Genomic DNA, 127,423 nt, shown 5'->3' on the forward strand with positions numbered 1-127,423 from the left:
TTAATCCCCAAATGCATTACTCTGCATTTCTTTGCATTGAATTTTAGTTGCCAGGCATTAGACCATTCCTCTAACTTTTGCAGATCCTTTTTCATATTTTCCACTCCCTCTTCGGTGTCTACTCTGTTACAAATCTTGGTATCATCTGCAAAAAGGCACACTTTTCCTTCTAGCCCTTCAGCAATGTCACTTACATACATATTGAACAGGATTGGCCCCAGCACCGAACCCTGAGGGACTCCACTAGTCACCTTTCCTTCCTTTGAGCGACTTCCATTAACCACCACCCTCTGGCGTCTGTCCGATAGCCAGTTTCTGACCCAGTTCACCACTTTGGGTCCTAACTTCAGCCCTTCAAGTTTGTTCAACAGCCTCCTATGAGGAACTGTATCAAAGGCTTTGCTGAAATCCAAGTAAATTACATCTAGCATATGTCCTCGATCCAGCTCTCTGGTCACCCAATCAAAAAATTCAATCAGGTTCGTTTGGCACGATTTACCTTTTGTAAAGCCATGTTGCCTCGGATCCTGTAACCCATTAGATTCAAGGAAATACACTATCCTTTCTTTCAGCAACACTTCCATTATTTTTCCAACAACTGAAGTGAGGCTCACCGGCCTGTAGTTTCCTGCTTCATCCCTGTGACCACTTTTATGAATAGGGACCACATCCGCTCTCCTCCAATCCCCAGGAATCACTCCCGTCTCCAGAGATTTGTTGAACAAGTCTTTAATAGGACTCGCCAGAACCTCTCTGAGTTCCCTTAGTATCCTGGGATGGATCCCGTCTGGTCCCATCGCTTTGTCCACCTTCAGTTTTTCAAGTTGCTCATAAACACCCTCCTCCGTGAACGGCGCAGAATCTACTCCATTTTCTCGTGTAACTTTGCCGGACAATCTCGGTCCTTCTCCAGGATTTTCTTCTGTGAACACAGAACAGAAGTATTTGTTTAGCACATTTGCTTTCTCCTCATCACTCTCCACATATTTGTTCCCAGCATCTTTTAGCCTAGCAATTCCATTTTTTATCTTCCTCCTTTCACTAATATATCTGAAAAAATTTTTATCTCCCTTTTTTACATTTTTAGCCATTTGTTCTTCCGCCTGTGCCTTCGCTAAACGTATCTCTCTCTTGGCTTCTTTCAGTTTCACCCTGTAGTCCTTTCTGCTCTCCTCTTCTTGGGTTTTTTTATATTTCATGAACGCCAACTCTTTCGCCTTTATTTTCTCAGCCACTAGGTTGGAGAACCATATCGGCTTCCTTTTTCTCTTGTTTTTATTGATTTTCTTCACATAAAGGTCCGTAGCCATTTTTATCGCTCCTTTCAGCTTAGACCACTGTCTTTCCACTTCTCTTATGTCCTCCCATCCTAACAGCTCTTTCTTCAGGTACTTTCCCATTGCATTAAAGTCCGTACGTTTGAAATCTAGGACTTTAAGTATCGTGCGGCCGCTCTCCACTTTAGCCGTTATATCAAACCAAACCGTTTGATGATCGCTACTACCCAGGTGAGCACCCACTCGAACATTAGATATACTCTCTCCATTTGTGAGGACCAGATCCAATATCGCTTTTTCCCTTGTGGGTTCCGTCACCATTTGTCTGAGCAGAGCCTCTTGAAAGGCATCCACAATCTCCCTACTTCTTTCCGATTCCGCAGTCGGAACATTCCAGTCCGCATCCGGCAGGTTGAAATCTCCCAACAGCAGAACCTCCTCTTTCCTTCCAAACTTTTGGATATCCACAATCAGATCCTTATCAATTTGCTGCGATTGAGTCGGAGGTCTGTAGACTACACCCACGTAGATAGAAGTTCCATCTTCTCTTTTCAGAGCAATCCATATCGCTTCTTCCTCTCCCCAGGTCCCTTGCATTTCGGTCGCTTGGATATTGATCTTTACATAGAGAGCTACTCCTCCACCTTTATGACCATCTCTGTCCTTCCTAAAAAGATTATATCCCGGTATGTTTGCATCCCATCCATGTGATTCACTGAACCATGTCTCTGTGATAGCAACAATATCTAGATCTGCCTCTAATATCAGGGCTTGCAGATCATGAACTTTGTTGCTTAGACTGCGAGCATTTGTGGTCATCGCTTTCCAGCTATTTTTCAGCGATAATCTCCTTTTTCGTATGGATTTTTGTGTCGTTTCACTTTCCGCTGCAATACTAAGAAATGAGTTGCTGATATTGCTTTTGTTGCAGCCTTTACTACTATCACATCTTTTCTTTTGCCGGGGGTGGTCTCTACATACACCACCCCCACCTTCTAGTTTAAATGCCTAGAAAAATATTGTCTAAATTTCTCTGCAAGGTTTCTTTTTCCTGCTGTAGTAATATGTAGCCCATCAGTGCAATATAGCTTCTTGTCCTTCCATGTATTTCCCCATCCTCCTATGTACCTGAAGCCTTCTTGATGACACCAGGCTCTGAGCCATCTATTAAAGTCCTCTGTGTTTTTCATTCTTTGCTCTCCTTTTCCATATGCAGGCAGTATTTCAGAAAAAGCTAAAGTCTTTACAAAAGGTTTCACGCCCTCACCAAGCTCCCGAAAAGCTTTCTGTGCTGCAAGTGTGGAGTTGTTGGCCAGGTCATTTGTTCCCAGATGGATAACAACATCAGTGTTAAAATCCTTAGTTTCTTCCTTAATTATAGTCAGTATTTGCCTGGAACTCCTGGTAGCTGAGGATCCTGGAAGACATTTCACTATTTTGGACTCCTCGCCCTGTGTTCCAAGGTTAATGCCTCTGATGATGGAATCTCCCAACAGTAATAGTTTTCTGTTTTTGGCTTTTTTATTTGTACTTAGGGTGCTCTTGTTCTCTTGAGTTTCTTTCATTGGTTCCAGTCCCACCTCCCTTCTGTTTTCCTGAGTATCGCAGTGCACTAGTGGAGCGAAGGAATTCTGTAGAGGTAATATTAGTGAAGGTGGATGTTTCTGTGTTACATGTCGCAGTCTTCCTGAGCCTACTGTGACCCATTTGTTCCTGGGTTGTTTTATTCTTTGAGGTAGAGGTGGTAAGTTGGTATGATTTTGTGGAGTGATGGAAGCTGCTTTAATTGTATTCAATTCCTGTTTAAGTTTACAGAGCTCCTCCTTAATACTGGCAAGTTGAAGACAGATGGGGCAAGCCTTAAGCCTCCAAATAGTATGTCTTGGAATTAAAGCACCACAGTGATTGCATAGAATAAAGGTCATCTTGATTGGTTGTGAAGTCCTGATTATATGGGTCTCTATATATGAATAGTGGTCCCTGGGGTTGGTGGGACTATAAGTAAGACTACTAGTAAGGCAGAAATATAGGCTCTATACCACCTAAAACACAGTATTTTAAACAAAACTGCAGGTTCTATCAGTGCTACCCTAAAACACAGGATTTATAACAGGATTTTCCCTACTTTAGTCACCCTGAGCCACAGGCACCAGAAATATAGGCTCTATACCACCTAAAACACAGTATTTTAAACAAAACTGCAGGAAGAGGAAATAAGATTTAACAGAGGAAAGAGAAGGATTTTTTTGTGCTTTTTTTTATATTTTTTTAGTAAGAAACAGGGAGGAGAAGAGAAATTAAGCAGATATAATGCTGAAAACCAGTGAAAAGCTGAAATATGAAATGCTGAAATATGAAAATCTGAGTAACTTAGCTTTTAGAAGTTCACAGGGCAGCCTTGTTTCAGCAATGTCCCAAAGATAATGCAATTAACCTTAGAAGTAAAACAGAGCCCCTCCCTTCTCCACCTAATCAGACACAATGGCTAAAAACTAGTGAGTCAGAAATATAGGCTCTATACCACCTAAAACACAGTATTTTAAACAAAACTGCAGGTTCTATCAGTGCTACCCTAAAACACAGGATTTATAACAGGATTTTCCCTACTTTAGTCACCCTGAGCCCCAGGCACCAGAAATATAGGCTCTATACCACCTAAAACACAGTATTTTAAACAAAACTGCAGGTTCTATCAGTGCTACCCTAAAACACAGGATTTATAACAGGATTTTCCCTACTTTAGTCACCCTGAGCCACAGGCACCAGAAATATAGGCTCTATACCACCTAAAACACAGTATTTTAAACAAAACTGCAGGAAGAGGAAATAAGATTTAACAGAGGAAAGAGAAGGATTTTTTTGTGCTTTTTTTTTATATTTTTTTAGTAAGAAACAGGGAGGAGAAGAGAAATTAAGCAGATATAATGCTGAAAACCAGTGAAAAGCTGAAATATGAAATGCTGAAATATGAAAATCTGAGTAACTTAGCTTTTAGAAGTTCACAGGGCAGCCTTGTTTCAGCAATGTCCCAAAGATAATGCAATGACCGCTCTTCCAGGTCTAATGTCTGTCTGCTGAGATAATCTGCTTGAACATTGTCCACTCTGGCCACATGCACCAAAGAGATCACCTGCAGGTGAGTTTCTGCCCAACAGAACAATGCTTTTGCCTCCTGCCAAAGCAAAGTGCTCCTGGTGCCTCCCTGCCTATTGACATAGGCCACTGGTGTGGCATTGTTGGAGAAGACTCTGACTGTTTTGCCCTCCAACAAAGACTGCAGTCATTGCAGTACCGGATAAACTGCTCATAGCTCCAGCCTGTTGGTAGACCACTTCCACTGCAAGGGAATCCATTGGTCTTGAACTGGGTGACTAATGCAAAGAACCCACAGCGAAACAAGCCACCATCCATCATTAGAATTACCCTTGAATAAATATGGAGCGGGATCCCTTTCACTAGAGTGTGCACCAGATTATGCTGCATTTGGCTGCCACTGTCCAGGGGAGTACAACATACAGGGAGTCTCTCTGAGGCAACCAGTGAGACAATAAGGCATCCTGGGTGGGGTGGGGGGGGCATGTGTGCCTTTGCCCAGGGCACCACTTCTATCATGGCCACCATTGACCCAAGGGCCTGAAGGTAATGCCATGCAGTAGGTTGTAATCTGTAATCTGACCATGAAGCTTCTATTTGTGTGCTTCTGCAAGAAAGACTTGGCCTTCTCCGTGATGAATAAGACTCCCAGATATTCCAGAAATTGTGTTGAAACCAGGTGGCTTTATGGATGTGGCTTTCTTATGTTTAAATCGTTTTTATTAAACACCACAAAGAGCAATACACAACACAACAAGAATCAGATTTATAATCATAAACCAACTCCAATCCCCCCTCCCCCAATGTGGCTTTCTTATATCTTTGCATTTTATTTTATACCAGAAGGAATGCATTGCTATTTTTATTTCTCCCATGTGCTGCTAACAGAGATGTGGCTTTTTGGCATTTCAATTTCTAATTTTTGATCTTTCATATGTGTTCTGTATGTGTGACTGAGTTAAGGGATTCTGGCATTATGTAGTTTCTGTGTAAGGATCTATGGCAGATCCCACGTGTTCAGCTTTTCCGACATCTGAAGTGCTGACTTTTCAAATTAGTTCTTGCTATCGGTATCCTGAGATTAGCGCTGTTATAATATTAATGTTTTGCTACATAGGCTCCGAGTCACATATTTGCAGGGTTTTGTGTTACTTTACAAAGTATCTGGAAGGGGGAATTCTGTACTGCTGTTACTGAGGTGACAGCAGATATAGAATAATACATATATACAGTACAGACACTGTATAGAAGTGTGTGTGTGAGTGAGAGAGAAATATTCTGCTCCTGCTCTATAAAGACTCCAGAATGTGTAACATTTTTGTCACTGACAGTTAAGTTTAGTGTGAATTTGACTACCATTCAACCCCAATTCAAAAAACTGTGCAGCATATCAGACCCAGATTTTTCAATTTTGAAGTAAGGAAAACAAGAACTAATTTCCATAACAATTTATAAGATAATAATTTATGGGACTCTGATATAAGAATATAAATTGCTTTTAGTATAGTATAGTCTTGGAGTTTTGAAGTCCCTTTTGTTAATTTTAGTGCATGCTGGGTATTGTTGCTTCGGAGTGTACAAGAACTGCAAACTTTTTTTTATTTATTTGTTTGCCATGTAGGCATGCAATTTATGCAATAAGCTCATGCCCAAAAGTAGTAATACACTGCCAGTTTCTCATCAAGGAACTCTTAGCAGCAGGTGCTCTTAGCAGTAGGGTCAGAATTGTTGAGGTATGCAAAGAACTACAAAGAGACCTGAACAAACTGAGTGAGTGGGCAAATAAATGGCAGATGAGCTTCAATGTAGAGAAATGTAAAGTCTTGCACATAGGGAAGGGGAACCCGATGTACAGCTACACGATGGGAGGGAGAGTACAGGGGGAAGGCAACCTAGAAAAAGATTTGGAGGTATTGGTGGATAAAACAATGAAGCCGGCGGCACAACGTGCAGCGGCCTCAAAGAAAGCGAACAGAATGTTGGGCATTATCAAAAAAGGTATCACTACCAGAACGAAGGAAGTTATCCTGCCGCTGTATCGAGCGATGGTGCGACCGCATCTGGAGTACTGCGTCCAATACTGGTCGCCGTACCTTAAGAAGGATATGGCGATAGAGGGTCCAGAGAAGAGCAACGAGGATGATAAAGGGCATGGAAAACCTCTCATATGCTGAACGGCTGGAGAAGCTGGGGCTCTTTACCCTGGAAAAGCGGAGACTTAGAGGGGACATGATAGAGACTTATAAAATCATGAAAGGCATAGAGAAGGTGGAGATAGACAGATTCTTCAGATTAGCGGGGACATCAAAAACAAGAGGACATTCAGAAAAATTGAAAGGAGACAGATTCAAAACGAATGCTAGGAAGTTCTTCTTCACTCAGAGGGTGGTGGACACCTGGAATGCGCTTCCAGGGGAGGTGATAGGACAAAGTACAATTTTGGGTTTCAAAAAGGGATTGGATGACTTCCTGAAGGAAAAGGGGATTGCAGGGCATAGATAGAGGGCTACAATATGGGATATTAAATGAATAGGGAATAAACGTCTTGGGTATAGGAGCACTTACAGGTCATGGAACTGGGGGGACCGCTGCGGGAGTGGACTGCTGGGCACGATGGACCCTTGGTCTGACCCAGCAGAGGCAATGCTTATGTTCTTATGTTAACCACTTTACTGATAAAACTTTCAATTTGTCTATAAGAGAACATATCACTTGGTGCGAGGCCATATTCTTCTTTCAATAATTCAAAGGGGACAATTTTCCCATCTTCCAACAATTGGCCTAATGTTTTAAGTCCCTTCTTCCCCCAAAGTTGAAAGACTACATCAACTTCTCCTGGAGTAAATTTGGGCATATATATATTAGCTGCCCCCATAAAAATAATTTTTATCTATGTAACATTGCCTACATACCTGAATCCACAAATTGAGAGTATTTCGTATTACGGGGTTAGACTTCTTAGCTATTACAGAGAGTTGTAGGAGTTGGAGCCAAGGTATCGCCCACAATGGAAACGCACTCAATATCTCCTGTTCCAAATATACCCACGATTTTCCCCTATCCCATTTCCAGTCAACTATCGTAATTGGGCTGCTTGATAATAGTATTGAAATAGTGGCACTGCCATTCCTCCCAGTTTTCTAGGTTGGTACATTATTATTCGAGAAACTCTTGGAGTCTTATGCTGCCAAATAAAAGCAAATATCTTACGCTCTAGTTGTAAAAAAGAATTTTAGATAAGGGGATCAGTAGGGCTGAGAAAAGGTATAACAACCTCGGGAGCACCACCATCCTTATTGTTTGTACTCTACACAGCCAATATCCTGACAAATCGCTTTCAAAAGAGGAGGATAGTTAGCAGCATATAGCAATTCCACATGCTTCGTTAAATTGATCCCCAAATATCATAATGAATGTTGTGCCCATTTAAAAGAATAATTACTAGAAATCCATCCGCGATCTGAATCGGACAAGGTAAGATCCAGAATTTCTGATTTAGACATATTTATCCGAAAACCTGACATCTGTCCAAAAACTGTAAGAGCTTCTACTAAAGGGACAGGCAGATTCTATAGAATCCTGCAGAACTTGCCCATCTCTCACTATTGAAAGTGTGATAGTGAGACAGCACCCCTCACTGACAGGACTGTAGGTGGAGGACTCCCGCTCAGTTTACAGGAAAAGTCCACAGTCTGTTATTAAGACACTCGATTTTTAGCCCGTTACATTAACGGGTGCTAGATGTGTAGACTTAGGCATTTCTTTCTTTCTTTCTGTCTCTCTCCCTGGCCCCCTATGTGTCTGTCTTTCTATCTCTCCCCCCTGTCTAGCAGCACCCCTTCCCTGCTCCACCTGTCCAGTAGTAACCCTTCTCCCTTCCTTTTACCTCCCCCCTGTCCAGCAGCACCCCTTCCCTGCTCCCCCTGTCCAGCAGTAGCCCTTCTCCCTTACTTTTACCTCCCCCCTGTCCAGCAGCATCCCTTCCCTGCTCCCTCCTGTCCAGCAGCAATGGGCCGTGGGCTGGCCTAACAAATGCCCCGCAGCTGCACAGCTCTGTGGGAGTGACAGAGTGGGGCCAGGCATCAGCGATGGAGGAGGAGGCCGAGAAGCAATAACGCCGAATCAGACACTGCTATCTTTCCTCTCGGGGCAGGAACGTTGCTGGGGAAATTGCTGCACACGTCGCAATCCGGCGCAGGCTCCAAATGCGCATGCGGGGACACGGATCCATGGATCACTGATCACGGCCGCACGGAGATTGAAGTGCGCATGCGCACTAAGGGTTTTATTATAGCGGATGGGGGAAGCCTCTGCTTGCCCTGGATTGGTAGCATGGAATATTGCTACTCTTTGGGTTTTGACCAGGTACTAGTGAACTGGATTGACCACCGTAAGAACAGGCTACTGGGCTTGATGGATCATTGGTCTGACCCAGTAAGGCTATTCTTATGTTCTAACAGTTCCCAACACACCCATCTGATTAAGTACATAAACATGGATTATGAAAATTTTTCACAGGAGCTGACCGACAACAATCTGAGTAATAACACAAAACCAAAAAACATTAGAGAGATCAGACAAGCATGAGCTAAAATTAACTACCAAAAAACGAAGATTGCAAATATCTCAAGGGACTAAGGAAATAGTTCAAATATAGTTTTTCACTGATAAGTTTCATTCAGGAAATACTGCCAAGAGCCTTAGAACAGATACTTCCATATTAAGGGGAATTTCATCTTTTTTGACCTCACAATTTAGTTTTAACTACTTGTATACTTGATGGGAAAAAGAAGGGGTTTGAAGGGGTAGCCAGTATATTGTGCATTGCCAATTGCAAAATTGGTGGGGCAAATGCAGTCATTAAAATAAAAGAAAACATAGAGAGGGGTGGTAGACTCAAGAGTAATGTTAGGAAATTCTTCTTTATGGAAAGGGTGGTTGATGCCTGGAATCCGTTCCCGAGGGAGGTGGTGGAGAGGAAAACAGTGACAGAGTTCAAAAGGTTGTGGGATGAACACAGAGGATTTCTAATCAGAAAATAATGGTTTATATTGAAGAACTAAGGCCAGTGCTGGGCAGACTTGCATGATCTATGTCACTTATATAGCCATTCAGATGAGGATGGGCTGGGATGGTTTAGATGAGCTGGAGTGAGCTTCGACGGAGACTCCAATAGATGCACAATACCTGGCAGAGCTCTGGGTTTCTGGCCCAGAAATATCTAAAAAAAGAATAATTTAAATTAAATCTTTGAATTATAGAGAGTGTATTTTTGGGCAGACTGGATGGATCATTCAGGTCTTTATCTGCCATCATTTACTATGGAGCTCATAATAAAAATTTTAAAAAAACATCCAAAAAGAGGCCTAAATCAGTACTTGGACAAACAAAAAGCCAGATCGTCCAAGTACCGATAATCAAAGCTGGTTTTATCTAAAACTAGCTTAGGCCTGTCCCCTGCCTCTAAACACCTAGAGCGAAAAGAGGCATTTTTAGAGGGGAAAGGGCGGGAGGTGGGACAACCTAGACTTAGGGCTATATTCACTAAGCAAACTGATCGTGTACCAATCGTTTTGCGACCACTTAACTATCAAATTTCCCTCTGGCCTGATTCACTTACCTCTCCTGCGATCCCGCTTGGAATCCTTGCATGCAAATGAGGTGAAACGCATGCAAATTCAACAGTGACCTGATTCACTACACCAAATTTACGATCCGATTGGGCTGGCCGATCACCTGAAGAAGCGATTGAAAACGTCTTTCCGACTGAAAACACTGCTCTCTGCCCTGTAATCTCTCCTGCCTGCTCGTCCCGAATGCTGCCCTGCTCTTCCCTGCTATCTCTGCTGCTCGCCCTCATGCTGCCCTGCTCTGCCTCGATCTTCCCTTGCCGCATTGCTGTTCTCCTGCCCTTTCCCGCCCAGCGAGCCCGTGGTTTTAACTCGCGGGTTTAAAGCAGGTTAAAACCACGGGCTCCATTTATCGTTTTGTGAGGGCGGCAGCTGGCAAGAGCGGGACCAGCTTTTAGGAGCTAAGCGGCTTGGGGTCAGTGGAGATGGCGGCGTTTCCCCGAAGTCAAAAGTTAAAAAAGTAAAAAAAAAAAAAAAAAAAGATTGCTGCTCCTATGGTCTGCGCATGTGCGCAGATTGCGCATGCACGAGCTGTGCAGGCAGATGGGAGTGTTCCTCCAATCGCCCTCATCTGCATGTTTAAGTTTACTGAATCAGTCGGACCTGCTGGGATCGGACCCGATCGGGCAGGTTAGTGAATCCAGCCCTTAGTCGTACAGCAAGTATAATCAAAACCTTGAACAGGTTACCTCAAGGGTGTCAATATCCCTCCTCGAGGATCACAATCCAGTCGGGTTTTCAGGATTTCCCCAATGAATATGCACAAGATCTATTTCCATGCACTGTTTTCATTGTAGATCTCATGCATATTCATTGGGGAAATCCTGAAAACCCGACTGAATTCCGGCCCTCGAGGAGGGATTTTGACACCCCTGAGTTACCTAGTTGGAACTTATACGTTTTTACTTAGACCAAGTCAAAACAGGTATAAGTTCCAAAAAGGGGCCATTGAGCTGAGCAGCCCCAGCAACCTGCCCACCCCCCACCACGGCAGAAGAGACACCTCATCCCCTATGCCGCAATAACAATCCCCGAACTGCGGCACTTCGGGGTGAGGATCGTGGCAGGAGAGATGCCCAATCTCTCCTGCCATGATCCACCCCCCCCCCAAACCAATACGGGCAGGAGGGAGCACAACCCCTCCTGCCCACAATGACTCCCCACCCCTCGAACCGATAAGGGCAGGAGGGATCCCAGGTCCTCCTGCCCACAATGCACCAACCCTGACAACCCCTGAACTCCCAATCGCCCCCCACCCCCCTTACAATCAGTTGGCTAGGCAGATGGGACCCAAGCCTGTCCGCATGGTAGGCCCGCCATATACCGAATGGCAGGCCTTAGGGCCTGATTGGGCCAGGTGCCTAAGGCCGGGCCCACAGAAGGTGCCTAAGGCAACTGGGCCTATTCTGGTTGGCCCAGGCACCTAAGGCCCCTCCCGTCCACCTGATTGTATGGGGGGGTGTCAGGGGTGGGGGGGCTGGCCAGGGGTCGCAGGGCAGGAGGGCCTGGGATCCCTCCTGCCTGTATTGTAGAGGGGTGGGGGGTCATCGTGGGCAGGAGGAGTTGGGCTCCCTAATGCCCATATTAATTTGGGGGGGGGTCACATCTCGGCAGGAGAGATTGGCTATCTCTACTGCCATGATAGTGATCTCCCGAAGTGCCACAAACCTCGGCACTTTGGGGTAAGGGTCACACCAGGGGAGATGAGGCATTTCTCCTGCCGCGATCGTTGCAGGGGGGGAGAGGGTTCTGTAACCAGTGTTATTTTTGACAGACACCAGTTACAGAATCCAGCTTTTAGGCAAAGGACTGGCCCTTCCTTCGCCTAAAAGGTCTGGTTTTGGCTGTTTGGGACTTAGGCTATTTTTTGGTTGATAATGTGTTGTAAGTTTAGACATAATGGTGGTCTGGCCGTTTAATCTCAAAAAAACCCTCATTTTGGATGTTTTTTTTTTTTTTGAGAATGGACATTTTCCCTGCTGCTACTTTCAGCGTTTAGGGCAGGGGTGCCAAAGTCCCTCCTCGGGGGCCGCAATCCAGTCGGGTTTTCAGGATTTCCCCAATGAATATGCATGAAATCTATTAGCATACAGTGAAAGCAGTGCACGCAAATAGATCTCATGCATATTCATTGGGGAAAACCTGACTGGATTGTGGCTCTCAAGGAGGGACTTTGACACCCCTGGTTTATGGCCTTAAGCCAAAAGGGGACTTAGATGTTTTTTTTAAATTATGCCCCTCCACGTTACTATGTTAAAAATGTCCATATATCTATCTTTATAATCTGCCTATTTTGGGACTGGGACTTATATATCGTGATTTGCTGTATTTGAAGTTGGTTATGTGGCATATTGTGAGTCCTGATGGACTGAATAAAGAAATTGAGTGGCCGTTATAAAGTAACAGATGCCTTGAATTAATCATCAGTGATGTCATCACATTACGTACTGCCGATAGATTTTCACAGAACCGGACAATAGCTTGCTGGATTCCTGTGATCCTGTTCCGTTTGGTAGGAAACTTTAGTTTTATATTTGTATAATGAGTTATTCCTATAAGATTTTTTGCAACTTAGGGCTCCTTTTACTAAGGTGCGCTAGCGGTTTTAGCACGCGCTAAACGCTAACGCCTCCATAGAGCTTGCGTATTTTTCATTTAGCGCACACTAAAAACGCTAGCGCACCTTAGTAAAAGGAGCCCTTAATGTTTTGGATATACGTATTCCTGAAGATTACATTGCTCAAGTTTTGTCTTCAGGATTGAACTCTTCCTCCCGATGAAATTGTGAAACATAAACTCGTGTTGAGGGAGTGGAAACCATGACTATGTAGCTGTTAAATTGCTGGCTTGAAGAGTTGATAATTGGATTTTTGATTTTTTCACATTTGTGAGACTTGGCACTCTGAGGAATTAGACACTGGCAGTTTTTCTGATGAGGAATCTTGCAAGAACACTTTCCATCCTGCCTCTTGTTTACAAGATTCAGCAGGATAAGCGAGATTAACTTTGCTTGGTGGTAGGCAGGTGGTGCTATGATGTTCTTGATTACACCACTGCCAGCGTGGATGGTGTTAATTTGACTGAGCTCTATTCATCACATTTTTTGTTTTAAGCTTGTTTTGATTATTAGATCTTTTTGTTTGTACTGTATATTATATAAGGCGAAGATCTGGAGTTAGGATTTTTTTCTACCATTTTATATTTTTCTATATGAATCAGAAAATTCAGAATTTCTAGGAGTGCTCACCTCCAGTGATGCAGTAAGGGGGGGAGGAAGACAACCCCAGGTGTCATATTGGTAGAGGCACCAACTGCGCTCTACCCTCCCCACCACCAGTATTTCTTTAAATCTTCTCCAGCGCAAGCAGCTTCTCAGGTCTGCTGCTCGCGCCAGCCAGGCTCCCCTCTGAAATCACTTCCGGGTCATGGGGCCAGGAAGCAACATCAGAGGGAAAGCCAATGCCAATATGAGCAGCAGGCAGAAGCTGCTCGTACTGGGGGTCAAAAAGGAGAGTGCAGAAGCATGCCATCACCCCAGGCACCTCCCACCTCTAAACCACGCTCACTTAAAAAGAAAAATCAGAAATAGATAAGCACTATATAAAGAGAGCAAACCTAATGATGTCTAAACATTGAATAGGGATGGGTTTTGATATCCAAGTTTCCAAGTTTATTATTTAGTTTGATTAATCGCCTATTCTACATTCTAGGCGATGTACAAACGGTTAAAAATATCTAAAATCATGGGTAACATATTACATAGACATACAGTATATCATATTAAATTTAAAAAAAAAATAAAAATGTAAATACAATATCAAAACAACAGGGAAATTATTTAGTGGTTACAATCTATATTAAATTTAATATATAAAGGTAAAAACATTAGGAGGGAAGACAAACATGAAAAAAAGAAATGTAAGATAAAGACAGATTGAAGAATTATTTATTCACTAAAAGCATCATTAAAAAGGAAACTTTTAAGTTTAGTCTTATATTGCCTTTCTGTGGTTGCACTCACAGTGCTTTACATATTGGACTGAATTCTATATATTGCACCTAAAAAATCAGTGCCAAATAAAACCTCACCTAAGCACTATTCTATAAACAGTGCCTAAAGTTAGACGTAGTTTATAGAATAGTGCTTATGCCCAGGAGCCACTCCTAAATTTAGGCACGACCATTTACACCAGTGATTCCAAGTGTTCCGCGGCACACTGAGGAGGAAGAGAAGCGCCAGCCAGCTGACTTGCCTCTCGCTTCAAAAGGCACCTCCTGTAGGGCCAGAGGTTCATGTGCTGGCGCTGCATCTTCCTGCTGGCTTCGTGTTTCTCTCTCTGCACCCCCCCTTTACAGGCAGCATTTTACTGCTGCCGTTCCGTTTCTGTGCGCACCTCCCCCTACAGGAAGCATCTTCCTGCTTATGTCACATTTCTCTCAGCACCCCCACCGCCAACCAGCAGCGGCAGCTCAGTGTGCTTTTAACTTGTCACACAGCTGCCACTAGGAGTAATTTAGACGCAGTTTCATCCGGGCGGCTCAGTGCCTTTGCTAGGCCAGCCCATTTTAATGATGCAACTTCCTCTTTCGTCAAGGTGTGCTGGCCTAACAAAGGCCCCAAGGCTCCCGGATGAAACCATGTCTATATTAATCCTAGCGGCAGCTGTGTGACCAAGTTAAAAGCACACAGTGAGCTGCCACTAGAGAAAGGAGAAGTACTGCCGGACAAGGGAGGAGGGAAAGTGAAGGGAGAAGGGGTATTGCTGGATATGGGAAGAGGAAGAGGTGCTGTTGGACAGGGCGCAGGGAAAGGGAAGAGAAAAGAGGTGCTGCTGGGCCTGGTAGAAGGGGAGGGAAAGATGCTACACACTGGAGGGGAGGGCGAGATGGTGGATGGGGAGAGAGCATATTAGCTGTGAGTGGGGTTGGGGAGAGGGAAAGAAGGAAGGAAAATTGTTACAGGAGGAGTGAGAGTGATGAGAGGGAGAAATGGGCATGGTGTGGAGGAGAGGGAGAAATGATGCATGGGGAAAGAACATAGGTTGGGGAGTGGGAAGGAAGGATGGCACTTGAGGGAAGAGACAAGGAGTGAGAGAAAAACTGTGCAGGAGGCAGAATGGGTTGGACTCATGGAGAGGAGGAGATGGATGGGGAGGACACTGCATTAGACCAATCCAAACTTCCAGCACTGCTTGGCTCAGACTTACAGAAATCTGAGTCATGGTGGGGAAGAGAGAATCTTGCTATAAGCACCACATGAATTACCAAGCTTTCACAGGCCATAAAAACACATGGATGGCCAGGTTCTAGCCCCAGGGCTGTAGGTTGGACAAGCATGGGATAGATGGGATAGAAAAAATAGGCTGCATGGCCTTTATCTACCATCCTTTACTCCACTCTACTTCATTGTACATATAGTTATTCTAAAACAAGTTTGTTCAAGTTCATCCTTGAGGGCCACAAACAGGCCAGATTTCCAGGATATTCCTAATGAGTGTCCACAAGAGATTCACATGCATCTTCTAGCTCTATCATATGCAAATCTCTCTTATGCATATTCCTGAAAACCTAGCCTATTTGCAGTACATGAGGACTGAACTTGAACAAACCTGGATTTATATATAGTACAGTGTTCTCCCCAGAAATTTTTTCCAGCAGGGTGGCATGAAAAAGTTGTCGGGTGGGGCAGGACGCGGAAATTTGGTGGTGGGGAAAATTAAGGGCTCCTTTTACTAAGCTGCAATATCGTTTTTAGCGTGTGCAGAATTGCTGCGCTACACGGCTAGAACTAACGCCATCTCAATGCTGGTGTTAGCGTCTAGCGCGTGCGGCAATTCTGTGCGAGCTATGCATGCGGTAAAACCACTATCGCAGCTTAGTAAAAAGAGCTCTAAATATGTACTATTTATATTAGTTAATTATTGTTAGTTATTTTCCAAAGCTCAATATGACTGCCTTTCTTAAGGTTTGACACTTGTTCCATAATATTTTTATTAAATTTAAGAAGTATCCAATTCTAGAAGTGAATAATTAGATATTTACCCTCTTTCAAATGGTATAGAGCAGCGTCTCTCAAACTTTTTTTTAACTCCGGCACACTAAACGGAGCAAATGTTTTTCGTGGCACACTAAATGCAGCAAATGTTTTTCATGGCTGGAAAAAATTTCTGGGGAGAACACTGTTGCCGTTAGTTTTCAAGGTCCAATCACGTCAAAGAATGATGCTTATCTGGGCAGTTGTATAATAAAAAGAATGGATAAGATAACATGAGAAGTGAAATTGTCATGAATAAGAGGGATACATACCCTGTAGGTCCTAAAAGCAGGCTTGTAGATTAGATATAAACTATGAAGGCAGTGGCGTACCTAGCATATGTGACACCCGAGGCCCATCATTTTTTTGACACCCTCCATCTGTATGAAAAGCACAGTTACTTACCGTAACAGGTGTTATCCAGGGACAGCAGGCAGATATTCTTAACGCATGGGTGACATCACCGACGGAGCCCCGGTACGGACACTTTTAACTAGAAAGTTCTAGATGGCCGCACCGCGCATGCGCGAGTGCCTTCCCGCCCGACGGAGGAGAGCGTGGTCCCCAGTTAAGATAAGCCAGTTAAGAAGCCAACCCGGGGAGGTGGGTGGGTCGTAAGAATATCTGCCTGCTGTCCCTGGATAACACCTGTTACGGTAAGTAACTGTGCTTTATCCCAGGACAAGCAGGCAGCATATTCTTAACGCATGGGTGACCTCCAAGCTAACAGAGAGGGAGGAGGGATGGTTGGCCATTAGGAAAATAAATTTTGTAACACAGATTGGCCGAAGTGTCCATCCTGTCTGGAGAAGGCATCCAGACAATAGTGAGTAGTGAACGTGTGAACTGAGGACCAAGTGGCAGCCTTGCATATTTCCTCGATGGGCGTGGAACGGAGGAAAGCCACAGAAGCAGCCATAGCTCTGACCCTGTGGGCCGTGACAGCACCTTCCAGTGAGAGACCGGCCCGAGCATAACAGAACGCAATGCAGGCAGCAAGCCAGTTAGAAAGCGTCCGTTTAGAAACAGGGTGCTCCAGACGGTTGGGGTCAAAGGACAAAAAGAGTTGAGGTGAAGAGCGGTGAGCCCTGGTACGGTCCAGGTAGTATGCAAGGGCCCGCTTACAGTCTAGCGTGTGTAACGCCTGTTCCCCAGGATGAGCATGGGGTTTAGGGAAAAAGACAGGCAATACAATGGACTGGTTGAGGTGGAAGTCCGAGACCACCTTGGGAAGGAATTTAGGGTGGGTACGCAGAACCACCTTGTCATGGTGAAAAATAGTAAAAGGTGGGTCGGCAACCAGTGCATGCAGCTCACTAACCCTCCTGGCAGAGGTGATGGCAATGAGGAAAAGCACCTTCCACGTCAGAAATTTGAGTGAAGTAGTGGCAAGAGGCTCAAACGGAGGTTTCATGAGGGCTGATAAAACCACATTCAGGTCCCAGATGACAGGAGGAGGCTTTAGAGGTGGTTTGACATTGAAGAGGCCTCTCATGAACCGGGAAACCAGTGGATGAGCCGTCAGAGGTTTTCCGAGGATAGGCTCATGAAACGCAGTGATGGCACTGAGGTGGACTCTGATTGAGGTAGACTTGAGGCCAGCGACGGACAGAGAGAGCAAATAGTCCAGTACAGTTTCCACCGCCAACGAGGTGGGGTCGTGGTGATGCAGGAGACACCAAGAGGAGAACCTGGTCCACTTCTGATGGTGAACTACTGTTGATCACAGTTATATCTTCTAAATATATTATTTCTTTAAACGTATAAAATTATATGAATATATATCATAAGGTGATGTGCTCAGACCTTTTACCCAATAAATTGTGTAGTCACTACAATGGGTTTAACAAGGGGACCATCATTGCAACCACCTGTCCCCGCCTTCCCTCAATGTTCTTTAACTAATTGTAACGCTAGATTTGTACTTATCTGAGTAGGGAGGCTTTGCGTGGATAAGCTTGTCTTTGTTAAACCTCATCGGAGACCAAATTAAAGTGATAACGTGCAGTGTTAAAATCCAAAACTGTGGTTTCTTATGTCATTCCCGTCCCCCCGACTCGAGTTTCGTTTCCTTCGTCGGGGAGGGACACTATAAAAGACAATACACTAGTTAGATCTGCTTATCTGTGTTAGATTTATAAAAGATCTAAGCTATAGCTATTAATACTGTTGTTTCAATTAAAGACTATTCAAAAGTGATATGTAGGACAAACGACACGCATGATAAAAACACGAATAATAGAACACCTTAGTAACATCAGAAAAAATCGTATCTCCGCCCCCCTGGTATCTCATTGGATGGAAAATTCACATACATTGGAAGACCTCAAATATACGGTGTTAGTACAAGTACATGACACTGGAGGAAACACATCAAAACTATTAATCCAAAAAGAACAACGGTTCATATATAATTGGCAGACCCTGCAACCACAAGGCTTAAATGCAGATATAGATTGGTTAGCTATATAATCACATTCGATACTTCCCAGGCAGAGCAAACATCCGGGTAATTCTATAGACCAACCTTTTCCGCTTTACTCTCTATATAAATAGAGATTCTGGGTAACAAGAGGTACTCGGTTTCCAGGTTTTGAAGCAGTTTGACCTCTGTCAGCCGTTATCAGGTAACATATCACTTTTGAATAGTCTTTAATTGAAACAACAGTATTAATAGCTATAGCTTAGATCTTTTATAAATCTAACACAGATAAGCAGATCTAACTAGTGTATTGTCTTTTATAGTGTCCCTCCCCGACGAAGGAAACGAAACTCGAGTCGGGGGGACGGGAATGACATAAGAAACCACAGTTTTGGATTTTAACACTGCACGTTATCACTTTAATTTGGTCTCCGATGAGGTTTAACAAAGACAAGCTTATCCACGCAAAGCCTCCCTACTCAGATAAGTACAAATCTAGCGTTACAATTAGTTAAAGAACATTGAGGGAAGGCGGGGACAGGTGGTTGCAATGATGGTCCCCTTGTTAAACCCATTGTAGTGACTACACTATTTATTGGGTAAAAGGTCTGAGTACATCACCTTATGATATATATTCATATAATTTTATACGTTTAAAGAAATAATATATTTAGAAGATATAACTGTGATCAACAGTAGTTCAGTATCAACGAGAAAGTCACAGAATATAACATTATATCTCACCATTTATATCACACCACTTCTGATGGTAACATTGGAGGGTGGCCGGTTTCCTGGAGGCATCCAAAATGCGACGGACAGGCTGAGACAGATTCTCTGGAGAGGTCAGCCCGAGAGAAACCAAGCTGTCAGGTGGAGCGATGACAGATTGGGATGTAGTAGAGACTGATGCTGCTGCGTAAGTAGAGTAGGAAACACAGGAAGAGGAATGGGCTCCCTGGAGCTGAGCTGGAGTAGGAGGGAGAACCAGTGTTGGCGAGGCCACCGAGGAGCGATGAGAATCATGGTGGCTCTGTCCCTGCGGAGTTTGAATAGCGTCCGCAACATTAGAGGCAGTGGAGGAAAGGCATAGAGGAACCGATCCGTCCAGTCGAGCAGGAATGCATCCGGGGTCAGACGATGAGGAGAGTAGAGTCTGGAGCAGAACTGGGGCAGCTGATGGTTGTGAGGAGCTGCAAAGAGGTCCACCTGAGGAGTGCCCCAGAGAGCAAAGATGGAGTGGAGTGTGGGAGGATCCAAGGTCCACTCGTGAGGTTGAAGGATGCGGCTGAGGATGTCGGCCAGGGAGTTCTGTTCGCCCTGGATATAGACGGCCTTGAGGAAGAGACTGCGGGCCGTGGCCCAGGTCCAGATGCGGATGGCCTCCTGACAGAGGAGGGGAGATCCGGTGCCGCCTTGCTTGTTTATGTAGTACATGGCGACTTGGTTGTCTGTGCACAGGAGAAGAACCTGAGGATAGAGAAGGTGCTGGAAGGCCTTGAGAGCATAGAACATGGCCCTGAGTTCCAGGAAATTGATGTGATGTTGACGCTCCTGAGGGGTCCAGAGTCCCTGGGTGTGAAGATCTCCCATGTGAGCTCCCCATGCATAGGGGGAGGCATCTGTGGTTATGATCATGGAGTGAGGGGGTAGATGAAAGAGTAGACCCCTGGAAAGATTTGGGGAGTTCAACCACCATTGAAGAGATTGCTGAAGAGACGATGTCACAGAGATGGGATGAGAAAGAGGATCCGTGGTCTGTGACCATTGGTTGGCTAGAGTCCATTGAGCTGTCCTGAGGTGGAGTCGTGCCAGAGGAAGCACATGGACTGTCGAGGCCATGTGGCCCAGGAGGACCATCATTTGCCGAGCCGGAATAGAGCGACAAAGGAGCACCTGACGGCAGAGATGGAGCAGGGTTCGTTGGCGGTCTGAGGGGAGAAACGCCCTCATCAGAGTGGTGTCGAGGACGGCACCAATGAACTGAAGTCGCTGTGTGGGGAGGAGATGTGACTTGGGGTAGTTGATCTCGAACCCCAGGAGATGGAGGAAAGAGATGGTGTGTTAAGTGGCTTGTAGCACAAGCGGAGACGTAGGAGCTTTCACCAACCAATCGTCCAAGTATGGGAACACCTGGAGGTTGTGAGACCTGAGGAAGGCCGCCACCACAATAAGGCACTTGGTGAACACCCTGGGCGATGATGCGAGGCCAAAGGGTAGCACTTTGTACTGATAGTGGTGGTGCTGTACCTGAAATCGGAGGTAGCGACGTGAAGTCAGATGGATTGGAATGTGAGTGTAGGCCTCTTTGAGGTCTAGGGAACATAGCCAGTCGTGATGAGAGAGAAGAGGGTAAAGCGTGGCAAGGGAGAGCATCCTGAATTTTTCCTTGACCAGACACTTGTTGAGGTTCCGAAGATCGAGGATGGGACGGAGGTCTCCTGTCTTCTTGGGAACCAGGAAGTAGCGGGAGTAGAATCCCTGACCCCTTTGGTCTGGGGGTACCTCTTCGATGGCATTGAGAAGAAGAAGGGATTGGACCTCCCTCAGGAGGAGGGGGGATTGAGAGGAGTGAGAAACAGACTCTATGGGAGGATTGTCTGGTGGAAGAGTCTGGAAGTTGAGAGAGTAGCCGTGGCGAATGATGTTGAGGACCCACAGGTCTGATGTGATGACCTCCCAACGGTTGAGGAAGAGTTGAAGGCGGCCTCCTATCGGCTGAGGAAGAGGCAATGATGGCGGGAGACTGGCTATGCCCTGGAGAAAAGAGTCAAAAGGGCTGAGATGGTTTTGACTGTGGGAGAGGCTTGGCAGGTTGGTGAGACTGTAAACGTGCCTGAGTTTGGTGCTGCTGACGAGGCCGGCGAGGCTGTTGTTGCTGAGGCGGGTTGAGAAGTCTGGCCGAGAACCTGCGTTGGTAGGAAGACTGCTGTTTGTAGGGGCGAGCAGGTGGAGTCTTCTTTTTAGGTTTGATTAGGGTATCCCACCTGGTCTCGTGTGTTGATAGTTTCTGGATAGTAGAGTCCAGGGACTCCCCGAATAGTTCATCACCAAGACAAGGTGCGTTAGCCAGGCGGTCTTGGTGATTAATGTCGAGGTCAGAAACTCTCAGCCAGGCCATGCAATGGCCTCATGGCAACAGCCATGGCAGATGCTCGAGAGGTCAGCTCAAAAGAGTCATAAATGGATCGCACCATAAATTTCCGGAGTTGGAGCAAACTGGAGATTTGTTGTTGGAAAACTGGGATCTTACGCTCAGGGATGTACTTTTGTAAGGAGGAGAGTTGTTGCACCAAATGCTTCATATAGAAGGAGAAGTGGAAGGTGTAATTATTAGCCCTGTTGGCAAGCATGGAATTCTGATAAAGGCGCTTGCCAAATTTATCCATTGTTCTGCCCTCTCTGCCAGGAGGGGTGGAGGCATAAACACTGGAGCCCTGGGTTTTCTTCAAGGTGGACTCCACTAGAAGGGATTCATGGGGTAGTTGAGGTTTGTCGAACCCCGGGATAGGAATGACCCTGTATAAACTATCCAGTTTTCGAGGGGCACCCGGTACCGTGAGAGGATTTTCCCAGTTTTTGTAAAAAGTTTCCCGTAAGATGTCATGGACGGGTAACTTTAAAAATTCTTTGGGAGGTTGTTCGAAGTCCAGGGCTTCCAGGAAAGCCTGGGACTTCTTAGAGTCGGATTCCAAAGGGATCGACAGAGCCGCCGACATTTCCCTGAGAAATTTTGTGAATGAGGACTGTTCAGGTTTGGAACTGGTATCGACAATCGATTGTTCCTCGTCCATTGAGGAAGCCTCATCATCGGTACCAGGTGGGGATTCTTCCCATAAGTCCGGGTCCCTGACGTCGGTGTGCGCAGGACGGGACGGTGGTGCGGACGGCTCAGTGTGGCGAGTCTTAGAGAGAGATTTGCCAGAGCGCATCGAGACGGTAACGGGGGAGGAAGATCGATGCCGGTCCTGGTCTCGGGGGGACTGGTGTCGGTCTCGATGTCGGGGAGGGTCGGCATCAGAGCGTGTTTGTACTGGAGGATTAAGTGGTTCAGCCGCGAGTACCGGCATGGAGGTGTTCAACGGTACTGATGGCGTCGACACCGGCGGTATGGTGCGAGGCTCGGGCCGGTCTGGTACCGGAAGGAGTGGGGCCAAAATTGCGGGCAACAAGTGCTGGAGTTGCTGTTGCAGTTGCCCTTGCAATTGGCTTTGGAGTATGGCCGCAATGCGGTCGTCCAGAGGGGGCACCGGTACCGCTTTTTTCTTTGTCGGTACCATAGGTGCGGCTCCATGCCCCGGCGATGAGGATGCCGATGACGAGGCACTCACCGAAATCGGGGCGGAGCGTTTGCGGGGTCGGCGTGATGCCGGGAGGACCGGCGTCGCCGGTGTGGCAGGAGGGCGCTCAAGGGAAGTGGAAGGTTTCTTAGCCAGCTTAGCTGGTGCCAGCGACCCCGAGGAAGGATCAGGCGTCGTCGAAGTAGTCGGTGCCGACTTTTGCGGCGCCGTTGACGGCGCGGCCGATTCCATGGCAGATCCGGTACCGAAAAGGATATTCTGTTGGATCTGTCTATTTTTCAAAGTATGTTTTTTAAGAGTAGCACAGCGGGTGCAGGTGTCAGCCCGATGCTCTGGACCCAGGCACTGTAGGCACCAATTGTGCGGGTCAGTGAGAGATATCGGGCGTGCACACCGCTGGCACTTCTTAAAGCCCGGCTGAGGGGGCATGAAGGGGAACACGGCCTCCGCAAAATCAAAACCGGAGGCCTGTATGGTGGCAACAGGCCCCACCGGGGCCGGCCAGAAAAATAAAGAAAAAACAAAGTTGTTTTTTTTGCAAGTTAGAACGAAAAATGAAATCCGAAGGAAAAAGAACAAAAAAAGGAAGAAAATAGCGCGAGCAGGAAGGCAAAAACAGAGATTTCAACAGCCGTTGAAAGCACATGCGTCTTCTTCGCTCCGAAGAAACTGGGGACCACGCTCTCCTCCGTCGGGCGGGAAGGCACTCGTGCATGCGCGGTGCGGCCATCTAGAACTTTCTAGTTAAAAGTGTCCATACCGGGGCTCCGTCGGTGATGTCACCATGCGTTAAGAATATGCTGCCTGCTTGTCCTGGGATAAAACATGATGTTTAGTAACAATCCACACATCACACAAGAGTGTACCTAAGAAAATACAGCATCTTACATATTGCAGTGAGGAGTACATCAATACACCCATTGTAAAACTAAACAAGCCAGACTAGTACAGATCAATCCTACACAGTCAATCCTAACTGAAAACCATGTCTTTTGAACACACAGAACACAGAAAACACCTTCGCTTAGTATGGAATATGTAATCACAAACTAAGCCTTCTCCCTTTTACAAAACTGTAATGTGGTTTTTAGCCATGGTGGTATCAGCTCAGACTCTCATACAGTTCTGAGCAATTACCACCATGGCCGGTGCTAAAAAAAACACTCTATAGTTTTGTAAAAGGGGAGATAAAATAGAAAAATGTAGACAAAGGTTAAATTGAACCACCAAGAAGCTGGACTCTGCATACAATGCAACACCACAGAAACAGCGATTCATCTCCCCTAAAGCAAAAAAATAAATAAATATAATTTTTTTCTACATTGTCTTCTCTGGTTTCTGCTTTCCTCATAGTCTTGTCACTCTCTTCCTTTCATCCACTGTCTACCCTCTCTCTGCCCCTTCTATATGGCATCTTCTGTTCTTGTATTCCCCTTCCATCTCTCCCTTCACCCTTATTAGTCTGGCATCCATCTTCTTCCCTTCCCTCCTCCAATGGTCTGGCATCTCTCTCCTCTTCTTCCCTTCCCTCTCCCACACCCCCATGGTCTGGCATTTCACTCTCCCTTCCCCCCACTTCCATCAGCATCTGCCTCCTTTCTTTCCTTTCAACCCAATTCCATCCAGTATCCTTCCCCCTTATGTCTCTCTCTCCTTTCCCTGCACACCAATTCCATCAGCATCTGTCCCCTTTCTCTCCCTCCACCATCCTTCCATACCACCCTGACCCTCTTTTTCTCCCTCCACCACCCTTCTATGCTCCTCTCTCCCTCCAAACCAGCAAGGTCCATGATGACTGCTTCTGTTGCCTCTGCCTCTGGAAGATGTAAGTGACGTTGGAGGGGGTGGGCCGGCAGACACAGGGAGTTGCGTCAAGATTCTGCAATGACTGCAGCTGCTGGTCCACCCCTTCCGACGTCACGTCTTTCGGAGGCAGAGGCGGCAAATGTAGTCATCGCGGGACCTTCCTGCACTTCAGTGCGGCTGCCGACTCTGCTTCGGAATAAGTACAGCAGCCACGCTGAGGTGCAGGTGCCATTTAGAGCAGCTCGGAAGGTTCTGGATCCAGCCGGCTGTGTACTCCACTAGGGCTGGCACCCGAGGCGGTCTGCCACTGTATGAGGGGACAAAAAATAATAAAAAGAATGGATAACTTAACCAATTTAGACATGTCATACAATTATAACCAGAAAAATGTCATAAAATGTAATTCTAAACTCAAAAGACTCCAGATGAAAAGCAGACTATAGAAAGGAAACCAGAAAAGACCCATAGTACTAAGATTCAAATGCTAAAATCAGACAAGTCCATTATGAAGAGACGTGTGGATCACTGCTAATTTATGTCTCTTTAAAATATGAGACAGTAACGGATAGCCAGACTTGGTGGAAGGAAGTGATAAATACTGGAGCCAAAACCAGAGCACCGTGATGAAACTTGAATGGAAATATGGATATCTATTTATACTTTTGAGTAAAATTGCGATGCGAACATGTCATAGAAAAGAATAAATAATGTGTAAACTAAAAACCAAGAATAACATATTGTAACACCGAACTCAGAATTAATGAAATAACATGCTAAAAGAACTTAACCACTTCCCCCTAAAATAGGGCATATACATATTTAAAATGATGGCTGGTTACAAACAGTATGCCTAGACTACAGACCTAAACAGGACAAAAGTAAACGTATGGGAAAGGAACAGCTGATAATACAGAGTGTATCTTGAAAACATAAGCCGATAGTAGCTCAAAGACAAGCCAACCGGGTAGATGAAAAGTGAAACTTGGGAAAGATCTAAATTATTGTTCAAATGAGCTTCTATTAAAACCAAAGAATAAAACCACAGCACTCAGGAAAGTAAAAAAGGGAGAGTAAAATGGACTTACCAAAAAGATCTCTGCACTGATGAGATAAACTTGTACGCAGAATGAATGTGAACACGCGACAGTGGAGCTATGATATTTGATCCGTTGAAAGAGATGCCAAAAAAGTGTTGGTAGTGGATTAGATGCACACTGATAGGGGAGGGGCATCGGGCTGTTAAAAAAGGCTGCTTTAATAAATAAATGAAAATACTGGTGAAAAACTAAATAAAAAACCAAAACCATGATAAAATACCGAACTTGACTGCAAGTGGTAGTGAAAGTAGCATAAGGCACCCATAGTACTGTTAGTGCCAGAGCTGCTTAGAATAAATAACCGTGCTGCATCACTTGATAAAACTAAGGAGCGATGTTCTAGAGCAGGGGTGCCCACACTTTTTGGGCTTGTGAGCTACTTTTAAAATGACCAAGTCAAAATGATCTACCAACAATAAAATTTTAAAAAAACACAAAGCACACTGTACGCATAGAAAATGTTAATTATCATTCCTATTCCGGGGTTTTTTCAAAGAGGTCAAAGCAGATGACTCCATGCACTGTCACCTCAGTAACAACCATACAAAAATAGACAAATACCCCTCCCTTTTTACTAAACCACGATGGCAGTTTTTAGCGCAGGGAGCTGCGCTGAATACCTCTCGATGCTCATAGGCTCCCTGCGCTAAAAACCGCTATTGTGGTTTAGTAAAAGGGGACCATAGTGTAAAATATAGACAGCAGATATAAATTCAGACACATTTTGATCACTAAATTTAAAATAAAATCATTTTTCCTACCTTGTTGTCTGGTGATTTTATGAGTCTCTGGTTGCACTTTCTTCTTCTGACTGTGCATCCAATCTTTCTTCCCTTCTTTCAGCCTGTATGCTTCCTCTCCTCCAGACCTCTTTCCCTCCCCCAACTTTTTCTTCCTCTCTCCCTGCCCCCCTTTCTTTTTCTCTCTTCATGCCTTTTCTTTTTTTCTGTTTCTCTTCTTTCCTTCTGTCTCCCTACCTGCCCTCTTTCTTTCTTTCTCCCTGCCCTCCCCCAAGCCACTACCGCTGCCATCAGAGAACAGGCCCCTAAGCCGCCGCTGCTGCCCCAAGCTCTCCCTGCGTCAGGCCGACCAGCATTCTTCACCCCAACGTCAATTCTGCCATTGGAGAGAAAGTTCTGGCCCAGCCAGACAGCAATTGGCTGGCCAGAACTTCCTCTCCGACGGCAGAATTGACGTCAGGGAGAGGAAGGCTGATCGGCCCAAGATCGCGATTGACCTATTGGACACCCCTGTTCTAGAGAAATGCTTTCCTGCCTTCGCGGAAACAGAAAGTAGGCAGGACCGGCAGCAAGAACAGCAAATTGTAAGCTTCACTGACCTGTCTCCCGCCTTAGCCCATAGCGAACGCATGCTCTGGGGCTCTAACATGTGCATGCCGCCTTCCTTCTCTTCTCTTCCCCCCCCACCCCCGGATATAACTTCTGGTTTCAGAGGGAAGAGAAGGGAAGCCGGCACGCACATGTTAGAGCCCTGGAGCATAAGTTCTCCAAGCCGTTTTTAAAAAAATGTTGAACAGCGGCAGCAGCCGCAGAATTCACGATCGGATGATAACCGGACAGTCATCTATATTAGCCGGGCGAAGCGCCCAGCTAAAAGGCCCTAGGGAGAACACTGCAGTAGTCTATGTCAAGCCATGTGAAGGTTCAACGGCAGATCAAGGAGTTAGTGAGGGGTTCTGGATAAGTAGCTACCGCTGTGGCATTCCCAGAAGTGCGCCTGCATACCACAGGAGAATAGGCTGAATTCTCCTAATGGAAAATTCCATTGCATGATTGAAAGACTAGCAAAGAGAAGGTGATTATGGGTATTTGGTTCTGATTATAGATTTAAATAACTACTCAGTTCTAATTATTATTAATTTTTTTAACCTTAGATTGCCTTGCTCGGCCATGCAAATACTAGGAGGTGCTGAAAAGTTCTCAGCCCAACCAACTTCCTAAATTCTGAGTGTTATTTTGCCACTGTAACTGAAAAGAGTTATTTTATTTTGCAAAGTGTCAATTTGCAGAATTGTAATGCTATGTTTTGACATTATTTCAGATCATTGATTGAACCATGTGTGGAATGCCAAGCTGTCATGAAGTTCCTATTCCTGCAGAAGAAAACTCCAAAGGAGATCCATGAATGTATGATGTAAATATTAAGTGACAAATGCCCATCATACTCCACAGTGAAGTAGTGTGCAAACTCTCAGCATGGAGATTGAGACCGAAGATGCAGCAAGGTCTAGGAGGCCTCAGTGTCAACTCCTGAAATTGTTGACCATGTCCATGACCTGATTTTGACAGATCGACAGATATTGTCTAAAACAATTGCTGAGATACTACAGATATCTAGGGAACGTGTTGGATATATAATCTGTGAGTGGCTGAGTATTCAGAAGCTGCCAGCCAAGTGGGTGCCCAAATGTTTGAATGCTGACAAGAAACTACATTGAGTAGATACTTTTAAGTTGATTTTGCAACATTTTCAGCAAGCTGGTGCCAATATTTTGGAACAACTAGTTACTATTGATGAAACATGGTTACACCACTATGATCCTAAAACAAAACAATAGTCCATGCCATGGCGGCACTGAGGTTCTCTAAGACCAAGGAAATTCAAGATCCAAAAGTCAGAAGGAAAGGTCATGGCCACAGGATTTTAGGATCAGGAAGGTGTTGCAATGATTATCTTCCATGGGACCAAACATATCTTCCAAGGGACCAAACAGCTAATGCAGAATACTACTGTAACTTGCTGTGCTGAATAAAGAAGCCATTGAAAGAAAAAAGGAGACAATGCACCTGCTCACATAGCTGGCAAAACAATGGATGTTTTGACACAGTTGGGGTTTCAAAGCATCTGTCACTCACCCTACTCACCAAATCTTGCCCCATTTGACTATTTTCTGTTTCCAAACTTTAAAAAGAGAATTTGAAAGGGTGACAATTTTCAAGTGATTCGGAGGCGATTGCAGCAGCAGAGCAGTGACCTGACAAATAATTTTTTTGGAAGGGTTACAGAAACTTCAGACTTGATGTACCAATTGTGTTGAACTTAGGATAGATGGCTCCATGTCATTCTCTTCCTGGTTGGGCTGAGAACCTTTCAGGACCCCCTCATATGATCTTGTGGGTATAAAAAGAAGTACAGTGGTCAATTATTCAGCCAGCGGCGGTCAGTCTTTTTTTGGTTATATATAGCCAGATATATTTATCTGGTTACAGTAAGTGTGATATTCCAAATTAACTGGATAAATTAAACTAGATAAAGATGGGACTAGGCTTTATGCAATTCTATTTATCCAGTTAAGTGCTGAATATTGCCATTTTACCAGACAAATGATAACTTCATCCATGGACCACTCACAAGATAGCACCTAAGGCAAAACCAGCTAACAGGGTAAATTCAGTGGCATTATCTGGCTAAGTGCCATGAATATACCCGGTTATGCCAGGGCAAGTGATTCAAATGGCCAGAAGCCATTTCTGGCCATTTAAATCACTTTCAGTATCGACCCCTATAGATTTAAGAAACTGGTTAACTCAACCATAGCAGCAGCTTTAGGCGATTTATCCTCAACATTGAAAGATGCCTCTGCCAATACTATGACAAAAATGTGAAGTCAATAAAGTATTGGATTCTATTGCTCTTAGTAAAGTTGTCAAATTAAGTCACTGAATCAAGTTCCATAGATTGCAAAGATATTCCATTACAAGGGTAAAACATTATCAGTTTGCCTAAATTGAAGAAAAGAAAGCTGGTAAGTACAGAGATGAAGAAATGACACAACAGTGACTTTCAAATAAAGATAAAAGAAAGGAGCAGAGAATTTGATATACATTGGTGATGTCTCTGTGACCCACTAGCATAAACCCTAGTCCCATCAAAAACGAAATAAATGGCAGACCAAACTCTTCATAACACCGAGCCCTGCTTGTGTGGCCTTCCAGTGTGCCTCTACTGTGTGACCATTCAGCACATCCTTTCATTATGGCACTATTTTGCACGAGTCTTCCTCGGTGGCACCATCCACTCCCAAGAATGAGACAGCCGACTTGATTTCTTCCGAACTCCATCAGGACCGGTGACCTCTTCTCCTTCAGTTGCGCCCAGAGTATTTGCTTCAGGCAACAGTTTGTGGGCATCTTTAAGCCATATAGAATGAACGGCTTCCTTGCAACCGGGTGAAAACTCATCAAAAGTCTAGCGTTTGGCAGGGGAACCCAACTAGGATGTGATCCCCTGTAAGCATGGGGGGCTGCCTTCTGAGGATTTGGAGTTCTCTCCAAAGGAAGAACAACTGATGCAAGCTGCTTCCAAAACCTTGGGTCAGAAAACTGAGTAATCTAATGAAAGTTAAGACCCGGGTAACTCTGGTTTCAGAGGAGTGGGAAAAGTCAAGACCAGCCGTTGTGGGTTGGAGGAGTCCTGCTAATCTGGAGGCAACAGCTGAGGAGGAAGAACCCCTTGGACTTGCCTTTTGGAATCCCCTCTGAAAGTGGTTACCCTTAGGGCACTTGTCAGCCGAAACCAGCGGCCACATTGGCGGGGCTCAAGAGCACTGCTCCGCCCATCCCCCGAGTCAGCAGGGGAAACTTTTCTCCCTTCAAGAGGGCATTTGTCAGCTGAAACCAGCGGCCACATCGGCGGGGCTCAAGAGCACTGCTCCGCCCATCCCCCGAGCCAGCAGGGGAAACTTTTCTCTCTTCAAGAGGGCACTTGTCAGCCGAAACCAGCGGCCACATCGGCGGGGCTCAAGAGCACTGCTCCGCCCATCCCCCGAGCCAGAAGGGAAACTTTTCCAATTGCTAAGTATAATCGTGAATCCATTCAACTGTAAAGTTTAATTGCTAGCTCTCAAAAAAAAAATATATAAAAATATAAAAGGCAAAAGCAGTCAAAAAATTGTGTTAAATACTTGTTGAATCTTATAATTTGTTAAATGCTTGCTATTTTTTAATATTTGATAACTGTTGCCGATTCTTAAATGTTTTGTTAATTGCTTATTGTATCTAACAGTCTATGCTAATTTGAGTACCGAATTGATAGCCGGATTTCTTCATTCCCCTTTCACTAGATCTACTTCAGAATAACTCAAATTTAGAAACGCTCTACTAGATTTGTTCCAATATCGTTTGTGCTGATACCTAGTACGTTTATTACCTAGCCGCTCCTCTATCCTTACCTACTCTCACACGCCTCAAACAGGCCCGTCTAGCCCTTAAATCCCTCAACTCTCATCATGAAGCCACCTTCATGGCTCCTTCTTCTCCTACTCTGCTCTTCTCTCAAACTCACCCCCTGCCTGACAACCCCTTCCCCCAACCTCCTCAACCCCGCAAATGTCCGCAGTACCTGCCCTGGCCTCAGAATTCCCACGCTGATATGCCACAAACACCACCCATGCTATAAAAACCCCCGTAAAGTCAACCACGCCTCTCTAAAACCTGTCCCCACATCCACTCTCCCAGACCTTACCTCTGATTCTCTCACCCCAGTCCCGGATCTGCAATGCCAGATCCGCTTGTAATAAGATTCAAATATTAAAGGACCTACTCGAGGACTCAGACCCCGGATTCCTATTCATCACAGAATCTTGGATCACAAAAGATGATCAATTTACTCAAAACGAACTTTGCTCCCACGGCTACCAAGGCCTCTTCTCTCCCAGACCTAACCGAAAAGGAGGTGGCCTGGCTCTCCTTTTCAAATCATTCTTCGATGTCCAGCTCCTTGAAAAGGGCAGCCTCTCCTCATTAGAATACTATTAGCCTCAGTTAACGATAAACTCCACCCTCATCCACTGGGTATCCTGCTTTTATACCGCCCACCTACCCCTTGGAACAATTCCTCCGAACTCGTCTTTGAAACCATAACAAACGCCTTCCTCAAATTTCAAAGATTATTGATCATCGGAGACATCAATCTCCACCTTGACGATGTCACCAGCAAGGATGCAATTGAATTTAATAGCTTCCTCTCCTCTTTAGGCTTTCCCCCACCACACTCTCCCCAACCATAGAAACATAGAAAAAGACGGCAGATAAGGGCCGCGGCCCATCTAGTCTGCCCACCCCAATGACCCTCCCACGAAAAAGGCCACACACTAGACCTCATCAATTTTCTAGGTCTCACTACCCACAAAACCTCAACCGACGACATTCGCTGGGAAATCGTCCCCTGGTCCGACCACTTCCTAGGGGCTTTCTGTCTCCCAATCTTCATGTTACATTTTGGGCCCCCATCACGCACCTCAAATTCTATTACCTTCCGAAAAAAAATCTCGAGCAATCTGTTCTGGACCAATTTTCTTGACAAATTTTCCCCCATCCCTAAATCAACAGAACCAGAAACTAACTGGCAAAACTGGGTCACCCTCTCCGAGTCCACCTTCCATTCCCTCGCCCCTCTCTCAACTAAAACCATCTCCTATTCCCGTAAGGCCCCTTGGTACCTCCCATACCACAGAGAACTGAAACAGAAATGCCGAGCTCTGGAACGAAAATGGAAAAAATCTAAATCCCCTACAGACAGACACTCTTGGAGGGTCAATATTAAATTCTACAATACTGTTCTAAAAAAAGCAAGGAAAAACTTCTACGGTGACAAAATCTCCAAATCCAACAACCAGAATAGCACATTATTTAACATCTGGCGTTCCTTAACCTCCAAAAATGATTCCATCCTCCCCCTCAGCCGATTCTCTAGCAAAGTTCTTCAGCGATAAAGTCTCCACCTTGAGGCGCTCCTTCCCACCTGCAATCTCCTACAAATCTTTGATTCCAATTGACCCCAACCATATCCCAATAGATTCCTACCCCATCCCAGCCAAAAGATCCTGGTCTTCCTTCGAACTAGTTTCTGAATCCCTGGTCCATAATCTCTGCCTCAAATTGAAATCCTGCAACTGTAGCTTGGATCCATTCCCCGCCTATCTTTACGAGAACACTCCCCCTCAGGCCATTTCATCTCTTACCATTCTCATAAATTCTGCCCTCCATTTGGGTCTATTTTCCCCAGAAATGGGCCATATCTCCTTAACCCCACTACTGAAAAAACCTGATCTAGACCCCTCCACACCATCCAGCTACCGTCCAATAGCAAACATTCCTCTCCTTACCAAGATGCTAGAATCCATCATATCCACTCAACTATCTTCCTACCTTGAAAAATTCACCATTCTTCTACCCTATCAATACGGCTTCCGTCCCAACTTCAGCACCGAATCCCTTCTGACCTCCTTAATCTCAAAAGTTCAACATCTCCATTCTCACAACAAGTTCGCCGTCCTTCTTCAATTCGACCTCTCTGCAGCTTTTGATATCGTCCATCATATCCTAATTTACCAACTCACCGAGATAGGCATTAACTCCACAGTCCTTGACTGGTTCTCGAAGTTCTTACGCTCCCGCTCCTACACAGTCAACATGAAGGGCACTTCTTCCTCCCCCTGGAACCCGATATGTGGAGTCCCACAAGGCTCACCTCTCTCTCCTATCCTCTTCAACATTTACATGTCCTCCCTTAAACTCCTCCATCTCTCCCCACTTGAAACACTTTACACTTACGCAGATGACATCTTTGTTCTCCTCGAGACCGACCGGAACCTCACCAACCTCTCTGCGAACATATCCTCATGTATATCGAACCTTCAATCCTGGGCCCACACTGTGCAGATGAAACTGAACGAATCCAAAACAAAACTTCTCTGGCTCTGCCCAAAACTGGACCAACTGCCCACCTCCATCCACTGTCCTCTGGCCCCACCCTGCATCTTGAATACTCAAGTAAAATTCTGGGAGTCATCATTGACTCTACACTTTCCTTCAACGATCACCTCAACTCCCTAATAAAAAAATGTTTCTTCAGCCTTCACATGCTAAGGAAAGTGAGAACCTGTTTCCATCAAAAACACTTTGCCGTCCTTGTCCAATCCACCATCCTTTCCAGACTGGACTATTGCAACTCTATCTACCTAAGCCTAACAAAGAAAAACCTTCAAAGACTCCAGCGGATTCAAAATGCCGCTGCTAAGCTTATCTTCGCAAAAAGCAAATTTGACCCAGTCTCACCACTTTTGTCCAAGCTCCACTGGCTCCCGATAATCTCCAGAGTCCACTTCAAATGTGCCTGCCTTACTTTCAAGATCCTACACGGCATTCTCCCCCCTTTTATTCCTCTTTCTTGGAATTCCTCTAACCCCAATTCCACCAGATCTACCCAAAAACTGAAATTTTCCTTTCCCTCTCGAAAAGGCGTTTCCCTTGTAGGAAAACTAGGTTCCTCCCTCCCTTTCAGAATCACTGAGCTCTGGAACAATCTTACCTCCCCTCATAGGAATCTGAGCTCCCTCCAAATCTTCTGTAAACATCTGAAAACCTGGTTATTTTCAAAAATGTAACTCTTCCTCTCTCTGTCCTAAATTTTCTCTTCATTTTGTCTTTTCCTTTCACTGGAGTTCCTTTCTATCCTAACCCTTGTTAACCGTGTCGAGCTTTGCGAATGTAGAGATGATGCGGTATACAAACTCAAGGTTTAGTTTAGTTTAGTACTACATTGCTAGTTACCTTCGCTTTTGAACTTGACTGTAATAATGTTTTGAAGCTTTCCTTTAGATATTTGGATTCTCAGTTTCTAGGCTCTAAAATAAAAGTATTCCCTGACTTGGCACAAGATACACAGACAGATAAGGCGAAAAGCCTTCTTGGCCCTTTGGACTAGGATTCAAGCTTTATCTGCTAACTTTGTGTTAAGATTTCCTTGTAATTGTTATATTGTTCACAAAGGCAAACAATTACAATTCTTTGAACCTAAGCAGCTTGAGGAATTTTAAGTGCTAGAGAAGAAATAAATGTCATAGTGTAAATTCCATAGGTTCGCTGCAGACTGGCTAGGGGCAGGGTCTCAGAGTAGTTTTTCAATGCATTTGTGTTCCTTTATTATTTATAGATATATTTACTTTTTCCTAATTTTGGATTACCTAAATGTTGTGGGCAAAAGGTGTTATTTCCTATTGCATTTTCAGTTTTATTTTATTTCAAGAATTTGTTAGTCTCCAAAGTATTGGTGATGTAAAAATGAAAATTAACAAGGAATAAAAAAACAAACAAACCCTAAACTAAATAAATTCACAGGTTGAACAAACTCTAACCAAAGTGCAATCCTAAAATAAAGCAACTATGGGCAATATGCAGTAACAATACCTTGTGTTCTTTTTTTCTCTTTATATATTTATTAACAACCAACAGGGCACCACATATGGCTTTCCCAACTTTTGACTCTTGCTTGGTTAATATTTTATTACTGGTTGAAAAGACACCACCCTTGCCTTTTTTGTTTGACTGTCCTTTTAATAAAACTTTATCATCTCTATTAGAAGTAGTGTTGTCTATTTCATCACTTGAATCTCCATTTTCATCTTCGCTGTCATCGTCATGCTGTCCCATTACAGAAAAGGTTTTCACAAAGTTGGAATCATTGTCTAACATTTTTTTCCATCTGATGGCAACCCCTGAATATCTCTGACAATGGGTACAAGAAGGGCAAATATGTGGGAACCCTTCAGTCTTAAGATAAGCAGACTTCCTTCTTTTCAGTCCAGTGTACAGGCACCCCAATGTAAATTTTTCCATGTATTGACCAGTAGACTGTTGTGAAAAAAACATGTCTGTTCACCAAGAATTGCAACCAGCTTCAGCTTTATCTTTGCTTCAAAATGACCCAACTCATCCTTGTTCTCTTTGGCTAGAGACCAGTAACCAAATTCAACACGTTCAGGCAACTCCACAGTTCTCATACACTGTATTTACTAAACAGCAAAATTTATGATGAGATGATCCACTATTCACCATGACAAGGTTTGCAATAGCAAAATCATGTTTGCTGTCTCATTTGGTTTACTGAAGAGTCATCATTTATGTCTTGCTTCCACTTTTACTTGCAAGAGGTGGGCTTTTAACTGGGCCTTGAACACTGCCTTGACAGAGCCCGCCTTAGGAATTTGGGCAGCTTGTTCCAAGAAAACAGCGCAGCAAGGTAGAAGGGACAGTCTAGAGTTGGTGGAGGAAGAGGACAGAGACAGGAAGGACTTACCAGCTGAGCACAGCATGCCGGGGGGGGGGGGTGTTAACATAGGGGGAGATAAGAGATAGTGAGGGGCAGCCGAGTGAGTGCATTTGTAGGTAAGAGGAGTTTGAATAGTATTCGGAAATGGAAGGGAATCCAATGAAGTGACTTTAACAGAGGGGTAACGTGAGTATAGCAGCTCTCATGGAATGAGTCATGCAGCTGAATTCTGGATGGATTGGAGGGGAGCGAGATTTCTAAGCAGAAGGCCTGAGAGTAGCAAGTTGCAGTAGTCTAAGTGTGAGGTAATGAGAGCATGGATAAGGGTTTTGGTAGAGTGCTGAGAGGAGGATCGGATTTTGGTAATGTTAGAGGAAGAAGGACCAGGTTTTAGCGATATGTTGTATCTGGGTGGTGAAGGAGTCAAAGATGACTCCAAGATTGCAAGCAGACAAGGCAGGAAGGGTGAGTGTTATCCACAGAGATAGAGAATAGGGAAATCAGGGAAGTGGGGGAGGTGGGTTTAGGCAGGAAGATTAACAGCTGTTTTAGCCATATTCAGTTTTAGATGGCAGTAAGACATTCAGGCAGCAGTGTTGAACAGGCAGGCTGAGACTCTGGTTTGGGTTTCAGTAGAGATATCTGGTGTGGAGAGGTAGATCTTGGAGTCATCAGCATAGCCATACTGGAAGCCATGGGAGGAGATCAACATTCCAAGTGAGCAAGTGTAGATTGAGAATAGGAGTGGTCCCAGGACAGAGCTTTCAGGTACACCAATCGATAGCGGGAAGGCTGTGGAGGAGAAACCACCATTGCATACACTGAAGAGGCGATGGGAGAGATAAGAAGAAAACCAGGAGAGAACAGAACCCTGGAATCCCAGCGAGGACAACCTTTTACAAAGCCACAGTAGTGAGTCTGCTGCAGCAAATGCACCAAAGCCCAAGGCTTTCTACAGTCTAGGAAAAGTGAATTAAAAATATATGAGTCATTGAGCTGAGGCAGGTTACCATGTTTTGAACGTCAGTCTGCTCTGATCACTTCTTATGCACTAGAAGTGCATTTTGTGGGTGGGCCCGGGGGTCTTTACTGGCATGTGACATTTTCTTGCATAGATGTGGCTAATTCCCCATCTTGTTAAATGATGCCTAATTTGTCCTATTTTAAGTTGCTTTCTACCAGACAGGTAAACTTTCCAAAAACCGTCCAGATTTGGGTTTTTGTTTTTTTTGTTAATCAATAGGCAGTTATTTTGAGTGGAGAGGTTGACTAACTTCCCTACAGCAGTGAATTTCTGATTAACAAGGGTAAAGTGGGTGTGGTAGTGTGTCAGTCTACTTTTAAAGGTAATAAAACAAAAATGATGATGCCTTTATTTGGATTAACATCTTTTGATTAGCTTTCAAATGCAATATATTACCTTCTTCAAATGAGTAAATAGGCTTGGAAAATCTACTATTTATTCCTAGAATATGTAAGCAGCACAAAATCTGTTTTACTCTGGGATCTTGTTAGGTATCTGTGACCTGGGTTAGCTATTGTTGGAAACAGGATATTAGACTTGATGGACTTTTGATCTGTCCCAGTATGGCAACTCTTGTGCTCTTATGTTCCTATCTTTTAGGTACCATTTATAGAATAAAGACCAGAGTGTGCATGTGGTTTACAAAAGTGTAACACAATTTACAATGCATACAAATTATGGTATTTACATTCCTTCACTCAAGACATTCAATTGCTTAGCTAATGCATTCCTTCACTCAAGGCTGTCCTGCTTAGCTAAAGTTTATTACAATAAGATTTTCTGGATCATATTGCTGGAGTGACAGCGACATCTAGTGGCAAGATTTAATCAATACAGATGAGCATCTACTGTAATTAATTTTCTGATGCATTTCAGTAAATAAAAAGATTCACAATGCTACTTAGAACTGAATTAGCCACAAAAAAACAAGAAAAACAAATTACTAAAACCAATATAGTTGCAATAAGAATTTAAATAATGATATAAAAAGACCCATCACTGTTCCCTGCGCACAGTTCATGGCAACGTGTCGTTTATTTTTATTTAATTCAGTTTTCTATACCATTCTCCCAGGGAAGGTCAGATTGGTTTACATGAATTTATTCAGGTACTCAAACATTTTCCCCAGTCTTTCTCGACAGGCTCACAATCTTCTGAACTATTATTCGAGACAATAACAAGTGCTTTCCTAAAATTCCAGAGACTATTGAGTATTGGTGACATTAACCTTCATTTAGATGATAACGCTAATAAGGATGTTATCAAATTCAGCACTTTTCTCACCTCTCTGGGTTTCCCTCCTCTTAAGTCCGCTCAAACTCATGAAAAAGGGCACTCTCTTGATATCATTAGCTTTCTTGATCTAACCAATCATAAAACTTTAGTTGAGGATGTTCGTTGGGAACAAGTTCCATGATCTGATCACTTTCTGGGTGCCTCATGTCTTCCTGTTTTTATGTCCCATCTTGGGGCTCAATCTTGTACTCCAAAACTTATTACCTTCCGGAAAAAAATCACAAGTGAACAATTTTGGTCCCAAGTTTGCTTTCTCCCTCAGGCCCGATGCCTCAGAAGTCAACTGGCACAATTGGGTAAACCTTTCTGAGTCCAGCTATTGTTCACTAGCTCCTCTATCAACTAAGACTGTTTCTTACTCTCGTAAGGCTCCCTGGTACCTTCCTTATCACAGAGAACTGAAACAGAAATGCTGAGCACTGGAGCGTAAATGGAAAAAAATCAAGATCTCCTGCTGACAGACAGTCATGGAGGGATAGTATCAGGTCTTATAATGCAACATTAAAAAAAAGCTAGGAAAAATGTCTACGGTGATAAAATTATCAGATCCAACAATCAAAGTAACACCTTGTTTAACATCTGGCACTAATGACTCGTCAATACACCCTTCTTCCCCATTAGCAGATAACTTAGCAAAATTTTTTAACAAAAAGGTTGCTGTTATAAGAGACTCTTTTCCATCATTAGTTTCTTATAATTCTCTGGTGCTGGGTGATACTAATCCAATCGCAATTCCAGCTGATAGAATCTGGATAGCCTTTGAGTTTGTATCTGAGGCCCAGGTTGCAAACCTGTGTCATAAATTAAGTTCCTGCAAATGTGCTCCGGATCCATTCCCTTCATATCTATATGAGAAAATTCTTACTCAGGCCATTTTCTCTCTTACCAAACTTATTAATTCTTCAGGTCTTTTTTCTGTCGAGATGGGTCACATTGTTCTGTCCCCACTATTGAAGAAAGCTGACTTAGATCCATCCTCACCATCTAGCTATCGACCTATAGCGAATATTCCTCTACTCACCAAAATGTTAGTCCATTATATCTGCTCAGCTTTCATCATATTTAGAGTGATTTTTCATTCTTTTATCTTGCCAACATGGATTCAGACCTAATCTCAGTACCGAATCTCTACTCATCTCACTAATCTCTAAGATTCAGCAATTGCAAGCGCGCAATAAGTTTGCAATTTTGCTACAATTCGATCTATTGGCAGCCTTCGATATCGTTCACCATGATATTTTGATTTACCAACTTTCTGAGATAGGTATTGATTCCACAGTCTTAGACTGGTTCTCAAAATTCTTACGATCTCGCTCATATACTGTTAATATGAATGGCACCATGTCATCCTCTTGGAAGCCTTTATGTGGAGTCCCACATGGATCACCTTTATCACCTATTCTTTTCAACATCTATATGACTACTTTGAAACTTTTCCATTTATCCCCCTGCAAAACACTATTTATGTATGCAGACAACATCTTTATTCTCCTTGAAATTGACTCGAACCTCACTAACTTCGTTGGGAATATAATAGAATGTATAATGGAACTTCAGTTTTGGGCCCTTACTGTACAAATGAAACTGAATGAGTCCAAAACAAAGTTACTTTGGCTTGGCCCAAAATTAGAGCAGCTACCTTCATCCATTCTGTTGCCTTCAGGATCCTCACTGCAGATTGAATTCTCAAGTAAAGTTCTGGGTGTCATTATAGATTCAACACTTTCATTCACCGACCATCTTAATTCTCTGGTAAAAAAAATGTTTTTTTTTAGTCTCCATATGTTGAGGAAAGTGAGATCCTGTTTCCATCATCAACACTTTGCTGTCCTTGTTCAATCAATCATCCTTTCGAGGCTGAATTATTGTAATTCGGTCTACTTAGGCTTGACCAAGAAAAGCTTTCAATGACTTCAACTGATCCAGAATACTGCTGCTAGGATGATCTTTGCAAAAAGTAAATTTAAACACGTCCCTCCGCTCCTGCAAAAGCTTCATTGGCTTCCTATAATTTCAAGGGTTTATTTTAAATGTGCCTGCTTAACATTTAAGATCTTGCATGGCATCTTTCCTCCTCTAATTCCCCTGTCTTGGAATTCTGTAAGATTTGACATTACCAGATCTACTCAAAAATTTAAATTGTCCTTTCCTACGCTGAAAGGCGTTACCTACATTGGCAAATTAGGGAAGTCTCTACTTTTCAAAATTACTGAGCTGTGGAATGATTTTCCTATTCATCTGCGTGATCTGGGTTCTTTCCAATCATTTTGAAAACATCTGAAAACTTGGCTATTTTCAAAGTTGTAAATTCCGCTCCTCTCCCTACTATACCAAATCCATATTGTATCTATTCTCCTTTCTAATTTTCTTGTAAACCGTGCTGAGCTCTACTGTTATAGAGAAAATGCGGTATAAGCGCCTGAACAGAGTTTTGGTTCTACCCTGCTCATAGGCGCAGTGAAATGATAATTGTACAAATATTTCCGATAAAATATTGTTTATTAATTTAACATACAGTCCTGTTTCAAGGCATTCATTTGTACAATGGAGGAACAAGTCCGAGTGTGTAAATGCAACTTCCCTGACTTAACGCCCTCAAAATACTGTTCTGCTAGGTTCACTTAAATATACCTAATAAATGACATTTTACTGCCTGCATATAATTGGTCATGAATACTTGGCCCTTGTATGCATATTAGGAGGTGTCTTTCCCCCTCACACAAGAATTCCTAAAAGTTACATTTTAATACTAGCTTATCTAATAAAGAAAAGGTACAGAAGAAACCAGGAAAAAGTATTACAATATAATATACTTACAGAGGAAAAATTATCCATACACAGCTTTAAATCATTTCTCCTTAAAAGTCAAACTACTGCTCCCATATTACTGAGTCATTTAAGAGCATGCACTGAAAATCCTGTGTCTCAGTGAAAGAGAAGGGGAATGACCAATCCACTCCCACAAAACCTACATTTTCCTATATGCATCCTCCAGTACAATTTTTTAGAGGTAATTATATTATAATCTGAACCCTTGAATATGAAAGTTCTTACATTATTAGTTTACTAAAATTTAATTTGTCATATATGCATTTTGTATATCCAATTAGCATGTCTAACTTTACCCTGCAAAAATGAGAGGGGAACCCCTTCCCCTGGAATGTAATCTTTGTAGTAAGAAAAGTCCATCTCTATAGCAACCAGGTCAAAAGCCAAACCTTATCCGCCATAGGTCTTTGGAGACCAGCCTGGGCACACATTGAAACAATGGAACTTCATAAAACTAAGCTACAGCCTGGGTGTAACTGCTCTGGTCTTCAACAGAGCTTATATATTAATTCTAGTGACCTGAGAGAAGGCCTACTGCTGTTTCCAGTGACCTCAGCACAAAACACATATTTAGGTCAATATATTATCCCATATTTGTCTTATCTGGTTTGTGTTCTGGCTTATCCAATTATAATTTTATATAGCCATTTATAAACCCTTCTCCTCTACCCTAACTAGTAAATCCAGAGCAATGGGAGGAAAATATAATGGCTATTTTATTTTTCATGTTTGCCCATTCTACCACATATCTGTCCAATTTTAATAGGCTGCCATGCCCAGGTTCAAAAGAGCCACATCAAGCCTAAGGCTTAGTTTAGACATTTCAAACAATGTGTCATATCTATTTGCAATTTGTTCAGCAGTTGGCATGGGGATCTGCAATCTTCAAAATTAGTCTGCTTTGTATTTAAGGAAACTTGGTCTACTGTGGCCTGTATTGCAATTTCACTATTGGAATGCTCTGTCTTCCCTTTTATGATAATACCTTATTCCAAACCATGCTCTTTTGAACGACTGTTTGCCTTCCCCAAGTTTCTAGTTTATAAACTGCTCTATCTCCTTTTTAAATGTTCCACCTGCCTAGTATGTCATCCAGTTCCTAACAAATCTAAAACTCTCTTCCCTGCACCATCACCTCATCCATACATTGAGACTCTGGAGCTCTGCCTGTCTCTTGGGTCCTGCATGTGGAACAGGAAGCATTTCTGAAAATGCTACAATGGAGGTTCTGGATTTTTAACTTCCTACCTAAGAGCCTAAATTTGCTTTCCAGAACCTCTCTACCACATTTCCCTGTCATGACATATGAGGTCCGCCACCTTTGTACCAGGCAGACACGTGACCAAGCGATCCTCATGTCTATCAGCCACTCAGCTAACTACATGCCTAATGATCAAATCTCCCACTATAATGGCTGTCCTAACCATTCCATCTGGAGACACATCCTCAGTGCAAGAGGACACTGGGCTGGTCCTCACTACAGAATTGCCTCCTACTTCATCAGGGTGATGCTCCTTTAAAAAGGCCTCCCTCTTCCAAACCAGCACAGAGGCTGCCAGACTAGAGATGGGACTTTTCTATAACATCCCTTTAGGTCTCCTCTGTGTACCTCTCTATCTACCTCAGTTCCTCCAAGTCTGCTACTCTAGCCTCAAGAGATCATTCCCTGAGCGCTAAGAGCTCTTTGCGCTGAGCACATACAAGACTTCTCACTGACTGAGAGATAATCAAACATGACATTCAGTGCAAAGGACTGAATAGCCCCCATCTTGCTGCTGGATTGCTGCTTGCATCTTAATATTGGTTATTTCTTGTTAAGTTGCTATGGAAGTTGGAAAATGTACTCTAAGGCAGTGGTGTACCTGGCATGTGTGACACCCGCCCATCTTTTTAGCACCCCCCCATCTGTACGAAAAACATGATTTTTAGTAACAAGCCACACGTCACACATGAGTCTTAGGAAAAGGCAGCATCTTACATACTGCAGTGAGAAGTACAACAGCAATACACCCATTGTAAAACCAAACAAGCCAGACTAGTACAGATTAATCCTGCAGTCAATCCTAACAGAAAACTAAGTCTTTCGAACACACAGAACACAGAAAACACCTTCACCTAGTATGGAATGTCATCACAAACTTACCCCTCCCACTTTTACAAAACTGTAGTGTGGATTTTAGCCACGGTGGTAACAGCTCTGATGCTCATAGAATTCTGAGCATCAGAGCTGCTACCACCATGGCTGGTGCTAAAAAACGTTCCAGTTTTGTAAAAGGGGGGATAAAATAGAAATACATAGACAAAGGTTAAATTGAACCAGCAAGAAGCTGGACGCTGCATACAATGCAATACCACAGAAACAGTGACAAGTCTCCTAAAGCAATAAATAGAAAATTTTTGTTCAGCCTTTGTCTTCTCTGGTTTCTGCTTTCCTCATCTTCTTGTTATTCTCTCCCTTCCATCCACTGTCTGCCATCTCTCTGCCACTATATGCCATCCTCTCTCCTTCTATGCCCCTTCCAGAAACTGTATGCCTCCCCCTTCCATCTCTCCTTTCACCCCCATTGGTCTGGTATCTGTCTCCTCTCTTTCCGCTCCCTTCCTCCTGTTCTTCCCTGGTCTTCCTTCTCAATTTATTTTCTGCCTCTGTCGAAATTCTTTTTTACTATTCAGTCAATTTCCCTCTTTCACTGTGTCTACCTATAGCTTGCCACCTCTTTCTCTCACCCCTTCCAGTAACTAACTCTATCCTCTTCCCTCAATCCTGCATGTGCCCTTTTTTCTTTCTCCTCCACACTTCCATTCAGCAGCTGTCCTTCCTCTCCCCCACACTTCCATTCAGAGTCTGTTTCCCTCTCTCTACCCCTTCCATCTACTGTTCACCCTCTATCTCGCCCCTTCCATTCACTGCCCTCTGTGCTTTCTATCCAGTGTGCATCCTCTCTCTTCCATATGGCATCTTCCCTCTTTCTATGCTCCTTCCATAAACTATCTATCCCGTGCCCCTTCTCTCCTTTGTACATGATTGATTTCAACTCTGTCACCTCTCCGTTTTTCTCTGTCACCACCCCCTCCCCTATGCTCTGGCATCTCTCTCTTCTCCTTTCTTTCCATCCCACCTCACGGTCTGGCATCATCCCTTCCCTGTTTCCTGGCATCTCTCTCCTTTCCTTTTCTTCCATCTCTCCCTTCCCCCCTCCATGCTCTGACATCTCCTTCCTTTTCCCTTGATCTGGCATACCTTCCTCCTTCCCTCCATGCCCTGGCGTCTCTTCTTCCCTCCAAGCCCTGGCATCTCCTTTCATTCCCTCCAGTTGGGTACAGCAACACTCTCCCCCTCTGCTCCCTTTCCTCCTTCTGTCACCCAAGGCCTGGTGTCCTGAACTTCATCGGGCAGCAACAGCATTCACAATTCACTGCTGTTGCTGGCTTCAGGCCTTCCTCTCTGTTGGGTCCTGTCTTCATGAAAACAGGAAGTAGGCAGGACCCGGCAGAGAGGAAGGCCTAAAGCCGGCAACAGCAACGAATTGTAAAAGCTGCTGCTGCCCGAAGGTAATGGTGCCAGGCCTTGGAGCACCGAGGCAGACCGCTTCTCCCCCCTCTCAGCCGAACCCCCGCTGACCCTCCTATCTCTCCTCCCCCCCCCCCGGTGAACCTTTCCGACCCTCCCAGCGAGAGCAGCAAACCCCCCCTCCAGTAGCGTTGGCTGCTTCGTGGCTTTCTCCTGCCGGTGAAGCGTCACTGATGGGCGGGAATTGAACACTAGACAAAGACGTTCCTTAACTACTATCTGTGCCTTAATCTGGATCTTATGCAACTTAAAATACAACTTTTTATATAAAAACCCTAACAAAGTCTAAAGGCTACATTATTGCCTAACGTTGCTGAGCTAAAAAGTAAAAGAATGACAATGAAATAATTTACCTTTTATCAAGTTTGAATGCCAGCAGGTAAGATATTCCAACGGAGTTTTTCTTCCCCTTAGCAGATCCTCCCTAAACACCTCTTCAGGACAAGGAACAGCTGAGGTCTGGGTTACCTTTATATTAGCTGTTTTTCTAAAGTGAAAATGTCAGCTACACCTCCTGGATGAGTCACTGCACTGATCCTGACCTTTTGACTTTTCTCTTTAACCTTCAGGACCACTAGACACATTACACTAGAAAACAAACTTTACATATTAAAATTTGAAAAGACTAATGTCAAACATCAAGAGTGTGGTGGCAGTTTTGGAAACTTGGTTCCGTTCAGGATGTTCGCCTGCATTGGGTGCAGTTTTTTGTTGAATATATAAAAGAGTAGTGCAGGAATGAGGAAGGGTAGGGGGTAGGAGGTTGTAATGATAAAGAGTTTATGTGGATAAAAGTTTTGGAAGTAAAATGTGCGATGACCATTTGGCTGAAGAGAAGAAAATCTGTGATGGAGTGTAGAGACCAAAATGTTAAGACACTGGGGTCGTATGTGGGTTTCCAGGAGAAAAAGTTTAAAGCACCATGTGAATGCATGAATTACGGTACATCTTTGGAATTTCTCATTTCTTGTGGACCAATTGTTAATGTGCTAATTGTTTGCTCTTTGTCCTGAGAAATTTTTTTTAAATTCTGTACATTCTTCTTTTAAAGCTGTACATACTTCTTTTGTCTTTTAAAAACACTAAGGTGCCCTTTTACCAAGCTGTGGTAAGCACCAATATATGCTCACTGCAGCTTAAGATTGAGTCCTGTGGTAATGTGTGTGCACTACCTACATACTAAAAAAGAAAATTTTTATTCATTTGGTCAAGAGGATATGTTTAGGGAAGGGCCTGGAGCAGGTCTGCACTAATGATTTAGTAGAGTCACCACTACTGAATGCTGAATAGCACATGAGCCCTTACTGTCTGCAAAACAAGTGGTGATAAGGGTTCACACACTAATTTTTATTAGTGGCAACATTAGTGCATGGCCATCAATTCAGAAAACAAAAATCAGCTATTTTTTAGCTACAACAAAAAGTGGCCTTAGTGTGTGAGAAAGACTAGTTCAAGGATGCACTAAGGCCACAGCTCTATAAAAGGGCCCCTAAAATTTACATTTAAAATGAGGCAATCTTTTAGGGGAGGGGTGTATGCTGGGAAAATATTTTCCAAACACACAAATTCAATAAATATTTTAAAAGGGAAAAAGACCTCAGAGACCTTAATAGAAAACTAACATTTTAACAGTTTTGTTAAAATTTTATTTCCCCCTGATCTGTTCAAAATTTACAGACATTCTACATCTCTAGGTCCCACCTATAGAAGTAGAAAGATTAGGTTCTTACCTCTGCTAATCTTCTTTCTTGTAAATCCCCACACACTATTTCTGAACAAGCGGGTTGTGAACCTATCCTTGCCAGACAAGCTTATAGGGAGACATAAATACCGTATTTTTCGCTCCATAAGATGCACTTTTATCCCACCTAAAAGTGGGTGGAAATCTCAGTGTGTCTTATTTAGAGAAGGTACAAAATTACAGCCCTCCATACCGTTTAAAAACACCCCTTCCGCTGCCCCGCCGCATGCCCGCTACACTTTTGTAAAACACCCCACCACCCTGCACGCCCACCGCTGCCACACCTTTTTAAAAACCCCAACCTCCCCCCGCCCGCTTACAAATAACCTGGTGGTCCAGCGTGATCCCTCCTTCGCTGTCTCTTCTTCTTATTTCCCAGTCAGCGTCGCAGAGGTCAGAAGAAAGAGTTGGTCAGGAGCAAAGCTTTCCGCACTCCTGAGGTTGAAGTTATTCAGTTGCTACAGCGGCTAGGCTGGGTGATCAACTTCCAAAAGAATCATATTGAGCCAACACAGGACACTTGGGGGGGGGGAGTTGGTCTCCCACGCCTGGTCAACTCTTTCCCTTGTGGTGGCTGGAGCCAAGGTGAAGGGTTGGGGCTGCTCCCGATAGCAGTAGAGCTGCCCTGCTGGGTTTTATTTTTTTTTTTTTTGGGGGGGGGGGTTTCCAAAGATGAAGCGGCGCAGCAAGGGCCATTGGGGGCAGAGTTGGTCTCCCACACCTGCCAACTCCTTCCCTTGTGGTGGCTGGAGCCAAATGGAGAGCCAATTGGGGCAACTCCCGATAGCAGTGAAGTTGCCCTGCCGAAGGAAGCTGTTTTGTTTTTAAAGGTGGAGCGGCGCAGCAAGGGCTGTTGGGGTGGAGTTGGTCTCCCACACCTGGCCAACTCCTTCCCTTGCGGCGGCTGGAGCCAAGTGGAGAGTCATTTCTAGGCTTGATTATTGCAATACATTGTATCATGGTATAACCCAGAAAGAAATAAGAAGACTACAAATTATACAAAATACAGCAATAAAAATTATTACCAATTCAAAAAAATATGATCATGTCACACCTCTGTTACAAAAAGCACACTAGTTACCAATCTCGCACAGAATAATTTTTAAAATTGCACTGATAACCTTTAAAATCCAACAAACACACCAATATTTCTGGATCATCTTCTAATACCATATTCTCTGGAGAGTTACGACACTTAGATCAACAGAACAGCATCTGCTGACTATCCACTCTTTAAAAGTAATTGGTACTATGAGATCTACTATTTTTTTGGTTATAGCACCCCAGATCTGGAACAACTTACCAATTTACTTACGTGGTGAATCTTCACTAGAAAAATTTAAAAGCTCTTTAAAAAGTTACTTGTATAAGGATGCATTTGAGACATAGATAGCATAATTCATCTATCAATGCTTTTGCTCTAATACCTAATTTTTTTAAAAAATTCTTTATTGATTTTTAATCAAAAACAGTGTCATACAAATGAAAGAACAAAAGATATTCCACATATTACACTATTATCTATAAAGGTAACATAAATATCATTCAATAATTTCATTTTCCTGCATATAATTATATCCTAATATACAATACAAATAAAGAATAAAGTTACCCAAATATCACTATCACTGTATGTAGTACAGACATTAACCCACCAAAATATATAATTAATTCTATCATGGTTTCTCCAATTACTTGTAATCAATTGAATGGCTATACCTGTTAGGATCATAAATAGATGACATATTTATCTAGAGTGGGTTTCACATGTAAAATTGTTTCACAAATTATAGCCTCATATGACATTGGAACATTTGAATCTAGTACTAAATTTATTTGTCCCCAAATTGACTTCCAATATATTAATATAAACGGACAAAAATATAACAGATGATCCAAAGTCCCTATACCAGTATTGTAGGGTCATGAAATAGTTAACTGTTGTTTAAAATATTGCTCTGGCCTACATAGCTGAAAACAGTGTATAATCTATTGACTGCATCTGCCTAAAATGTATGTCCCTACCTTACCACATTGTAAGCTGAATAGATAAGAGTTTGAGCCATGATGTACCCTGCCCTTCTGTACATTTAACTGTAAGAGTTAGATAGGTGTCCTGCTAGTGACCTGCTAGTGTGAGCTTAGAACCAATGAGTGTTAAGAAAAGTAACACGTGAAAAGCTTTTTCTAGAATTCAGTTGTATAGCCAGAAAAATGAATAAATATCTCTGTAACTTCCTGGTTTCGGCACTTCTGAGCCAGCTTGGAGCTCAGGGGTCCAGCATGCATGCTGTGAATAAAACTTGTACTTTCTTCACGCCTCTGACTTTGTGTGTCCAAGTGACCTTTCATTTGGCGCCCGAACAGGGACTTGAAGGTCTCTTGACCACTGGTTACTCGATTGGTCACTTGTTTCTGGTCCTACGGCTGATATGTCTGCTTAGCCGGCTGCCTTCCTTTTGGGGAGTTGGCAGACCTCAGGACGTTGGACCGCTTCAACTGACTTATCTAGTCTCAGTTTAAAGTACAAGAATCTGTATCTGTACCTGGAGTGGCCACTATCTGGTAAGTGGGGATTGATCATCCCTATCCTGTCTCTCGTCTCCTGCCTAGTAAGCCATGTGATCTGTCGCTGAAAAGTTGTGGGAAAGGGATTCTAGGAACTGTTATTTTCTGGTTGAGTAACTGAACTGAAATCTGTTGTGTTTTGTGTGTTTGAGAGTGTCTGAGACATCCTTGAGGACGAAGCGAGTGTGGACCTGTTAGTACTGCGTTTCCCTAGTACGGAGACGGGCGGGGCCAGGAATTCAGGGAAGTGTTTTTGTCCTCCATTGCACAATGGGGGGATGTCTGTCTACCTGTGGGGATCCCTTGATATGTTAGCTAATTTTAAAAAAGGAATTTGTCTTTGATTATACTTAACAAATCAACCCTTATTTGTCTGTGCCAGTTAGAATGGCCGATATTTGGTGTGGGCTGGCCCCCTCTGGCTCCCTGGAAGAGGACATAACTCGTCAGGTTTTTATGCATTCGTTTGCTGTCAGTTCCTCTTCCAGTCAGCCAATTTTTGCATTCCAATGGGAAAACCCTTCCACTGGACAAACCTCCTAAGTAACCTGGACCCGTCTACCCCAGGGCTTTAAAATTAGCCCCTCTCTATTCAGCACTGCCCTTGCTTTAGACCTTGCCAAATTCTTCCCTTCATCTGATTCCCAAGTCCTGCAGTATCCCGGGTTCTTTATGACTTCTGTCTGTTCAAATGTATCAGTGAAGTTTAAACTGTCAGTTGTTCACAGCATGAGAGGAGAGTACTTTTCCTTTTGTGCTGATAAGGGCCATGAAGTGTGTAGCACTTCCAATGTGGTTTCTCCTGAAACAGATAAGTGGTTTTGCATTTGAAGTTTTTGGCTATGTTATAATATGCATATTCAGAAATGCATATAAACAAAAAATATGATTTCTGGAACTTATATTCCATGCTAAAAAGAAGTTCTTTGTCCAAATTTAGTAGTTATTTGTCTAAATTTAAAAGTTCTGAAAAGGACTACATCTGTAATTTGATCTCTTTGATCTTTAAGCAACTCTCTCTCCTTTGTGAAATTCTGTAGGAAGGGGGAGTAAGTCTCTACTGAGACCCATGTTGATTGTAAAAAAAAATAAAAATGAACAATGTTTAAACTTGTGAGTACAGTAAAACTTTGGTTTGGGAGCATAATTTGTTCCAGAAGTATGCTTGTATTCCAGGGCACTAGTGTACAAAAATATACATACTTGTATTGCAAGCCCTTGCTCGTTTGGAACAGTCACTGCATTCCTGCAGCGTCATATAGAGAGGAACCATTGGCTCAGTTGTGAAAATGTGATGCTTCTATACTGTATGTACGTGTATTGCAAGACGTTGCTGGTATAGCAAGTTAAAATTTAATCATTGCTTGTCTTATAGAACACTTGCAAACCAAGTTATTTGCAATCCAAAGTTTTACTGTATATTCCAATCTTTGTTTTGTATTTCTGTATATAAAAAATGTAAGTTTAGGTATAACAATGTAATTTTTAGGAATGCTTTTGTATTGAAGTAAATATTTTTGCCAGTCAGCTGATAGTGAAGGGACTGCTGCTTTAGAGAGCGCTTGTGTCAGACTACCCTGCTTAGTGGGTGGATCCAGAACTGCATTTAGCTTAATTTTATAAGTCAGCTCTTTGGGGTAGGAACCTGATATAGAATAGGGATTGAGAACAATTCTTATGTGTTAGTACACATCTTAAGTTCAATTATTTTGTACCTTCTCTAATCTTTTGTAAACCACATAGCTCTTCACGGTATTGCGGTATATAAACTGTTATTATTATTATTTATCTGAGTCTTTCAGATAGTGGGTCTGCCTTTTAAATTTTCCTGTGGCCATATTTACATTGATTTCAAGTATGCCTTCCTCGTGTCACCTACCTTGGCTTTCAAATCTCCAAGGGTACCAGGTCCCTTCCTACACCGAGGTCCAGGCTGTCTGTAGTCTCCCTGTCCCTGATAACTGCAAGGCTCTGAGCACCTTTCTCAGTATTGCAGGATACTGTCCCATCTGGATCCCTGATTTCTCTACTATTGCTCGTCCTCTGTATGATTCCACCAAAGGCGCTGACTCAGCCCCTTTTGTCTGGACCCAACTTCAGGAGTGGTCTTTTCGCTGCCTTCAAAAACTTCTGACTCAGGCCCCTGCCTTCTGCCCAAGAAGCTGAGCTTTATGCCCTCACTTTTGCCCTGCGCCACTCTGCCTCTCAGTCTTGCAATATATATATACTGACTTGCATTCCCATAGGGCCATCTGGAAACATCGAGGTTTCATTATAGCCTCCGGCCGCCTGATCCATCATGCTCCCCTCATTCTTGACCTTCTTGAGGCCGTACAACTACCCTCACGTGTTTCTGTTATGCACTGCCATGCTTACAGACGCGTGATGGACCTTGTCTCTCGTGGCAATGCCCTTGCCGACCGCACAGCCCGAGCTGCCAGTCTCTGCCCCCTCTTTCGGCTCCTCTGTATACAATCATTCCTTTTCTGGATTCCCTTACACCCCAGTACGCTTCTCAGGAACAGACTTGGGAATGCATTATTTTGGGCCAGTCTGTCCTGAAAGGGGGGTGGATACAAAATGCGCCAATCCAAGTGCCAATCCAGACCCACACACTGATACTTCAAACGCAAGCACAACACCCTCATAGTTATTCCTCAACACCTGGCCCTCACGATTGTCAAAAGATGCCATGATCTGGCACACTCTGGAGAACCCGCTATGAAAATTGACTCTCAAGAGACATTTCTTTATCAATCACCTTGATCAGCTAGTCCGGAATATGGTCCGACAGTGTGTTGTCGGTTCTAGAATAAAATTCCCAATCAGATGACTGCCACCTCTTGGATACCAACCTATTGGAACATATCCGATGCAGGTTCTGTCTGTAGATTTTACCCACATGCCCATTTCCCGTTCCCTCAGTCACTTCCTAGTCTTCACAGACACCCTGACTAGATGGGTCAAAGCCTTCCTTACTTGCACTGAACGCGCCAGAGACGTAACCAAACACCTCCTGAATAATTCCGTGCCTCGATCTCCTTGTTTTTATAGGCAGTGACAATGGCCCTGCTTTCATTGCCGATGTTGTCCAACAAATTGCTCAGGCCCTCCAAATTGAATAGAAATTATATGCTGCTTACCATCCTGAGAGCTCTGGTCAGGTCGAAAGAATAAACAGAACTCTTAAGACCCTTCTCACAAAATGAATTGAAGAAACTAATCTGTCCTGGCCTGTCCTGCTGCCTTCTGTTCTTTTTCAGATTAGATGCATCCCATCTAAGCCCCATTTGAGCTCATGTCCGGCCGGCCACCACCCATTGTGAACCCAGATCCTGGTTCCTTTGCTACTCTGGGATCAGATATCCTCCAGAGTCAGGTCCAGTCTTTAGCTAAAGCCCTTTAAGAGCTCCACAAATGGGTCCTGGAAAGGGCCCCACTATCGATAGCTACACAAGTCCATGGGTATGTCCCTGTAAATACAGTATGGCTAAAACTTGGAAGTCAGACCCCCTGAAACTTAGGTGGATAGGTCCTTTTACTGTAATAATTTCTTCTCTTACAGTTGTCAAGGTGTCCGGACATGAAACTTGGTTCCACTACAACACGGATCTTCAGCTGAAGCTTTCTAAGACCTCAAAAGTTCTGAATATTTACCACTGTACTTAGCAGGTGTTCTGAATATAATTCTTTATAAGTGTTTGAGTTTAATTGACTGCCTGTGGTTCACACTGCCTTTAGCAAGTGTCTTGAGTATAACTGTTTGAAGTTTTCTAAGTTGTGCCTGAAAGAAAAATGAGCTTCCTATGTTAGTATATATAGATATGATATTTGTGTTGCCCTCACTTATGTTTCTTTCTTCTGTATTTTGTACTTAACAAGTGCAGCCCCTTTGCCTGATGTTTGTTTGCATGAAGGAGCTAAGTACAGAAAGTGTCAAACATTTGAGGATATTTTCTGTTTCCAACCTACTGGTGATGAAGTTTAAAAGTGGGCGGAAATCTGCATTGATGATGTTGAGGGTCCACTTATCAACTAGACTCTTATTGTAGACCCCACTCGCCCGGTGTCTTTGTATTGTGATACATGTGTGCTATTTGATGTTTCTCAAGGTCATGGTACTACCCCTAATTCAGTTTTGTGTGGCTCCCTAGATTGACAGCGTTATTATACCAAATGTGCTAAGTATATAGGTCTGTATAACCTGATGCCTTTAAGAACTGCCCCTATGAGGAAACCTTCACTAATGGTTGAGCCTGTCCTTTATGAGAAAGAATACCCCGTCTGCCTCCCTTACTATAGGTCCTAGCTCCGGCCCCTTGTGTACTACAGGCTACTGTAATCCCATGGTTTTCACTATCACTGACCCATATAACTGGAATGCCAATGTCCAAGTCCAGAAGGCCAGAGACTGCATGGCATTGTATATTGATGGTAAAAGGTGAGACCCAGGTACTGATGTATATGTCCGAATTGTATCCCACTCATGTGCTCCTGTCTATCACTCTGTGGTGTTTCCCCAGTTTTATGAAAGTAGATACTAATATCCTGTAATCACTAGAAATCTGTTTATATAGTTTGCTGAAACTATAGGTCAGACTCTTAATGTTAGCAATTATTTTGTATGAGGAGGGACTGGTATGGGAGAACAGTGGCTATGGGAGGCAATGCAGCTGGACATGTTAAACCTGACTTCACAGACCCTCACTTTTACGTCAGATCCACGACCTTCACGATGGGCCTTGTGAACCTCCATTGTTGCTTCCCACTGTCTTCAGCCCTTCAGACACTGCTTAATGGAACTTCCTATGAATTATGGTCAGCTCCTGATAGTTGATATTGGCTCTGTGATCCGTTTGCCTACTCTTGGTTGCCTGCTTAATGGACTGGTACATGTGTGCTTTGCATGATCCGTCCCAGCTTCTTCCTGTTACCGCTGGCCGATGGTGAACACCTGGGAGCCCCTGTATTCAACACCAGAGGTCGCCAAAAGCGGTCTACTTCCACCAATTCCCTTAAAATAGGTGAATGGGGTGATGACTGGCCTGCAGAACGGATCATTGCTGCTTATGGACCTGCCACATGGACCGAGGATGACACCTGGGGCTATCGGACCCCAATCTATATGCTGAACTGCATTATTTGTCTATAAGCTGTACTTGAACTGATAACCAATGAGACCTCCCGAGCTTCGAGTACCATTGGCAGAGCGAATGCTAAAATGCGCACTGCTATTTATCAGAATCGTCTAGCTTTGGACTATTTACTAGCTGCTGTGCCTGTGATAAATTCAACCTCTCCAACTGCTGCCTTGAACTTGAGTAAAGTGATTGAGAATGATGTGGATCGTATCACCAAACTGGCTCATGTTCCTGACCAGACCTGGCGTGACCTTACTGCAGACTGGATCTCTCGTACCTTCAGCTCCTGGTTGCCCTCTGGTTCAGCATTGAAGATCATCTTGCTGGTTGCTGCCCTGTCTTCTCTGCTCCTTTGCTGCCTGCCCTGTATGGTCCCCATAGCCATAAAGCTGCTCCACTGAACTATGGACTCTGTTGTCAAACGTTCCACTGCTGCATTGGCCCTCTCCCAGTATCGTCCCTTACCCACTGGGGACCCCGACTTTCCTGACCCCTAACTTTATTTTGTCAGGCTTGGCTCCTTAGGTACGCCAGCCTGAAAGGGGGGAATGTAGGGTCATGAAATAGTTAACTGTTGTTTAAAATATTGCTCTGGCCTACATAGCTGAAAACAGTGTATAATCTATTGACTGCATCTGCCTAAAATGTATGTCCCTACCTTACCACATTGTAAGCTGAATAGATAAGAGTTTGAGCCATGATGTACCCTGCCCTTCTGTACATTTAACTGTAAGAGTTAGATAGGTGTCCTGCTAGTGTGAGCTTAGAACCAATGAGTGTTAAGAAAAGTAACACGTGAAAAGCTTTTTCTAGAATTCAGTTGTATAGCCAGAAAAATGAATAAATATCTCAGCTTGGAGCTCAGGGGTCCAGCATTCATGCTGTGAATAAAACTTGTACTTTCTTCACGCCTCTGACTTTGTGTGTCCAAGTGACCTTTCAGTATGACAATGCCAGCATCTATTAGACTTAAAACTATCTATTTTATCGAACTGGGGTCCAGAAAATCCTATATAACAAAAATAACCATGTTTGTCTCATAGATGCTGACGTTGAACATTTCAATCTCAAAGTCCAAATTCGTGGCCAACAAGACACAGAAATATACTGTTTTATCTCGATGCTCCAGATGTCTCTAAGACTATTTTTTGGCTTTTTATTCAAAAATTCAAAAATCAATTTGTACCACTGAGCAGCCTGATGACCTACTAAATCAGTTTGGTAGCAAAGGATTTGCAGGCTAAATATGTTTTAAAATCTCAACAATATAGGTAGCTGCAGTTGAAGCAGGCTATTCAGAGTGGGTTCCCTGAATGGAAAAATTTTAGAACATATTTTCTAATACCTAATTTTAATCAGATTTTATGTATAGATCGCAATCTCCTTTATCTTCTCCTCTAGGCTTAGCCATGCTTTCAAGATTATTTTTATTACCCTCCAGATGTTTTTTCCCTAAATGTATCTCTATTTTTTTTAAAGATTGTAGTTTACCCTCCTTTCCTTTTGTACTGGTAAAGCAGTTACTTACCGTAACAGGTATTATCCAGGGACAGCAGGCAGATATTCTCTACATGTGGGCGATGTCACTGACAGAGCCTCCTATTGGACGTTTTTGCAAGCAGTCTTGCTCGAAGACCTTCAGGCTTGCGATTGGCCCGCACATACGCGCATGCCCCTCCCACCCTGCCTAAGGCATGCGTCTCCTCAGCATGTCTTCAGTTCAAATAGCAAGCAAAGAAGCCAACCACGGGGAGGTGGGTGGGTTGCAAGAATATCTGCCTGCTGTCCCTGGATAACACCTGTTACTGTAAGTAACTGTGCTTTATCCCAGGACAAGCAGGCAGCATTCTCTACATGTGGGAGACCTCCAAGCTAACTAAAAAGGGATGGAGGGAGACTTGGCAAATTTAGGAGAAAAGATTTTGCAAAACAGATTGGCCGAAATGGCCATCACGCCTGGAGAAAGCATCCAGACAGTAATGCGAGGTGAACGTATGAACCGAGGACCAAGTGGCAGCCTTACAGATTTCCTCAATGGGAGTCGAGCGGAGGAAAGCAACAGACGCCGCCATCGCTCAGACCTGTGGCCTGTAACTCGACCCGGCAGGGAGAGACCAGCCCGAGTGTAACAGAAAGATACAAGCGGCCAACCAGTTAGAAATGGTCCACTTAGAAACAGAGCAACATGCGATTAGGATCAAAAGAGAGGAACAGCTGAGGAGCAGAACGATGAGGAGCGGTGCACTTCAAGCAGAAGGCCAGCGCACGCTTACAATCAAGAGAATGAGAATTCGGAAAAAACACAGGAAGAACAATGGATTGGTTGATGTGAAACTCAGACACAACCTTAGGCAAGAACTTAGGACCACCTTATCGTGATGGAAGACCGTGAAAGGTGGGTCTGCAACCAAGGCCTGAAGCTCACTGACCCGACTGGCAGAAATGCGAGCAATAAGAAACACCACTTTCCAAATAAGAAACTTCAAGTGAGCCTGCGCTAGCGGCTCGAAGGGGGTTTCATCAATTGGGCAAGGACCACGTTAAGATCCCAAACCACCGGAGGACGTTAAAGGGGCGGATGAACGTGGAAAAGGCCTTTCATGAAGCGGGAAACCACAGGATGAACCGAGATGGGCTTCCCGTTAATCGGCTGATGAAAAGCTAAGATAGCACTGAGGTGGACTCGAACCGAAGAGGACTTGAGGCCAGCGCTAGACATGTGCAACAGATAATCCAGGACAGCTGATAAGGAGGCAGACAGAGGCTCCAGCTGTCGAGTAGCACACCAGGAAGAAAAGCGGGTCCACTTCTGATGGTAACAATGGCGAGTGGACTCCTTCCGAGATGCCTCCAGGACATCCAGCACAGGCTGGGAGAGCTGGAACAAGGGCATTAAGTCTCGAGGACCCAACCTGTTACTTGCAGAGACTGGAGGTTGGGATGAAGCAGAGAACCCTGACTGTGTAAGCAGAGAAGGAAAACTAGGCAGAGGAAGAGGCTCCCTGGAACTGAGTTGCAACAAAAGGTTCTCGGGGCCACCGAGGAGCTATCAGAATCATGGTGGCATGCGAAAACTTGAGCCTGATGAGAGTCTTCAGGATCAGAAGGAACGGAGGGAATGCATATAGGAACTTGTTCGTTCAATCCAGAAGGAAGGCATCCGCTTCGATCCTGAGAGGGGTGTAAACCCTGAAGCAGAAGCGGGGTAACTTGTGATTGAGGGGGGGGACGTGAATAGATCGACATCCGGAGTCCCCCAACGAGCAAACACCTGATGCAGGGTTAAGGAGTGGAGAGACCACTCGTGAGGCTGCAGAAGATGACAACTTGTCTGCCAGACAATTCTGCCAACCCTGAATGTAGACCGCATGAAGGAATATGTTGCGGCGGATGGCCCAATCCCAGAGCCATAGCACCTCCTGGCACAGGGACAGGGATCCCGTTCCCCCCTGTTTGTTGATATAATACATGGTGACCTGGTTGTCCGTGTAGACCAGCATCACTCGGTCACGAAGCAGGTGACAAAAAGCTTTCAGGGCGAGGAAGATCGCTCGAAGCTCCAGCAGATTGATGTGACAAAGTCTGTTGGCACTGGACCAGAGACCCTGAGTGCGAAGGCTGTCCAGATGGGCCCCCCAAGCGTAGGTCAACGAGTCCATCGTGAGGACCTTTTGTGGAAGAGGAGCATGGAATAGAAAACCTCTGGAAAGATTGGAGGACTGCGAAGATCTCTAAAAAGATCTGTCAATGCTGGAAGAGTGGGCCAAAAAGTGGCAAATGAGCTTCAACATAGGGAAATGCAAGGTCATGCATGTAGGGAAGAAGAACCCGATGTTCACTTACAAAATGGGGAGATCACCGCTGGGGGTGAGCAACCTTGAAAGAGACCTGGGAGTGATGGTAGACACAACATTGAAGGCGTCTGCACAGTGTGCCACAGCCTCAAGGAAAGCAAACAAAATGTTGGGTATCATTAAGAAGGGTATCACGACCAGGACGAAGGAAGTCATCCTGCCACTGTATCGTGCAATGGTGCGCCCGCACCTGGAGTACTGTGTCCAGTACTGGTCGCCGTACCTCAAGAAGGACATGGCGGTACTTGAGAGAGTCCAGAGAAGAGCAACTAAGCTAATAAGGGGGACCTCTCATATACTGACAGACTGAAAAAGCTGGGGCTTTTCTCCCTGGAAAAGCGGAGACTTAGAGGAGACATGATAGAAACCTTCAAGATCATGAAGGGCATAGAAAAAGTAGACAGATTTTTCAAATTATAGGGAACCACAAGTACAAGGGGGCACTCGGAGAAATTGAAAGAGGGAAAGGTTTAGAACAAACGCCAGGAAGTTCTTTTTCACCCAGAGGGTGGTGGATACATGGAACGCGCTACCGGAGGATGTGATAAGCAGGAGCACGCTACAGGGATTCAAAGAAGGTTTGGATAGGTACCTGGAGGACAAAGGGATTGAGGGGTTCAGATAGGAGTAGAGGTAGGTTATAGGGATAGGATTAGAGGATTAGAGGTAAATTACAATATTAGTTAGGGACCACTGTTTCAGGCAATAGGCCTGATGGGCCGCCGCGGGAGCAGACCGCTGGGCAAGATGGACCTCTGGTCTACCTCAGCGGAGGCAACTTCTTATGTTCTTAGAGTATCCACCAACGGAGAGACTGCTTCAACAAAGGAGTCACGACAATGAGTCGAGAGATAGGATCCCGATCCTGGTTCCATTGGGATGCCAGAGACCATTGAGGAATACGGAGGTGAAATCTGGCAAAAAGAGTCATGTGAACTGTGGAGGCCATGTGACCTAGGAGAACCATCATGAGCCGAGCCGGAACTGAGGACAGATGGGTCACCCTCAGACACAAACGGACAAGGGCCTTCTGACGAGGCTGAGGCAAGAAGGAGCGGAGATGAACCGTGTCGATGCAACACTGAAGGCATCGGCGCAATGCGCCACGGCCTCAAGGAAAGCGAACAGAATGTTGGGTATCATTAAGAAGGGTATTACGACCAGGACGAAGGAAGTCATCATGCCGCTGTATCGTGCAATGGTACGGCCGCATCTGGAGTACTGTGTCCAGTACTGGTCGCCGTACCTCAAGAAAGACATGGCGGTACTTGAGGGAGTACAGAGAAGAGCGACTAAACTGATAAAGGGAATGGAAAATCTCCCATATACCGACAGATTGAAGCAGTTGGGACTTTTCTCACTGGAAAAGCGGAGACTTAGAGGAGACATGATAGAAACCTTCAAGATCCTGAAGGGCATAGAAAAAGTAGACAGGGACAGATTTTTCAAATTAAGGGGCGCCACAAGTACAAGGGGGCACTCGGAGAAATTGAAAGGGGACAGGTTTAGAACAAACGCTAGGAAGTTCTTTTTCACTCAGAGGGTGGTGGATGCATGGAACGCGCTTCCAGAGGCTGTTGTAGACAAGAAAACATTAAATGGTTTCAAAGAAGGTTTGGATAGATTCCTAGAAGAAAAAGGGATTGGGGGGTATAGATAGGTATAGACCATTGCTCAGGCAATGGGCCTGATGGGCCGCCGCGGGTGCGGACCGCTGAGCAGGATGGACCTATGGTCTGCCTCAGCGGAGGCAACTTCTTATGTTCTTGTGTGTCCAGGACCGCTTCGATGAACTCGAGAGACTGGGACGGGCAGAGGTGGGACTTGGGAAAGTTCGATACTACAATAGGTTGATAATAATAGATAATCCTAAATGGAGGAAAAGATCTCAGATACACCAAGGGAACATATGAATCAGTTGTATAAACTAACATAGACGAGTTGAATTATTTAGTTAATACGCATGCGCTAGCGTTCTTTTATCTTTTGTGCAATATTTTTTTCAGCATTGGCATTTTGCACTTTCATTGGAGCACCCGAGCACTTTAACCTGTCTCTTCAGTTGCAGATAAGTAATATTTTTTTCTGCACGTTTAATTATTTAGTGGCTAATACCATGAGTGTCATTTCAAATATTAAATAAGCTGCTATTGATTTAAAAATACACTAAAGATTAAAAAATATAAAAAACAAAGAAAAATATTTTTATTAATGGTTAGCAAATTCATAAATAGTGGAGGTTTTTGATCGATTAAAGAAACCCAACACCACATGATTACAGGGAGAAAAAACATGTTCCCTTAGTGGTGTATCTGAGATCTTTTCCTCCATTTAGGATTATCTATTATTATCAACCTATTGTAGTATCTTGTTTTAAGAATAGTTGATATACATCTTTCACTATCCTGTGAAAAGTTGGGAAAGTTCACCTCGAAGCCGAGGCTCTGAAGGAGCAAGATTGTTTGAGTCGTCGTTCGCAGGACTTCGTGGCAAGACGACGCTTTGATCAGCCAGTCGTCGAGGTAGGGAAACACCTGCAGGCCGCGGACACGCAGGGCCGCAGCTACCACCACGAGACACTTCGTGAAGACCCTGGGCGAAGCCGCCAGGCTGAAGGGAAGAACACGATACTGGGTAAGAGCAAACAAGAAAAGGACCTGGGTGTACTGATAGATAGGACCCTGAAGCCGTCGGCACAATGCGCGGCAGCGGCAAAGAAAGCAAACAGAATGTTAGGCATGATAAAGAAAGGAATCACGAGTAGATCGGAGAAAGTCATAATGCCGCTTTATAGAGCAATGGTCAGACCACACTTGGAATACTGTGTCCAACATTGGTCTCCCAACCTAAAGAAGGATATAAAACTGTTGGAGAGGGTGCAGAGACGAGCAACGAAGTTAATAAGAGGTATGGAGAACTTGGAATATGAGGAACGACTCAAGAAACTGGGACTGTTCTCCCTTGAGAAGAGGAGGCTGCGAGGGGACATGATCGAGACGTTCAAAATGCTGAAAGGCATCGATAAAATAGAGCAGGAAAATAAATTATTTACATTGTCCAACGCGACACGGACAAAAGGACATGGTTTGAAGCTAAGGGGGGACAAGTCCAGGACAAATGTCAGGAAGTACTGTTTTACGCAGCGAGTGGTAGACGCCTGGAATGCTCTCCCAAAGGAGGTTATTAAGGAATCCACTGTGCTGGGATTCAAAGGCAAATTAGATGCATATCTCCTTATGAGAGGCATAGAGGGATATGGGTGACTAAAACTACATCAGGTGTATACCTGACTGGGCCTCCGCGTGTGCGGATCGCCGGACTCGATGGACCATGGGTCTGATCCGGAGATGGCAGTTCTTATGTTCTTTTCTTATGGAGATGGAGATCCCCCACCCGGAATCTCAAATACCGGCAAGAGGCCGGGTGTATAGGAATGTGCGTGTACGCCTCTTTGAGGTCTAGCGAGCACAGCCAGTCCCCCTCGTCCAGGAGGGGGTACAACGTAGGAAGGGTGAGCATTCTGAACCGTTCCCTGACCAGAAACTTGTTCAGAGCACGGAGGTCCAGGATCGGGCACAGATCTCCCGTCTTCTTGGGTACCAGAAAGTACCGGGAATAAAAATCGGTGTTCCTCTGGTCCGGCGGAACCTCTTCAACCGCCCGGAGGAGAAAAAGGGCTCGAGCCTCCTGAAGGAGAGGCAGCTGAGACTGAGCAGCAGGAAACTCCCTTGGAGGCATGTCCTGGGGCACTTGACAGAAGTGAAGGGAGTACCCATCCCGGATGATAGACAGCACCCAACTGTCGGTGGTAAGACTCTGCCACTGGGAATAGAAATGATGGAGGCGACCCCCAATGGGGAGGGGGAAGGCCCCATGAGGAAGGGAGCTCCAAGGCTCGTACTGGGATTGTCAAGACGGCCCGGGCTTAGCCGGGACCGGCGGCTGGGCCTAAGCCTGACGTTGCTGTTGCGGCAGTTTCAAAGGAGGCCGAGAGAAGGCAGGGGTGGACTTTTGTGGATACTTCCGGAGAGGAATTTTATGTCGAGCCGAAGGAAGCTTCGGTTTAAGTTTCACCAGAGAGGTGAAGGACCATTCGTGGTCCGAGAGGCGCTTCGTGGCGGCCTCGATGGAATCATCGAAGAGCTCATGACCCACACATGGGAGATTGGCAAGACGATCCTGCAGATTCGGATCCATATCCACAATCCGGAGCCAAGCGAGGCGACGCATAGCGATTGCAAAGGCTGTAACTCTCGAGGATAACTCACAGGCGTCGTAAGAGGCCTGAAACATGTACAGACGGAGCTGGGAGAGGGTCTCCTCAAGGAGACTAAACTCCTGGCACGACCTCTCGGAACAAATGGAGGGCATCCACATAGAACCGGAGGTAGGACGTGAAGATAAAATTGTAGTTAAGGACACGGTTCGCCATCATCGAATTCTGATAAAGATGGTGACCAAATTTGTCCCATCGTACGGCCCTCCCTGCCCGGGGGGACGGCAGCATAAACCTTCGAGGGGTTAGACTTCTTCAAGGAAGACTCAACCACCAAGGAAAAGCTGAGCACTTTCAAACCCTTTCACCGGGATTGCTCGGTAACGGGACTCAACTTGGAGGGAATAGTCGTGACCACATATGGTGTCTCCAGGTTCCGGAGAAATGTCTGCCGGAGAACCTGATGCCAAGGAAGGCGAAGCGCCTCACGAGGCGGATGGTCAACTCCCATTTCCGCCAGGTATTCCTGGGTAAAGCGGGAGTCGGACTGAAGATCCAAGTTCAAAGCTCTGTCCATGTCAGAGATCAAACGAGAAAAGAAGGAGGTCTGAGAAGATTCATCTTCCTGGAGAGACTCCAACCGGGACCTGGGTGCGGCCAAGAAAGAGGGAGAAACCTCCCTGGAATAGTAAGCCGGGCCTCAGAGTCCCGTGAACGGGAGACCGAAGAGGTTCGACTAAGGTGTCTAGGGGGCATCGAGGAATGGCCCCGTGCCAGATGGACCGGGAAAGACCCCGGGGTCCGAGGGATCCACTGGCGAAGCCCCGGAGAAGGGGTAAAGGAGAATTCTCCAACCGGCTTCGAAGCAGACACCTTGAAGCTGGCAATCACCTCGATGGGGAACATACACTAGAGTCCAACTCGAGAACAAGCGTATGTCTGGATGGCCTCGAAGTCGGAGACCTGCCTCAACAGGGCGGGGAAGACCGGGGTCTATTAGAAGAGGTAAGTCTTGCTGCAGTAGTGGGGGAAAAACAGGCCCCTGGCCTGGACCCCCCGAAAGGTCACCGGCGACTCAGGGGACGAAAAATCACTCGAGGGAACCCGACGAGTCTTATGAGTGAGGCCTAGAGAGACGAGGGGACGCTCAGGCTGGTCAGACTGCGACTGGGTTGAGACCGAAGTCAAAGGCGTCGAAGTCGGGACTAATTGGCTCACCACTGAGGAAAACTGTGTGGTAATAGCCTTAAGCATGTCCTTGAACATAGCCACCGAGACCATAAGTAGGCGAGTCGGAGGTGCAGCAGTGCGCTCCTTCAGGGGCGACCTCAAGGAAGAGTATTCCCTACGTGAGGAAGCACGCTTAGTGATGTCTCGAAGACACCGACGAGGCTGCGCTGACATGAGACTCCGATGTAGGCTTCTTTGCCAGCACACCTGAAAAGGAAAGAGGAGACTTACCCGAGGCCTGAGTAGCAGGAGGGGCCGAGGCCGAGGCACCCAACGAGGGCGCCGAGGCCGAGCCCTGTCTCGCAGGATCCATGGGGCCAGAGAGTTGAAGAATCTTAGCCACGCTGAGGCGACGGGCCCACGGTTGCAAAGTCATACAACGGGGACACGACTCAGCGTAATGCTCAGCACCCAGGCACTCCACACGCCAACGATGAGGATCGGTGATGGAGATAACACGATTGCACTTAGTACAGTTTTTAAAGCCAGAACGAGGTCGGGACATAAGAAAATAAGACGGCCATGGCCCCGTGGGGCCAGGCGGCAAGAGAAAGACCAGGAACCCGGTCAAAATTATACGGACTGGAAAAAATGAAAATAAATTAAATGAAAGACGCGAGCACAGCGACTCAACAGGAACTAACCAAACAAGCCGCGGTGCTAGATAGACAATGATATCGCGCGAAGCAAAGGAGCAGTGCTTCTGGCTCCGCGGAAAACATAGAACTGAGGACACACTGAGGAGATGCATGCCCTAGGCAGGGCGGGAGCGGCTCACGCATATGCGCAGGCCAATCGCAAGCCTGAAGATCTTCGAGCAAGTCTGCTTGCGAAAACGTCCGCTAGGGGGCTCCATCGGTGATGTCACCCACATGTAGAGAATATGCTGCCTGCTTGTCCTGGGATAATTATTTGTACGTATACACTGTACATTTGTATAAACATTGCAGCATTTGACATTGCGTTTACAACAAATTTTTAATAAACTTGAAACTTGGGACAGCTCCTGCTAGCAGTGTAGCTGCCCTGCTGAAGGACGCAGTTTTTTTTAAAGATGGAGCGGTGCAGCAAGGGCCGCTGAGGGCGGAGTTGGTCTCCCACACCTGGCCAACTCCTTCCCTTGCGGCAGCTGGAGCCGAGTGGAGAGTTGGGGCAGCTCCCGATAGCAGTGGAGCTGTGCTGCCGAAGGAAGCTAATTTTTTTTTTAAGGTGGAGCAGCGCAGCAAGGGCCGTTGGGGGCGGAGTTGGTCTCCCATGCCTGACCAACAACTTCCCTTGCGGTGAACTAGCGCCCAAGGGACGGATTCCTGAGCCCCAGAACAAAGGAGCAGGCTATCCAGGTGGCATAATGTCAGGCAGTCAACCCCCCTGGAAGCAGACTTCCCAAAAGTCTGTAATCTCCCACAGCCCAAGACGTTCCACGCAGGGATCACTGAAGCACATGGCAAATGCCACGAAAAAGCATAAAAATAAATACAAGGAGGTGCTGAAGACTGAATATTTATGTCTCCCTATAAGCCTGTCTGGCGAGGATATGTTCACAACCCACTTGTCCAGGAATAGAGTGGGATTGTACAAGAAATATGTAGTGCCACAAAATCTTTAGATTTCACCAAAATATATCTCAAAATTTATACAGAAAAATTAGTCTTTGCAATGCTTTTTTACTTCTGCCATTTTTATTACTGTTGTAAATAAACACTGAAATTCCCAAGAAAGAGAAAATGAGAGAGAGAGAAAAAAAAAAAAAGGAGGCATGTGGATATGTTAACAATTGTTACACACTGATATATGATATGAAAATTTTTAATCAAGAATCATTAATTGTACATTCAGTTGACAGTTAACACTATGACCTCAGTCTTCACTCTCAGTCCAAGGGCTACCAATGGACCAGGTTTTAAGGATATTCCGAATAAAAACATTAAAGATTTGCATACAGTGGAGGTAGTAAGTATGTAATTCTCTCATGCATATTCATCAGGGACATCTTGAAAACCTGACCTGTTGGCATTCCTTAGGACTGGGAGTAAAGATCAGGACACCACAGACAGCTTTTCCCTGCATTATTACTCATTCCCACACCCAAAAACTACAAAACAAATTCCTAAACTTTTTCCCTTTACTTTTCATCACAATTACATACCAAGTAAACTGGTGCCAATGCAAAGTAAGGAAACAATTTAGAGTGGAAATTTGTCCACCATTTAAATTATGATCAAAATAGCATGCCAACTACAATTATTAATTTCTACAGTAATATCACGCTAAACCCAAGTGTGGAACCAGCAATTATTTTATTCCATATTACAACACTGTTCTCCAGTAATTGTGTTCATTTAATATAATCTTTTGCAGATCATAGCGGGACATGAAAATTAAGGGGCAAATCACAACCTATCAGTGATATATTTATGTGAATAACTGCAAATGAAAATAAAATTACATACCTATGTTACAAAATCATCTCTCAGATGCAGTGGTACTCAACCTCTCGCATTCAGTGAGCACTTTCAAAATTATGTTCAGTGATTAATTTTTAAACTTGACAATAGCTCTACTGTGTTATCCTATACTTTACAAATCCTACTTTGTAAAGTATAGGATAACGCAGGTTGAATATCACCAATTCAGAGATTTAACAAGTGCAATAATTAAACAGTATATACAACCTCCAACAGGTATTACCTTAAAATGTTCACTAGCAACTAAAAATCTCTTTTGAGGATGGTAGAAACAAAAGTTAGTCAGAGGATCGAGAAAATGTTTGGTAGGTTTGGGAAAATTAAAGCTTAAATGATAAACCCACCTATACATTTATACCAGGGGTTCTCAACTCAGCTCTTGGAACATACAGCCAGCCAGTTTTTCAGAATACCGACAATGAATATAAGATGGAGGTAGTGCAAGCATATCTCTAATGCATATTCACCGTGGGAATTCTGAAAACCTGACTGGCCTAGGTGTGTCCCTAGAACATATTTGAGAACCCCTGATCTAGACTAATGGAGATTTCTAGGTACCAAATTCAGTGCCAATATAACAACGCACATTTGAATTAAGAGCAGCAGATGGGTTCTAGAAAAATGTTCTGTTGGCTTTACTATCCGCCAGCACTTACAAGGTAAATGGCTACGTGAGATTACTTGAATTATATCCATTGTATACAAAAGGGAAAGCTGGCTTGGGAAGGCATGGCTTTTTAATTCTTAATCAAAAGTATACACATAGTAACTTCACTTAGTATACACTTTTAATATACATAAAAAATGGCTCATTTTACAAATTGCTCTACAATCCAAATGTACAATAGCTTGGAAGAGAAATTTTAGAAAAACAAAATGTATAAAGACTACTTAAAACAACTAAAGCAAGAAATTTCTGCTCTGGCGGACTCTACAGTTTCCTTATTGCATCATCAATGTCAGAAATCTGTTCCTTCAATTGGTTCCATTGCTCAGGGTTTAAGGCAATGCCTGTAAGACAGAGAAAAGATTATTTGTAAATATAAGATGACAACTGATCATTTTATACAACTGTATCTTCCAGCGAATTACAGCTATAACTATAAAGGTTAGCTTAATTTATTAACAAAGATACTAAACAATATAATTTTAGTACAGCAGAGAGAAAAGGGTTTTATTGTGGACTCTATTAAGGGAATAATGAGAAATGATCCAAGAAAGCTTGGAGAGTGGTTAGGGTGCTTAGCAATTAAGATTTAATACCAAGAAATGCAGAATCCTGTACCTAAGGTGCAAGAATCTGCAGAAGCAATATGTACCAAGGGAGTCAATGTGCACAGATCTGAAGACTAACCTTGGGATGAGTAATAAACTGCAATGTATTTAATTAGCTTTCTATCCCATTCTCCCCAAAGAACTCAGGATAGGTTACAGGTTGACATACATATCATACAGTTTACTAGTTACAATTTGCCATAGTTACAGTGCAAGATGGAAAAATTATGTTCTTACCTGTTAATTTTCTTTCCTTTAGACGCAGCAGATGAATCCAGAGACCATCTATCAGCATGCGGAGATAGAGAAACTGATTAACAGGTAGTCCTATTGGCTGGCACTCCTCCTGTACCTCCAGTATGCTCTATCTCCCAGCAGGTGATGGTCGCTATTTGAATAGCTCCTGGATTCTGGCTCTGACTGGAAGTTTATTTTCTCCTGTTGAGGTTTCTCTTCAGTGAGACTGCCATTCTATTTCTCCTGTTGAGGTTTCTCTTCAGTGAGCTGGCAATGCTATTTCTCCTGTTGAGATTTTCTCTGCAGTGAGACAGGGGTGTCTGGCTGAATGGTGTCGGCTTTAGGGGTTACACCTGGGCCCCCCAGGTCCCTGCCTCACCCTCCCTCCATTGCTAGAGGGTCTGACTGGGTCTCAATTTTTTCTTCTTTCCCTTCTCTGTTTAAAAAAAAAAAAAAAGGAGACCACAGTTGCTACATTCTGCTCTGTTAGTGCTGCACATCCAGCTCTAACTGGCTTCAACCAGCCCTAACAACAAGCTTGTGAGTATGTATGTGTTTTTTTACTGTTGTTTGAGCTTCAGGTTCTGTTTGGGAGTCTTAGTACTGTGGGTTCGGTCAACATATGTTTAAGGAATGGATATTTTATTGAGGCTAAGTTTTATGACTAGAAATCCGTTGAGGGAGCCGGGACTTTCCCGCTCTTTGCATGCACGCGCTTGGTTTCCTTGTTGGTTACAGCGCGGCAGTAGCAGTATGATTTCATGCTCGCACTTGTTCTCCTCATTGGGTTTCAGTGCAGCAGTAGTGGTCCTGTTTATTCTGAGGCTCTTTTTCGTAGGTGTTTGTCATGGCCATGTGCAGCTGATTGTGCAGGTGCCGGTTTATAGCAGCGCACATGAGATGGGACATGTTTTTTCCGGTGCTGTGGGAAGCACCGCACCGTTCTTGTGGTTATTCTCAGAGTCTGATTGTCTTTCTATGCAGGCCGCGGCAGGGTAAATTTTGCGGGGCTTGAATCCGACTGTTTCTAGGAGCGTTGATGCAGCAGCCACGTGTCAGCGAGAATCAGGCGTACGCTTGGGTCTCCAGCGATGGCAGGAGTGCTGTAGCATTCCGGTAGTTTATTTACAGCTGACTTTGGTCAGGGTATGCCGCGGCTTCTCTCCTTTCCGGTTCAGACAAGTTGTACGTGTTTCACCTGCTTTGGGAAAAGCTTGGGCAGATTTGTCTATGTCTGTGTTCCTGCTGTATTCCCTTGAAGGAAGCTGCTAGTTTAATTGGACTCTGGGGTTAGCACTCAAGGGGATTACCAGACAGACTCTGACATGTGCTAGGTCACCCAGTCTCGGTTTGTCTCCGGACTGAGCCGACATATGGCAACTCACGGCGCAGTGAGATCAGCAGTAAGATAGTGCCCTGTATTTCACACGGGTATCTCATTGTCTCTTGGGGTCCCTGCAGATTGAGCCTTTGTCTGTTGGTAACTGTCCTTATTTGGGCCTCTGAGCTGCGCTACATGTGTCTAGTAATGGCATAGGATATATATGCCTAAAGGTAGTACTAACAGTTTCCAAGTTCGGGCCGTCTCTATGGGCATAATGACACTTCGCATCTTCCTGCAGCCAGGACTTTCTTTCACTATTTCTGAGAGGGCCTGGACTTCAGATTTCCATGCTTATCATGCTGGTTTCTCCTGTCGCCATCTTCTCATGGCACATGCTAGACGGACCCCCCAACCAGACAGGAAGGGCTGTGAAGCTCCTTCTAACCAGGAGCCAGTTACCTATTCTATCAAACCCGAGGAGGAGCGCGCGCTATGTGGCAGTTAGCCTCATCCCTGAAGCTCTCATTAGCAATGTGAGCTTTGTCTGATACCTGTTAGGATGCTGTTGTTTTCCACGGGGTGATAGATGCAGCATCTTGATTGAGTCTAGTACGCATTCACTTTAAAGGACATACGTATTTCGCTCATGTTGCATGGAGTTAGTACTGTTTTCATGGTTCCAGTATACTCCTATTTACATTGCAAAACTTGATTTTTCCTAGGAGAATTTCTTTCTTCTTACAGATCCTACAGTTCTCATCCTGCCGTTCCCTGACCTTCTGCACTTCATTCTGAGGGGATCTTGCCTTCTTCCAATGACTCTTCAGGCTTTCTCATGAGGGAGAAGACGCTATAATGTCAGGTCAGGGGGCTGTGAACATTTTTCAGGATGCTTGCAACTTTGCATGCTCCTCAGGTTTCTGGTTCATTCTTGGAGTCTCTATGTTTTGTGTTTCCCTTTTAAGTGTTACTGGTCCTCAAGGCAGTTCTTGTAGTTCTTCAGGAACTAAGGGACGTTGTTCCACTTACTGCATGGTGCCCAAAACGGGGGTATTGGGCAGGCTGGATCCCATTCTGCTGAATTAGTTTCTCAGGGTTACACAACTCTGCAGAAAAACTGGGAGAATATTTACATTTTCACTATGGACTCCGAATCTGCACTAGGTTTGCTTGCCTCTCTTGGAGCAGCGCTTTCGGTTTTGGCACATGCCATTTCACCTACCCAAGGCTTCACGAACATTTTAGAAAATGTGGGCAGTGGTACAGTTTTGGCGCTACCAGGTGATTCACCTAATTTCTTCTTGACTGACTGCTTGATTCGAACGTCTTCCAGTCAGGCCATTTGACTGACACGAAAAGGGTGGTTTCTTTTCCTTAGTTCTTTGGATGTGAATCTTCGAATTTGAACAGCGCTCTTTTCTCCTGTACTATTTATAGGTATATCGAGGAGATGTTTTTATTCATATAGGAGAGAAATGTGTTTCTTCCCAGAGACTAGGGCGATGGGTCAGTCTCAGGTTTGCATTCTTCTTCGGTCACCATGACCAAGAGTATGGGATTCTGTACAAGTTCTAGGATCCATATTGCTGACTCCACTGGGAACTTCGGCTAACTTTCCCATTATAACACTACAGCAGTCGCTTTTGTTCCGGTGGTTCCCGGTATCTCAGGGCTCCAATTATTTGGTAGGCTCCTCAAGCATCGCTCTGTATGATTTGGATGGCTCGGCGAGATTTCTATTTTCAAAGGCATGCCTCGGTCTTTGCTGGACTAGCTCATGGCCACCAATAATCCCGGGCTGTCGGGTTGGGGGGGGCTCGGTGCCTTCCATCCTCAGCTCCAGGAGTCTGGTCTTAAGAGGCAACTCAGTAATTGTTCATTCTTCTACTCTGGAGCATGGTCAGGCTACCGTTTCTGGAGCTTCAGACCATTCTTCCGGAATGACGCTGAAGGTCTTTTCAGTCAGTATTATGATGGAAAAATTATGTTCTAACCTGTTAATTTTCTTTCCTTTAGAAGCAGCAGATGAATCCAGAGACTAGTGGGATAGCTCACATCGACCAGCAGGTGGAGATAGAGAAACTGATTTACAGGTGGTCTTATAGACTGGCATTCCTCCTGTCCATCCAGTAACGCTCCTTGCCCAAGCATCCAGGAATAGGAAAAATGAGCATTCATAAAAAAGTTCTTTCCAGCAACGAAGAATAAAGAGTAAAATACAGAATACAACTACCAACCACAACACAACTGAATTGCGCAACACAGAAAAACAACAGACCATCTGCAGAAAGGGTGGGGCTCTGGATTCATCTGCTGCTTCTAAAGGAAAGAAAATTAACAGGTTAGAACATAATTTTTCCTTCCTTAGCGCAGCAACAGATGAATCCAGAGACTAGTGGGATGTAGCAAAGCAAAACTCAAACAGGGTGGGAAGCCAACGCCGCCTCCACAATAACCGAAGCGCCAAAACTAGCCTCCGCACGGGCTGCCACATCCAACCGGTAATGCTTCGAAAAGGTATTCCCAGAAGACCAAGTAGCCGCACGACAAATCTCCTCCAAGGCAAGACCCCCGGACTCCGCCCAAGACGCAGCCGTCCCGCGAGTCGAATGGGCACGAAGCTGTTACGGCAACCGCTTCCCTGCCATCAAGTACGCTGAAGCAATCGTCTCTTTGACCCAATGAGCAATGGAAGCCTTAGATGCAGCCATACCTTTGTTCTGGCCCGCGAACAACACAAAGAGGTGATCTGACCGACGAAAGTCATTTGTAACCTGCAAATAATGAAGAACTCTGCGCACATCAAGGAAACGCAAGGAAGAAAAGCGCTCCCCCCAATCCTCCTGCCGAAAGGCCGGTAGGAACAAACACTGGTTCACATGAAAGGAAGAAACCACCTTCGGCAGAAAGGACGGCACTGTCCGAACAGACACACCAGCATCCGAAATGCGCAAGAAAGGATCCCGGCAAGATAAAGCCTGTAACTCCGACACTCTTCTGGCCGACGCCATGGCCACCAAAAACACCGTTTTCAACGTGACATCCTTCAGAGTAGCATTGGACAAAGGCTAAAAGGACAACCCTCCAAGGACAAGCTTAAGACTACACTCTGGACATTTTAAGCGAAGATTCAATCTTCCTATCTTGGACATCCTTCAGCGCAACACCCCCTTCAACAGGCAAGGTAGTCTTTTTTGACAGTGACAGTGGCCACCAACGAGTCAACCCTAGGCAGCTTAAATTTCTCCAGTTCATTCGGAGCAATAGGGTACAACTGTCGCATGGCTTTTGACACCCACAGACTGGCCTCAGGCGTGTCCCATTGTGTCGCAATAAGCTCCTGCATGGCTTCATGCACCAGAAAGGACCCTGCCATAAGGGGGTTCGCGGACCCAGAAACCTGCGGATCCTCCTGCGAGATGTGCAACCCCTGCAAAACCTTAGAAATTAGAGGAAAGTTTTTCCCTGTGAAAAAGACGGAGCGCGGAAGGATCATCCACGTCCCTACCAATCGGCTCCTCCGCGTCCCATTCCGTCACCTCACCTTCCTCCAACGACTCTGGAAGAGACAGAGACAAGGGGGAGACCGAGGCAGGGTCCCCCTCATCCGCGGGCGCAAGTCTGCGACGCTTCGCCGCCTGAGACTGCACTGGAGGGGAAACATTGGCAGTAGGAGCAGGAGCAGAAATAGAAGCAGTAGAAGCAGAGTAGGCAGCAAAGGAACATTCAAAAACGCAGCCTGAGCAGGTTGAGAGCCCTGTAAGAGGAAGGCACGGTGCATCAACATTATAAATTCTGGGGAAAATGAGCCCTGCCCAAATCCCGCCGGCCCGGCCTGCACCGCGCAGTGGAGCAGAACCTCACTTCCCCCAGAGCTCCCGACGCTCCGACAGCCGCCGAACTCCCTTCAGACACAGACGCGCCCTGAAGTGTGGCCGACTCGACTGCAAGGGAAGAGGAGCTCGAGCGCGCCTCCCCAGAGCGGGAAAACTCAAAATCACTGGCCGGGAGCATCGCATCTAGGACCGGCGCGCCAGCACAACTGGCGGAGCACAGCCCTGACGGTGATTTGCGCTTCCCACAGCGTGAACACCGTTTAACCGCCTCAGCCCCCATTTTTTTTTTTTTTTTTAATGGAGGAAGCCCGCCAAACAAACAATGCTGCCCCAAAAAACCACCAGGAATCCGCCAAACTGCGTCCAAACACACACAAACCAGTAACTTTTCTACTCACCCAAACCTTCCACCTAGCACAATATCAAACAAGTTAAGGCTGGCAGTTGCAAACTGTAAGCTGATCGAAGGCACAGCACAGCACAGTGAGGCTCTGTTTAAATCTTTTTTTTTTTTTTAACTGGAAAGAAGAAAAAAAGCAGAGCCCAAAGGAAACCCCTCAATCCACTGGAGGGGAGGGTGGAGAAGGGACCTGGGTGGGCCCAGGTGTAGCTCCCAAAGCTGGCACCGCCCAGCCAGACACCCCTTTCTCTCTGAAGAGAAAAATTCTCAACAGAAGAAATGAAAATTTATCGAAAATTCACCCGGCACAGCCAGAATCCAGGAGCTAGATGGATAGCTACTAACCCTGCTGGGAGATAGAGCATACTGGATGGACAGGAGGAATGCCAGTCTATAAGACCACCTGTAAATCAGTTTCTCTATCTCCACCTGCTGGTCGATGTGAGTTATCCCACTAGTCTCTGGATTCATCTGCTGCTGCGCTAAGGAAGGGGGTATTTCTCTACAGCCTGGGCAGTAGGTGATGTACTCAGTTGGCGGGTAAAGTTGTGGTTCTATTTCAATGGGTGGACCCTCATCTTCCTCTTCTGTTGGCAGATCATTTTATGGGTCAGCAAAAGAGTTTGGATAAACTTTCTCTCTGTGAAATCTGTGCATGGCCCATTTATTGTATGTTACAGTGTACAGAGTTGTGTACACTCTAGAAAGTGTAAAGGTTAGTACTAGTGAAATCTTCTACATCCTGGATATTGAGAATTTTGGCTCAGGCGTTCCAGCTCTTTTTATGGAAGTGAGATCTCCTGGAACTAGACCTCATGGCCTCGTCTCAAAATTCTAAGCTTCCTAGCTTCTTCGGCGGGCACAGGGAGTGGGAGTCAGAGGGGGTAGCAGCGTGGCTTCTTTTTCGCCTCTGGTTTCTTTTTCAGTGTTTTCCCCTGGCATACAGTTTACATACATAGCATACAGTTTACTGGTTACAATTTGCCATAGTTACAGTGCAAGATTTATCAATATCAAACAGATGGATGTAGGTTAAATTGCATCTTAAATACCAAGTTGAGTTCTGAATATTATACAGTACATAAAAAAGGCAGTTAGGCTACAGGTGGTCTTAAAAAAAGAAGTGTAACCAAAATTGTTAGAGAGTGCACTAGAAGCCATAAAATGAAACCTAAGGATCTTATACATACAGTACAAGTTCAAAAATATGGACTGCTCAGGGATTGAGCCAATCTGGATTCTCTTGCTGTATTTTTGAAATTCAAATTTAAAGAAGAAACAAGGAGATTCTTCTTTCTTGTAAGTCCACACTTTATTCTGGAAGCAGAGGGTTATTTCCATCCACCCGCCAGAACTTTATAGGAAGCCTCAAACTTCAGAGAGACTTAAAGCCTCCCCCTCATATCTCATCACTGTCACTGGTTCTACAGTCAGTCAGTAGCAAAGCAGCCAGGAACATCTGTAGAAGATTGACAACAAGAGAGGGAACAGGGACACAAGTGTATTCTGCTCACAACTAGAAATGCAAAACAGCAACAAGTAAACATAATTGAATCAAACATTAGTAACCTGAACGATAACAACAGTGCTATAAGTAAAGGATGCGCCCCCAATTAGGGACCCTCCAAAACTGAGTGCTAAACCCAATCAGATGGTACTCTATATAAAGGCTTGTCAAAAAATCCAAGAGACTAGCAACATTCCATGTTACCAGTCCAGGGCAAGCAGTGGTCTTCCCCATGTATTTCTCAATAACAGACTATGGACTTTTCCTCCAGGAAACTGTCCAAACCTTTCTTAAAACCAGCTATGCTACCCACTCTTACCACAACTTCTGGCAATGCGTTCCAGAGCTTATCTATTCGCCGAGTGAAAAAATATTTCCTCCTATTGGTTTTAAAAGTATTTCTCTGCAAATTCATGGAATGTCAAAAATTGCATCCACTTGTACCCATTCTACTCCACTCAGGATTTTGTAGATTTCAAGCATTTCCAAGCTGAAGAGCACTAACCTTTTTAGTCTTTCCTCATACGAGAGGAGTTCCATCCCCTTTATCTTTTTTTTAAAAATTCTTTATTCATTTTCAAATTGAACAGCAAGTGCACAAAAGAATATATTATACAAATTATTTCACAATAGCACATTAATATCTACCACATAAAGATCTAGTGATGCAATACCCCCCCCCAACCACCCATCCTTTATCACATTTTCAATACACATATTATATAACATATTATGAAAAATTATTCCCAACTCCATCTCCTTTATCATTTTGGTCGCTCTTCTTTGAACTTCTTATAGTGCCACTATATCTTTCTTGAGATAATGAGACCAGAACTGAACGCAATGCTCCAAGTGTGGTCACACCATGGAGCGATAGAGGCATTATAACATTCTTAGTCTCGTTAACCATCTCTTTTTAAATAATTCCTAGCATCGTTTGCTTTTTTGGACGCCGCACATTGGGCGGACGATTTCATTATATTGTCTACAATGACACCCAGATCTTTTTCTTGGGTGCTAACCCCCAAGGTGGACCCTAGCATCCAGTTACTGTGATTTGGGTTATTCTTCCTAATGTGCATCACTTTGCATTTGTCCACATTAAATTTTATCTGCCACTTGGACTCAGTCTTCCAATTTCCTAAGATCTGTATGCAATTTGTTACAATCCACATGTTTTAACAACTTTGAACAGTTTGGTGTCATCTGCAAATTTAATCACTTCATTCATCGTTTCAATTTCCAGATCATTTATAAACAAATAAAATAGCAAAAGTCCCAGTACAGATCCCTGCGGCACTCCACTGTTTACTCTCCTCCATTGATAAAAATGACCATTTAACCCTACCCTCTGTTTTCTATCCGATAACCAATTCCTAATCCACAACTGAACTTTGCCACCTATTCCATGACTCTCATGAGGAACTCTGTCAAAAGCTTTCTGAAAATCTAGATACACTACAATACATCAACTGCCTCACCTTTACTCATGTTTAGTCACACCTTCAAAGAAATCAAGCAAATTGGTGAGGCAAGATCACCCTCGGCTGAACCCATGCTGACTGTCTCCTTGCACTTTATAAGAGCACGAGCCACTTTCAGCATGCATCATTTAGAAGCAAAAGAAAATAATTTAAAAAAACAAAAAACAAAACACACACATATCCTGCTGGACCGCTTAGAAGCCACATTCTTCAAAACTATTAGCTTCATCAAGATACAACAGATAAATGTTATGAAATTATAAATTCACACGGAATATACTACCAGTGTTGTGTGCTGTTATAGAAACATCCAGCACAAGATTGTACATCTGATGGGACGGAAAGGTGGAATGATGGTTCCATATTTGTTCTCTTAGCAGTTTCAATTATGCAGGAAACAAAGGGCACTGAGCACTTTTCATTATAAGAATAATTTATTGAATTCTCTATTTTAAACCAATTATTTATAGAAATAATATGCTGGTATAGAGATTAATATTAATTGAAGAGCATATTTGATATTTTTCTATATACTCCTATTAGTATTCAGTATTCTAACATTTGAATACAGACACTTCAAATTGTGGTTTTTTTCCTTCTAACTACAGGTTGCTGAGAAGACAGGGAAAATTTGAGTCTTTTACTCTGCCTTCCTCTTAAACCCTCCTGGCTTTCTTTCACCATTATTGAAACCTCTCTATTGGGACACCCTAAATATCCTGTTTCAGTAGTATCCTTCAAGAAGGAAAAGAGATTAGGGGTGGGGGAGAAAGAGAAACAAAGATCCAAGGTATTGATGCACACAGATTCTGACTCTATAAATGAATTCAACACGGAACTCAACATTTAATTGGTGTTGTAATTGAAAATGCCATTAAAAACCAATTTAATAGATACAGGTATGTTTTTGGGGGATTGGTGGGGGAGGGGGGAGGTGTGGCTTCTTCGGGGCTCATCAGAGTCCAGGGCCCTGGAGTACCTTTCTGTCACCTGGCCTCACTTGCCCTGAGTAGAGTAGAAGGTGGTGGTGGGGGGGTTTGTTGTTGTTACTCTTATACTGTACATGTTTGATATAATGTTGTCTATGATGCATCATTGTTTGTACTATGTACCATTTGTGTGCCTTTGTATTGCTTTCGCTGTTGTTTGCATCAATAAAATTGTTTGAACCTAAAAACCAATTTAAAAAATCAATTAATATTCTGCACGGAATTCAACACGGTGCCTACAGGAAAAGTGGGTAGTGTTTGGGTATGGAAAATGTTAAGTGCCGGTATTTTAGGCCAGAAAAACCCTAGCCTAATATACCGGCACCTAAGTTGTTTGCTTTTTGATGTCTAACTATTTAGATCACAATACACTTATGGTGAGTGAGACCTGGGGTGTCAGATATGACCAGTTTAAGCAAGAACGCTTCCACGGTCTGTCAATTCTTCATACATCCCCATTCATCATAATAATATGCTTTTTATAGAAAAATTTTTTTTAAAATTGTTTTTTCTTTGTCATATTTTATCAGTGCTACTATCTAAGGTTTTAAAGAACTTATCTTTAAAAGGCTGTATCTTCAATCCATTATAGGTAATGAAGGAACATATCGTATATTCCAGTGTTCCATGCAATTCAATACTCCCCTCTATCTTTAAAACCTTAGATAGTAGCACTGATAAAATATGACAAAGAAAAAACAATTTTTAAAAAAATTTTTCTATAAAAAGCATATTATTATGATGAATGGGGATGTATGAAGAATTGACAGACCGTGGAAGCGTTCTTGCTTAAACTGGTCATATCTGACACCCCAGGTCTTACTCACCATAAGTGTATTGTGGTTTATTCACTCTTTAATTCATACTATACGTTTGTGAGGATAACTATTTAGATGCCATTAGGCAACAATTCTACAAATGGCATTTAAATTTGATTGGCATGTGATAGGCACTAGTGCTGCCCAAATTCAGGAAAAAAAATTTTGATTCGATTCGATTCAGCTTACTGAATTGGTTTTTCGATTCAGTTTGATTTTCCTACCCAACTGGGTGTTTTTTTCAAACATCCTGGTGGGTTTATTTTATAGTCTCTTCACCCCCTTTGCCTTATCCTAACCACACTGGTGCTGTGGTGTAAACAAAATAAACAAAAAAGACTTTTCTTCTCTCTTAAATCCTAGCTCACGTTTGCGGTCTAACACCAGCTCTGACAGGATACACGTTTCAAATCTGACATTTGTAATCACAAAAGGGAAAATATAATTAGTTTTTCTACCTTATTGTTGTCTGGTCATTCAAATCTTGTTGGTCCCAGGCTCTGGTTGTCTTCTGATAACTTGCTTGCCAGGATCTCCTTCTTTCTTCTTTCTCCGTTCTAACCATCCATCTGCCATCTCTGTCCTCCCCTTCCATTTCCCTTCCCTCCCCCGGAGGTTTGGCATCTTTCTTTTTTTTTTCGTCTCCATCCACAGATTCACCTTTTCTTAACTACCCTTTCATCCAGCATCTCTCTCTCCTTCCCCACCACCCCAGGGTCCACCATCTCTCCCTTTCTTTTCCCAACTACCCTCCTATCCAGTATCTCTATCCCCCCTCCACACCATCCCTTGTGTCCAATTTCTCTCTCTTTCTGTTCCTTCCCTCCCTAAATCCCATTGTCCATCATCTCTCTTCCTCTCCTCTATTTTCAGACCCATTATTTCTTCCCCCCCAAAGTTCGTCATATGCACGTCTCTTTGAACCCCCCTTTCCCTCCCTCCATCCGTGTACTTCTACACCAGGGCACCCCTCCCCTGGTCTGTCTGTCCCTCCCTTGAAGGCCTGCACCTCCCCCTGAAGGCCTGTCCCCCCCTCGAAGGTCTACATCCCCCCCGAAGACCTGCCTGCCTGCATGTCCCCCCCTTTCAAGGCCTGCATCGGTGCATCCACCCGAAGGCCTGCCTGCCTATCCCCGCCTTTGAAGGCCTGCATCCCCCCCCCCCCGAAGGCCTGTCTGTTCTCCCTGAAGGCCTGTCCCAGCCTTTGAAGGCCTGCATCCTCCCGAAGGCCGGCCTGCCTGCCTGTCCCCTTTGAAAGCCTGCATCCCCCCCGAAGGCCTGCCTGCCTGTCCCCTTTGAAAGCCTGCATTCCCCCCGAAGGCCTGCCTGTTCCCCCTGAAGGCCTGTTCCCCCCTTTGAAGGCCTGCATCCCCCCCCGTGCCCCCCTTTGAAGGCCTGCCTGCTTATCCCCCACTTTGAAGGCCTGCCTGCCTGTCCCTCCCCTTTGAAGGCCTGCATCCCCCCCCCCCCGAAGGTCTGCATTTCCCCCGAAGGCCTGCCTGCCTATCTCCTCTGAAGGCCTGTAGCCACCTCCCCCGGAAGGCAGCACCCCCCCCCCCCCAGAAGGCAGCACACCTCCCCAAAGGACTACACCCCCCTCCTCCGGAAGGCCTGCGTGTTCCCCCTGGACTCCCGGAATCAATCTTCCTAACTTCAGCAGCCTGCAATAAGATCGCTGGCGCTAGCGATCTTTGCAAGCTGCTGTACGGCATCAGAGAAGGGGCAGGACCACTGCAGAGAGAAGATGCTCCGAAGCCATACAGCAGCTTGCAAAGATCGCTAGCGCCAGCAATCTTATTGCAGGCTGCTGAAAATAGGAAGACTGATTCCGGGAGACCAGTGGGGAAGACGGACAGCACAGCAGGAGGAGGCCAGCGGGTAAGCCACTTCCCGACTGACCCTCCCCACTCGCCCTAAAGCAGGAGCGGCATGCCAGCAAAAGTCAGCGCTGCCGCTCCCGCTTTAGAGGGCGAGTGGGGAGGGTCAGTGAACGAATCGGGAGGTCGATTTTTTGGCGGGGTAAATCGATCCAAATCGATTCACCCGAAATGAATCGGTGAATCGATTCGAATCATGAATCGGGCAGCACCTACCGATTTAGGTGTCCAGAATTGGGCCCAAAAAGCAAACTTTATAGATTCTATAGTTGGGGGGGGGGGGGGGGAGAAGAACCTAGAGATCAGGAAATCTCAGCTGAAACAATATAAACTGAACACCACAGAAATTAGAAGGTCATATTATGCCAAACTGGTTGGATGTGGTCAACTCGATAATGAGTAGGACCAGATAAATGGTATTCCCCCCCCAAAAAAAAAAAGAAAAGGAGAGGGGAGAGGCCTGAAGTGGGCCAAACAGCTATTTTATTAAGTAATAAATATTATCCCAGGTCAAGCAGGCAGCATATTCTCACATGTGGGTGACGTCATCCATGGAGACCGGATGCGGACAGCTTCACAAGCAGACTTGCTTGCAGAACTTTAGAAAGTCTGCGACTGCCGCACCGTGCATGCGTGAGTGCCTTCCTGCCCAGTGCAAGGCACGCCTCTCTTCAGTTCTCTGCGGAGCCGAGAAGTTCTATTTCGACGCTCTGCGCTAGACTCAGTTCTACTTTGTGTCTTCTCTCACCGCGGCTCGTGTTTATTTCTTTTCAGGGTCGCTGTGTTTTTCTTGTGCGTTTAAAAAAAAAACCAAAAACACCCTCTTACTTTATTTTTCTTTCGGTACACATCGGGGCTTGCCTCGCAGCCTCAGCCGGCGGGCTTCAACCTAGCTGCGGCTACTTTTCCGTTTATGTCCCAGCCAGTCACAGGCTTCAAGAAGTGTAGCCATTGCCAGCGCGTGATCTCCCTCACTGACCCACATCGGTGGTGTATTCAGTGTTTGTGACCTGACCATCGTCTAGAATCGTGTGCCCACTGCACTACCCTTCAACCTCGTGCCTGCAAATGTTGTTGAATTCAGGTGGAAAAACTCTTAGGAGGTATGGATCCACTTGCCCCAGCCTCATAGAAACAGAGAATGATGGCAGAAAAGGGCCGACGGCCCAACAAGTTTGCCCACTAGGATAACCCACCCCTCTAAGCACTTCCTCGAAGTGAACCCACATGTTTATCCAGTCAAGTACACAGGGGTTCCGCCTTCTCCTTCAACTTCAACTTTAATCAAGCCATCCTCGTTCGGCGGGTCCGAGTAAATCTGCTAAGTCTTCTCCTGATGAGATGCTTGCCTCGCTGCCTCCTTCAGGTCAGGTACTAGCAGTAGTTATCAAGCTACCCAAGAAGCATGTCTCCAAGTCGAAGAGTCATTCTTCCTCCTCCGTGGAGCGGTGAATGTCCTTGTCCCCGCAGTTAAGGGAGGGATGGCGTGTGGTCACCAATCGCAGTGACCCCCTCCCTCCCTATGGTCAAATCTATCTCCCTCCCTCCCTCTTACCTTTGCGGCGCTTTAGTAAAGAAACTTACTGAAGAAAGCGAAGCCTGCCTGCCTGCAGTTGCTTGTGTGTGGGCAGAAGCTTCTCCTCTGACGCAAACTTCCAGGAGGCCAGGGGGGGAAGTCGAAGGACGTTGCAAAGAGCGAGCAGCACTAATACAGGCTGCGGGCTGCAAAATAGTACCTGGTGCGCCGCATTTGGCCTCCAGGCCTTGAGTTTGAGACTACTGAACTAAAGGGAGGAAAGAATCAGGAGGAGCACTGACCTCGCTCTCCTAGGTATATTTGCCTAGGCACTCAGTAAGCCTACCCCACCCCCACCCCCAGGCTCAACCTAAATGGAGAATCATCTTGGGACCCAGTTATATGAGGAAAACTATCCATCCACCCACTAGAGACAGAGAATACTAACAGATCACAGAGCATATCATTCAAGGTCATGGATCACAATTTGTTGCTCTCTACCTCTGCCTCTTAGTGAATGGACTTAACCCATGCGTCTGGATTCGTCTGCTGCTGATTACAGAGAAGTTTATCATAAAGCTATTTAGCTTTTTGAAACTCTGATACAGTGCTTTGAAATTTAACACATTATAGTTTTATCTTAATTATTTAAGTCAAGTATCACATGATTTGGCATATTACATCTAATAAAGGCATCAAGAAAACCAGAATAGTAAATTCTGAAAAAATGAATTGAAAGATTTTATCATGCAAATTGATTTATCTGTAAAACCCCTATAGAAGCAAAAGCACCTTTTCTTCCTGGTTTCATGTCTCCCTCTGCATCAATCCAGTATTCTCTGATGTCAATTAGAACTTTGCCTTTGAAATCTCGAACACTAACATATCTCATTTTCCCAATCTGCCAATGAAATAAGAAAAACAAAATTTAATTTTTTACAAAAATCACAGGACATTTTCAAAACATCTTATGATCTCCACTGTGCTCGAGACAAGATAGAAACAGAAAAAATTAATGCAGATAAAGATCATATGGCCCACCCTACTATCATTATCCTTTCCTCTCCCTTAGACATCCCATGTACTTGCTCCCAAGCTTTCTTGAATTCAGATACCAGTGTCTCCACAACATCCACCAGGCCATTCCACAAATTCCACCATAAAAAGCAGCATCTCCATATATATCCCAAGGAAAAAAACAAAGTAGAGATGGCTGAACAAACGGAGACGTGGACCAAAGATCCAAATTAGAGAGTGACACTGCGACGGTTACCCGCAAGGGGAGGGGGAGGGTGTGAATGGCCTTGCCCCTGCAGTGAAGTATCTGCCGTGAGCTGCCTCCGTGCCATCCTCAGTGCGATTGTGCATCCAACAGCCACATCTCACCATCTCCGTGTCATTCTCTAATCCAAATGACAAGTCTTTATTATGCTGACCCAACAGGGTCAATTTTCAGCACAATGCCTGTGTCAGGGATTAGACATGGTAGAAAAAGAAATCATTGTCCTTATCTAAATATTATCTTTTCCTGCAGATTGGTGTGTCATTCTGGACAAGTGAGTTATTTCCCCATGACTGCGAGTCATATGCAGAAGGAATCCAATCTGGATTTTTCTGTGATCCTCCTACTTCAACTAGAGAGTTGCACGGAGACAGAAGTCCCACCCGTCCTCGCCAGAATTCCCTCCGTCCCCGCCCATCCCCCCATAAAAAGCAGCAATTAATTCTGACAGGCTCATCAATTCCAGTTTCTTTTGCGTTTGTGCTGTTTTCCTAGTGGAATCTCTGGTGGAACCCTTCTGTTCAGGTAATTAACTTATATTCCCCCGTTTTACTAAGGCGTGCTAGCCGATTTAGCGTGTGCTAAATGCTAACGCGTCCATAGAATATAATGGACATGTCAGCATTTAGCAAGCACTAAATCGGCTAGCACGCCTTAGTAAAACAGAGGGTTTATAAGTTAACTAGTCTATTAGCCCATTACATTAACGGGTGCTAGAATATATGTCTGTCTGTCTTTCTTTCTGTCTCTCTCTCTCCCTGGCCCCCTTTGTATGTCTGTCTTTCTGTCTCTCTCCCTGCCCCTGTGTCTTTTTTCCTTTCTTTCTGTCTCCCTCCCAATGTCTATCTTTCTCCCTCCCCTCTCGCTGTTTTTCTATCTGTCTCTCTCCCTGCCCCTATGCTGCAGCAGCAGCATTTCTTCCCCCCCCACTTCCCTGTGCAGCAGCCACAGCATCATTACTTCCCCCTCCATTTCCCTGTGCAGCAGCATTTCCCCCCAACCCACTTCCCTGTGCAGCAGCATTCCCACCCCCTCCATTTCACTGTGCAGTAGCATTTCCCTCCCCCCACTCCATTTCCCTGTGTAACAGCAGCAGCAGTATTTCCCTCCCCCTCCACTTCTCTGTGCAGCAGCAGCATTTCTCTCCCCCCCACTACCCTGTGCAGAAGCTGAAGCAGCATTCCCTCTCCCTCCATTTCCCTGTGCAGCAGCATTTCCCTCCCCCACCCCACTTCTCTGTGCAGCAGCAGCAGAGGTATTTCCCTCCCCCTCCACGTCCCTGTGCATCAACAGCAGCATTTTCCCCTACCCTCCTTCCCCGTTCTGGCCTGCTCTCTTAGTCCCTTGCCGCCCCCCCTTCCCTTCCCTTGGTCTGTCCGGCTCCCTTAGTCCCTTGCCAGAGTTTATTTTTAAGTTTAAAGGTGCCGCGGCTGCTCCTCTCATGATTGCCGCCTGCGTCGGAAGCCTTTTCCGACGCAGATGCGGCTCGTGAGAGGAACCGCCGCAGCGGCTTTTAACTTAAAAATAAACTTTGGCTGGGCGTGAAGTGTAAGGGAGCCGGCAAGACCGCACATCACCTTGGGGTCTGCAAGAGAGGACCGTTGTATGCGTGCATGCGCACTCCTGCTGGCCATGGACCTACAGATCACGGATCACGCAGGTAAGAGTATGCATGCGCGCTTAGCGTTTTATTATAGTAGATTACCTGCAGAAAACAAAAAAAGGGTTCCACCAGAGATTCCACTAGGAAAACAGCAGTGCAAACACAACAGAAACTGTGGAATTGATGATACTGATGAAATCTTTATTTGAAAAAGGTGCAGATGAATTAAAAAAATAGAACACAATATGAAAATATAAAACATGGTAAAAGATTTCATTAGGATCATCAAATCCACAGTTTCTTTTATGTTTAAGTTAATTACCTGATTGCCAACTGCCGAATCCTGTTGCTTCTCTGAAGCACCTCCTCCTGCCCACTGGCTGCTGAATCCTCCTGCCTCTCTGAAGACATATTGGATAATGGGTGTGAAGGGGAAGACAGCAGGGAGGATGGAAGGAAGGAAAGATGGGGGCAGGAGGAAAAAGATGGGACAAAAAGATGTTGGCTGGTGAAGGGGAAGAAATAAGGAAATGTAAAGCTACTAGAGAAAGAGTGAGGAGAGAAGTGGAAAAGGTAGAACTATGTGGTTATTGGGGAATAGAAAAGACATGAGTGAGAGGCAGATAGCGAACACAGGTGGTCGAAATGTGGTAATGGGGAATAGGAGACCAAGTAAAAGTGAGACAGAACATAAGAACATAAGAACATAAGAACTGCCATCTCCGGATCAGACCCATGGTCCATCGAGTCCGGCGATCCGCACACGCGGAGGCCCAGTCAGGTATACACCTGATGTAGTTTTACCACCCATATCCCTCTATGCCTCTCATAAGGAGATGTGCATCTAATTTGCCTTTGAATCCTAGCACAGTGGATTCCTTAATAACCTCCTGTGGAAGAGCATTCCAGGCGTTCACCACTCGCTGCGTAAAGCAGAACCTCCTGACATTTGTCCTGGACTTGTCCCCCCTTAGCTTTAAACCATGTCCTCTTGTCCGTGTCACGTTGGACAGTGTAAATAATTTGTTTTTCTGCTCTATTTTATCGATGTCTTTCAGTATTTTGAACGTCTCTATCATGTCCCCTCGCAGCCTCCTCTTCTCAAGGGAGAACAGTCCTAGTTTCTTGAGTCGTTCCTCATATTCCAAGTTCTCCATACCTCTTATTAGCTTCGTTGCTCGTCTCTGCACCCTCTCCAGCAGTTTTATATCCCTCTTTAGTTTGGGAGACCAATGTTGGACACAGTATTCCAAGTGTGGTCTGACCATTGCTCTATAAAGCGGCATTATGACTTTCTCCGATCTGCTCATGATTCCTTTCTTTATCATTCCTAACATTCTGTTCGCTTTCTTTGCCGCTGCCGCACATTGTGCCGACGGCTTCAGGGTCCTATCTATCAGTACACCCAGGTCCCTTTCTTGTTCGCTCTTACCAAGAGTTGCTCCTGACATTCTATACTCGTGTTCCTTATTCTTACTGCCTAAATGCATTACTTTGCATTTCTCCACGTTGAACTTCATCTGCCAGGATATAGGAGAATTAGAGCATGAGCTAAAGAGAAGGAAAATTGATAAGCACCTCTTCCTGCCTGCTATGCTCACTCTTGCTCCGTCCTAAGCTCGAGTCTAAAAAAGAAAAAATTGCTCGATTCCATGACTCCTGCCTCCTCGGGTCATCCTCTTCGAGTTCAAGTCTCGCCAGTATCAGGGCCTTCGGGGTGCTGGGTGGATCACTAAATACATCCTGTGTCTTCCCACTCTAGCCTTGCCAATCAATCAGCAAGCAAGGCTCTCAGCTGTGTACATGCTGAGCAGTGAGCTCAGCACGTAAACAGTTGAGAGCCTTGCTTGCTGTTCTCACCCCAGCAAGGCTTTCAGCTGTGTGCAAGCTTTCTGCCATGTCGCCAGAATGGTCTCAGCTGCGGCAGAATTTAGGTAGACCTCAGTAAGTCGAACCCTGCTTCCATCCCCTTGGGAGTCCCGTGGGTCAAGGGGAATCCCCACAGGACCCGTGGGATTCCCACAATCCCAGTTCAGACCTCTAACTTCAACGGGAGCTCTGCTGCCACCTGAAGTTAGTACCCAAGCAAACAATATGTCCATCAAAATAATGTGAAGTAAGGAAACATGGGAAAATTCCCAAACAAATCCAACTGTTCTGCTAAACTATAATAACAACATGTAAACAATCCATGAAGTAGTTAACAGCCAACAGAAGCATCAAAGGAGCTCAGGTAGTACCCCTTTAGACACCATAAACAAATTAAACAGAATTCTTCAGGGCCCAAAGGGCTGACTAGCATCCAAGATACAACTTGGAGAAGAATAAACAGAATAAGACTGTAGGCAGGTGCAGGTAAGTCAGGGCAGGAGTCCAGAATGATACCTATCTACTGGAAAAGATATTATCAAGGTAAGAACAATCTTTTCCCAGTGCAACTGGTATGTCAATCTGGACAAGCGGGAAAAACTAGGGCAGGCTAACTGTGCCAGCCTGCAACGCAACACAGAACTACCAAAAGACTTACCACAACGTTCACCCTTAAAGTCTTGCAAATGTGTGTAGAGTGGACCAAGTCTCAGTCTACAAATCTCAGCTGGAGACTCCCTAGCTTCGGCCCACAATGAAGCTATACTCCTTGTCGGATGTGCCTCGATGGAAACAGAAGACTGTTTCCCACAGATAATGTAGGCTGATGAAATGGCCTTACGGATCCATCTGGAAATTGTAGCCTTGGAAGCAGGTGTGCCTCGTTCAGTCGCGAGTCATCACAAATAGATGGTCAGAGTCTAAACTCATTTGTGACCTCTAGATATTGAAGCAGCACTTTTCTCATGTCCAACTTCTTCAAAATGCGGTCCCGTTTCTTAGAACTGTCCTGGAAAACAGGCAGCGAACTTCTTGAATAACATTAAATGCTAAAACTACCTTTGGCAGAAAAGGAAATGTCTCACAGATATTAAAGAAAGGCTTTCTACAAGAAAGAGCCTAGCGTTCCAAGACTCATTGTGCTGAGGTTACTGCTACGCCTTTAGCGTCAAGTCCAAGAGGAACGCTTCTGCCAGGGGCTCAAACAGAACCTTGGTGAGACCTCACAGAACCATGTTAAGTTCCTAAGAAGTTATGGTGACTTAATTGGTGGTCTGATGCAGAGAGCACTCTTCAGAAATCTGGCAATGGCGGGTGAGATGCCAGCATAGGTCTGCGGTCCCTAGCTCTGTGCTTGGAAAAAAGCTAACACTACCGAAGCTGGTGCTGAAAACGGCTCCACATGCCAAAGGAGCAAAGCAATCCAGATCCTCCATGCATACTGGACCCTGCGAAAGAATGTCTGGATGCACATGCAACTGGAGGCCATGGCCTGTTTGAATTTTGCATAAACGACTTATTAGAGTGGAGCTTCATGGTAACATTCTGGCACAATACGTCTCCATGAAAATGATCCAGAGGGGATTAAGAATGCAAAAGGGTCCAACGCTGTTTGCATCAGACAAAGTATTTTTGGAAAAGTGATGTTCAATACTGAACAAATGCAGCATGGACCTCATGCTTCTCATAATTGAACAAATTATGGTGGTGGAACAAAAACTAAAGACCAATATTGAAAGTATGACGACTTTAATGAAGGATAATCACGAACAACAAGAATTTGATAGGAAACATGAAGAATTGAGTAAAAGTATGATCACATTCAAGGACTCAGTAAAACAAACAAAGATAAAAAAATTAAAAAGGGATGAGAATCGATATATACATGGCTGTTTAAAAAGAACAAACCATCTGTAGAGAAACTCTTTGAAGACGACCAAACATCTACAGATACCACCTCAAGTACGGATGACAGCTTGACTTGACAGACTAGGGGTCAAAGGAAGTTTTTGGGGAGGCACCAATGAGGACGTTCCAGACGAGGCGCACGCAGGGTCGACTTTCAAAACCAAAATCTGGCACAGGGTCCATACAGACCTCAAACACGCTCTCAACATTAAGCGAGTCCTTAACAGGGGTCGAGTCCACTGTAATCAATATTTCCAACACAGCATGTTCTCCTTTGCAACTTTGAATTTGGGTCTTGGGTTTGTCCCGCCTCAATATGACGGATTTGAAACAAGGCTAGCTATTTACCGCTTTTTACATGGGTTGCAGTTGAATGTCTATTTTTCTGAACATGAATGCAGTGCAGATGGCTCCATCATTAGATCTAAATCTAAATGGTGTCCCCCTGGTCCTTTTCATCGTCCTTTAGAGATTTAGTATTACAAGAGTTAGAAAAAATAGAGGACCATTATTGGACGGGCACTAAACATTACAATATATCCTATGAGGAAATTCTTGCAATTGAACAACTAAATCAAGACCCGAATATTAGAGTGTCTCGGGCTGACAAAAATGGGGCAACTATAATACAATCTAAAAAGATGTACAATCAAGAAGCTTACAGGCAATTAAACAATAGCATTCACTATAAACGTCTGCCATCAAACCCTATAGAAGATATTAAAAGGGAAATTGATGGAATATTAACTCCAAGTTATAAAAAATAATATGATTACGAGAAAGGAATATGAATTTTTGAGAAAGGAATATGAATTTCTAAAAGAGAAACATCCTTCTAAAACGGCACTGTCATCTTGAAGCAGGGACATTGGATCAGTTGCTGTTTTACTGTCCATTGATACAAAAATTTTAGAAATTTATTTGGGATCAAATAAATAAATTATTGGAAAATCCTGTAGCTTTAACATATGACATGGTGTTGTTTGGCACAATGATGAGAGCTAAAAGTCAAATTTCATCTCACAATAATAAACTTCTTTTGATAATGACAGGGGTTGCTATACAACTGATTTTGAGAAATTGGAAACAATGGGACAGGTTGAGTTACAGTTTTTGGTGGGAATCTTTGTCATATTTTTAAAGTGTAGCAGGTGGTGGCTGTACAACATGGAAATTATAAAAAAAATTTGAGGGTTTGGGAGCCATTGATAAGTTAGAAACATAGAAAATGACGGCAGAAAAGGGCCACAGCCCATCTAGTCTGCCCACACTAATAACCCACCCCCTAACTTCTTCGATGAAGAGATCCTACATGCCAATCCCATCTTTTCTTAAAATCTGGCACGCTGCTGGCCTCAATTACCTGTAGTGGAAGATTATTCCAGCGATCAACCACCCTTTCAGTGAAGAAATATTTTCTGGTGTCGCCATGAAATTTCCCTCCCCTGATTTTCAATGGATGCCCTCTTGTTGCCGTGGGTTCTTTAAGAAAAAAAGAGATCTTCCACCTCGATACGGCCCGTGACATATTTGAACGTCTCTATCATGTCTCCCCTCTCTCTCTGCGTTCCTCGAGTGAGTATAGCTGCAACTTACCCAGCCGTTCCTCATATGGGAGATCCTGGAGTCCTGAGTCCATCCTGGTGGCCATTCGCTGAACCGACTCAACTCTCAGCAGTCTTTTTGATAATGTGGCCTCCAGAATTGTACACAATATTCCAGATGGGGCCTCACCATAGATCTGTACAACGGCATTATGACCTCGGGCTTACGGCTGACGAAGCTTCTACAGATACAACCCATGATTTGTCTGGCCTTGGATGAACCTTTCTCCACTTGATTGGCAGTCTTCATGTCTTCGCTAATGATCACCCCCAAGTCACGTTCTGCTACAGTCCTTGCTAGGATATCACCATTTAGGGTTTAAGTCCTGCATGGATTTTTGCCGCCAAGGTGCATGACCTTGCATTTTTTGGTATTGAAACTTAGTTGCCAAGTCTTTGATCAATGCTCCAGCAGGAGTAGGTCCTGCGTCATACTGTCTGGCATTGAGCTTTTGTCGGGCACTGTGCTTTTGTCTATTGTGCTTTTGCCTACTATGTTGCATAGTTTGGCATCATCGTTGTTTCCACAACAGCAGGGACTATGTATCAACAGAGTCAGAAAAATTATTAAATAGCAAAATAGAGACTGACTCCCTCAATAAAGCCAACATATGAGAAGGACAAGCACTGCTATCTTCAGAGCTCAGAGACTTGTAACTCTGAAGAGGGGAAATTAATCCTCTCTTAGGATAAGAGTTTTTCATCCAATCATAGCTAGAGATGCAGTGAACAAGTCCAACTTAAGAAGGCAATTGTTTGTAATACTTGCAACGCTAATATATGAGTAAATTCTTTTTGTCTCAAAAATTAGGAGATTGCATTCAGGTTGTACAGAGAGTGAACTTATCTTATAAGCATGAAGATATATTCAGGGTCCCTGAATATATCTTCATGCTTATAAGATAAGTTCACTCTCTGTACAACCTGAATGCAATCTCCTAATTTTTGAGACAAAAAGAATTTACTCATATATTAGCGTTGCAAGTATTACAAACAATTGCCTTCTTAAGTTGGACTTGTTCACTGCATCTCTAGCTATGATTGGATGAAAAACTCTTATCCTAAGAGAGGATTAATTTCCCCTCTTCAGAGTTACAAGTCTCTGAGCTCTGAAGATAGCAGTGCTTGTCCTTCTCATATGTTGGCTTTATTGAGGGAGTCAGTCTCTATTTTGCTAGTTTGGCATCATCGGCAAATAATGTAATTTTACCTCAAAGCCCTTTAGCCAAGTCTCTTACGAAGATGTTAAATAGGATCGGGCCCAAGACCGAACCCTGCGACACTCCACTGATCACCTCCGTCGTATTGGAGAGGGTACCGTTTACCACTGCCCTCTGAAGTCTACCCCCAAGCCAGTCCTTAACCCATGCAGTTAATATTTCACCTAATCCCATCAAACTCGTCTTGCTCAATAACCTGCGGTGTGAGACGCTATCAAACGCTTTGCTGAAGTCCAAGTACACAACATCCAGGGACTCCCCTATATCCAGCTTTCTTGTTACCCAGTCGAAGAAGCTGATCAGATTTGATTGGCAGGACCTTCCCTTTGTAAAACCATGTTGATGGGGATCTCGTAGATTCTCCTCGTTCAGGATTGCATCTAACTGGCGTTTGATTAGTGTTTCCATAATTTTACTCACTATCGATGTGAGACTCACCGGTCTGTAATTTGCAGCCTCCGTCTTGCATCCCTTTTTGTGGAGTGGAATGACGTTAGCCATTTTCTAGTCCAACGGGACTCTTCCTGTACCTAGGGAAAGATTGAAGAGCGCGGAGAACGATTCCGCCAGGACGTCACTCAACTCCCTGAGCACCATGGGGTGTAGTTTGTCTGGTCCCATAGCTTTGTAAGGATTAATTTTATTTTTGGTCATTTCATTAAACACATCCAGGGGGTAGGGGGTTGGGGATTCACAGGATGATTCTAAACTGATTATTTGTAATGGATTATTAATTTGTGGGGGGGGGGGGGTTAAAATGATTGTTAGGTACATTTATTAGTTAAAAGTGCTTTTGTTGTACATAAAATAATTTGAGCTCCTTTCATGTCCGTCATAGGGGAACACACCCTCCAGGGATTCAAGACAAAGTTAGACAAGTTCCTGCTGAACCGGAACATACGTAGGTGGGGCTAGTCTCAGTTAGGGCACTGGTCTTTGACCAGAGGGCCGCCGCGTGAGCGGACTGCTGGGCACGATGGACCACTGGTCTGACCCAGCAGCGGCAATTCTTATGTTATTATTCTTGTGCGCTATGATTGTTTAAAAATTAATAAAGATTAAAAAAAAAAAAAAAAAAAAGAAAGATAATCATCCTGTGACTCCGAAGATATATTTTCTACAGAAAATTCACAAAGATCTTCGTGCTCCTCCAGGATGCCTTACTGTCTCTATGAAGAACTCTGTTCTAGAACCTTTATCTAAATTCTTGAGGGAGGAAGTAAATAAGGTCCGGTCTTATATAAAAGACAAATCATATGTTATCAATTCTATCCTCTTTAACAGAAGTGGGGGATAGACTTTAGATGTAGTGTCATTGTACACGATGATTTCAGCAGAACGAGCATTACAGCTACTGGGTGAAACTTTCAATCAAAAATCTTTACATCCCAGAATATCTTCTGAATTTTTGATGAGCCTTGCAGCTTTAATCCTGACCAGGAATTATTTCTGGTTTCATGATTAATTTTTTCAACAAATCAATGGAATAGCCAAGCTATATATGGCAGATATGGAGGAGAAGTACATCTATATTTCAGGATGGTTTCAAAATGTGGCGGTTTGGAAAAGATTTCTGGACATCTTTTTTTATCTGGACAGCATCCAGACACGAGCTGGAATTATTTATAGAGTGGCTGAATGGTTTGGATCCAAATATAAAATTTTCTGCAACGATCAACTCCCGGGAAATTGCTTTCCTTGATATCAATATACAGAAGGAAGAGAATGGATTCAAAACTACTCTATATCGAAAAAACACCGATAGGAATAGCGTCTCTTATGTTACATCTCCCTATCAGTCAATTTTTGCGACTAAGATGTATTTGTTCTTCTTTTGAAGATTTTAAAGAACAAACTAAAACTATGAAAAATAGGTTCTTTCTATGGGGGTTTCCAAAGAAAGTTGTACAACAAACATACATCTGGGCTAAATATGCACAACGAGATTTGTTGCTACAGCATCTTGAGGAAAAGGAAGATATGGGAATAATTTTTGTTCAAAAATATACTCCACTTGCATCCAAGATCAATAATTTGATACGTAAACACTGGCATGTGGCTAGAAAGGCCCTCTCTGAGTCTTTTGAAACACCTATGTTCTCATACAAGTGCACAAGGAACAATGGAGAAATGGTGAAAGCAAGTGGACATAATATTTGTGGCAGGTGCCAATGGTGCACATCTGCTATGGTAGGGGATTATTGATACATCCAAACACAGAAAAGAAATACAGCCACGCCTCCTGCGACCTTAACCACTGCCCAGCATATCTCCTTACCACCTCCAGTGTAAAATTCCGTACTCTACTTCTGCAATAGATACAAATTACACTCACAGATGGCTTTTTCCCTACTGACCTCAGCGAAATCATCATTACCCCAATTCAAAAAGACCCAAAAGGACCAACGGACCAACCATCCAACTTCAGACCCATTGCCTCAATACCGCTATATGTCAAAATTACAGAAGGCCTAGTAGCCAAACTCCTCACAAACTATCTAGACGATCATAACTTACTCCACTCCATGCAATCTGGATTCAGAACCAACTTCAGCACAGAGACACTCCTAGCCTCCCTTATGGACACAGCCAGACAACATCTTAGCACAGGAAAAATAATGCTTCTCATACAACTGGACCTGACTGCAGCATTTGACCTAGTTAATCATAACATCCTTCTTCAAATCTTGGATGCAATAGGTATCTCAGATAAAGTATATTCTTGGTTTGAAGGCTTCCTAAAATCCAGAACCTACAGAGTAAAATCAAACAAAGAAAAATCAGATCCTTGGTCAAACCCTTGCGGCGTACCACAGGGATCCCCACTATCCCCTACTCTCTTCAACCTATACACTGCCTCTCTCGGAGCATACCTGGATAATCTAGGCATAACCACCTATAGTTATGCGGATGATATCACCATCCTCATACCATATGATCAGCCAAAGACCACCATGACAAACATAATACATCAAACACTAGAAACAGTTACGAAAGATGAAAGAACACAAACTGAAACTCAACCCAGATAAAACTAAATTCATCCTCCTCGAAAAGAACAAAGTCCCAACTATAACCAATTTAGAACTTAACTCAATCAACTATCCAATCCAAACCACCATAAAACTACTAGGAGTGACAATAGACAGATGCTGTACTATGCAACTGCAAATAAATAAAACCATACAGAAATCTTTCGCAATAATGAGAAACCTGAGACAAGTCCGGAAATTCTTTGAAAGAACACAATTCCAGCTTATAGTGTAATCCCTAATCCTAGGATTGCTAGACTACTGCAACATCCTCTACATTATAGCCCAGGGGTGCCCAATACGTCAATCGCGATCGACAGGTCGCTCGCTCAGGCGACCCCAGTCGATCGCAGAGCGGGTTCCTTTCCCTTCTCTTTTTTTCCCCTCCTGACTAGCCCGCTCCTGAATTCTGCTGCTGCCGCTGCTGCTCAACATTTAAAAAAAAAAAACCGGCTTGAAGAACTTATGCTCCGGGGGCTAACGTGTGCTTGTACCGGCTTCCCTTCTCTTCCCTCTGAAACCGGAAGTTATGTCGGGGGGGGGGGGGGGGGGAGAAAAGGGAAGCCGGCACGCACATGTTAGAGCCCCATTCGTGGGATAAAGCGGGAGACAGGTCAGTGAAGCTTGCGATTTGCTCTTCTTGCTGCCAGGTCCTGCCTACTTTCTGTTTCCTCAAAGGCAGGACCCAGCAGCATTTCTCCCATTCTCCCAATAGGTCGATCTTGGGCCGATCAACCTTCCTCTCCCCGACGTCAATTCTGCCGTCGGAGTGGAAGTTCTGGCCAGCGGAACTTCCTCTCCAAAGGCAGAACTGACGTCGGGGAGAGGAATGCTGGTGGGCCCGAAGCAGGGAGAGCTTGGCCGGCGGCCTGTTATCCGATGGCAGTGGCAGTGCCTTGGGGGAGGGCAAGGAGGGAGAAAGAGGGCAGGCAGGGAGACAAGGAAAGAAGAGAAACAGAAATAAAGAAAGGGGGCATAAAGAGAGAAAGAAAGAGAGGGCAGGGAGAGAGGAAGAAAACGTTGGGGGGGGGGGAATGAGGTCAGGAGGAGAGGAAGCATACAGGCTAAAAGAAGGGAAGAAAGATTGGATGCACAGTCAGAAGAAGAAAGTGCAACCAGAGACTCATGAAATCACCAGACAAGGTAGGAAAAATGATTTTATTTTAAATTTAGTGATCAAAATGTATCTGAATTTATATCTGCTGTCTATGTTTTACACTGTGGTCCCCTTTTACTAAACCGCAATAGAGGTTTTTAGCGCAGGGAGCCTATGAGCGTCGAGAGCAGCGCTGGACATTCAGTGCAGCTCCCTGCGCTAAAAACTGCTATCGTGGTTTAGTAAAAAGGGAGGGGGGTATTTGTCTGTTTTTGTATGGTTGTTAGTGAGGTGACAGTGCATAGAGTCATCTGCTTTGACCTCTTTGAAAAACCCTGGAATAGGAATGATGATTAACATGTTCTATGCGTACAGTGTGCTTTGTGTTTTTTTTTAAATTTTATTGTTGGTAGATCATTTTGACTTGGTCATTTTAAAAGTAGCTCGCAAGCCCAAAAAGTGTGGGCACCCCTGCTATAGCCAGTTAACAGTGGGGCAGAAACTTGGAAAGTTCACTCCTGCCCGCTGCACCTTCATCGATGATCATCAGTAGAGGTATGAGCCTGAGTCTAGGACAGGGAGAGCGGCAGGGTGAACGCTGGCGGTGGTCTGCAAAAATTTTGGAAGGGGCGGTGTATTGGCTCGAATATAAACCGGGACCCCCATTTTTGGGCCAATTTGGCCCAAAAATCCCAGTTTATATTCAAGTATATACGGTATGTTATGTTTCTAGCTCCCCTCGACCCTGAAGAAAATTTCACTTGAAACATGCATGCTGGGAGAGGTGGCTTTGATGAGATTTAAAAAGAAAAAAACAATTATCTAAAGCTAAGTGATTCAAATGGATTTTTATATGAGTAGTTGTACAAATAAGAAGGACTGACATAAGAATATTAAAAAGTAGAGAAAATAATAGCTAGACATTTTCAATAAAAATGGACTGATGAAGAGTTTAGCAGCTGGAAAGATTCAGTGCCCAACTGCATTCTGAAAGTCCATACAAAAATTTCTTATACATGTAGCTACTATATATTTGGTAGTCTGCATGTAGCTATACAATATAGGTAATAAGAGTGTAGTATGTAATTTAGTACTCTCTGTGGAAAGCTGTTTGAAGCGTGATAGGCCAATCTGGAGCCATAAGAATCACCTTTCCCTGATGAGTTGCAATCCGTTAAAGGATGTGGCCTAACATGGACCAGGGAGTAAAGATGTACAAGTTGGATACCCTGAGGCCACAGCTAGACAAAAGTGTCTAGACCAGGGGTAGGCAATTCCGGTCCTCGAGAACCACAGGCAGGTCAGATTTTCAGGATATCCACAATGAATATATATGATATGGATTTGCAAGCACTGCCTCCTTGAGATGCAAATCTTTCTCATGCATATTTATTGTGGATATCCTGAAACCCTGACCTGCCTGTGGCTCTCAAGGACCGGAATGGCCAACCACTGGCCTAGACCCTCGTTTACAAGCCTGAATCTTCTACTGAAGAACCTGTCTTTCTTGTTCTTCACTGTCGCCATGAAAATCAAAACATGGACAACCCCAGCGCTGAACAATGGCCTGAAATGCTGTTGCTGACAGTGTCCACTCACCTGGGTCCAAAGTCTGTCTTCTGAGGAAGATGGCTTGAACGCTGTTCACTTCCATGACATGTGCTGCCAATAACTCCAGGAGATGATGCTCCACCCAGTGAAAAGCATGCGGGCTTCCAGACAAAGATGTACTCTTGGTACCACCATGGCGACTGACCTAAGCCAACGCTGTGGCATTGTCAGAAAAGACTCTGAACTTCTAGAGATTTCTGCTATTTCATCAGAGCCAATCGAATGGAATGAAGGTCTAGCCTGCTGATTGACCAAGTTGTCTTAGAGAGCATCCAATACCCCTTAAAATGGACGACAGTTGCAATGGTCTCCCCAGCCTAGTTCAAGTTTCAAGTTTATTAGGATTTTATATACCGCCTATCAAGGTTATCTAAGCGGTTTTTACAATCAGGTACTCAAGCATTTTCCCTCTCTGTCCCGGTGGGCTCACAATCTATCTAACGTACCTGGGGCTATGGAGGATTAAGTGACTTGCCCAGGGTCACAAGGAGCAGCACGGGGTTTGAACCCACAACCCCAGGGTGCTGAGGCTGTAGATCCAACCACTGCGCCACACACTCCTCACTTACACTCCTCAGTTAACTGGCATCTGTCATAATGACCACCCAGGAAGCAATCTGAAGAGGCAGGCCCCTGAGAGGGACTGAGGTTGGAGCTACCAATCCATGCTGGCTCGAGCCTCACAGCGTTCAGGTAGACTTCTATACGACATCCATCTAAAGAGACAAGCAAGAGAGTACGGCATGCTGTAGAGGACGTATCTGGACTCTTGCCCAAGGAACATCTATTGTGGCCACCTTGGACCCCAGGACCTGAAGACAGTCCCATGCCAACGGAACTGACTTGTCCAGAAGACAAGAAATCTGCGAGCACAGCTTCTGTCTGTGTGGCTCTGGAAGATAGACGCTGGCGGCAGCCATGACAAAGATGACTCCCAGGAACTCCAGGGATCGAGTCAGCATCAAATTGCTTTTCCGGTAATTTACAATCCAACCAAGATCCTCTAGAACTCAGATTACCTGATCCACAGTGCGCCGACCCTTGGACAATGAGGGGGCTCTGAACAGCCATTCGTCCAGGTAGGGATGCACTTGCAGTCCAATCTTGTGTAGGTGAGCTGCTACCACAACCATCACCTTGGTGAAGGTGCGAGGAGCTGTTGACAGGCCAAAATGAAGCGCTGAAAATTGGTAAATGATTTTCCAGGACAGGAAACTGAGAAACTTTCTGTGGTCTGGGTATATAAGGATATGCAAGCAGGGCTCCGTCACATCCAGAGAGGTTAGAAACTCTCACAAGTTCACTGCTGCTATTACCGTACTAATTGAACCATTTCCATGCAAAAGCGCGGAACTCTGAGTACTGCATTCACATAAGGTGCAGAATGGATCTCCAATTGTCAGAGCCTCTCTTTGACGTGAGGAGTATCTTCCTGAGTCACAAAGAAAGTCCACTCTTCTGATGTCAGGAAGGCAAGAAGGACCATATAACTAGAAAAATAAATAAGGTGGAGAAAAAGATCTCAGTTCAAGCCACAGAGGGCTAGGGAAACACTAAAACGCAAGTACATATATCAGTACAAGCACAAGTGATCCCATAACAGTTATAGATCATAAAAAACTCCACCTGCTATTTCATTATAAAAATCCATAAGTCCCCTTTCCTCACCAGACATCAGGAACTAGTGACTTTCAAATAATGCTAAAAAGTTCCACACAGACAGCAAAAACTTAACCGTGCAAGAAATATCAAATTGCCACTTATCTTGTGCTGCTCATCAAGAACTGTGTTAGAAGCAATCCAAATCGCAAATCCCTAAGGGGGGAACTCCGTTTCGCTAAGCACATCCTCAGGGGAATAGTTCACAAACTGCTTCACATACACTGTGGCAAAAAGCAAATTCACAGCATGCACTTAAAAACCCAAGCACGCATGAGTGTAGTGATGTAGGAGGATGGGATGGCATCATCATATGAGAGCTGCTCCATTCAAAAAACATGTGTCATTCAATAGCTGAATTTAAACCCCCAGGATAAACAAGTCTGAAGGGAAAAAATAAGACGCTGCTCTCTCTGATGTAATCTCCATCTACCTAATCACCTCTACGGAGATCAACCTCCAACTGTTCAATAAGCAGTGTTCTTGCTCTCAACCAGGGGACTTGAGCAGCTTACTGTGATCAGAATGGCCATCAAGCAGACGTTGTGCCCCAGCTAGACCTTGACTCTCTAAATGGATGCCCCACATAGGGCAGGAGCCTGGAACCCAGAAAGAGTTGCCTGAAGTATTTAAAGTGCTTCAGAGAAATGTGGCTCCATAACAGTCCCCTTATTAGCCCCAAAAAGTCCCTCCTGTGGAACTCTGCAATTCTTACCTATAGTTCGGATTCCTCTTTCCCACATGCATCACTTTGCACTTGCTTACATTAAACGTCATCTGCCATTTTGATGTCCAGTCTTACAAGGTCCTCTTGCAATTTTTCACAATCCTTTTGCGATTTATCAACTTTGTGTCATTAGCAAATTTAATGACCTCACTATTTATTCCCATCTCTAGATCACTGATAAATGTTAAAACAAAGACCCGTGGGGAAAACCACTATTTACCCTTCCCCACTGAGAATATTGACCATTTAGCCCTACTCTGTTTTCTATCTTTTAACCAGTTCTTAATCCATTATAGGTCATTACCCCCTATCCCATGGCTTTCTAGATTTCCTCAGAAGTTTTTCATGAGGTGCAAAACAAACAGCAGGATTCCTGCTTCCCCACTGACAGCTCTCTGCAAACCTGAGCCATGAGGTGCCAGAAGTTGGTGCTGGTCTTGTGGTTTCAAGTATCACAAGACCAGTACCTCCCAATCTGCATTTCCAGCATCCCATGGCTCAAGCTTACAAAAAGCTGAATTGTGATGGGGAGCAGGAATCCTGTATTAAGCACCACAAGAACTGCCGAACTTCCAAAGGCTAGAAAAAAAGCTCTTGTTGGGCCAGATTCTGCCCCGTAAGCTGTAGGTTGAACAAGCTTGTTTTAAGACCAGGGCTGCCCAATTCCGGCCCTCAAGATCTATTGGTAGGCCAGGTTTTCAGTATATCCACAATGAACATGCATGAGAGAGATTTGCATACCAAGAAGGCAGTGCAGGCAATCTCCCTCATGCATATTCATTGTGGATATCCTGAAAACCTGGCCTGCCAGTAGATCTCAAGGACCAGAATTGGGCAGCCCAGCTTTAAACAATATATTATCCTTGTCATCATATTTAAAGTCTTATTAAGACCTGTTTTTTTTCAAACTACAGCTACTATACTGTCTAATTAGATGTTTTCAGTTCCTGCCCATACCTTTTTTCATGCATTGGTAATCTCCAACTTGGATTACTGCAATGCTCTGTTCCATCTAGTACAGAATTCTACTCTGAACCTTCTCATACAGGCACAGATATTTTGCATTTAATTCAAACTTAATATACTGCTTTGGAGTAATACTATCAAAGTGGTTTACAACCAGAATTATAACAAGAGAAGAACTACAATAATTTTTAAAAGAATTTTTAAAATGAATAGAGCAAAAGAGTAAGGCAAGAAATGAATCTAGTACTGGGTAGTGCCCAAAACCAGAGAGAAGAACTACAATAATTTTTAAAAGAATTTTTAAAATGAATAGAGCAAAAGAGTAAGGCAAGAAATGAATCTAGTACTGGGTAGTGCCCAAAACCAGAGAATGGCATGGTTAAAAAATTCATCACCATTCCCATCTTTGCAGAAAACCATGGGAAACATAAGAATTGCCACTGCTGGGTCAGACCAGTGGTCCATCATGTCCAGCAGTCCGCTCTCACGGTGGTCCCTAGGTCAAAGACCAGCGCCCTAACCAAGACCAGCCCTACCTGCGTACGTTCCAGTTCTGCAGGAACTCGTCTAACTTTGTCTTGAATCCCTGGAGGGTGTTTTCCCCTATGACAGCCTCCATGTCATTCTTTAAGGAGAGAGGAAAGAATCAAAATATGAATGGCCACAACCTCTGATCCTCAAGCTTTGCATTGAAGAATGCTGGTGTAGAAGAACTGAGGTTGAGATAGACACTAAAGAATGACATGGGATTATTTCCCATGGTTATCTGCGGGAACAAGAATGGTGATGAATTCTGTCACCCTGTCATTCTCTACCCAAAACCCAGAAAGGCAGCACTTGGTATCTAAAGCCTAAAAGCCTTGTAGAACAAATATAAGTTTTAAGCTTAGTTTTGAAAACAAAGTTTGACAGAGATCTAATGGACTAGAACTCCATCGAGAGATTTTGTACACTAAATAATATCTTCCTAATAACGTAAAGATAAGCAGAATGATGCAATAGAATCTGGAGAATGTTACATTGGGAGAAGTTTGAGATCTGAGGACAAAAACCTTCTAGTAATTCCATCACTTAGTATAATAAATACAAAACAAGATATGATTTTTGCAGTTACAGCACCCAGAAAATGGAATTCCCTACCATCATTTATTAAAGAAGAAAAATCATTGAGTAAATTTAAAGGACTGTTAAAGTGCTGGTTGTACAAGGATGCTTTTGAGACCTAATTATCAGAATCCCCATTTGATGCTTAAACTCATTAATCCTCTGTCTTAGGCTCTGAGAATTTGAAAAAGAAAAAAAAAGTTCTTAATTTTCTACTATACTTTTATAAATACTTTAAAACTTTCTTACCCTCCATTTGTATTTTCCTTGTATTTATCCTTTACTATACTTATTGTAGTTCTCCCTACTTCCCTTATGTATTGGTACGTCAGGTCCGTTTGTGTTGGTTTTAGTTAATAATTAAGACCCCGTTTTTAATTGTAAATCGCTTTGAATTAATGATATTGCGATATATCAAAATTTTAATAAAACTTGAAACTTAACCAATATGCAGGATAGTAAAGTAGACAGAGTTGTGGGTTTACCCGAGTGAAGAATCTTATAGACCAAAAGAAGTATATGTAGTCCTATAAGATATAAGAAGCCAGTGCCCTGTTTAATCAAATTTTGCACATAGAATTTTGTGCATCTTACCTGAAACATGTTATCATCTCTACTACTACTACTCTGTTTTGAGGAGGCGGAACTTTTTGAACTTTCTCCAGTCTTCTGCTTCTTTGTAGGCTTTTCTGGAGGTGCTTGCTTTTTCCTCTTTGCCTAAAAAGCGACCAAAATAAAAAGGAGTAAAATAGGGAAGATCTCAATTTACCAAATAAAAGTTTCAGTCCCATGAGTTTTGTCAATACTACTTTTAATTTTCAAAGATCATTTTTAAATAATCAAAATATCCACCCATAAGTAATACTCTAACTTGACTACAGTTCTGTAGATTGTGATCTAGCTAGTTATCTAGATGTACTTTTTTCATCTGTACTATACTACTTCTGACCTGCGTTGTACAATATTGAGTTCCTACTAATTAGTTGCTTTAGTTAATTACTTTCTGGCAGCATATCAATAAACTAATTCATTACTTTTGAAGAGTAACTAGAACAATATGACATGCTAACCACAATCTCTGCCATGTCATGAGTTGGTCAAACCTCCTTGAAATAAGCATCAAGAGTTAAAGTTATGTAATATTCACATTCAGTAATTTAATTGCTGTAATTACTTTAAGCTGAGATATAACTAATTAATTACTTTTGAAGAGTAACTAGCAGTATACTGCTTCTGATGTCTATCTGGTGTTTTCTGAATACAAAATCACATCATCCTGGAAGAGATGCTGAGAAAATGGAGAATGTCCAACATTTCTACCCTGGGTTCATTTTCCTCCAACTTGAATGTCTTGGCCATTTCCTTGACAAATACAGAAGCAGAAGTTCAAGTATCCAAGTAAATATTGAAGAGGGCCAACCAAGGAAGGGGAGATCCACCTTAGATGAACCTGGAACAGCTACAAGGGAGCCCTCTTCACTGTAGGTGCTACTTGGAAGCAATTTGCTACAGCCTATCATCAAAAAAGGTAGCACAAAAGATAGCTGCTTTTACTGTCCAGCACTAAAGGACACGGCGCTTACCTTCTGATCAGCTTCACTATCAGTGTCACTGGCAGATGTGCTTGAAGAAACGAGTTCCTTTGATTTGGGCATTCTATGGAGAAAAACACATTATGATTTTGTATACCACCTATATTCTATAATCACATATTAACTTGTCAATTCTCCCTACTGTACCCAACCCAGATGTCACCTTGCTGAACCATACACTACATCTTTACCTCTACCTTTCCTCCTCTTTCCTACCAATTATTGTAGTTCAATCTCATTTCACTTTCTCCTCTTCTTCTCAAAAATCCAACGGTCATATCCGTTCAATGATTGAACAACAGCACTCCATTGAGGAATTACAATATACTGTTCTTATGTGTGCTCATAAAAAATCTGGAAATATTACTCAACATCTTCTTTATTTAGAGCAGAAGTTTATATTTCAATGGCATACCTTGGCCCCAGCAGGATTAAACAATGATATTGAATGGTTTCAACTATAATCTTTCACTCATGATGTAAGGAGTGATGATGTAATAGGTAGTAAAGGGGAGTGTATTCAAAGCGTGGCATGCTGGGAAGTTCCTCTTGTCAGCAGTGCGTGTGTGTGCAGTATGGAGTGTTTGTGCCGGTAAGTTGCAGAGAGAGTGTTTATATTGAGTATTTCAAAATGTATTGCTTATTAAGTTAGCAAGCTGTGTGGTGTGGTGCTGATTTGAGTCATCTTGTAATTGTAGTACCCCTCCTGAAGAAGCCAACGGGTGAAACCTAGGTTGGGGGGGTCGGTATTGTGAATAAATGGAGGAGCCCGGAGCATCATCCACACCATTCAAAGTTAAGTTGTTGTTAAATTTATTATTTTATTTTCTTCAAGTTTATGTATTGTTATTTAGTCTTTGTTTGGTGGAGGAGACTGTGAACAACAATGATGGTCTCCTTAACAGCTGCTCCGTGAACTTGTTTCACCGGACCTCAGCTGCAGGTCTTAGTGTTCACTTAACCACATCAACTTGTGTTGTAATTTGTGTTTGAAGTAAAACAAAGGTGATTAGTACAACAGTGATTTATAAAAAGAAATAAGCATTAGCATAATTAAAATTTAAATGAAAGGACTTGGCAGTCGAGCAAAATCACTTTGGATTATAGTCTTAAACCCAACTACAGGCAGTCCCCAGTTTAAGAATATCCATCTTACATTAAACTCGTACTTATGAACTGGGGTCCTGCCTCTCCCCTTTCTGTGTCAACGTGTCCCTTCTTCCTCCCTTCCTGTCTAAACTCGACCCTCCTCCTCCTCCCTTCCCTGTCCCACATTGCCCCTATTTTTCCCTCTGTTCGTGCTGGTTCCTGCATGCAGCTGGCCTGGAAGCCTTCTGGGTCAGCCGTGAGCATCATGCTGGAACCAGCGACTGCAGTTTCGTGAAGAGAAGTGCCACTGGAAGGAGAAAACCAGCCACAGGAGGTAAACACCCACGGGAGGCATGAATTTGGGATGCAGAACGGCAGGAAAGACGAGGGGCGCATTGGGATACAGAAGGAATGGAGGGAGCACAAACTTGGGAGATAGGATGGAACAATGGAGGGAGTGAGGGAAAGAGATGCTGAGGTGGGGGAGAGAATAGAAAAGGGAGTATTGTTGGGTATGTGTGCCTGAGTGAGAGGGAAAGAGACAGAACACATAAGAACATAAGCAATGCCTCCACTGGGTCAGACCTGAGGTCCATCGCGCCCAGCAGTCCGCTCACACGGCGGCCCAAACAGGTCCAGGACCCGTGCAGTAATCCTCTATCTATACCCTTCTATACCCTTTTCCAGCAGGAAATTGTCCAATCCTTTCTTAAACCCCTATTACGTCCTCTGGAAGCGCATTCCAGGTGTCCACCACACGTTAGGTAAAGAAGAACTTCCTAGCATTCGTTTTGAATCTGTCCCCTTTCAACTTTTCCGAATGCCCTCTTGTTCTTTTATTTTTTGAAAGTATGTGTCTTTCTCTACTCTCTCTATGCCCTTCATGATCTTGTAAGTCTCTATCATATCCCCTCTAAGTCTTCTCTTCTCCAGGGAAAAGAGACACAGTTTCTCTCAGCGTATGAAAGGTTTTTCATCCCTCTTATCAGACGTGTTTCTCTCCTATGAACTCTCTTGAGCAACGCCATATCCTTCTTAAGGTATGGAGACCAATATTGGATGCAGTACTCCAGATGCGGACGCACCATCGCCTAATACAACGGCAGGATAACTTCTTTCGTTCTGGTTGTAATACCCTTCTTGATTATACCTAGCATTCTATTTGCTCTCTTAACGGCCACTTCCAAATGTTCAACAAATACAACTGTTTACACTTGATCACCTCAGAATCCACCCCAAACTCTTGTCAACAAACCCATGCCAAGCAAAATCTTCCTCCTCTAGTTCCCCCCAATCTCCTTCCCACACCAAAAAAAAAATAAATTTGAAATCAGGACATGAGAAGAAATGTGCATAAGCAACCTAAAAGGCATAACTGTTCCAAGGACCCGGACTCTTGTGGCCCTTGGATGATATCAATTCTCTCCCCCCCAAAAATAAGGTAAGGTAGCAGTATCTGGTAAGCACAAACAGCCCACTGTCAGCAAAACAGCCTATGAGATAGTATTCATTATTAATCTATGCCCTCGAGATGGCAAGGAAGCCAGATAGCCCCTCCCCCCTAAAGCAAAAATAATTTTTGCCTATTGGTACTTCCCGGGCCTCCCAAGCAGCTGAGGTGTGGACCTTTGTCCACCTCTTCCAGAACAGAAGGTCTGAAGAAGTCCAAGATTGCAAGATACAATGCGAGCCAGGAGACACACCTTACAACAGAGTAATGGACCTCCCCTTAGGTATTCCCAAAGACATCCTAGGCATATCGAGCAAATTGGTCTACAGTACCCACAATGGTACACCACAATAAACACTGCAGATAGTGCACAACAGAGGTCCGAAAAGATCCAAGAGGACAGCAGTCCCAGGAGTAATGAGCAAAAGTATTATTTATTTTATTTTATTTATTCAATTTTCTATACCGTTCTCCCAGGAGAGCTCAGAACGGTTTACATGAGATCATCCAGGTACTCAAGCATTTTTCCCTGTCTGTCCTGCTAGGCTCACAATCTATCTAATGTACCTGGGGCAATGGGGGATTAAGTGACTTGCCCAGGGTCACAAGGAGCAGCGTGGGTTTGAACCCACAACCCCAGGGTGCTGAGGCTGTAGCTTTAACCACTGCACCACACTCTCCCCTGCCACACTCTCCCTGCCACATTTTGAGGCAAAGAGGAGAATCAATGCCCCCAATTTTATACAGCTGCACTTGCATATAAGCAGCTCAACAGAGCACCTGAGTATAACATTCCCTTAATATTGTTCCAGTAACTAGCTTGGGGATCCCCCTAATGGCAGTTACTGAGGTCTTTATATAGCTCCCATTCCCAACCCCATTGTATCAGTCAAGTATCTTTAGCGCTCTCAAATTGAGAAGGAAAAATTATGTTTTTACCTGTTAATTTTCTATCCTTTAGACGCAGCAGATGAATCCAGAGACCAATGTGATAGCACACATCTACCAGCAGGCGGAGATAGAGAAACTGATTGACAGATGGTCCTATTGGCTGGCACTCCTCCAGTATATCCAGTATAGCTCCTTGCCCAAGCATCCGTAACCATTAATAGGCATAGCATGCAAAAAACTTATTTCCCATAACAAATCTCAAAAGGCAATACCGAATAGCACAGTTACTTACCATAACAGGTGTTATCCAGGGACAGCAGGCATATATTCTCACATGTGGGTGACGTCATCTACGGAGCCCCAGCGCGGACAGCTTTTCAAGCAAACTTGATTGAAGTTTCAAGTTTGCTATGCTGCACCACGCATGTGCATACCTTCTTGCCCACTAGAGGGCGCATCCCCACCTCGTGGTCCTCAGTTCCATAGCCAGCAAAGAAGCCATCCCTGGGGAGGAGGGCGGGGTGTGAGAATATATGCCTGCTGTCCCTGGATAACACCTGTTACGGTAAGTAACTGTGCTTTATCCCAGGACAAGCAGGCATGATATTCTCACATGTGGGTGACCTCCAAGCCAACCAAAAAAGGGCAGGTGGGAGGATGGCAATTTAGGAAAACAGATTACGCAAAACTGACTGGCCAAACCGGCCGTCACTCCTGGATAACGTATCCAGGCAGTAGTGGGAGGTGAAAGTATGAACCGAAGACCAAGTGGCAGCCTTGCAGATATCCTCCACTGGAGGAACGCCACAGAAGCTGCCATCGCTCGGACCTTATGTCCCGTGACCCGACCATGAAGCGCGAGACCAGCCTGAGCGTAGCAAAAAGAAATACAAGCAGCCAACCAGTTGGACAAGGTGCGCTTGGAAATAGGATGTCCCAATCGATTAGGATCAAAGGACAAAAATAATTGAGGGACCTTCCGATGAGACTCGGTGCGTTGAAGATAAAAAGCCAACGCCCTCTTACAGTCAAGCGTATGAAGTGCCGCCTCTCCCGGGTGAGAGTGGGGCTTCGGAAAAAACACCGGAAGAACAATGGACTGATTGAGGTGGAAATCAGACACAACCTGAGGTAAAAATTTAGGATGGGTGCGAAGAACCACCTTGTCATGATGGAACACAGTAAAGGGCGGGTCCGCAACCAAAGCCTGCAGCTCGCTAATCCGACGAGCGGACGTGAGCGCAAGCAAAAAGATCACCTTCCAAGTGAGAAACTTAAGATGAGATCTGTCAATAGGCTCGAAGGGAGGCTTCATCAGTTGAGCCAAAACCACATTAAGATCCCAAACTACAGGAGGAGGTTTCAAAGGAGGATTAACATTCACTAGACCCCTCATGAAACGAATCACCAGAGGATGAAGAGAGAGAGATCGACCCTCGAGATGCCGATGGAAAGCAGCAATCGCACTGAGATGCACCCTAATGGAAGTCGTCTTCAGCCCAGACTTGGACAAATGCAACAAATATTCCAGAACCGAAGACACCGGAACCGAACTCGGATCCAGATGATTCGAGGAACACCAGGAAGAAAATCTGGTCCACTTCTCAGAATAACAAAGCCTAGTCGAGACCTTGCGCGAGGCTTCCAGAACCTCCCTGTGAAACCTGTGAAGTCATGGGGAAAGGAACCAAGCCGTCAGATGTAAAGACTGAAGATTGGGATGCAACAGCAAACCCCGACTCTGAGACAGCAGAGAGGGAAAGACAGGCAGAAGCAGAGGCTCCCTGACACTGAGTTGAAGGAGCAGGGAGAACCAGTGCTGACGAGGCCAACGAGGCGCAATGAGAATCATAGTGGCTCTGGACGCCTTGAGATGAACCAACGTCCTCAAGATCAGAGGGAAAGGAGGAAACGCATAAAGGAACCTCCCTCCCCAGTCGAGAAGAAAGGCGTCGGCCTTGAGACGGTACGGGGAGTACATCCGAGAACAATAGAGGGGCAGTTTGCGAGTCTCCGGGGAGGCAAACAGATCCACCTGAGGAGTCCCCCAGCGGTCGAAGACCTCGCGCAGAACTCGGGAGTTTAGCGACCACTCGTGTGGCTGGAGAAGACGACTGAGTTTGTCGGCCAGACAATTCTTCTCTCCCTGAATGTAAACCGCCCGCAGGAAGATGTTCTGGGAGACCGCCCATTCCCAAAGGCGCAGGGCTTCCCGGCACAGGGACCAAGAGCCCGTTCCCCCTTGTTTGTTCACATAATACATGGCCACCTGGTTGTCTGTCTGCACAAGAACTACCTGATCGTGCAACAGGTGGCAGAACGCTCGAGCAGCCAGAAAAATGGCACGTAGTTCTAAAACATTGATGTGACAACTCCAGTCCTCTGCCGACCATAGACCTTGAGTCCGCAGACCGTCCAGATGAGCTCCCCACGCGTACTCCGAAGAGTCCGTGGTCAGGACCTTGCGATGCGGAGGAACGAGAAAGAGCAAACCCCCGGAAAGATTGGAAGAGTTGGTCCACCAACGGAGCGAGCGTCTCAAGGAAGGAGTCGCAGTTATAGGGGAGGAGACTGGGTGCCCTATGAGGCACCGAGGCACGCCCCTTCCGTCTCGGCAAAGAGTCCCTCGAAAACTCCACCTCGGAGGAACGGAAAAGCCTCGGATTATCGAGGCGGAGCTCGGAGACCCACAGGGTCTCAGCCTCGGTCGGCGAGGAGCGACCGCGGCGTCGAGGAGAGCCCTGTTGACGTTTGGGCTTCCTCGGCCGATGCTTCGCCCGAGGCCGACCCGAGGGAGAGGAGCCCCGGGAGGACCTCGACGAGGAAGAAGAGGAAGAGATCCTTCGAACCCTCCGCACCTTGTCCCGAGGCCGCACGCTCCGCTCAGGCTGGTCAACCGAGGTCGAGGTCGAAGCCACCCCGGGGGCCGAAGTCGAGGGTACCGAGACCGAGGCCGCCGAAGCCGGGGCCGACGAGGCCGAAGACGGCTGGAGGTGCGCGAGGGCACCGGACAGTTCCGAGGCAATGAGCGCACGGAGCAAGTCTTGAAAGACGGGAACCCCCATCATAGTCGGCAGATCCTGGGCTGGCGGGTGCTCCCTCGAGGGCGACCTCGGTCTCGAGTATTCCCGCGGGGCACCCAACTTCGACGCTCGGGGCGGGGCCGAGGACGACCCACCCGCCCCCGTCGATGAGCCCGAGGATGGCTTCTTCGAGGCTGGAAGAGAAGAAGGAAGTGAGGACTTACCCACCGTCGACTTCGGGGTCGAGGACGCCAGCTTCGACGAAGCAGGCTGTCGGGGCGAGGTCGAGGGAGTTGAGGCCGAGGTCAAGGCCGGGGCCGACTTCGAGGCCTTCCCCGCCGCGGGGTCGACAGCGAAGAGCTCCGCCATCCGAGCGCGACGGCGGCGGAGAGCTCTCGGCTGAAAAGTAGAGCACCGAGTGCAGGAGTCGGTCGGGTGCTCAGGACCCAGACAAAGTAAGCACCACCGGTGGGGATCAGTGATGGAAAGCAGCCGATCGCACCGGGTGCACTTTTTAAAGCCCGTCAAGGGACGGGACATGGGCCCAAAAACCGGCCGGGAACGAACGAGGTCCCGCGGCCGCAGCTACCGGGAGGCCCCGGAGCCGAACGAAAAAGGTTATTATTTATTTATTTTTTGACGAAAAAAGAAACACGAACAAAATAAAAACACAAATTAAGCACAGCGACCGAGAAAAAACCACTCAGCCGCGGTGTCAGAAGGCAAATTAGAAGAGCACAAATTCCACAGGGCTTCTGGCTCCGCGGAAAAAACGGAACTGAGGACCACGAGGTGGGGATGCGCCCTCTAGTGGGCAAGAAGGCATGCACATGCGTGGTGCAGCATAGCAAACTTGAAACTTCAATCAAGTTTGCTTGAAAAGCTGTCCGCGCTGGGGCTCCGTAGATGACGTCACCCACACGTGAGAATATCATGCCTGCTTGTCCTGGGATAAACAACCATCAATAACAAACCATAATAACAAACTGCGAAAATTGCAAAGAAAAAAACCGACAGACAATATCCAGAAAGGATGGGGCTCTGGATTCATCTGCTGTGTCTAAAGGAAAGAAAATTAACAGGTAAGAACATAATTTTTTTTTCCTTAGCAACAGCAGCAGATGAATCCAGAGACCAATGGGATGTAGCAAAGCAATCCTCAATTTGGGTGGGAAGCAATCACTGACTCTGCAGCAACCGAAGCACGAAACGCAGCCTCCGCAAGCGCCCTCACATCCAATCGATAAGACCGAGATAAAGTATTCATGGAAGACCAAGTAGCTACTTGACAAAACCCCTGGACCGAGTCCAAGAAGTAGCCATCGCTCTGGCAGAATGACCAAAAAACCATCCGCCAATCACTTCCCTGCCATCAAATAAGCGGAAAGAATGTCCACCTGGACCTTATGAGCGAAGGAGGCATTGGCCACTGCCCATCTGTTTTTGGGGTTTTTTTTGTTTTATTTTAGTGTTCGTAGTTGCGACCCTTGAAGAATACAAAGAGGTGATCTAAACAACTAAAAGACATGAGAAACCAACAGATGGCAGAAAATGCTATGCCCCTTTAAGAAACGCAGTGAAGAAAAGCTCGCCTCCCTATATCCCCTTCTCAGGAAGAAGAAAGGAAAAGTGAGAGCGGCATAAAATAAATGAGGATCCCACCCTAGAAAGAAAGGGTGGCACTGTCTGAACTGATACCCCAGAATTTGGAACTCAGAAATATGAATCCCCGCCGTACATGGCCGGCAACTTAGAAAACCGCTGAGCCGAAGCCAAGGTCACAAGAAACCCCGTGCACAAAGGCCCAGCCATAGAATCTCAAAAGAGCAGAGTGAAGCGGAACCTTCTGTAACTGCGAAGAAGTACCTTAAGACTACACACTGGACAGGGCTGCTTAAGAGGCTAATGAATATACTTTGCTCCTGTAAGGAATTGCACCTCATGAAGCCAAGAAGTAAGCGAAGAGCAAGATACCAAACTCATGTAACAAGCCAAGATTTCCACTTGAAACTGAAGGGAAGCGAACACTAAGCCCTTGGCAGTACACCTCAGCCAAAAAAGAAAGAACATAAAACATAGAAGCTTGGAAGAGTACCAATGTTGCGAAGTACCCCAGAAATGTAAAGCTCCCAAACAGTAGCACAAGCCACAGTGGTAGCACCTGGAGAAGAGAAGAAATAATCCGCTTTGTATACCCCTTACAAGACACCCAGGACATTTCAAAAGAGAGGTCGCAATACTAAAATAGTACGAATATCCATGTCGATCAGACTCTAGGTGAGGAAATCCGGAGATACCATGAATCTCATCAGAATGGCCGTCTAAAGACTCATTAGATCCACATAGCAAGCTTGATATGGCAAATCCATCCAAATTTCTGCCAGGGGAACACTGAAAAAAGATAAACCAGAGGTAGAAAGAAGCAAAGCTGCTACCCCCCTCAGACTGCGACTCCCTGCGTCTGCTGAATAAACCAAGAATCTCTAAATTCCAAGACGAGATTTAGGAGAACTCAACCTCATACAAAGACCTGGAATGCCTGAACAAAAAGTTCCCAAATTCCAGGATGTAGAAGATCTCACTACCACTACCATATATCATTTAGAAAGCGCTGAAAAGCGTATGCAGTGCTGTACACTCCAACAGACGAGAGGCGGGCCCTGCTCAAATACAGTTGGAGAGAAAGGCTATCTAAACCCATTCCCTGACCAGGAAGATGAGATATCAACCCTTGAAGTAGAATCAGGACTTCACTCGCCAACTGAGTACATCACGTACTTCCCTGTCTGTAGAGAAATACCACCGTAAATACTGCCCTAAAAGACTTTTAACGTCATTCCCAAGAAAGGTATGCAACTTCTGTAAAGGGAGCTAGACCATGCTTCAGTCTAGAAGAATGAACGAGCACTGAGTCTCCTGTTAACACCAGACTCCTAGCGCCGAGGATGGAAGGCACTGAGCCCCCCCCAACCAGACAGACTGGGATGCTTGGAGACCGAGGCATGCATCTGAAAAGAGCACTCTCGCTGAGCAACCAAAGCATATTAAGCGAGGCTTGAGGAGCCCACTAGAAATTACAAGCGAAGCTGTGAGAAACCAGGAACCATTGGAACGAAAGTGACTGCCACAGCGCGCTCATGTGAAAGCGAGCGGAAATTCCCAGAGGAGTCACCACCATATATCCTAGAACCTGTACTTAATCCCATACTAATGCTCCTGGCAACTGAAGAAGAAGAAGAAGGGGAACCTGAGACCGTAATCCGTCGCCCCCGTCTCAGGGAAGAACACATTCCCCATGCACAGGACCAACAACATCCTCAGAAATTCCACTATACGGCACAGAACAAGAGAACTCATCGGAATTCGGAGCATTCACATCCAAAGAATGAAGAAAAGAAATCCCCCACTTGTGACTGGTAAAGTGACCCAGCTGGAAGATGTCCGAATCAACCAGGCGTCCAAGAAAGAAAGTACCTCTTTACGACAAAATGCCAGTACCACTACCATCACTTCCAAAATGTTCGTGGAACCGGGGCAAGGCCAAACTACGTCTGCATAACTGACAGCACTGTTCCAAAACAACCATGCTAAGATACTGCTGATGTGGAGGTCACATGTGAACATGCAAAGAATCGCACAGTGTCCCTTTGGAAATGTCCAACGCTGAGAAATAAAGTGACACACAGGGAATCCATCACCAGTGTAACCAAGTCCCCCATCTTGGACACTATAAAGTAAATGAAATAACTCCCCTTAGGTCCGGAAGAACCAAAACTATTGTCCCAAGTTCCAGAACCCTTGAAGGGGATCTCGCTCCAGCGGAACCTCTGGGCGCGCGAGACACAGTGACACCAAGAAAGAATATGAAATGGGAGAAAAGAATTCAAAATACAATCAACAGAATAACATTCAAAGTCCTGTGACCTGTCCATAACATAAGTCCCTCACCGCGAGAAAGCAGAAAAAGTCGTCAGAGGGAGCAATGACCCCTTAAAGTGAAGCAGAGGGTAACGAGCTGGAGGAGAGTTGTAAGTACGGAATAGAAGAAAGGAACCCTGTAGAGAACATACCATGAAATAATGAATACGATGGAAATCTGAAACATATGCTGCGGCAGCCTGTGTCATCTGAAAACTGCATGCAAGCTTCTCCAAAAACCAACTGCCCTGAAAGAGAAAACACACTAGATGCTATAAAATACACCTAAATAGCTATAAGAAAAGACCGCCATCCCGAAGAGAACTTCAGGGGCGAGTCCAACAACCACCTAGCAGATGGCAGCCTGTGGGCTTGGATGAAAATGAAACACATCTTTTTTTTTTTTTTAAACGGGGCCCAGTGAAGGCCAAATGTTGGACAACTCTGCTACGCCAGAAACAGAAAAAAAGACAGTTTTGCCCGCAGGAAAATGTGAATAGCCATTATGCCCCATAGAAACTGCTTCATAGTTCAGTAATAACCACTAAAGCGCTAGCAGACATACTCAGCGATGTACAAAGGCACCAAACATAAGAAAACATCCAAACCGACATGGTCTCACCCACTGGAGACCTCGAGAGAGACGAGGATATACCCGAATGAAACATCGGGTACCCTCCTGCGATCGACAGAAGTTGCACAGCGATTTGCCCCCTACTGACCCAGCATGGAGGGAAGCAGAAATTGGGCGGTCAAGCAAAGAGCAGTTCCTCCCTCCTAAGCACCTGCAGAGGCTCCCAACTGATATAACGCTAGTGGGGCAAGTAATCAATTCAGAAGAACATCCCAAACCAAGCTCACACGTCTCAGCAATGCAGGAACTGCTAGAAACTGCCCACGCATCTGACCCCAAAATCACAGAGGCCGCGGCAGACGGTAAGAAAAGTCAGCTGCCAAGGAAACTCACAGAATGCTGTGGCGCTCCCACCAGTGCAGAAGCACGAGCGCGAGCCCCATGCTCGCTATATGACACCAGCCCCAGCAAGCTGTTAAAATAACTTACCGGCTGAATAATTTAAACCCAGCTACAGCAAACATGGACGCAAGTCAGGCCTGATGAGAACTCCAGCAACACAGTAGTGATCCTGGCAGTGCCTGAGAACCAGCGCGTGCATGTGTTTAAGGAGAAATGTGCCGGCCCCAGATAACCGTATCATAAAAACACCCCCGGAGCCAACCGCCAATTAAGTCGACACCACCGGTGCGTGCAAACACAACGGCACAGAGCCACAGCAGGAAAGCCGCGACATGCTCTTCAGAGTAGAAAATAAGTGTGCGCTTCCCACGCGCGGGAAGGGATCAGCTCCTTAAAGTTACCCGAAGTACAAACCCAAACAATCCATAATAAATGAAATGAAAGAAAACATTGCTACCACCATACCAAATTCAGCGAGCATCAAGAAACTACAAAGCCACCGTTCAACAGCACGAAAGGACAAAACCCGCAATTGCACAGCTCCAACCACGTTAGCAAACAAATACTTACAACTTCACTTTCAGTGCTGGTATATGCCGGTAAATGCCGGTCTCCCAGCATTAGCAGGGTAGAAATGCAATTCAGTCACTGTATCTCTTCTTTGTTTTGGGTTGTTTTGTTTTGTTTTTAAGGGAAAGAAGAAATGAGAGACCAAGGCAGACACTCTATCACTGGAAAAAGGGAGAGGCAGGGACCTGGTTGGGCCCAGGTGTAACCCCTAAAGCTGGCAAGGTTCAGCCGGACACCCCTGTCTCACTGAAGAGGAAAACCTCAACAGAAGAAATAAAATTGTTATCTCACTGAAGAGCAAACCTCAACAGGAGAAAATAGTTATCCAGCCACAGCCAGAATCCAGGAGCTAGTTGAATAGCGGCCATCACCTGCTGGGAGATAGAGCATACTGGAGATACAGGCGGAGTGCCAGCCAATAGGACCACCTGTCAATCAGTTTCTCTATCTCCACCTGCTGGTAGATGTGTGCTATCCCATTGGTCTCTGGATTCATCTGCTGCTGTTGCTAAGGAAAGAGCCCTATGCAACGCCGACACCCAAGATGTTAAAGGCCTCCATTCCTGCAAAGTCCCAGAGACTTTTCCCCAAAGGTCGACCAATCCAATTCTGTGGGAGGGATAGAATGTAATGTTTGACCTGACAACAGGCAAAAGTGTCCCCCCCCCCCAACAATAACCCAGTTGATCTCCGAACATTGCCAAGGGCCTTAAATGGCCCCCCTCAGTCAGGAAATATTCTACCAAATAGAAACCCCTCTGTTCCCATTCCAAAAAGGTAGGATTATCTCAACCTGGTGGGAAAGATGGATTCCCCCTTAGGGAAACTAGGGTCACCACCCAATCTGCTCAACAAAACTCCCCCACTGCATGCATAGATTTCAATAGAACACTTGTACGTAGGTCTGGAGGGAGTCACCACTCAACATGTGCAATAAGCTATACAGGGAATACGGGGCATAAAAAAACAACTCATAAGTCAGGGGAGTGTATTGGTGTTCCCCTAACAGCCAAACCTTTAGGTGTCTCATCAAGCAAGCTTCATTATAAAGTCCAAAATTGGGAAGCCCTAAGCCTACCTGTGCCCAGCCCCCCACTAAATAAATATAGTACAGCGATTCCAACAAAAGCGAGTCAACAAGTGATCCAAACTACAGAAATCCTACTTCAATAATTTTAGGGGAAGCATTTGCAAGACATAACCATTGCAGAAAAATCACTATATGGACCAAAGCTATGCAACCCAAAGTGTCAAAGGCAGATCCTGCCAGGCCTCCAGTTGAGATTTTGTGTCTGTAGGAGTTTAGGAACATTAGCAGAATATAAATGAGATGGTGAAACAGAAAGGTACACTCCCAGATATCTAAAATCTGATGTCCATTGAAGTGGAAAAGGGTCACCCCACTGATTCCTTAATTTCACCGTGGAGAGCAAAGCTTCTGACTTAAGATTCAAACAGAAACCCGTAAAATCGCTGTACTCCACTAAATTTTTCAATAAAGCCTCCAGGAACCGCTGCAGATCCGCTGCAAAAGCGGCTAATATAAAGCACTGATCCCCTATTCCAGTGTATCGCAAACTGTGTGCCACGGCACACTACTGTGCCTTCTGAGATTTTAAGTGTGCCGCAGTACACTGGGCAGGAAGAGAGGCGCCGGATTCAGTTAACTTGCAACATCCTGCCCTCTGCTGTCAATACGAAGAGGAAAGCAGAAGTATCAGCAGCAGAAGGCAGGACGTTGCAAGTTAACCAGCGCCTCTCTTTCTGCCCCTGTATGCCATGGCACACTCAAAATCAGAAACAAAGAGGAAACAGGAGTCCCGGTAGCTTCTCTCCCCACCCCCGGACCAGCAGTGGCAGCTCAGTGTAATTTTAAATTAGTCACAAAGCCGGAGTGGGTGTCGAATGGCCTCCCCTCCTTTTGGGCGTGGCACAATCAGTTTCATGCTTTGATGTTGCTTGAGAGGGGTCAGGTGCGTGCTTCTTTTCGGCAGTCTAATGCTTTGATGTTGCTTGAGAGGGGTCAGGTGCGTGCTTCTTTTTGGCAGTCTAAATTCTTTTTGCGAGTCTGGGGCCCTTATATTTATTCTTTGTTCCCTAGAACCCGCAGCTTGATTTTGAATGCCTTACAATCTGAGGTGATTTGAGAGGTGGGGGGAGGGGGTCAGTAGCTCTGGGGCTGCCTTTCCCCAGCTGTGGATCTCCTAAGTTTTCTCTAAACATCCCCAATTCTTTGTTTTTTTGTGTGTGCGTTGTTTCTTTCGATTGTTGTGTCCTTTATTTTTTGGGGTGGGGGGTGGGAGGCCTTGACTTTTATATCTCAGGGCTCATCAGAGCACAGGGCCCTGTTTGCAGTGTTTATTACACAATTAGTTTGGGCCACTCTCATTGGGTGGGGCTGAGCTTTTGGTTCTTTGATGGTTTATTATCATGCTCGCTGTTCTTTCTTTGGTTTCATGCTTTGTTGTGTGTTCCTGTATTTTTATCCATCGACTTGGTCTCGAGTGGCAGATGCCCTTTATCTCTGCATAAATTGCATTTGGGTGTTGGGGGGTATGGGTTGGATATGGGGGAGGGGTAAGGGAATTGGAGATGTTATACATGTATAACTTTTTTGAACAATTCTTGTACCTCTGATGATTTTGTACTTCTTTCCTTTATTTGTTCAATAAAAAATGTTCTCCATAACTTAGTCACAGAGCTGCCACTAGCTTTAGTTTAGACTCGGTTTCTTCAGAAAGCCACAGGGCCTTTGCTAGGCTGGCCCACTTCGATGATGCGAGGTGGGCCGGCCTAGCAAAAGCCCCAAGACTGTCTGATGAAATCGTGGCTAAACTACCGTAATCCTAGTGGCAGCTGTGTGGCTAAGTTAAAACCACACAGTGAGCTGCCGCTAGCCTAGGGAAAGGAGAGGTATGCTGGAGAGGGAAGGGAGAAGGGGTACTGCTGGACAGGGAGGGAGGAGGGAAAGGAAGCGCTTTACTGCTGTATTTTGGATTAATTGTTGATGCATTTGCAAGCTAGAAAGATCAGTGTATAGAGCTACAGTAATCTACACAAGAGAGTACTAAACAATGAATAAGCAGCTATAAAGACTTCAATTTATGGAAAATGCAGTGATTGTGTGTTTACATGTATGTCATTTCATTAATTATAAATCACTTCAGGCTTTATGTCATTTAATTGTAAATCTCTTCAAGCTTTATTGGTGAGGCAGTAAACTAAGTAATGGGTCGTTCATGCAAAGCTGGCAAGAGTATACATATAGTAAGATTGTTTTACAATGTTGGAGATACGAGGGGTTAACGGTGAGGTGTTTATCAATAACACACACCCAAATTCTTTACCAATTCCTTTAGAAATGGATGCAGGAACCCTTTGACATTTGAAGCATGCACATTCACACCTCAGAAAGTGCAGGACCTAGAGCAGAGGAGGAATGCCAGAAGACCAAAACCTCTCTGCTAGCAATGCTGCATGATTTAAAACATGCTTATAGACCCCTTTCTCATCCCCTCCCTCACCAACTGGCATCACATACTGTTCAGTGCTGAACTGTTGAAGCAGACTCTGTATGCTGATCCGGTGTGGGGCCTTGAGCATGCGCACAATCCCCCCTTACATGCAGTAGTGCTGTATTGCTGCCCCACATCGGATCAACAGAGCAGATGTAAATGCTGTGGGTGTATGCAGGTTAGCGGCACTGGGGTGTGTATGGAAATCAGAGGATCCAGGTGTGGCTTGCAGGGGGAGAAGGTATTGTGGTCATAGGCACAGGGCTGAAATGGACACAGGCAGCATGCTTGCAGACTCACAATAACCAGATACTAACAGTCTTGTGCCCCACATGGCTGAGGTTCACTCAAGTGATTACAACAGTGTCTCAGCAGCAGCATCTAATACACACCACAAACAGTGCCGGAGTTCAGCAGTAAGGAAAATAGGATAGTGGTGCTGGTGTTCAGCAGGGAGGAGGAGGATAGCTAAGTCAGTGGTCAGGTGGTGGCTCAAATATAAACTGGGAGTCCCATTTCTTAGCCCAAAAATCTGTTTATATTTAAATATACTGTATACAGTAGACCTGTACATTTTTTTTGTTGCTCTATAAATAGAAAGGCACATTCTTTAAAAAATGATACCATATTGCTAAGACTAGAAGAACCTAAGCAATACAGCACTACTGCATGTAAGGGGGGGGGGAGTTGTTTTTAAGATGTCCTACAATTTCTAAATCAAATCAATGCACTATTTTTAGAAGTTTATCAAGGTGCCAGTATACTCAAATCAATCTTTTAGCCAGAATATACACTTTCTTAAGGCTATGAAAACACCTTGTTCAAGTTTTCTCGACCCTCAGTGGCACCACTCAGGACTCAAACTTCTCATCGTCCTAAGCTTTATGTGTCGGTTCGTCATCGGGTCTATTACTTTTTGATAGAGCTTAATCTTATTTATGTTATTTGATAAATTCTTATAAAGGTGAATACTTAGCTTAAAATATGGCTAAGTCTTCTTGGTTAGAGATGTCAGCACTATTAAGGGATATCAAAGCCTTAGCTACAATTTCTAAAAGCATTGGGAGATAATTAATTAGTTCATTACTGACTTGAGAAAAAAAAATAATGTGCACACAAGGGGTATTATCACCAAACCATTTGTAAATAGAACATCTAGTCACACACCATTTTAAATAATGAGCTGGTCATGCAGGAATCTGCTCGGTACAGATACTTGCAATTGCAGGCCTAGATTCCAAGATTTCTTTAGGTAATATATAGAAATAAAACAAACAAAGGAAATAAGGTGATAATTATGCTAAAAACTACATCTAGTCCTACACTAATAAATATAGTTTTTGAATATCCCTCAAACCAACAGTGAAGTTTTTGAAGAAGACTTGAGTAAAATTGTGTGGTAGCTGAGTTAGTCCATTTAGTAATATATAGAAATAAAACAAAAACATAAAGGAAATAAGGTGATGCTTTAAGTTAGTTCAATAAAAAGTATTTTTATGATTAGCTTGGTTACTTTCCAAAGCTAACCATAAAAATGCATTGTTAATCCAATAAGTTATCACCTTATTTCATTTGTTTGTTTTATTTCTATATATTACTTCTAAATATGGACCAACTCAAGCTACCACACTATTTTTATTCAAGTCTCTTTAAAAACTGTTACCACACCGTTTTACTCACGTCTTCTTTTAAAAACGGTACTGTCAGTTATCCTAAAAACTACATTTAGGTCCTACACTAATAAATGTTTTTTAAAAATATCCCCAAAACTATATATTTAAAAGCAACATAATTCTTATTTAAAGGCTAAAACTCAGATGCTTCAGCATTTTGTAAAAAAAAAAAACCCAAAAAACATGTGAAAAAAGAGACACAAGCGTTCCACTACATGTCAATTTGAAAAACTATTTACACCTCCATGCTTGCATAAAGCTCTCCTCCCTTATATTTCTCAATTAAGTGCGTCAACATGGACTCTCTTAATTCCTAATCATCTCATCTATAAATGAGAGAACGCGTTGTTCTGAGTTGCAAATAGATCCTGTTCGGTAAGTCATATGCTTTTAAAAACTACCCAGCATCTTTGTAGTGGTAAGAATAATTTAGAAAACAATTTTATAAAGCATATTGCTATGGTGTTTTTTAACAAAATAAATGAATTCTTAAAAAAATATATATATTTATCCACTCTCGATCCAGCGCTTCAAGGAAAAATATTCCAGTCTGCAGAATCGCTAAGCAGACATTTAAAGAAATGTCTAAGGATCGCAACCAGGCGATAGCTCAAAAGGCTATATAAGAGTGACGACTAGAAGAGTATAAAATACTTATAAATCCAGAAAGGTGATTTAGGCAGCACACACGTGCACGACGACGCCATTTTGTCCCACAGGGGAGCGATCTAATGATAACTCAAATCAGGAGAAAGCTAGTGTAAGGGCTGCAGGCCCTAGTCAAGCAGACTGAGCAGTTCTATTCTGGTGACGCTGCGGCCGAAGGCATTACAGCGCCCGCTCCACCAGCGAGGTAAGCTCTCACAGCCCACGGGAACTCATCCCCAAAATACCATTATGATACCTTCACTCACTCGCTCGCTCACGCCCCTCTGCACACGATTTCGACAAACTAGGCTCGGTCCCCCCCAGCGGTCTAGCATCTCTCCTCTCTTCCAAACTCTCCGGTACAGAATCTCTCACTCCCCCCTCCTCGGTCCAACAGCTCTCCTTTCTCGGTCCTACCTTCAAACTTGTCTTTGAAGCCACCAGTAGTAACAATAATTCAAACACTTTGCTTCCGACAACCCACAGCTTTCTTCTGTTGCCTCCCGCCCCGCCGGAAACAGGACGTTACGTCAGAGGGAAGGGCGAATTTCGTCGGAAGGGGACGGAATACAGGAAAAGGAAGGCAACCTGTATGAGTTGTTGTTGGCCGTCGTCGCCTTCCAGGACAAGTTTAGGACGCGTTGGGAGTGGGCAAGTTGACAATGAGGGAAAGATAGGGGGAGCGGGTGTTAAATGCCTGCTTGTTTCTCACTGCAGTTGGATAAATAGATAATAATGAGTTAACTCCGCCCTGTTAACTTCCCGTGTTGAGGAAGTAAAACTCGGATGTCTCAATCTGTCCTTTTTTTCTGAATCCATAGGCAGAAGGGCTCACCAAGGAGAGATTTTATTTTATTTATTTATTCATTCGATTTTCTATACCGTTCTCCCAAGGGAGCTCAAAACGGTTTACATTAATTTATTCAGGTACTCAAGCATTTTTTCCCTGTCTGTCTGCCCACTCCCTCACTCCATAGGCAGGAGGGCTCACCAAGGAGTGATGCTCACTCCTTCCTGCCTTGGCCACTCAGACCACCCCACACCCTGAATGAACAAAACCTAGACCCCACCAAGTCTCCAACAGAAAGCCCTGCTGGTCAGAACTCTCCCAACTCAATCACACTCCCCCCCCCCCCCCAACCTTCCATACTTTGTAGAAAACAGACAGGAGGGATGCCCACTCCCTCTTGCTGCAGGCTCCTCCCTGGGCCTTCCCCAGTGGAGGGACCCAAGACTTCCATAAGAGGGACTTAAGATATCCGAACCAATTGGAGTCTTAGGACCCACCCTGGTGCATCCCAGGATGTACTGGGAAGGGGGAAGGCCCGCCATGTTGAAGAGGTGGACCTGATGGCAAGAGGGAGTGGGCATCTCTCTTACAGACTTTCTACAAGGTATGAAGGGGGGATTGGGGGTGTATGCTAGAGCTGGGGGGTTCTTTATTTAATTATTCATTTTTCTATACCATTCTCCCAGGAGAGCTCAGAATGGTTTACAGGAGTTTATTCAGGTACTCAAACATTTCCCCCTATCTATCCTGGTGGGCTCACAATTTATCTAATAGTAACATAGTAGATGACAGCAGATAAAGACCCGAATAGTCCATCCAGTCTGCCCAATCTGATTCAATTTTAATTTTTTTTCTTAGCTATTTCTGGGCAAGAATCCAAAGCTCTACCCGGTACTGTGCTTGGGTTCCAACTGCCAAAATCTCTGTTAAAACCTACTACAGCCCATCTACACCCTCCTAGCCACTGAAGCCCTCCCCAGCCCATCCCCCACCAAACGGCCATACACAGACACAGACCGTGCAAGTCTGCCCAGAACTGGCCTTAGTTCAATAATTAATATTATTTTCTGATTCTAGATCCTCTGTGTTCATCCTACACTTCTTTGAACTCAAGTCACAGTTTTACTCTCCACCACCTCTCTCGGGAGCGCATTCCAGGTATCCACTACCCTCTCCGTAAAGTAGAATTTCCTAACATTGCCTTTGAATCTACCACCCCTCAACCTCAAATTATGTCCTCTGGTTTTACCATTTTCCTTTCTCTGGAAAAGATTTTGTTCTACGTTAATACCCTTCAAGTAAGTATTTGAACGTCTGAATCGTATCTCCCCTGTCCCTCCTTTCCTCTAGGGTATAAATATTCAGGGCTTCCAGTCTCTCCTCATACGTCTTCTGGCACAAGCCTCCTATCATTTTCGTCGCCCTCCTCTGGACTGCTTCAAGTCTTCTTACGTCCTTTGCCAGATATGGTCTCCAAAACTGAACACAATACTCCAAGTGGAGCCTTACCAATGACCTGTACAGGGGCATCAACACCTTCTTCCTTCTACTGGCTATGCCTCTATTTATACAGCCCAGCATAACTTCTGGCAGCAGCCACTGCTTTGTCACACTGTTTTTTTGCCTTTAGATCTTCGGACACTATCACCCCAAGGTCCCTCTCCCCGTCCGTGCATATCAGCTTCTCACCTCCCAGCATATACGGTTCCTTCCGATTATTAATCCCCAAATGCATTACTCTGCATTTCTTTGCATTGAATTTTAGTTGCCAGGCATTAGACCATTCCTCTAACTTTTGCAGATCCTTTTTCATATTTTCCACTCCCTCTTCGGTGTCTACTCTGTTACAAATCTTGGTATCATCTGCAAAAAGGCACACTTTTCCTTCTAACCCTCAGCAATGTCACTCACAAACATATTGAACAGGATCGATCCCAGCACCGAACCCTGAAGGACTCCACTAACATAAGAACATAAGTATTGCCCCTGCCGGGTCGGACCAGGGGTCCATCATGCCCGGCAGTCCGCTCCCTTGGCGGCCCCCCAGGTACATGACCTGTTAGTGATCCTAACCTAAAACTCTCATACCCTATTTGCTTAATGTCCTGTAAAGTTACCCTACTCACCTTTCCTTCCTCCAAGTGACTTCCATTAACCACCACCCTCTGGTGTCTGTCCGACAGCCAGTTTCTAACCCAGTTCACCACTTTGGGTCCTAACTTCAGCCCTTCAAGTTTGTTCAACAGCCTCCTATGAGGAACTGTATCAAAGGCTTTGCTGAAATCTAAGTAAATTATATCTAGCATATGTCCTCGATCCAGCTCTCTGGTCACCCAATCAAAAATTTCAATCAGGTTCGTTTGGCACGATTTACCTTTTGTAAAGCCATGTTGCCTCGGAATCTTTAACCCATTAGATTCAAGGAAGTACACTATCCTTTCTTTCAGCAACACTTCCATTTTTCCAACAACTGAAGTGAGGCTTACCAGCCTGTAGTTTCCTGCTTCATCCCTGTGACCACTTCTGTGAATAGGGACCACATCTGCTCTCCTCCAATCCCCAGAAACCACTCCCGTCTCCAGAGATTTGTTGAACAAGTCTTTAATAGGACTCGCCAGAATCTCTCTGAGCACCCATGGTATCCTGGGATGGATCCCGTCTGGTCCCATTGCTTTGTCCACCTTCAGTTTTTCAAGTTGCTCACAAAAACTCTCCTCTGTGAACGGTGCAGAATCTACTCCATTTTCTCGTGTAACTTTGCCGGACAATCTCGGTCCTTCTTCAGGATTTTCTTCTGTGAACACAGAACAGAAGTATTTGTTTAGCACATTTGCTTTTTCCTCATCAATCTCCACATATCAGTTCTCAGCATCTTTTAGTTTAGCAATTCCATTTTTCATCTTCCTCATTTCACTAATATATCTGAAAAAATTTTTGTCTCCATTTTTTACATTTCAACGTCTACATGTCCTCACTAGGCACGCAGCTAACCCAGTTAGGGATAAAACTATTTAGTTATGCAGATGATTTTATGATCATCATCCCATTCGTTAATTCTATCTCTGAAACTATTCCTAAAGCTTCAGAAGCCATAAACGTGATGGAGCACTGGATGACAACCTTTAGGCTCAAACTTAATTCAGAAAAGACAACTTTCTTCGTTGCTTCGCCACATCCGCTTGACACCAAATCACCACTATGTATCAATAATCTTAATTACCCTATCCAACCTACCATAAAGATACTAGGTGTAACTTTGGATAAGTGCCTAACCATGAGAGACCAGGTGGACTCCTTGATCAGAAAGGGATTTTTCACTCTCTGGAAACTCAGATCCATTAAAGCTTATTTCGATACAGTGGCATTCAGAACCCTAGTCCAATCCCTCGTACTGAGTCTACTTGACTACTGTAACATCGCCTATTTAGCAATTTCCCAAAAGAACATGCAGCATTTACAATTGATGCAAAATGCAGCGGTCAAACTGATCTTTGGGCTGAGGAAGTTTGACCACGTGACACCCTACTAGCGGCAGCTGCATTGGCTGCCAATGGAGGCGCGCGTGAAGTTTAAATTTGCCTGCTTCAAAGCACTACACGGACTTTCCCCTAAATATATAACTGACCTTTTCGTCTTCTCTGCCAACAGACACAAGAGAAGCTCACATTCCAACTTCGTTTCCCCCCCCAGTGAGAGGTTGTAAACTGAAAAAACACCATGAACATCTTCTCTCGCACCAAGCAGCATCATGGGGTAAAGACCAAGAACAATTGCTTTCGCCCACTACTTATGAGGAATTTAGGAAACGTCTGAAAACACACCTGTTCCTAAAGTATCTAGACAACTGATCCTCTCTTCTCTCGCCCCTCTATAGCGATTAACTTGTTCTATTGATCACTCTCTCCTCAAAAATGGATTTCCTGTCCTATTAACCCTCTTTCTTCCTCCCCTCTTAAAGTCAATCAATTTGTACCTTTGCTTAATCTTTGTAAACCGCATAGAACTTCACGGTATTGCGGTATATAAGCTGTTATTATTATTATTATTTTAAGCCATTTGTTCTAACGCCTGTGCTTTCGCCAGACATATCTCTCTCTTGGCTTCTTTCAGTTTCACCCTGTAGTCCTTTCTGCACTCTTCTTGGTTTTTTTTATATTTCACGAACGCCAACTCTTTCGCCTTTATTTTCTCCACCACTAGTTTGGAGAACCATGTCGGCTTCCTTTTTCTCTTGTTTTTATTGATTTTCTTAACATAAAGGTCCGTAGCCATTTTTATCGCTTCTTTCAGCTGTCTTTCCACATCTCTTATGTCCTCCCATCCGAACAGCTCTTTCTTCAGGTACTCTCCCATTGCATTAAAGTCTGTACATTTGAAATCTAGGACTTTGAGTATCGTGCGGCCGTGCTCCACTTTAGCCGTTATATCAAACCAAACCGTTTGATGATCGCTACTTCCCAGGTTAGCACCCACTCGAATATTAGAGATACTCTCTCCATTTGTGAGGACCAGATCCAATATCGCTTTTTCCCTCTTGGGTTCCGTAACCATTTGTCTAAGCAGAGCCTCTTGAAAGGCATCCACAATTTCACTACTTCTTTCCGATTCCGCAGACAGAACATTCCAGTCCGCATCCGGCAGATTGAAATCTTCCAACAGCAGAACCTCCTCTTTCCTTCCAAACTTTTGGATATCCACAATCAGATCCTTATAATAATAATAACTTTATTCTTCTATACCGCCACAATCTTGCGACTTCTAGGCGGTTTACAATCAAGAGAGCTGGACATTCAGCGAATTACAGTATGCAGATAGTCAGAGGAAATACAGAGTACATAGACTTTAAGAAGGCAAAATTATAGAAGTACAATTTGCTGAGCAAGTATAAGCTATACAGCTTGGGAAGTGATGTCTGAGAGGACCTGTTTGGAATAGGCCGCACATTTCAAAGAATACAGCGAAAAATTACGATATGGTATAGATAACAGTTTGAAGGTATCACAGTACCGTGAAATTCAATGCGGGCCTTTGAGGGGAGAGAGGAAAAGGGTAGGAGGTCGGGAGGACCGTTATTGAGGAGAGAGAGAGGAGAGCGGGTCAGTTGTTTAGGTATTTCAGGAACAGGTATGTTTTTAGGCGCTTCCTGAATTTCCCGTAAGTAGTGGGCGAAAGCAGTTGATCTAGGTCTTTACCCCATAGGGCTGCTTGGTGAGAGAGAAGGTGTTCGTGGTGTTTTTTTAGTTTGCAACCTCTAACTGGAGGGGAAATAAGAACATAAGAACATAAGCAGTGCCTCCGCTGGGTCAGACCATAGGTCCATCCTGCCCAGCAGTCCGCTCCCGCGGCGGCCCAAACAGGTCACGACCTGTCTAAATCACCAGAAGGTGCCCCCATGCCTCCTTGGTTTCCTAATTGAGTCCTATCTTCCTATCAAAGTCCTAGCCCTCCGGTCTTGCACCTGCACGACCTGGTTGGGTTTCTACATTTATTTTCTGGTTAGCTTTCTCAGTATCCCACGATCCCTTTATCCCTCAGGAATCCATCCAGTCTCTGTTTGAATCCCTGTACCGTACTCTGCCTGATCACTTCCTCCGGTAGCGCATTCCAAGTGTCCACGACCCTCTGGGTGAAAAAAAACTTCCTTGCATTCGTTTTGAACCTATCTCCCTTCAGTTTCTCCGAATGCCCCCTCGTACATGTTGTCCCCTTCAGCCTGAAGAATCTGTCCCTATCCACCCTCTCTATGCCCCTCATGATCTTGAAGGTCTCTATCATATCACCCCTGAGCCTCCTTTTTTCCAGAGAGAAGAGCCCCAGCCTATCCAACCTCTCAGCATATGGGTAGTGTTCCAGCCCTCTTACCAGTTTCGTTGCTCTCCTTTGGACTCTCTCAAGTACCTCCATGTCCTTCTTGAGGTACGGCGACCAATATTGAACGCAGTATTCCAGATGCGGACGCACCATCGCTCGGTACAGTGGCATGATGACTTCCCGCGTCCTGGTAGTTATGCCCCTCTTTATGATGCCCAGCATTCTGTTGGCTTTTTTTGAGGCCGCCGCGCACTGTGCAGATGGCTTCAGTGATGCATCCACCAGCACACCCAAGTCTCTCTCAAGATTGCTTTCTCCCAACAATGCCCCCCCCAATTTGTAGTTGAACAACGGGTTCTTTTTCCCTATATGCATAACCTTGCATTTTTCCACATTAAAGCGCATTTGCCATTTGTTTGCCCAGTCTTCCAGCTTGTCTAGGTCCCTTTGCAGGTCCTCACACTCCTCCCTGGAGCTAACTCTACCGCACAGTTTGGTATCGTCTGCAAATTTTATAACCTCGCACTTTGCCTCCTTTTCCAGGTCATTGATAAATATGTTGAAGAGTAACGGCCCCAGCACCGATCCCTGCGGCACACCGCTCGTGACTCCCCGCCAGTCAGAATATTGGCCCTTTACTCCGACCCTCTGCAGTCTACCCGACAACCAGTGCTCGATCCATCTGTGCACATCCCCTCCCACCCCGTGGTTCCACAGTTTCCTAAGCAGCCTTTCATGTGGTACCTTGTCAAAAGCCTTTTGAAAATCGAGGTAAATGATGTCGATGGGTTCCCCAATGTCCACCCGACTGCTTATTCCCTCAAAGAAGTACAGAAGGTTCGTTAGGCACGACCTTCCCTTACAGAA

The 127,423-nt window shown here is 44.6% G+C and overlaps 1 protein-coding gene across 2 annotated transcripts; it reads right to left on the reverse strand.

The window, feature by feature from the left end:
* Positions 1 to 64,991: 64,991 nt before the first annotated feature.
* Positions 64,992 to 120,562, reverse strand: SUB1 (SUB1 regulator of transcription). 2 transcript variants are annotated; one of them, XM_033933347.1, is made up of 5 exons: positions 120,544 to 120,562; positions 102,194 to 102,266; positions 101,205 to 101,327; positions 81,722 to 81,830; positions 64,992 to 66,677 (listed from the first exon to the last, which is right to left on the reverse strand). In XM_033933347.1, the coding sequence occupies exons 2-5, from the start codon at positions 102,263 to 102,265 to the stop codon at positions 66,598 to 66,600; spliced, it is 384 nt and encodes a 127-aa protein (XP_033789238.1). In that variant the 5' UTR covers position 102,266; positions 120,544 to 120,562; the 3' UTR covers positions 64,992 to 66,597. The 2 variants fall into 2 exon arrangements, with proteins under 2 accessions (XP_033789238.1, XP_033789232.1); XM_033933341.1 differs by lacking the exon at positions 120,544 to 120,562 and adding an exon at positions 120,373 to 120,527.
* Positions 120,563 to 127,423: the final 6,861 nt, after the last annotated feature.

The sequence above is a fragment of the Geotrypetes seraphini genome, chromosome 1 (assembly GCF_902459505.1).
Source record: "Geotrypetes seraphini chromosome 1, aGeoSer1.1, whole genome shotgun sequence".
NCBI classification, from domain to species: domain Eukaryota; kingdom Metazoa; phylum Chordata; class Amphibia; order Gymnophiona; family Dermophiidae; genus Geotrypetes; species Geotrypetes seraphini.

Coding starts and splice junctions, on each gene's coding strand:
- SUB1 (XM_033933347.1), bottom strand. CDS start 102,265: ATGCCCAAATCAAAGGAACTCGTTTCTTCAAGCACATCTGCCAGTGAC. Junction 101,328..102,193: donor ATAGTGAAGCTGATCAGAAG/GTAAGCGCCGTG, acceptor GTCGCTTTTTAG/GCAAAGAGGAAAAAGCAAGC. Junction 66,678..81,721: donor CATGAAACCAGGAAGAAAAG/GTGCTTTTGCTT, acceptor TCTGTCTTACAG/GCATTGCCTTAAACCCTGAG.